Genomic DNA, 144179 nt, shown 5'->3' on the forward strand with positions numbered 1-144179 from the left:
TTTGTATTTTTAGTAGAGGTGGGGTTTCACCATGTTAGGCTGGTCTTGAACTCCTGACCTCAGGTGATCCACCTGCCTCGGCCTCCCAAAGTGCTGGGATTACAGGCATGAGCCACTGCGCCCAGCCAGATTCCTCCTTTTATAGGCATACATACTTTCCTGCCATCTTTACTCCCTCCATAATCACTGGCCAATATTAGTTTTTTCTCCATTTCAATAATTTTGTCATTTCAAGAATGTTATATAAATGGACTCATACTGTATGCAACCTTTATGACTTCCCTTTTTTCATTCAGCATAATTTTCTGGAGATTCATCTAGGTTGTTTTATGTATCAGAAGATTATTCTCTTTTTCATTTCTCAGTAGTATTCCATAATACGGATGTACTACAATTTATTTAACCGTTTTTCCATTGAAGGACATCTGGGCTGTTTCCAGTTTTTAGCAATTATGAGTGAAACTGCTATAAACATTTGTGTACAAGTTTTTGTGTGAATAAGAGCCTTCGTTTCTCTGGGATAAATGATATGCCCCGGAGTGCAGAAGAGTAATTGCTGGGTTGTATGATAGTGGCATATTTAGTTATTTAGAAACTATTAAACTGTTTCCAGAATAGCTGTACCATTTTCTATTTCCATCAACAATGTATGAATGATCCAGTTTCTACACATGCTGGCCAGTATTTGGCAGCATTGCTATTTTTTATTTTAGTCATGCTGATAGGTGTGTATGTGACATCTCACATGTGATTTACTTTCAACTTGCCTATATATTATTTTGAGTGAGTTTCTTGTAGACAGAATATAGTTGGGTCATGCTTTTTAATCTACTTTACCAATCTCTGACTTTTAATTGGTATATACAGACCATTGACAGTTCATGTAATTATTGATAGATTCAGAGTTAAGTCTGCTTGTTCTGTCTGTTTTTCATTTCTCTGCTTTCATTTTCCTGCTTTCATATGAATTAAACATTTAAAAGAATTTTATGTTGATTTGTCTACAATTTTTAAAGTGTATTTCTTTGTTTAACCTTTTAAATGGCTGCCATAAGTATTACATTAGATATATAAACTCATCACAGTTTACTGTTTTTGTCATTTCACCAGTTTGAGTGAAATAGAGAAACCTTACCTCCGTTTATACCCCTTTCCCTTTATCTGTTTATAATTGTCTTAAATATGTTCTCTACACACAGTTAGAACATTGTCAGCCAGGGTTATAAATATCAAATATCAAACACAATTTAGAAAATTCATAAGGAGAAGGAAAGCCTATTGTATTTACCCACATTATTGTTTATTGAATTCTTTCTTCCTTCCTGATGTTCCAGGTTCCTTAATTTTTATTTTTCTTTTGTTCAGAAAACTTCATTTAGCCCTTCATTTCAGAATGCCTTAGTTTCCCCTCCATTCCTGAAATATATTTTCACTAGGTATAGGATTCTCAGTTGACAGTTCTTTTCTTTCAGCCCCTGGAAAATATTATGCCTCTTCCTTCTGGCCTCTGTGTTTTCTGATGAGAAATCTGCTGGCATTCTAATTGTTTTCCCCCTAGGTAAGGTGTCATTTTTCTCTAATTGCTTCCAATTTTTTTTTTAATTTTTAGCTTTCAGAAGTAGGTTTATATCTTTTTGCCAAATCTATGAAATTTGCAGCCCTGGTTTCTTCAAGTGGTCTCTTTCAACCCTCTTTCTCATCTTCTTCTGGAACTCTGATGACATACATGCTAAATCTTTTGTTACTGTCCCTCTAGTCTTTGAGGCCTTATGCATATTTTCTCCTACTCTATTTGCTGAGTAATTTCTATTGTTCTATGTTCGAATTCACTGATTTTTTTCTCTGTCTGCTCCATTCTGCTGTTGAGCCCATCCCCTGAGCTTTTTATTTCAGTTATTTTATTTCTTAGTTCTAAAATTTTCATTTGCTTCTTATTTCTTTTACTTCTTTCCTGACACTTTCTATTTTTTTTTTTTTTTGCTGGGAATTTATATTTTTGTATTCATTTCAAGTATGTTTATAATGCTTGTCAAAGCATTTTTAACGTGACTATTAAATCTTTGTCAAAAACATTTTAACAGCTTTCTCGTCTTGGTGTTGGCATTTATTTTTTATCTTTAAAAATTCAATTAGAGATATTTCCAGTTCTTGGTAGAATGAGTAAATTTTAAAGTTAAAATCTGGACATTTTATATTATCAGACTCTGTATTTTATTCCAATATTTTGCTTTAGCCGGCAAAATATTGGCTGGCTTTCCCTGATGTCACTGTGTCAGGGAAAGGTTGCAGAGTGCTATTTTGTTAATTTCAAGTAGAGATAGAAGTCTAGGTTCCCCACGCAGTCTTTATGAATTCTTGGTAGGGTGGCTCCTCATTACTGCTGGGCAGAGGGAGTTCCAGCTCTCCACGTTGTCTCCACTGACACTGTGGTAAGGGTGGCCTCATTACTGCTGGGTGATGATTAAAGTCCCAACTCTCTACCTGACTGATAACCACCTTATGGGGAGAAATGCTTTGTTACTGCCAGGTGGGACTGGAAGAAGTTCATGTTCTCTACAAGCTGTCCACTGGTGCCAGGAGGGAGGAAGGTGGGTTGTTATTGGGCAGCTGGGATGAAAGTCCTAGTTCCCTTCTTGGCCTTCTCTAATACCACCCTGGCAGGGGTTTGGAGTGCCTCGATACAGCCTTGCAAGGGTGAAAATCTAGGCTCTCACTTGCCCTTGCCTGTATGGGTGAGGATGGGCCCACAGGTTTTTGTTGTTGTTGTTGTTTGTTTATTTTTGTGATGTTTAGCTAGGGTAGAGTGGCTACTGTCTAAATTACCTAAAAGTTTTTTTTTTTTGTCTTTCTATGCTGCTCTTTTCTTAGTCCTTCGGCTTGAGAAGAGTAAGCTTTTGTTGGGGGTGTTTTTTCGTCTGCGTTTGTTGGCATTTCTAGGTTACCTACTTCTTTAGTTCCAAGTCTGGAGTATATGAGGCAAAAAGAAAACCCATGGAACTCACCGTATTTTTCTATGGGTATCACTGTCTCTAGCTGTTCCACTGTCTTCTCTTCACCTTTCAAAGTGTTCTTATGTTTGCTTTATATACACAATCCAGCATTTTCACTTGTACTTAGAGAGAGGAATGAGAAAAGCACATCTGTTTCATCTTCCTGGAAGCAGGAGTCTTTTTTTTTTTTCTTCAATTGTTCGTTTAAAAAAAATTTATTATATTTTAAGTTCTGGGATACATGTGCAGAACGTGCAGGTTTGTTACATAGGGATACGTGTGCCACGGTGGTTTGCTGCACCCATCAACCCGTCATCTACATTAGATATTTCTCCTAATGCTATCCCTCCCCAGCCCCCCACCCCATGACAGGCCCCATTGTGTGATGTTTCCCTCCCTGTGTCCATGTGTTCTCATTGTTGAACTCCCACTTATGAGTGAGAACACGTGGTGTTTGGTTTTCTGTTCCTGTGTTAGTTTGGAAGCAGGAGTCTTGACACATTTTTGAGAAAAGAAAAAACTATCCACTCATGATCTATTCCTGACTTTTTTTTGTTTTTATATGTTCGTTTTGATTTCTTGTGAACATGTATACGATATTGTACAAAATAGTAATCAATCTATGTACCTTTTTATTTCCTGTTTTTTCATTTATATTTTAAGATATAATAAACATTTCCCTATATGTTTATATAGACTTCATAATTACTATTTTAATAGCCACTAATACTTATGCTGTTTTCAGCCTTATTTTTAAAAACTTTTTTTCTATTGGTTATTACTCCTGCTTCTTTTTTCTATTAGAATTAACATGGCAAAATTACATATAGCTTTTTATTTGGCCTCTTTTGAACTTCTTCCTTAGGATAAATTTCTAGGATAAATGTATTCTATCTTAGGATACATTATTTTTAAGTCAAAGAATATTTTGAAATGAATTTTGTGATATATTGTTTGGCACTCTCTACAAGGAATACAGAAATTTATGCTCAGTGTTCAGTGTAGTAATTTCTTCACAATGTCATCTCTTTTGGATTTTACATTAGTTCTCTGTGGTTGTGGTCCGTTCTCATCCTTAATTGAAACCCTGAAGGACTCAACTTGCAATACTTAGTTACATCACGTGCATTTCAGCCAGTGGCCTTCCATTCAGTGGCACCATTGGAAAACAAACTTTAGATAGAATTGTTAGTTGGCCTTCTATGGACAATTACTTAGGACTCTTCCTCCTCTCTCTTTTCTGGTATGAATTTTATCGGAGAAACTTCTTAACCGGAGAAACAGAAACTCATCCCAGGCATTACTTCTATAAGGTGAGTATATCTGCATTCAAACTTCCCAGAAAACTGAAAAAAACCAATGTTTCTTTCTGGATCAGATGACTTGAGGTCCCTTCCTAATGGGGACCTGAGCCAATCTGTAGCCTCCACAAGTGAGTACTTTGGAACTAGAAAGGTTGGACATACTCTAGTGTCATATTAGAAAGCTGGAGGATCAATTTGTGGCCTTTTGGACACTGGCTGCTCATTAAAATCCTCTTTTTGCATCTACTTTCTCACCATACTTTGTAGCCTGATTCTAACTACTAAATCCAGCAACCTTTTATTACACTTCGCATCTTTTTGAGCATTCTAGCTGCTGTTCAAATGAATTAACTTTATGAAGTAGTATCAACTAGTAGCCCCATTTTATAGATGAAAATTGGGAGATTTGAATCCAGAAACTCTGACTCCAAAGCCCACACTCTTAACCACTGTGCTGCTTTTGTGTTGATGTTTAGCTGCCCCTCGCTCTTCTTTGAAGCGTTCTTTAGCCTGGCTTCTATGTGCATGCATTTCTTGGTCCTTTTCCACCTCTTTTTCTTCTTCCAACACCTACAGGTAAACATTCACCAAGTTTCCTTCTTTAGCTTCCTCTTCCCTTTGCCTTTATCATTATCTATGATCGTTGTAAGAAATGACATATTTATCTCCAGTAATATCCTGTCAACTGCAAGCATACGTCACTTTTCTTCCTGTTGGCTGAACATCTGTATTTCCACAAAAACCATCATTTTCAATTTCAACTGCATCATCTAACCTCAAAACATGCTTTTACAGGGTACATTTTTTATTGACACATAACATAAATGCACACAAATGTACCAAATAATAAGTGTACATTTGAGGAATTTTCATAAAGGGAACACACTCTTGTAGCCAGCACCAAGATAAAAAAACAGAACATCACTAGCACTTCAGACACACCTCTTGTGCTTTTTCCAGTCACTATCCACTTCACCCCAATAGTAAGCACTATCATAATTTTTAACATTATGAATTAGTTTTTCCTGTATTTGAACTTTATATAAATGCAGTTGAACTTTTGTGCTCTTTGGTGACTATCTTTTTTCATTCAACATTATGTTTGTAATGTTCCATGTTTTTGCATGTAGAGGTAGTTTGTTTACTGTATAACAGTAGTCCCCAACCTTTTTGACACCAGGGGCCACTTTCGTGGAAGACAATTTTTCCATGGACAGTGGGTTGGGGGCGGTGATGGTTTAGGAACGAAATTATTCCACCTCAGATCATCAGGCATTAGATTCTCATAAGGAGCATGCAACCTAGATCCATTGCATGTGCAGTTCACAGTAGGGTTTGTGCTCCTATGAGAATCTAATGCCATCACTTATCTGACAGGAGGCGAAGTTCAGGTGGTAATGTTTGCTCACCCACTGCTCACCTCCTGCTGTGCAGCCTGGTTCCTAATAGGCTACAAACTGGTACTGGTCTGTGGCCTGGGGCTTGGGGACCTCTGCTGTGTAATATTCCATTATAGGAACATACCACTATTTATAAAGTCCATTTTATTGTTGATGGATATTTTGGTTGGTTTACCATGTTGGGATGATATGAATAATCCTGCTTTGAACATTCCTGTGTAAATGTTTTTAGTGGTTATATGCATTCTCTGGGTTCATGCCCAGGAATGAATTGTTAACTCTGTGTTGCCTGTTTTTGTCTGTTTTCTTTGATTACTCATAATGATTTTGTGATTTGGCCATTTTGCTTATGTCAGTAGTTCATCACTATAATTAATGAATAGTATTCCATTGTATGCATATGATACCATTATTTATCTATTTACCTGTTGATAAATAGTTTCCAGATTGGGCTATCATAAATAAAGCTGCTAAGAACACTCATGTACAACCTTTGTGTGCAAATACATTTTAGTTTCTTTTGGTTAAATACTTAGAAGTGAAATGACTGAGTTGCAAGTAGGTGTATATTTAACATTTTAAGAAGCTGTCAAATTGTTTTGGTGGTGGTTGTATGTGTTAGTCCATTCTCATGCTGCTATGAAGAAATACCTGAGACTGGGCAATTTATAAAGGAAAGAGGCTTAATTGACTCATAGTTTCTCATGGCTGGGGAGGTCTCAGGAAACTTACAGTCATGGCAGAAGGGGTCTCTTCACAGGGCAGCAGGAGAGAGAATGAGTACCAGCAGGGGAAATGACAGGTGCTTATAAAACCATCAGATCTTGTGAGAACTCACTCACTATCATGAGAACAGCATGGGGAAAATCGCCCCATGATTCAATTACCTCCCACAGGGTCCCTCCCAGGACATGTAGGAATTACAGGAACTACAATTCAAGATGAGATTTGGGTGGGGACACAGTCAAACCATATAATTGTACTATTTTATATTCCCCTCATTAGTATATGAGTTCCACTTCCCCATACTCACAAACACTTGGTAAAAATATTAGTATGTTCAATCTTTTTAATCTTAGGCAATCTAATGGGCGTGTAGTGGTATCTCATTAACGTTTTAATCTGCAATGTATACATATGTCATAACAAATGATGTTGAACATCTTTTCATGTGTCGATTGGCCATTCATATCTTGACTTTGGTCAAAAGTCTGTTTACATTTTGTCGAGTTTTAAGCATTCTTTACGTATTTTGGATGTGAGTTCTTTACCAGATAAATATGTTGTAAATATTTTTGTGAGTCTTTTGTTTTCTTATTGGTGCTTTCCAAAGAGTTAAAATTTTAAATTTTGATAAAGTTCAATTACCAACATTTTTTCTCTTATGGATAGTGATTTCGGCGTCATATCTAAGAAATCTTTGCTTGCCCTAAGATCTCAAATATTTTTCCTGTGTTTTCTTCTAGAAGTTTCATAGCTTCACATTTCACATTAAGATGTAGAATACATGTTTAGTTGATTTTTGTGTATGGTAGGCAGTAGGATTGATTTTTTTTTAAATATGGATACTTAGTTTATTGAATGACATTTGTTAAAAAGACTTTATTTTCCCCCATTGAGTTGCCTTGGCATATTTGTCAAAAATCAAGTGGTCTATTTCTGGACTCTATTCTGTTCCATTGATCTATATGCTTACCTTTATCATAATATTAAACAGAATGAATTACTATAGCTTTATAGTAAGTACTGAAGTCAAATAGAGTAAGTCCTTCAACTATGTTCTTTGTTCGAATTACTTTGGCTATTCTAGGTTCCTTGAATTTTCACACAAATATTAGAATCAGTTTGTCAATTTTTATAAGAATGCTTATAGAAATTTTGATTGGGATTGTGTTGAATCTTGGGAGGAATTTGGGCAGCATTGCCATTTTAACAATGTAGAGTTTTGTAATCCATAAATATGCTATCTCTCTGCATTTATTTAGGTCATAGAAGTTGGGATGGGAGACAAGATGTTTTGATTTTAGTGCTAAACCACCATAAGTCTCAGTTGTTCAACTGTTGGTTTCAAAAGTTGGAAATAACTCTCCTCAGCTACATCCACTGATACTTCTTTCTCCTTTCGTCTCTTTCTTAATTGTTTTTCTTCTTCTACATTTTTTTCACTGAAAGCAAATTTACCACAGGCTTGGTGTTTAATTCATATCCTATCTCTGTCCTTCTATTGTTGAAAATTTTTGTATTGTTTTAGTTTCTACATATCAAGTCCATTTCCCCAAAGAGGTGGATCTCTCCATAAAATGGATTCTCAATCAGCTGATTAAGATTTTCTCCACCTTGTTGCTCTTGAATTCCCTATGCCTGGCACATTGGTGAATGGTTGTAGACTACTCCATGGATATGCACTGAAAAGGAAGACTGCAGTTTTCTAGATGCTTTAGGCCAAAAATCCTGCTCTTGAGATCAAAAGGGAGTAAATTGTTTCAAAAAACCTTGTTTATCTACTGAAATCAATTTCTCTTGAGTAATCTCTTAATTCATGTCTTCACTTTGGTCTTACAGGTGCCACATGTAAACACGTATCAGTTAGTACAAGAAAATATTTTCAGTCAAATGGAATATATGTTCTTTACAAAGTGTACCATAGAGTTCCTTGATTTTGTCTCACTTGTAGACTTTTTGCCGACCACATCGATGATCATAGTTTTTATATTTTTTGGTCAGGTGAAGATACTTTAAGAAATACTTTTAATAAATGTGATAGCCAGCCTGCAAGATGGCTCCCAGAGATTCTTGCCTCCTGGTATTCATGCCTGTGTGTAGTCCCCTCCCACACTGAATAGAGCTGACCTGTGTGACTACTAGGATATTGTGGAGATGGTGGGGCATGACCTTGGACACTAAGTTAAAAAAGAATTTGTGGCTTTTTTTTCTCTTGGATTATTGCTGTAGGGGAAGCTAGCTCCCATGTCGTGAGGACATGCAGGCAGCTCTATAGAGAAGGTGATGTGGCAACAGAGGCCTCCTGAATAAAACTAACAGTAATTTGCCAGACATGTGAGCGAACCAAATTGAGAGGAATCATCCAGCTCCAGACAAACCTTCACATGATATCACAGCTCTAGTCAACATCTGCACTGCAACCTTATTAGGCTGCCTACAGAAACTATATGAGATAATAAATGTTTATTGTCATTGACGCCACCATATTTTGTGGCAATTTGTTATAAAGCAATTAATTAACTAGTACAGCTAGTTAGAAAAGCTTGAAAAATCTTTCTTAAATCTCATTATAAAAATCTTTATGTAATTTTGTTTTCTACTGTGATGTCACTAATTTTTGAGTTAATTTGTTATTCAGCAATCAATAACTAAAACAACTAGTTAAACTTGAAAGAAATGTTCCTAAATCTCATGACAAAACTCCAGTATAACCTTGTTTAATACAGTGATAAGCTCTTTAAATAGAAAGATCTGAACTGTTTTTGCAAGACACGACTGATTTTTGTTTTAGCGACATGGCAAATGGATAGCTGTTCCTTCCAGTTTTCCTGGGAGAGGAATTAAGATAAGCAGTATGAGGTGCGCTCTCATCCTCACCTCTAGTATGAGGTAGAGGAGAACATAATGGTGATCTCTTTTTAGAGTCCCAGGCACTAAATGAAGGTCAAGAGAACTCCAGGGTTTCTTCTGTGAGTATCTCTGACTCTGAAAACTTGGGACATTTCTCCATTGTTTCATGGATGTATTTTGATGTGGCAAAAATCCTTCCTTTGTGCTACATATTGGCATTAAATGATTGAGGTGTAGACTCTTGTGAAACTTTCATTTAATTACGCATGAAGCTCTATAGAATTTCACCCACAGAACAGGGGTTGTTTTGTCAAGTGTTCAAGACCTCAATTTGCCGTTGGCTCACCCCCAGCGCAGTCATGCGATTAGTCACGCAAGTAGTCACGAACACCCTTTACCATAAAGGAATCATCACTGACGGCCCCACCAGTGCTCCTTCCCCCAAATGTGGCTCTGAAAACTAAATTCAAACATGTGTGTCAGTTCAGACTTATTTTTCATGTTTGTTTTGCCCAAAGCATGGACCATGTCAGAGAAGATGGAGACACCTTCACGGCCTGTTAGTCACATCTCACCAAAGCTTCTCAATGGGCTGTCAGACAAGAAAGGAGCCTCCTGTAGCCATCTTAATCAGCATCCCCCATCTGTGAGGTCATCGGGATATTTCAATCTTCAGCTCTCATTAGTTGAGTGCGTTTCACAGGCAAGTCCTTATCTTTTGTAACTTTTGCTGCCACATCCTGAGAAAGCCTCTCTGCAGAATGACACTTTCCCTATGGGTCAGCCCGCCATAATGAGCCACCAACTGATGTGCCCTTTGCACTCACTAGCTGTATATGTTGATATTAACCTTTCGTGTTGCGAGATGTCGCTTTTACCCTTGGCTTCTGCCATGTAAGTCTCATTATTTCTAATAGGCTGTGGCAATTAGGGTCTTGGGGCTGTTGATCGCAGCCATGTGGAGCGGGGAAGGGGCACTGGGGAGAACAGTTGCTTTTTCTTTCATGAACAATGTGATGCATAGCTCAGCCCAGACCTGCAAACAGCGAGCTGTAGTAGACCTCCGGCCGAGGATGGGAAATTCCACACCCAGCGCTTTCACATATCCTTTCTTCACACCAACTACTGGCTATTTGCAAATCCCTTTTGTGTAGAATGACATGCTTGGCAGATATTTCAGCACACTGGATTTGGCCTAATAAGGAATTTATTAAACAAGATTATTTGGGGAAAAAATAGACACATTCAAAGACACTCTTTTTTTTTTCTTTTAAAGATAGTTGTCTGGAAAAGGAAGAGGATGACACTGATGACCAGCCATCTTGGGTGGCTCACAGGCTCACTAAGGAGGCGGGGTTGAGCCTGATGGATCTGTGAAAGCCCCTCCGACTTGTAACTGTAAAATCATGACCCTTGATGGAACTCTACAGTTGTTGAAACCTGGTGGGCCACCTACAGCTGAAGGTAAATAAAAAGCTGTTTCTTCAAGGTTAGAACAATAAATTGGTAGAATCCTAATAGGGATAAGGGAATGAAGAGGAAAAATTCCACAGTAGGGCAAGTGCATAAGGAAAATCTACAAATAACTAAAAACATAACATAGGGTCAGCTCTCACATTCTCTTCAGTTCTTTGACCTGAAGCTCTTACTATATTAGAAACAAGACAAAATTAAGCATGATTTTTGCTTCAGACTAGAAGAGGTTGAAGGCTAAGGGATAACAGCCCAGAGGAAGGACATTAGCTTATTTATAGGTAGCAGAGCTTCAATATTCTACATGAGGGCAAGATTTTTCCAAAGAAATGCAAGAAAAAGCCCCTATATTAATCTGCTCTTTATGAAAATAACACTTGGGAAAGCCCCTGCAATGAATGTCTCATAAATTAAGGGCATAAATTCAGAAATCCTGGTGTGATACTGTTAAAATAATCCCTCCTGGCAATGGAGCAGTATGGCCTGCTGAGAGCTCCTTACTCCTGAGAGCTGATTTATTACTTGCTCTGCAAAACAACTCATTTAAAATATAAGTTCATTTCAGCTAGGTTGGTCACAGTATAAATATGTGGTAGTGGCAAGGTGGAGAGTTCAAAATATATAGCCAGTAAACATCAAAAATTAATTCTTCCTTGAATAGGTAAAAAGTCTCCAGTAGAAAGCATAAGAACCAATTTTCCTTCCTTCCTTCTCTCCTTCTTTCTTTCCTTCCTTCCCTCCCTTCCTCCACAAACATTTAATCAACCTGTGCTATGAGTAAGCATTGGACTGGGAGCTGATGATACTACGCACCTGGTAATGAAATCTATGGCCTCTTTGCATTCATAAGTGCCTCTTCCAGGCTACTCCCCCACCACCCAGCTCCAATTTTATTCTTCTCCCTTACTCCATGCCTGGGAAAATAGAATATGACCCGCATGGAGGGGAGGAATCTATTGGGGCACAGAGGAATTCTCAGTGGAGTTCAAAGGCATTTACATATTTATGGCATTGGCTCTTTGGTTTTTCTTTTTTGGTTGCTTTTCCTCCCATTGGAACACTGCTCCCCAGACCTCTGGAGCAGTACAAAGGGCCTGTGGCTGCCTCATACATGGCAGGGAGGATTCTGTCCTGGGAAGTCCAAGCAGGAGCACAACAGGACTCAGGGGGAAGGATGGCTTAGGCCAGCTTCTCTCAGAACCAGGGAGAAGAGCTCTGGTTCCCCTTATTTCTTGGGATCATCCTTCCTTACTTTTTTGAGTTTTTAAGGCTTTCCCACCTATCTATCTATCTATCTATCTATCTATGTATCTATCTATCTATCTATCATCTATCTATCTATCTATCTATCTATCATCTATCTATCTATGTATCATCTATCTATATCTATCTATCTATCTATCTATCTAATCTATCTATCATCTATCTATCTATCTATCTAATCTATCTATCATCTATCTATCTATCTATCTATCTATCTATCTATCTATCTATCTATCATCTATCTATCATCTATCATCTATCTGTCTGTCTACCTCTCCATCACAGTACCTAAAGGGGACTTTAGAAGGTAATAAAAATGATTGTAAATGACTAAACCCTTGAATAACTGCCAGATGAGAAAACTGAAGCTCAAAGAAGGCAGGTGACTTTACCAGGGTAACGCAGTGTCTGGTAGAAGCTGCTCACAATCTTAAATGTGTAGTCTTTAAATGCAGCATTTATTGCCTATGATGTTATGACCCTTGGAATAGTTACTAAACTTTTTAGTTCTTCTATTCCCTGTTGGGATCCCCTTAGTGACCTTTATTGAGAAAAGTCTTCTAAGTTCAAGAATAGAGGACATGTGGGAGAGGGTGAATTATGGAGCTGGAGCTGGAAAGAATTCAGTGGCGTGACTGTGCTGTGTGTACTGTTGTCAGCTATAATTCAACAAGAGCTCTTACAGAGAACTGTCTTAATTTATGTTTAAAGTTTTTTTCTCTCTGGTGCTGTGTCCATAAATGGCCAGATTATAGGGGACCGTTTTCTTTGGTATTGTTTATAGTTATCTTGTGCCAATACACAAAGTTGAAGCACTTCTTTCAGAAAATAAAATTATATTATGATAAACTACAGTTTGGAAGTAAATTTGGTGGTAAGTGAGCATTTCCTGGCCCCGAGGGGACTGTGTAGGGCAGCAGTGAGGTGATCAGCCCTCTGATCTTAGAAAGAAGAACTTGGAGGAAGAGCGCACACACCTCACAAGAGGTTATCACTTTCTCCGTAACTATTTCCACATTGGGTTGCAAACCACAATTCGTCTGTTTCTAAGAGACCGTGAGATATTTTTCAGTTCAATTTCAAACTGCTTCTGACAACTGAGAGGGCTTCACAGCTTTACAAACTGATCAGTGGTTTGGGCTTTCAATTATTTGATGCACAGAGAGTTTCATGAAGGAGTGTTTTAAATGAAACTTTCACATTCATTGCTTTTCCAATTGGATAGATGCACAGCAAAATTCAGTGGTATGGCATCTCACAATGGACAGATTCAGTTTGACAGTGGGTAAAATTTTGTTCCCTGTGTTTTAAGGTTCAAAGTGATAAAACAAACCTTGTACGGAAATAACTGATTGTGGAATGTGAAGGACCTGTGATCATGCAAAGGTGACAGAGCAGGTAAAATGTTTTGGACAAGAGGGAGACAGTTTGCAGGTAAAGAACCTATAAGGGGCAGGAAGAGGAATGTAGGACACTTTGGGATGTGGGTCACATTTTGTCCTGGAATCAGTACTTACCAGCTTAGTCTGAGGCCTTGGGACAGAAGTGCTGCTCATAAAAGTAAATTGTGTTTCTGCAATGAAATCTCTGAAACTTCAGGAGAACAGGACTTGGTCAGCTTGCTTGGGGTTACTAGTTCAGTGGTGACATACAAGTGTGTGTATGTGTGTGTGTGTGCACGCGCATATATGTGTGTTTAGAAGGTGGGTGCTCGCTGCTTCATAGAGCAGTTTTGGGGCCATCTGTTTTGAGCTCAGTATGACTCCAGATAACCAAGAGTAGGAAACAACTCCTGGGGTGATGATGGCAGCAAAAGTGACCCCAAAGTAAAGTGGTGAGTTTTTTTTTTACTATCTTCCCTGATTGTGTGGGACCCTCAATTATTTCCCCAATTATTTCTGGGAATCCCAAACAGCTGCCTCTTGAGTTCTCTAAGCAAATTATCTCAGCAGCCTGAGAAAAGGGACTTGCCATTCTCCCTCTTCTCTGCCTCTGAATTCATTTGGTAATTATGGCCAAGAAGTCACATGTAGACTGCACTGTAGTGGGGTGTGGCTGAGAGGAATTACTTTAGGGTGGAGCGAAGTAACATGCTATTTATCTGTTCATGTAACCAAGCAATTTGTCTTTTATTCTACACATTGTCACGTAGTCCATACAGCATTCAAGACCTGGAAGGATAAGTCAGAAAAGAACACTAACAACAAAACCAAAACAAGTAGACAAACAAAACAACTTTGAAATACAGCTCTTGTTCTGTAGGAGCACATAGTCCATACACACACACACAAACACACAAACACACAAGGGTGTGTGTAAACAGTGGTGCTGGAGTCTCCTGACATTGCGCCTGGCAGCACTGCCTCAGGAAGACCCCATGGGAGCAGAAATTTTGACATTGGAGCCATATTTTGAAGGAAGAGTAACATTTGGACAGATTCAGGTGAAAGGAGGGGGAACTTCCTAGGTAGAGAAATGGCATGTGGCAGGAGCTTGCATGAGGAGAAGCTGAAGCCAGCTGTTTGGTTGGTAGGAAGGTCAGTTTTCCAGGAGCAGACAGTCAGTGTAGACAATCCACACTGGCGAGGTAGCCTGGAGTTAGGCTGTGGAGGACTTTAAGGACACTCTCATTGGATTTGGGGCCCACCCTAATGCAGTATTATCTTATTCCAATCCTTATCTTAATTATGTCTGCAAAGATGGCATTTCCAAATCAGGTCACATTCTGAGGCTTTGGTGGAGGTGAATTTTTGGGAGATGTTATTCAATTCACTACAGACGAGTTAAGACTGGAGCTGAATATAAACTGCTATAATTGGGGCAACAAGGAAAAGCTTTTTGGAGGGAATCATATTTGAGTTGAGACTTGACCGAGGACAAAGGAGAAGGCACGTGAAGTTGTAAATAAGCGGAAGGAACACCAAGAGTCAGTCAAGACTTTAAGATGACAATAAGTTTAGTGTTTAGAAAAAATGACAGCTTTTTTGTCCTCCATGATGTGAATTTTCTCCCTTGAAATGGTGCTAAAGCATTTAAGCCTGAAGAGACAAAATAGGAGACAATCTTGGAATTGAATCCACTCAATCTGCCTGCTGCTCTTGCTAAGGTCAAGGCTGTGCCGTGGATGAACATGACCTCGGTTGAAAGTATTTGAATACTATTGGTGCCCCATGAAATGAACTAAGTTATTTCACTGCTAAACTTTGTTCTCAGAAATTAGAAGCCCAGAAAAGTAGCTCACACTCAGTATTCAAACTCTCATTGCAATGGAAGCAGCATTGCAGAATTTATTTAGTGCAAAGAGTTGGGAAACTTGGGTTTTAAATCCCAACTTTAACAGTAGGCAACCATGCCTTTTAGGTAAGTCTCTTTACCTCTCTAGGCCTTGGTTTTCCTCATCTGTAAGGCAGTGTTGGACCAGATCATGTGAGGGCTGAGGCAGAATGGGACCCCTCCAACTCTAGCTTCCTAGCTTCACACAACGGCCCAGGAATTGTCTGGCCTTCGCAGGATCTTCCCAGAGTTCATGGACACATTTGGCTCTTGGGTAGCCAAGGCTCTGAGTGTAGAATAGTTGTAAAACCAATATGCACGAGGGTACTGGTGAACACACTTTCACTTAAACTTGACGTCTAATGTGAGGCCCAGTTTCTGAGTGTGGATTTACAAAGGCTTTCCTCTACACTTCTCCTTGCACCTGGAGAATCTGCTTGTGGACTTTCAGATCCACCAACTACCTTCCACAGAGCTCTCTGAGGGAAGGAAGACCAGGCTTTACAGCTACAAGAGCAGGACTTTGTTAATAAGACAATTGTTCACAGCTATATGTTTACTGCAGCCTCTTCTAGCTTTGCCTGTAATTACCTTGGCCCCATGCACTGAAGAATCTGTCTGCACTGCAGCAGGACTCTTAAGTTCCCATTGATTCTGAGTAAGTCCCAAATATATTTTTATTCTGTCCTCTGGTATTCTGCTGAGCAGAGAGCAGGGTGTCTCTTTCCTGCTCTGTGCAGGAGGTGATGAGCTCCTTGAGTGGTTCTATTAGCTCACTGGTGACCTGGTGACCATCTCATTCTAGTCGGCCCAGGACAATCCCAGCTTGAAAATGGAAAATTCTGGATCCTGGAAAACACCTCAGTCTTGAGCAAACTGGGAGATTGGCGCTGTACAGCAGTGTATGAGGGCTGCTCGGAGTCCAGGAACAAATTTGGAGCATAAAGAAATAAACTGGAGATAGGCCGGGCGCGGTGGCTCACACCTATATTCCCAGCACTTTGGGAGGCCAAGGTGGGCGGATCACCTGAGGTCGGGGGTTCAAGACCAGCCTGTCCAACATGGAGAAACCCCGTCTCTACTAAAAACACAAAATTAGCTGGGTGTGGTGGCACATGCCTGTAATCCCAGCTACTCGGGAGGTTGCAGTGAGTGGAGATTGCACCATTGCACTCCAGCCTGGGCAACAAGAGCGAAACTCTGTCTCAAAAAAAAAAGAAAAGAAATAAACTGGAGACAAAGCATTAATCCTAACAGAAGGAAATGCAGATCCACAGGCAGTGCCATGGAGCCAGCTGTGAGCCCTGCTACTGCTCCCTTCTCCCAAGGCATCCCTCTGCGAGGCTGCACAACGCTATATGCTGAGCACAGGGAGTCTCTGGACGCCTCTGCCTAGCTGCTTGGCTGGAAATCAACCCACATTTAGATTTTCTAGTAATATTCACTCTATTTTTCTTAAGAGACCCTGGCTGACTAAAACAACATATAGCAACATAATACATTCTGTAAGGAAAATCAGTAGGAATTCCTTACCCTGAAAAACATCTTTTCTGGCCCTGTCACAAAATAGGCCCTAAGTGGTGGCGGCGAAAGGACCAGCACTTCTCTTCACTGCTGATGCACAGGTGAGAAGTCTGGATTGTGATTTCTGATGCTATTCTTTTCTCAAAGCAATCAGATTTTCTTGGAAATTAGTTAATTGCAGCCTTAGGGGAAAAAAAGCGAGGATGGCTTGGAACATCTTTTTGTTGTGGACTGAAAAAAAGGAGTTTTCGAGAATATCAGAGGCAGTGCTTAAAGGAATTTCTCCTAGCCCCACTGTGAAAATGTGAACATCAAATAAAAGATAATCACGGCTTCATTAATGCAAGTTGCTTCTGTGAAAGGCTATGAGTTTGGTATAACACTCTAATGAGATAAGTGTATAAAAACATAGCTATCATACAAAAAGAGGTGAATATAACAGACAAGCAAATTAGTATATATAGATATTCTGGCTTTTAAAAAATAGTAAGTATATGTCTGTTTTAAAATACTGATTTGTATTTGTTTCTTTCTGCACAAGCAGGAGAGAATAAACTGAGGGACCTAAGAGTCAGCCATGACGCCCCTGGAGAAGTCTGTTTCAGGAGCAGGAGGGATTCCTCGGCATTGTGCCGTTTAATAATTAGGAAGGAATGGGGCTCAAGAGATCAGGAGTAGCAGGAGAGCTCCACAGTGTGCCCCGCCCTGATGAATTATTCAGTATCCTAAGGAGGGAGGTCATCTTTCATTTCTTAAGAGATGAAATCTCAGCATGGCTCCACTAATGAGAAGCAACTACTACTAAAGAAAGCATTCTTTTTTTTTCTTTTTGAGACAGAGTCTCACTCTGTCACCCAGGCTGGAGTGCAGTGGCACCATCTCGACTCACTGAAACCTCCACCTCCCGGGTTCAAGTGGTTCTCCTGCCTCAGCCTCCTGAGTAGCTGGGATTACAGGCGCCTGCCACCATGCCCAGCTAATTTTTGTATTTTTAGTAGAGATGGGGTTTCACCATGTTGGTCAGACTTGTCTCAATCTCCTGACCTCAGGCAATCTGCCTGCCTTGGCCTCCCAAAGTGTAGGGATTACAGGCATGAGCCACCGTGCCTGGCCACGTTTATTTTTAAGAAGGCTAACAGATCAGGCCAATATATGAAAATTAAAGAATAATGCATGAATGCATCAGGACATTGCAAATTTAATGGACACTTTATTTCTGGGAAAGAAAAGTCATGCAAAAATGAAATCTCTGTGAAAGTCAGGGACATAAGAGTGCCACGTGGTGAAAAGAGGACTATATTAGATATCTATTGCAGTGCAACAGATTATCCTCAAAACTTAGTGGTCACTTTGGGAGGCCGAGGCGGGCGGATCACGAGGTCAGGAGATCGAGACCATGGTGAAACCCCGTCTCTACTAAAAATACAAAAAATTAGCCGGGCGTGGTGGCGGGCGCCTGTAGTCCCAGCTACTCGGAGAGGCTGAGGCAGGAGAATGGCGTGAACCCGGGAGGCGGAGCTTGCAGTGAGCCGAGACTGCGCCACTGCACTCCAGCCTGGGCAAAAAAAAAAAAAAAAAAAAAAAACCTTAGTGGAAAAGGGAGAAAGAGAAGGACAAGAGAAAGAAAACCAAACATCTGGTCTGGTGGCCTAGGAATATTGCCTAATATCAAAACAAGGAACAAGGGAGGTCAGACACTCGGGATATTTCAGGGCAAGAGATGACTGTAGTGGCCAGGCGCGGTGCTTTCTAAAGCTCCCAGGTGATCGTGTCAGGCATCAGGGTTGAGAAGCTTTATTCCAGAGTGTGACTTGCCAATCTACATTTACTTCAGTCCCAGTCAACATGGTTAGTAGAGGTGTCGGCGGGGGGCGGTATAATGAACACTCACTGAGCATCAGTGATGAATCAGGTTCTGTGCTAGGGCTCTTTTGTATATTTCCTCACTGATTCCTCACAATAGCCCCGGGCGAGTAGACAGCATGACTGTATTATCACCATTTTATAGAAGCAGGAACAGAGGCTAGAAAAGTTTAGTAAACTGAGACTTTCTCCTCCTCATGAAGGAAAATGGCGAGCGAGCAGTGGGCTGCAGAAAACAGAGTGTTTGGACTTAGAAAGCAATGCCCCAAATGAAGCAAAAGTTTTGCCCTGACCTTATCCTGCCCTCCTGTCTCAGTCCCAGTCTCCATCTAGGCTACCCATAGAAACTAGAATCCCTCTTCTTCGAGGTGAGTCATAGAAACCAGAACTTCTTTTCTCCAAAGCCAGCCATAAAACCTAAAAATATTACTCTGACATTCCCCTGCCTTTCTGCGTAAAAACTGGCCACAAAGAAATTATCTGGCCTACTTTGTTTGACTGTAGGTTATAAGACCCCCATTCCAGTGAGGGTCCTGCCCATAACCAGAAGAAAGGAATGCTGAACAGAGGCCAAGAGGAACCTAGGCAGACAGGCCTTGCTGGATCCCCACTCAGTCTATTAGCGTTAGATTATAGCCTTTTTGTCGAATCATATTTCTACATGGCTGTTCATACTTTATTGAACCTAAGCTATCATGCTTTGTTGAACATGGACAATTTCCCTTGCATCTTTGGGTCTTCATTCTGAAGGCTCTCGTGTGCACATTAACAATAAATTGTATGCCTTTTCTCCTATTAATCTACCTCTTGTCTGTGATTTTCAGTAAACCTTCAGAGGGCAAAGGGGAAATTTTCACTTGGCCCCTGCAAGGGTGAGGTTCAACCAGAGGGAGCAATGATGGGTGCTGCTGGAAGGGCAACTGATGGGGGTGGGAGGGTAGAGGAGGGAAGATCTCTAGGCTTAAATCCAAGGCTTGGATGTAAATGCGGAGCTCTTTCTCCTTCTTTGCCCTTGGAACACGGTGCTATGGCTCTGATGAGCTCCTACTGGGTGTTGAGTAACTTTGTGTGACAAGAGTGGAGAAACTGAGAAGAAGAGGCCCAGGAGGAAGGGTCAGGAAATGCAGATTTCAGGTCACTGAAGAGGCCAGGCCAGTGAGGACAGGGATGATCCTGTGGAACACGTCAATGCTGCTCCAGGAGCAAAAAGATCATCTCAGGATGGGGAGAAACTGGGTGTCTGGAGGCTTCAGGTTGCTGTTGTCGGCAGTTATTGGAAAATGTTTTAAAACAAAAATGCACATGCCCACTCACCCATGCACACATATCTGCTTCTAGAAACAAACTGAATTTCTTTGCTACAACAAAGGGGTCTCATTACTTTATTTACGTGGAAAATGACACAGAGAATTCCCTTCCCATAAGAGCTGCAAGTTCACGTTGAAATGCAAAGTGATTGATTGTGCTACACCCACCTAGTTTCTCCTTTTCTGAACGTTTGACATCATTCAGTCTTTGCTGATAGGGAATCCTGCAGCTGTATATCTCCTCATGTGGCCTCAAAAGCATACCTGTTGGGGCCATTTCTTTACTCTGGTAATTTATAAGGCATCTTGCGCTACCCTGGTAAATGACTTGGGAAAGCCATTGGTGCCCAAAGAATGATTGAAATCGGGAGCCAAGACAAACTTGGAAAGATGGGCATAGTGCTAGGTACCAAATGAAAAGAAAGGAAACAAACTGACCACAAAATCAACCTCAAATGCCCTGCATTGTGCCTTAGAGGCAATGAAACAGTAGTGCTGACTTCCTAGAACAGGAACCCTTCACCAAGCAAGAACTGCCCATTTCAGAGGCTGCAAGGCGCTCTTCTAAATCACAAAAGAAGCAAAAGGAAGTGAGGTCATTGTTAGAGGTCTGAGTCTGGGGTTAGAACGAGCCCCTGTGTCTATGATACTAGGCTTGGGCCTTAAGGATGTTTCAAGACCTGGAGAGCTGTGCTTGGCTAGATCTTGTTGCTTCTCATCACCGAAGCTATTCCCAAGCACCACAAGCCCCTCTGGGAAATTAATGATGGTTGGAGAGGAAGCCAGCTCCACAGTCAAGCTGGGGGCATTTGAGGAGCCCAAGGTGAGGAAATAAGGGAGGGTATGAATTAAAGAGGCAGAGTATTTTCTTGGGTTCTGATCTCTGAGGCAGTATGTAGCTCAGATCAAAACTCTGTGGAGCTATTTCCTATGCTGGATGGAGTTCTCTCTCACAATATGAAAGCTTTAAGTACTGAATGTAAAGTTCTCTATCAGCTATCTGGTGAATCTCTCCTATGCACACTGTTGTAATATATCCAGGTGAGAGGTGGAGCCCAAGGAGTGTCATACAGGCTGGTTCTTCCTTTCCAGAAAAAAAGGTAAGAATATTTATGTTTAAGATGAAAATTAATGAAATGCCTTTCTTAAGGGTTATGGACTGAATATTTGTATCTCCCCCTCCCCAAACTTATATGTTGAAGCCCTAACCCCCAATGTGAGGGTATTTGGAGATGAAGTTTATTGGGAGGTAATTAGGGTTAGATTAGGCCATGAAAGTAGAGTCCTCATGATGGGATGAATGGCTTTATAAGAAGAGGAAGAGAGAAAGGAAAAGGCCATATGGGACTTAATGAGAAGGCAGCTGTCTGAAGCCAGGAGGAGAGCCTTCACCAGAACCTGACCGTGCTGGCACCCTCATCTTGTGTCCAGCCTCCAGAACTATGAAAAAATCAGTTTCTGTTGTTTAAGTCCCCAGTCTGTGGTATTTTGTCATGGCAGCCCAAGCTGACTAGACATTAAGTATCCATCCACCTTTACCTATGCTGGCCTGGGCTGTACTGAGAACATCTATCTTTTCATTGACTTTATCTGTCCCCAAATGGAATATTCCTTCCCTATGATTGTGGCTTCTCCAGTGGGGATCAGATGGCCAGTCTAGTAGCAGGTAGGTGGCGTCATAGGAAACTGACATTTTATAGGTCAAAAGTTATTTAAAAAAAAAAAAAAAAAGCCTTTGAAAATTGTTGCCATTTGGCCTATAAAATGGTTTTTCCATGCGATTGTAACATTCCTGGCATTGTGTACCTAGGTGTTGTGGGTGCCCCAAATGTAAGAAGCACTTTTGTCTGCAGAAGATTTGTATTATACCAGGATTCAGCAAACTATGACCCACGGGCCAAGTCTGGCCCATGACTGGTATTCATAGTCTTCCTGGAACACAGCCACACCCACTTGTTTACTTATTGTCTATGGCTGTCTTCATGCTACACCACCAGAGCTGAGTAGCTGAGCAAAGACTGCACCACCCACAAAACTTAAACTATTTATCATCTGACTAGTTAGAGAAAAAGTTTTCTGAGCCCTGCATTGCACCGTGTAAGTGTAATGCAAGTAAGACTCAGTGATCACTCATAAACACTGCCATTTTTCTTATTGCAATTTCACACATCTCCTACTTTCTTATCTTTTGTCACTATTTTTTTCACTCCTCTACTTGTTTGAATTTCCAAAGTCTCTCCTTTCCCCACTCTTCATGATTCTTGCTTGTTTCTGGCCCCCGTTCCTTTCTACTCTCTTCTGTTTGCTTTTCCTTCTTCTCTTGATTGGCCTCTGCTCTCCCATCCTTGCCCATCTCTTCCCACCTCTTCATTCACTACTTCTTCTTCCACTTTGTTCCTTCCTCTTTTCCTCTGTGCCTCCTCCATGGAACTGGTTGGATTCTTTGACTTAGGACGGATGGATTGACTCACCTTCTCACCATTCACAGTGGCCTTTCTGGCCCACACACAATCTTGTGTAGATTTTCCTCTTTAGATCTTCTCTTTCTCTGAGGCAGGACTGATATTTAACTGGTAAGGAAGGTAGCCTTGTAAGAATCAGTGTTTATTTAGACTGTCTGCTCTGATTGGTCAGTGTTGAAGGTTTTGCAAATCATTCTTGCCATCAGATCATCTGTCTCAGCCAGACAGCTCAAAATTTAGAAATGTTGCTCAGATATCTTTCTCTTAGAAGACTCTATGAATTCCTGTTTGTAGGCTCAGCCTCTGGAGTTTTAATGATGCTCTCGTTGTTTTTATATCATTGTGAGGCAGTGTCTAGAATTCAGAAATTAAGTCCATTCAAAATTAGGATGGGTGTGTGTGCTGGGTGGTGCCTTTCTTCCCACAAAGAAATGTGTTTTGAATCTAAGATATTCTGTGCTCAAATGCTTCTCAGAAGAATGTACCAGTGGTTGCTAAAGACTTTCTTATGCAATAGTGCTGAAAAATACACCAAAAAACTGGGTAGTGTGGAGTCATTTCTAAGCAATTATCAGTGATACACCAAGCCTTGTCACACCACTCATCATTGATGCCAGACTGACAAAAGACTTTATATTTCAGGGTTATTAACCATCAACCCAACCCATGATTGAATTGAGAGGAAATGGCCCCAGCACACAGCAGCCACAGACTTTACTTGGCTTTCAAGAATGTTGCCTAGAATATATTTTATTGACAAAGGCTTGGCTGCATTTACCAATTTTTTTTTTTTTTTTTTTTTTAAGAGACAAGGTCTTCCCATGTTGCCCAGGCTGGACTCAAACTCTTAGGCTCCAGGGATCCTCCCACCTTGGCCTCCCAAGTAGCTGGCTGGGACTACAGGCACATGTCACTATGCCTGACTTTGTCTAAAATTTGAATTTATTCACACTAATTACTTTTCTTTCTCTTTAAAATGTTCTTGTTAAAGCTGTGCTCCCTTTTTTCCATGGTGAGTATGGCAATTCTGATTTTTGTATATTTTTATAACTTGTGGACAAACCACTTAATCATTGTATCTAACAATAAAAGTCATAGGCCAGGTGCGGTGGCTCACGCCTCTAATCCCAGCACTTTGGGAGGCCGAGGTGGGCGGATCACGAGGTCAGGAGATGGAGACCATCCTGGCTAACACAGTGAAACCCCGTCTCTACTAAAAATACAAAAAATTGGCCGGGTGTGGTGGCTGGCACCTGTAGTCCCAACTACTCGGGAGGCTGAGGCAGGAGAATGGCGTGAACCCAGGAGGCGGAGCTTGCAGTGAGCCAAGATTGCGCCACTACACTCCAGCCTGGGTGACAGAGTGAGACTCCATCTCAAAAAAATAATAATAATAAAATAAAATAAAAATAAAAGTCATAAACTTGCTATGGAAAAAAGAGAAGGAGATTTAGCCAAACAATGTGTAATAGACATTTGCTGGTTGATGCTGTAGCTTCTGTTATTTTCTTCCTAGCAGCCCTCATTGGAGTTTGGGAATCCATTTGGCTCTAAGGAGTCTGATTCCACCTGGGGCTCCAGGGGTAGAACATGTGACCCAGACCAGCACATTTGGCTCCCCAGTCATGTGGTTGGCCCTGGGTGGACATATGACCAAGCAAATCCAATTAGAGTGAATCCCAGGACTTTTGCTTGGAATTCTAGAACAAAAACCTTCTTTTTTCCTGCTGGATGTAAATGAGAAAGCACACAGCTCAGGGACCTCTTGGTGAACATCTTGGAACTATGAACAATATCGGGCAGAGATTAGATAAAAGGAAACTAGGTGCTCAGTGAAACTGTTGAGCTGTTGGACCATGCCTCAACTGAAACCTCTGGACTTTACAGTTATAAGAGCCAATAAATTCCTTTACTTATTCAAGTCAAATTGGGTTGGGTTCTCCATCACTTGCAATCAAAAGGTTTCTAGCTTATGCACAGGACAATTGAATAATGATCATAGGCATAGAAACAAGAGACCAAAGACTGGGTACTAGTGTCTGCTCCATGTCAACTAACTGAGACCTTCAATGGGTCCTTATCCTCTCCTCTATGGGCCTCAGTCTCTAATATACAGAAAAGAAGTATAAAATTAGGTTTGGTGCCTTCTAAGATCTGTTTTAGATTTAAGAATCTCTGAGTTCAACCCTCATCTTGATCCATTGCAAACTAGCTCTCGGTTTGCCGTTTCTGTCAATGGCCCATCACACTCCCAGCCTCTGGATAGAAACTTTGAAGTTGTCACTGTATCCAACTCCAATTCCATCTCTCCTCACCAACTCCAACTCCTCTCTCCTCATTATCTCCTATATCTGCTCCGTTACCAAGGCTTGTCAGTTCTTCTTTCTAAACATCCCTTTTAATCTTTTCCCTCCTTCCCATTCTTATGAACATTATTCATGTCCAGGCCTTCATCCACTTACTACATCTCCCTACAGTTCCTAATCCCTTGAATCCATCTTCCTCATTCTTGCCGAATTAATATCCTCAAACAGACTTTTAAAAATTACAGGAGGCCCATGATGGAAAAATAAAGTCTATACTGCTCAGGAGGCCTCCTGTGTGCTCCATTCATTGCAGCCATCCTGGCTTTTTAACATGGGTTACTTATAGCCTTGATTGAAACACAGAAAGAGGACTGTTTTTGTTTGTTTGTTTGTTTGTTTTTGAGGGCATTTGGAAAGGACTTTTTCAGGAAGTATTGGAGGCTCATATAGTAAATCTGTTGTTGCTGGGCCCAAGTTGTAGGGGAATACATGTTGGTGAATGAAGCATGGCAGCCTCAGAGCTAACAACCTAGGGCCCCATGAGCACTGCGTCCTCTACAAACTCCCTCAGATGAGTGTGCCCTGGAAAGTGTGTGGCACTTTTAGGTGTTAAATACACTTATTAAAGCAAGATATATCTTATATGTGGTTGACTCTGAAATGATGGGCATTTTAAACATTTATGACTTTAACATAACCAAAACAGATAGTGGTTAATGTCTAACTGCTCTTCTTTTTAAAGCATATATTAATGCATCAAGTATATATTTTACTGGGACGCTCTGTAGTAGGCAGCCATGAAAAAAGTGACTGTTGACTTACTATCTTCTTGGAGTTATTGCTGGATTAAGAGGAGACTTTCTCTGTTTTTTTTCTTTTCTTATTTTTAATAACAGAAACCCTGGCCCATGAAGGCCTGTGTGCTCTGAGAGAATGTGCTGAGCCAGCCTTGTTTTTCTCCTGTTTCCCGTGACAGGGCACTCCTCCCCACAGGACTTGCCAAGTCCTCATGCATGTTGAGTCAACATTTTGGATATGAGCTCATTACATGGGAAAAAGAGTTTAAACAACAGCTCAACGTGCAAGTGTACTATGGGCTCTTTCCTGTCAATGTTTCAGTTCACATTTCCTGAAGCTTGGAAAATTGCATGTATTTGTACAATATCTCAGCATTCTCTCTCTGGCCTGAAGTGAGGCAGTTGGCTTCCTGCTGTAGACTAAACACATGAATAAAAGATTCATGCCATGTATACAGTGTATCTACAGCTTTAGGCATTGTCTATTTTACTGACTGCCTTGTGGGTGTACTTATGTGTACAGTGGCCCATTGTGCTAATCCAGTGGTCAGAATAAGAATTAACATTCTTGAAAACCACTTCAGCTGGTCAATTTTGATTTCAGCTAGCAATCAAGTCAATTTGAACATCTAAAAGAACTAGATATAGTTATTTTCTTTATATTCATGGGGGAAGGAGGGGATCTAGAAGTGAATTAAGCTGCTTTGAGGAGTTGGGGTCAGGAAAAAACAGGTAAGAGATGAGAAGAAGATAAGAATGACTTGGGAAGAGAGACTGGGAGATAAACGGTGAATGGGTAAAGATAGAACTTAATCTTCACTGCGTTGTCATGTCACAAACCAGACATCAGTACCCACTGAGTACTCTCTTATTCTTCTCTCTGGGGGAATATTTAGCCCAGAATGTCATGAGTACCCCAGGCAGATGAATCCCTTAGACACTGATAGTAGAACTGTGGAGAAGTATCCCTGGAGATGACCCACAATCTCAAGAAGGCTGAAGAGGAGAGGAAGAGAATGGATAAATCGAAACAAGTGTTTCAATGATCAAGGCCTTATAAGCCATATTAAGTTTAATAGTAAATAATACATAGAGGGAAGTTTCTTCCTCTGAGTCATATGTGTTTATCAGTTTTCTATATCTATATAGATGTTGATTGCCTTTGCCATATATAAAATTTTATGCTTTTATGAGACTTTTCTTAAAAATATCTCTTGGTCGGCCGGGCGCGGTGGCTCATGCCTGTAATCCCAGCACTTTGGGAGGCCGAAGCAGGCGGATCACGAAGTCAGGAGATCGAGACCATCCCGGCTAACACGGTGAAACCCCGTCTCTACTAAAAATACAAAAAAATTAGCTGGGCGTGGTGGTGGGTGCCTGTAGTCCCAGCTACTCGGGAGACTGAGGCAGGAGAATGGCGTGAACCCAGGAGATGGAGCTTGTAGTGAGCTGAGATCATGCCACTGCACTCCAGCCTGGGCAACAGAGCGAGACTCTGTCTCAAAAAAAAAAAAAAAAAAAAATACTCTTGATCAAAGTTGAACAAGTAATGAGTTGAATTTGGGGGGTAAAGAGTGGTTGCCCTTCAGAAGGCAGATGTGAGCTTGGTAAAATGTAGATTCACAGGTGAAGAGTTTCTGAAAATGTGGGACTCCTGGAATATACTATATGTCTTTCTTTTTCTCTTTACTTCCTCTTTCAACTTTCCAGTTTTCAATTGAGAAAAAAGCTTATCTTTTTGTGTGTGTGTGTGACTCTGAAGCAATGTTTACCACCAAGGGTAGAGGCAAGAGGTACACTCTCTTCTAAATAACTTGGGATTTTCCCAAATAACCCAAGACGTGGGGCTTTTTGGGACCCTACCTGGCTGCCGCCTTTTTGGATGCCTGCTGATGGGTTGAGTTTCTTCCTAGGTGATGGGGCATGCCTGGCATGGAAGGGACTTTAAATTCCCTGATGGTTATGCCCAGTGTGGTAGGAGAGAATTAGAATCCATGTCCTGATAGAAGAGACTTTCTACACTGAACTTCCCACCCCCTCAGATCTTGTCTTTCTTCCAAATCACATTTGTTATATTCCTACACACCTCAGAGGCATTTATCTTCTTATCTAGCTCTATGTCATCTTGCTTGATAGACATTTGCTCTTTTTTTTCCCTCCTCTCCAAAAAGGAAAGGAGAAACAAACAGCCAGTATTAGATGAACAGACCTCTTTCTGCCTTGTTTTATGGTTTTGTAAATCATAGTAAAACCTTACTTATTCAGATTTAAAGGTTGAAGGGCAGTTCAGGTTCATGAATAATCTCAAACATTGAAAATTATAAAAATAATGTATTGTTAAAACTGGTATGTATATATAATGGTATGAACTAGTGGCTGAGAAAGTGGCCTCACTACTCCCAGGTCAAGGTTCTTGCCGGCTTGCTCTAATGAATTGAGAAACGCCATTTGTATTTAGTGTGTTTCTTGTTGGTTTGCAAATATTTACTGCTAAGATGTTTGAAAACAGCTTATCCTCTTGAGTAGTATCCAATTCATGATTTGTATCCAATTCATGATTAACACATTATTCAGGACTGGATGAATCAGACCTCAGCCTGGATTTCCTATGGGAAGTTGCTAAAACTCCACCGAGGAATATTTAGGAGAAGGAGCAAAGCTGAGTCAAGCCACTCAACAAATGTTTGTTGAGTCTTTCCCTTTGTGCCCAAACAGGACTGGATGTGGTAAACTGGGGTAACATAAGTATAGCAGCTAAAAGCAAAACCAACCAAACAAAAAATACCCACACATTTTACAAATCACACTTTGGCCACAAGCACCTCTTCACCCCACACATCTCTTAGCCAAATGGCCAAGAAAAAGTAAAGTAAAATGATTTGAGTTTTACTTCCTCTCTCTCATTCTGTCCAAATGCTGGGGATCAGAGGATAGACAAGAGGAGGGAGTGAGAAGAGAAACAAAATTTGAATAACCACAGAAACAATTGGCTTTTGGGTGAATTCTAAAGCAGACCACAGGAAAAGGAAACCATTAAAATAGTTCTGTTTTATCCCTCTTTCTCTCTCTCTGTGTGTGAACCTTAATTTGAATCTCACTTTTTTCAAATACCATCTAGTTTCTCTTGGCATGCATCTCCCTGCTCATAATTCCCTCCACATCTTGAATAAACTTCATGTTCACCTCTTTGAACATTATTTTCATTTGAAGTTCAATGCTTTTCTCTCAACTTAGCTAAAATTGCTGTTGCTCATGAATTTATGTCCTATACTCCAGCTTCCAATTTTTTTGCCAGGCTGTGAGAAGTCAGTTACAACTTACAGATTCTGAACTACAGTCTTCCCTACCTTCTTACTTCTCTCTCATAGTTCAAGTTTTGGTCTATTCCTCTTACCCACTCTCTCTCTGGGCACACTGATATGGTTTGGCTGTGTCCCCACCCAAATCTCATCTTGAATTGTAGCTCCCATAATTTCCATGTGTTGTGGGAGGGACCTGGTGGGAGATAAGTGAATCATGGGGACAGTTTTCCCCTACTGTTCTCATGGTAGTGAATAAGTCTCATGAGATCTGATGGTTTTATAAGGCAAAACCCCTTTCACTTGGCTCTTATTCTCTCTTGTCTGCTGCCACGTAAGACATGCCATTCACCTTCCACCATGATTGTGAGACCTCCCCTGCCACGTGGAACTGTGAGTCCATTAAACCTCTTTTTCTTTATAAATTACCCAGTTTCAGGTATGTCTTTATCGGCAGCATGAAAATGGACTAGTTCATACACGAGGGCTTTTTATTGACTGTCCCTCTCTGAAAAGTACTCTGACCCAAAGGTGCCCCTATGCTCATCCAAAACCAGTGAAATGAGAGAAATGAAGGTAAAGCGTCATTCAGTATGGTACCATTTTTAGATGAGGACATGAGATCCTGACTTATCCATAGAAAGTCAGTGTCATGCCAAACCAAACAGAGACTGTGGCTGTTGTAAATATCTTTCAGTGTAAAGGAACTGTGGATAGAGAAAATAAAGAAGGTAAACTCTTTATACCACCCCTCTCTCCTATCTCCTCGCTACTGCTCTTCCCTGCTGGTCAGGGTCTCTGGGGGTTTTGATGGGCAAAACTGTCATTTCTGCTGTTGAGAATACAACACAAGAAGCAGCCCCCTTTGTTAATTTTGGTATCAGGATCAAGAATATTTTCCTGATGAATTCCTGTTTTCCTAGGAATTGCTTGAGAGCTGGGAGGCTGTGGTGGTGTCAACCAGTGATTTAATGAGATGCTAGGGCCCCAATCTCTGACAGCTTCTCTTAAAATCACTCACAGCAGGCTGTGTGTGGTTCTTGGGCCTGTAATCCCAGTGCTTTGGGAGGTCAAGTTGGGAGGACCGTTTGAGGCCAGGAGTTCAAGACCAGCCTGGGAAACACAGTGAGACCCCCATCCCTACAAAAAAAATTTAAAAATCAGCAATGTGTGGTTGTGCATACCTGGAGCCCCAGCTACTTGGGAGGCTGAGGTGGGAGGGTCACTTGAGCCCAGGAGTTCGAGGCTGCAATGAGCTATGATCACCATTGCACTCCAGCCTGGGTGACAGATTGAGACCCTGTCTCTAAAAATAAAATAAGAATTAAAACATCACTCACAGTAAGCATGTAGCAAAGCATGTGGTTAACATTACCATATAAACATACACATGTAATAATTGGGAAAGCATGTGATTAAAATTATCATATAAGTCTACATTTTAAAAAGAATTGGCAAAGTATGTGTTTAAACTGCATCGCGCCATCATTTGTAGAAGGAAGATGCTAAGAAAGTGCTGTATTTTGGCACTGGGAAAATGCATTGTTTGAAAGGGGGAGATATTCTAGATTTGATTTTACTGAGTTTAAGAAACTGTCTACATGGATTTGTATTGGTGGTTTTGGCTGAGGGGCCACTGGCAGATCATATCCACCACATAAACACAGCTTCAATGGAGTGGCTGGTTACCTTCTCATGCTCCTCTCTCATTGCCTTCTCAAGCCCCTCTTAGTTAACAATTCCCAGGCTCCCACTGGTTGCCGGTGAGGTGCACAGGTGGATGCAACAGAACTGTGGGACTCAGAACTCAGAGCAGAGAAGGATTCTGGGATCTGTGGAGTCTGAAAACTCAGGAGTCGGCCTTCAGCTTTGCTCCTGCTGCTGCTACTAGCTGACATTTATTTGATATTTCCCATCTGCTGGGAACTTCATATACTTCTCATCTGTAGTCCTTCCAACAGCCTTGAAAGGGAGATTTTCTTCCATTTTGTTGAGCTAAACTGGGGGGTCAGACAAGTTAAAACATACTTAATGTGGCATAGCTAGTCAGCAGCAGAGATCCCACAAAGATGTCTGACCACATACCTGACCCCTTTCTCTGCACCCACATCTCCTCAATGATGGTGGACTGACCTGGTGAACAAAGAAACCACTGCAATCATGAGATGACTATGACCAATTTTAGCCTTATTTGATGTACAATTCCATCTGATTATTCAGAGATAAACTCTCATTTCCCTTTGCAGGCACACAGGGCCATCCCTGCAGCCCAAAAGAACACTGCAAACTCCTATCCAATTTCCTGTCTCTATATCTTTTAGAGTAATTATGGCTAGGTTTTCCCATTGATATTTATGCTTTGTTGATTTTTCTACAGATGCGTTGGGGGCACATGTCCAAATTAAATATCATTTTATTATTTCCTGCCTCTTATTTTAATTTGTCTTTGTCCTTTACTCTCCATGGGGTTTGTATTATATTCCAATTAGTATCTTACACAGTTAGGCTGTAGGCTATTAGGTACACTTCCATATCACTAGACAAGCTCAAGTCATTCAATTCTACCTGTTATTTAATTTTGGACCCTTAGAAATTAGACCTTGATCATAAGTAATGCTTGGAGTCAACCATTGAAGACCACCTCTTACTTTCAACTTGAACACTCAATTCACCACTCTCACCAGCCCTCCAGGCAGACAGGCTGGGTGCAATTGTCTATAGCTCATAAATAAGAAAGTCAAGGCCAGCAAGGTTGTGAGGCTTGCCCAGGCTCATACAGTGATTATAACCATGAGCAGCACTAAAAGCTTCTGACTTTTTAAAAGATCAAAACCATTCATGCCCCAAATACATTTTATATAAAAATGATTGACAATTTTTTTATTAAACTGCACTTTATTTGTTGGCATAAAACAGCTTTCAGGCTTTTAAGTGAGTTATGGTCACCTTGTAATGGCTCTGGGTAAAATGCTGACATCGCTGAAGTATGTTTTCAGCTTCTGGGGCTCCTACTTTCATTCCTTACCCTGGATTTGGTCCCTAACTCCGTATTCCCCTGGTAGAGCAGAGTCTCCAGCTGCTCCTACTCTCCCCCTGCCAACCCCACCTTCTGGGTCCCAACTTGGAAACTCTGGCCTCTTGATGCTCCTCAAATCACAGCCTGACTATGGGGGTCCTTTGCCCCTCAAGTCAAAGGTCCAGCTTTTGGTGGATTTCTCAGTCTGGGGCATCTAAGCTCAAAGTTCTTTTAACAGAGAACAAAGCTTTTCATTCCTCAATCAGAGCTAAGATGCAAGCATGTGCTTGGGAGAGGTGACACTTTGATTTAGAGCCACATGAAAAGGTAAGTGACTGATGTCATATCTGCTCTTAAGCTGGTTTTAATGAGCATGGAGAAGGGAGGGCAAGGGCATGAGTATCTGAGGGGGCTGGTACAGAATGGATGTCCCTGAGAGAGTGGAGGAGGGACCTGGGAAGCAGCTTGGGAATGCTCATGTCAGGGCTACAGGCAATGAATGGGCTTAAAAATGCTGCTGACTTCACAACTGCACTGAGTGTGGCTTCCCCACCATGGGCTACCACTTTTTATCTTGATCCTTCTTCCCAAGAATTCTTGGCGTCAGTGTAAACAAATCAAGTCAATTATTTATCGCCTGAAAGGGTGTGGGGAAATAGTGAAAATTAGTGCATCCCTTTTAAAAAACCTTGGCCTAGTAATTTAGGCCAAGAGTCATAAAAATGTTCATGCCCTTTGAATCAGTAATCTTTCTTCTGGGAATCTAGCCTAAGGAAAGGATGCCAAATAGAGCAAATGGCATGTAATCTGTTCCACAGTGTAGGGGTACAAATACCTGTTTCCTAGTTAGTCGCTTGAACTTCCAATGGGCTATTAGTAGGAAGTCTAATGATGACTTTTGAGGCTCTGTTCCAACCCTACCTCTGTTGGTCAAGAATACTGGGAGTTTATTTAGTCCAAAGAGGGTCAGAGAAAGAAGATAATGAGATTCATCCACAGCAGATCGCCCAGTTTCCATTTCTATTGCTTCTGCTGCTAGCACCTGCTTCACTATTGAACATGGGCCTGGGCATCCATGGCCACTGGCATACTGGTCACTGCTAGATCCTGCACAGGCTACAAGAGTCCTTTGAAGCCTCAGAGCTCAGCTTATTAACAGCCTCCATATGCCAGCTGTGAGGCCTGTGTGGCCATGTTCAGTTGTCCTTCCTAGAGCAAGAACGCTGTGCCAGAGTGGCTGGATCCAGAGTGGCTTCCAGCCTTGGCTGCATAGTGAGTGCAACCATGCCCCATGTTTCATCTGCATCATAGATGAAGAAAGGATACTCTCTTTCTTCATCAGTCTTTGTCTCCAGGGCCATTATCTTTCTCAGCGATGGGATCTTGGGTGGTCATACCAGTACACCCCTCTCAGGTTTCTCTAACTTTGAACTGTGGGAGGAAGCCTTGAATATTAGTTTCTTCTCTCCTATGGCCTTGCTCCTTAGACAATTTAACCATCTCCTTTTAGTCATCAACTTTGCACTATGATGGCTCTCATCAAAGACAATTTTGTGACAATTTTGATAGAATTCTACTTTACCTGAACACCAGAATAATAGACACTTATTTCTCTATTGTTGCATATCTAAGGCAATCACTCAGTGATCTTTTATACAGCAACAATAACAACAGCAAAAATCAGCTTCTCTACTTTAAAAACAAAAATAAAACATCTATATAGGCATGCAGACATTCATTGAAAATTGTTTATAGAAATAAAATGTGAGAAGACTCCAAAGATACATTAGGGGGACTGTAAAGTAAATTAGGATGTGTCTACTCAGTGAGACGGAGTGTGCTATGAAAATTATGAAGATTATGAGAAAACGGTGTTTTCTCTCCCACTTTCTAAACTTTAAAAAATTGTCAGTTTAAATTGAATAAAAGATTCTTAAAATTAACTCTTGACATGAAACTGTTGCCAACGGGACTTGCTGATGATTCATTTGGGAAAGTGAGGGAGAGAGAACTTAAGGATGACTTCTAAATGTTTGCCTTCACCAATGGGTGAAAATTGCTGCTGTTTACTAAGATGAGGGAGAACAGAGAGAGGCAAAGATGGACATTGGGAAACCAAGACCTTTATCTATACTACATTTGAGAAACTTCTTAGACACCCATGTAGTGATATAGAGAAGTCAGTAGGATATAAGAACTTGACCTTAGGGGATAGGTCAGATAAATCAAGACCAGAAATTTTAATTTTGAGAGCCATCAGTATGTAGATGGTATTTAGAGACATGAGACTGAATGAACTCACAAAGAGCTTATAGATGGGCAGTACAAGAAGATCTGGGACAGAGCCTGGAGTCATTCCAGGAGAGATCAGACGGAGAAAGAAATGAGCAAAAAGGCCTGAGACAATGCAGCCAGTGAGGTCAGAGGAAAAGGGGAGAAAGTGGTGTCATGGAAACTGGGAGAGGAGACAGCTTAAGAATGAGGAAGTGATCAACTATGTCAAATATTTTCAAAAGTTGAATAAGATGAAGACACAGTGGTGGCCACTGCATTTGGCAAAAGAGGTTATTCATGACCTTGGGATGAACAGATTCAGGGGCATGGAGAGAAGGAAGTTGACCAGAGTTGGTTGAGCTAAGAAAAGGAGGTGAGGTAGTGGAGCAGTGACTACAGACAATTCTTTGCAGGAAGGCATGCTGTGAAAGAGTTGAGAAATAGGATTGTGTCTGGAGGGAGCAATGATGTGAGAGGATGTTTTTTTTTGGAAAGTAGGCACCAGAACACATCTGACTTCTCATGGAAATGATCCAGGAGGGGGAGAGAAATTGATCATGTTGGGGAGAGAGGGGTTTATTGCAGGAGGAAAGTCTTTGGGAAGGACAAGGGGATGGTATCCAGAGCATGAGTGGAGAGATTGGTTTTAATGAAATGGACATGCTTGCTCTGCAGATCCCTGGTGTCCATACTAAGAATCTTGGCATACATACTAAATGCTCAGTAACTCCTGTTATTACAAATGTCAGTCTCCTTGAATCACTGAGAGGAATGACTGCTGGCTGGTCCATCTCATTGCTCAAAAGTCAGGCCTTGAATGAGGCACTGGCAATTGACATGGCCTGGACAAAGAAGAAAATGATGAAATGACAGAGAGGTATACCCTTCTCTCCTACAGCCCCGCTCAGACAGGCTATACTCCTACAAAAGGGGTGTTGATATGATATGCTTAAAAAATGAAAAGATCCCAGTAATTGATGAATAACTGATATGACTGTCTTTAAATTGAGCTCTTCAGAGCTCCTGAGAGTGGCCGCCAGGGAAATGGGCAATGTGGAGAAAACCACAACCTCAAAACCTCTGCTATTGTGCAATCAGGATGAAAACCACTCGAACTGCCCAGAAGCAGTCATGTGGTTGAACCCTGAGGAGAAAAGCTCCTAACCAACTTGTTTAGCAACCTAAGAGAACACAAGTTATAGCTGTAGTTCCAGAAAGTGCTGTATTTAAGCTGAGAAGTCACAGCTTTTATCTACATGGAATGTTAATTTTTATCATTAGGCTTCACTGTTGAAACAGAGTAAGTAGATCTTCGTTGCCAAATAGCTCATGAAAAAAATGTCTATGTCTTCAAAAATGTAATTTAAAAAGAAGAATTTCTACAAAACCCTCAAAATTTTCACTTGATTTCTTAATCAATAAAAAACGTAGGTAACCCAATACAAATTTAGAATTAAAACAAATGTGGATCAGGCAGGATTCTTAGTTGCAAACATCAGAAGCCACTTCTAACAGATTTCTGCAGAAAAATAATTTGTTAAAAGAATAGTGGAAATAACCCTGATGTCCATTTAAATAAAATACACTGTGATGTAGTGATACCATGAAATATGACAATGAAAAAACACCAATACAAACAACAACATGAATATATCCTACAGATGTAGTATTGAGTCAAAGAATCTATGCAGCATGTATTGAGTATGAACTGTGTATTTCCATCTATATAAAGTTCAGAAAAAGGCAAAACAAACCTATGGTGCTGGTCTCAGGATAGTGGTCACATTTCGGTGGTAGAGGTGGTAAAAGGGGATATGAGGAGGGATTTGGGGTGCTGGCTACATAGGTGTGCTCACTTTGGAAAATTCATTGACCTGAGAACTTTTGATATGTGCTTTTTTCCCTCTATCTATGTCTTCATGAAAATCACACAGGAGAAATCAACCCGAGAGCTATTAGGTAGGTCAAAATGTCACCCAGGTGCTGGAAATGCAGATTTGGGATGTTAGATTCAAGCAGGCTTCTCAAATCTGGCATAGAACTTGAATGAGCACATCTCTGAGCCACACTAGATGCTGTTGTTTGCTCTGTGGACCCTCTGCCTGGGATACACACATATCACAACCAGACATCCAATTATAAATGCATTTATTTGTTTTCTGTCTCCCCAGCTAGAATGTGAGCTCAGTGCTGGAACACAGTAGGTACGCAACAAATATTTATTGAATGCAGTTGCTTTGTTCATAACTGAGCAGAATTCTCCTTCTCACAAATGTGTTCTTTCTTTAGATATAGTAGTCTCATCAGTCAGGGTCCAGTCAAATCTTGCTATCCTAGGAACACATTTGTTATTTAAAGTGGTTTCCTGTATTTCTTCTCTGATTCATTCTTAAAAGGCAATCTAATTTCTTGAGGTTCCAAGTTCATAGCGCAGGGGTCATCCCATGGTAACCCCTGCATACTCACAACAGGAACATGTAATATACTCATGAACATGCAATTTGACACAAGAATGCACACTGGATGGAGCTGAGGGAAGTAGTAAGGAAAACGGGAAACTAAGAGATAGGAATCTGTCCATCAAAGAAGAGTGATGAGGTGATTTCTTTGACCCAGATGAGATTGCACAAACACCATCTGTGTTTATTGCTTCACTTTCCCTCCCATTGACACTATGTCATTCATTTGCAGGGCCTGCTGAAGAATTCAGCAGTGGAATCTTGCCCTCCCACTGCACTTTGTTGTTTAGAATGGTTTAATAAAGAACTGACTGACTTCTCAGATGGAGAATCTCAGAGGGCGCCTATCCTACCAGCTTTAAGCCTCACCTCACCCTCCAAAACAAGGCCCTAGGCTCTGTGGCCTGTGTTAGCCTCTCAGAGACTGCTCTGACCAGCACTGGCGGTGGTACCCTGGGATACTGACCAGGCCTTGGCATTCTTGTCTTATTCTGGGGCAAGAGAAAGTAAAGAGAGAATGGGTTGCCCTTCATAATTTTAGTTAGACAGCCAGGAGTGGTGAGGCACACCTGCAGTTCCAGATACTTGGCTGGGGTGAGAGGATCTCGTGAGCCCAGAGGTTGAATTCAGCCCGGGGAACATAGCAAGACTCCATCTCTAAAAAAATTAATAATTTTACTTAAATTTTGCTTAGAATCTTCACACTTCTACTAAAGCTGCCTCTTCCTCCCAGAGATGGGAAGTCAAAGAATTATTCTACATGACCATTTTGTAAAATTTTGACCTACATTTCTCCATTTCATTCCTGAAAGGGAGTAGATAAAAACTCAAAAGTCATCTCTATTCCGAGCTGAGTAAGAAGAAAAGAAACACCTGGGATGATTTTCTTCGGTCACCCTCCCTTGCGTATTTGTCCCTCTATTGCTTGCACATGATGCCTCAGTTTCTCTTTCTAGCTCCATCTCCCCTTTAGCAACCAAACTACATTTCCAATGGCTGGATAGACATTTTCACTGGGTTCTACTAATGGCATTTCAAACTCAATATAACTAAAACCATATTAATAATCTTTTAATCGATGCCAAGTCTTTCTTCTGGTTTCTTTATTTAGGTTAGTAACAGTATCATTCTTCTTTTCACCCAGACGCCAAAGCACAGACCTCCATAGGCTCTTGTTGGTGAAGTCTTGCCAATCCTACCTCTAAGAATTTGATCCCTCTTTCCCATTACTATCTCCAACTTCCTAATTCAGACCCTAGTCACCTACCACCCATTCTAGCTTCCTTAAGAAGCTGTCAAGCATAGTGATTAAGGGCAGGTACCTGTGTCTAGATTAAAACACTGCCTCTTCTGCTTTAGCTGTGTGAATTTGAGCAAGTTGTTTAATCACCCTAAGCCTCAGTTTTATCATCTGTAAAGTGGGCTAATAATGTTTCTTGCTATGAGAATTAAATCAGATTATATATATGAAGTGGCACCTGCAAAGTACTCAGTGCTGGTAGTGATTAGTACCACCTGTTCTCTCATTACTCCATTTCATTTGACTTACCACCGCTAGGTTTACCTTCAACAAGGCAGCTCTGATCATGTTTTAAAAATCCTCAGTGCCCCCACCCAGTATCAACCTAACACATAACAGTCCCATTCTGGCATTCCAAATTTTCCATAAGTCTTATGCCCTCCTACTGCCTTAAATTTACCCTCTGTTCCAGTCAAATGCACCTCTTCCCTCTTCCCCACATCCTCTCCATAGTATAGCCTGTGTGCATTTGCTTACATTATATCTTCTGTTTGATTCACCCTCCCTGTCCTTCAAGGTCTAACTTGAACGGCTGCTCTCTGATGACTAAATGTCTTTTTCTCTTCTTTTAAAGTCTCTGCACATAATTGCACCTGTCTAACACGATGACCTGCTTTCTTCCTGGTCCTGCATGTTCATCTTACCTCTCTAGCTGGAGGAAGCTTCATTCCCCTGGCTTCAAGTCACCACATGTCAGCATTAAGGCTGAAACATTCAAGCAGTCATTTCCCCTTCTGCCAACAAGATACTAAAAAACCAATTTCAGCAAATTCTCCACTAAGCCACTTGGCTAGATCAATGTTTGATACACAAGATCTTGCTCAAACAACAGCCAAAGCTGGAAAAAAATTGTGGCTATGAGACACGGAAAGGATCTAATTATTCTTCCTTAAGCAATGTTCTTAACCCCAGCCTGTTTCCCAGCTTCTGAGCACTCTGCTTGAGTGATTAGCAATGCCAGATTGCACATTGGCCTTACCTCATACAGGATGAGGTAGTTCAATCCAAATTTCTCAAATAGTTTTTATTTTAACTTTTTTCTTCCCAGTATGTCTGTAAGAGCTGGAAAATCATTGAATAGTTTTTAAAGAAAATTTGTGCCTTTAGCAGCAACTGGATGCAAACATCAGTTCTCGTTTAAAAAAAATTTTCAGCTTTATTGGGGCATAACTGACAAATAGAAATTGCATGTATTTAAGGTATATGACTTGATGTTTTGATATATGTATACATTGGAAAATGATCGCCACAATCAAACTAGTTGACTTATCCATCCCCTCACATAGCTGCCTCTTTTCTTTTGTGGTGAGAACACTTAAGATCTACCCTTGTAGCAAATTTCAAGTCTACAACATGGTATTGTTAACTGTTGTTACCATGCTGTTTATTAGGTCTCCGGAACTAACTCCTCTTGCATGGCTGAAGCTTTGTACCCTTTGTCCAACATCTCCTCATTTCCTGTATACCCCAGCCCGGACAACCACCATTCTACTCTCTGCTTCTATGAGATTAACTATTTTAGATTCCACATATACACAAGATCAGGCAGTATTTGTCTTGCTGTGGCTGGTTTATCTCACTTAGCATAATGTTCTCCAGGTTTATCCATGTCACAAATGGAAGGATTTCCTTTTTCAAGTATCAGTTCTCTTCAAACTGAGTACCCTGAGAAAGTTTTTGGTTTCCAATGGCTGCTCCTTTCAGAAACTATGCTACTTGCTAAAATCTCCTTTAGAAGTAGCAATACTTTACTCCAGACACTGGCCCCAGATGAGAGAGTGTGGGAGGAAAGCTGTGAATCCTTACAGAAAGTGATGCTTTAAAAGTCTGAGGTTAAATTCCATTTTGAAAAGTTTTAGCACAACTTCCCTTCTCCCCAGAGCTGAACCTCACTTCGTGCTATTTTTTTTACTCAGTTCAAGAGTGTTTTTTAAAAAATAACGTGTCTCCTTATGAATTTTAAATAAGTTAATAGGATATTGCTAGTTTAAATCATAATATAAATTCAGAAAATATTTTATAAATGGACCTATGCCATTCAGACTTAAAAAAATTATAAAAGCTTGAAACGTTTGTGTGCATAATCCTGTTTTTATAATTTCAATATTTTGCATTGAAATATACCTCACACTACACAGCTGACCTGACAGTTCTATGAATGGCATTCAAAAAAATTGGTCGTTTCATGAATTTATCTGTCAACAAAATGCCTCTTCTATTATTGTTTTAAAATATATTTATCTGATTTACTTTTGCCTTTTCTTATGATGTTCTGAAGATACTTGCATTTGCTTTTCTCTTTCTCTCTCTCTCTCTTTTTTTTTTTTTTCGAGACAAGGTCTCGCTCTGTCACCCAGGCTGGAGTGCAGTGGCGCCATCTTGGTTCACTGCAACCTCCGGCTCCTGGGTTCAAGAGATTCCCTGGGACTTCAGGTGTGTGGAAACACGCCTGGATAATTTTTGCATTTTTAATAGAGATGGGGTTTCACCATGTTGGCCAGGCTGGTCTCAAACTCCTGGCCTCGAGTGATCTGCCTGCCTTGGCCTCCCAAAGTGTTGGGATTACAGGAATGATCCACCACCCCAGTCCTTCTTTCTCTCTTTTGAAAAGAATTTTTAGAATTCTTTAAAAATTTTTTCAAAGAAAATTTAACTAGAAAATAGGAAAAATTTCAACCATACCCAAAAATAGAGAATATAGTATTGGACTTCAAACATCAATCACTTAAATTCCAGAATTATCAGTATCTTCCTACTTTTACTTCTGTACATTTTTCCTTCCTTCCTCCTTTATTTTGGCTGATGTATGATAAGCGAATCCCAGAATCGTGTCATTTTACCTTTCTGTATCTAAGTATTGATTGCTAAAAATAGTGGTGTTTGCTTACATAATCACAATACCATTAATCACACCTATCAAAACTAATAATATGTTATTGGTATCATCTAATACACTATCCAAATTCAGATTTCCCTCACTGTCTTCAAAGTGTTGCATTGAAGATGGTTTGAGGCCAGGTGTGGTGGCTCATGCCTATAATCCCAGCACTTTGGGAGGCCGAGGCAGGCAGATCACTTTTGAGCTCAGAAGTTTGAGACCAGCCCAGGCAACATGGTGAAACTCCGTCTCTACAAAAAATACAAAAATTAGCCAGGCACGGTGTTGAGTGCCTGTAGTACAAGCTACTGGGGGAGGTTGAGGTGGGAGAATCACTTGAGCCCAGGAGGTTGAGGCTGCAGTGAGCTGTGATTGCGCCACTCCACTCAGCCTGGGCAACAGAGAGAGACGCTATCTGAAAGAAGAAAGAAGAAGGAAGGAGGAAGGAGAAGGAGAAGAAGAAGAGAAGTTGGTTTGCTCAAATCAGAATCTACGCAAGGTCCATGCAGTGTATTGAATTGTCCAGGGATGGAGAAGGGCTGAAGAAGAGGCTTAGGTAAGTAAGAGCATCAGTGCAGGGGACATTCAGGAAACACTGAGCTGGAGGAAAGGATGGAAGCATTACTTGAATAATGATCTTTGAGAGGTGCAAGTCATGACTGGAACAATTTTAGCTATTATTTAGCCACTAGATATTGCCTCTTTAAACGTAATTCCATGCATAGACTGAAACTTGGAGGATCCCAAGATTTCTTCTATTTAGAGACGTGACTTCCAGAACTATTCTACCTCCTCCATCACTTCTTACTCCAGTAAATACCATGGAACACTCTTCTCAGGTTGAAAAGAAATTTAGAGACTTCCAGAGTAGGCATTGTCACAACTTTTGCTGGCAATCCATTACAAAATTAGCTGTCCCTATTTTCAGAGGAGTGTTATGTGAGATCTCAATTCCTTTACCTAGTATTCTATTCCCAGCAAAGTAGATGTTGTGTTTGATAGTTCTGAATGTATTCTGTGTTGATATTAAGGCTTCTGGGTTTGCTAATTATATGAGAATATATGTCAGCAACTCTGGTGTTAATAATTTAGCCTATAAAAATCAATTCTAATGCAACCTTGGAATATTGTGCAACCCACCTCTTCATTAATATTTCACCATCTGTAGATTCTCGTGAAAGATGGGTCAAATTCAAATATATTTTCTTTGGCTCTGGAAACAAAAATAATTGGCAATCAACAGTGATAGGGACAGCTTCTGTCAATGCACAGTAGGAGTCATGGAAGAACCCTCAGCTCCCTCCTACAGCTCTTCCCAGCAGACTTCAAACACATTTTTTCATCCAACAGGGAGACCTTAGGCTTCTATTCACCAACATTGCTGGAAATTTCATAAAGCAAAATTCCCCAGGGAGTTTCAACAGAGGTACTTGGGAAACCAAAACCCCACTAGCTCTTTGGCCCAACTCTAAAACACAGCTGCAGAAAAGCTTCCCACACTCTGTGCTCCTAGCCACTTGAGATTTAACAGCTGTATTGTTCTCCTTGGAGTCAGCTCCTGTCCATTGCAGGGGACTCTTGAAAGGAAGGGTGGTCTAAATGGAGGTAGGGCTGGGGAGAAAAATGTCATACTCATTATCATCATCAGGCCACACATTTCTATAGGACTCTATGGTTGTACGTGATGTTTATGAACATGGTATTCTTGATCCTCATGTTGACCTTGTAAAGTAGGAAATGCAAGAAATCTTTTACTTTGTTTTGTACATAAGCAGACTGAGGCTTACTGAAGTTACGTGCCTAGTCCAATGTCCTACACTTGGCAGAGCTAGAACCAAAATGTTGGTCTTTGCCCTCTAGTTCAGTGCTTTGTTCTTTCCTCCAAATGGCTGCAGTATAGGTTTTGCCTCATAGACAGTCTTTGATTTGGCTTAACTAGTGGATCCAGCTCACTTGTATGCAAAATAGGTATTCCTCAGTCTCTGGGGAGCCTAGGTGGACCTGGGGTGGCCCAGGCCAGCAATCTCTGCCTCAAATGACCTAGTCCATTTACCGTAGTGCCATAAAATTGTCACTTTCTTTGTGTATAATAACATGAAAAATGATGGAAATCACGATTTTAAAGGAAAGTTTTAAAATATTCTCTCTTTCTACAGTGCTTAATATCTGAAAGCCAATTAATATGCCTGACCTTGAAAAGTCACGTCTATCAACCATAAGTAGAAAATAAAATTTAATTTGACATTTTTTAGTGAGCTTTAAAATTCTACATCTCCCCACAGCCTCTCATAACATGCCTTGTGGATTAAAGTGCTATTTGAATACCTCTTTTTTCAAAACTTTATGGTCAGTCACTATAAAAGAACTTCTTGTTCCTTTTTCTTCTGTCTTCCAATGGAATGACTAACCTCCATCTCCCTGACCCCCCATATATTTAGGCCAGATTCCCTCACCTACCCTCCACTTCATGGTATTCAGTTCTGAAACAAAATAAGTCAGTCTCATTGCGTGAAGCAATTTCTTTGTTTATACTTCAAATTGGATTAGCTCACGTCATTACTCTCACTTGGGCTATTATGAAAATTTTTCTTCTCTTCATGGGTTTTGTTTTTATTAGGTTTTCAGTTCTGCTATTCTTGGTTCAGATCCAAAAGCCAATTAATGGAAACATGGCCACAGGCAAAATTAATATGTTCGTTTTAACATCCATCAATTCCTTCTCTCCTTCCCTAGTCCAGTCTTTTCTGTTAACACACATTTGAGCACGCCTCAGGAACCTGTACCCAAAGCCTCATACATTCTCTGTCTTCACTCAGCTCTCATATCAAGAAGGTCAATTCACACTGAGTTATAGGAATGTGACTTTATGTTGACACCTAGTTTACTATTTACAAAGCTGTTTCTCATGCGTAGACGAGATTCTGGGTGTTGGGGTGCATATTAGGGAAGAAATGCTTTTGGGTTCATCTGTCCCCCACAGTGTCCAGGCAACACTTTTGCATGAGGCCATCCAATGATCCATGGGAAGAATGCTGTAGTCTTTAGGAACCTTCACCTCCAAGTGACAGAAAATGAACCCAACTGCTTAAACACAAAGACAATGCATTTTCTCATGTAACGAAAAGTCCACTGGTACACCTGAGTCATGGCTGAATCTAAAGTCTTCCCATGCCAGTTCTCAGGCCTTAGGACTCTAACTGAATGACACCTATCCTGGGTCTCCAGCTTGCAGTGGCATATTGTGGGACTTCTTGGCTTCTGTAATTGCATGAGTCAATTCCCATAACAATCTCCATACACATATACACACACACACATATATATACACATATATATACACATATATAAAAATATATATACGCATATATATAGAAATATATATGCATATATATATATAAATATATATATATTTCTCTGTTTCTCTGGAGAACCCTAACTCAAGACATTTAGTAGACCTATCCCCTTTCAATGTCCTCTTTACCACAAAAATTCTTCTGACTCAATCTCTAGAGAACTTGTTCTATGTTTGTGGTTAGGGAAACAAGTTCAGAGAAGCGCAGGGAGGAGAAAATGGGATACCTGTGAGAGATCTGGAAGCTTAACTTTCACGTTCATAATACAAGGGTACCGCAGAAAGACTAGAACACAAAGACACCACGTTTGAGATCTAATTAATGAGCAGAGAGGCTGGTTGGCAAAGGCCTCTCCCATCTCAGAGAGAATAGGACCAGGACTGTAAGAGTGATAAGGTCAAGAAAGTAGTGACAGAAACTGTGATGAAAACACAGAAACCTGGCAAGGGGTTTCTCCAGACTCACTGCAAGGTCAGCCCAGGTCAGAGCAGCAGCAGCAGCTAATGCAATAAAGCACAGCAGGTGCAGTGTGCAGTTCTGAATCCAGACACACCCTGAATCATATCCTCACATGTCCTAATTGTGTAAACTTGAGCGCATTTCTTCCTCTGTTAAGTAGGGATGGTGATACCTTGTCCCCCTCTGTGGGCTGTGTGAAGACTGAGTAAGATTTCATATGTAAGGGGCTTAGCAACACACTGATTAAGCGGTAGGTGGTAGGAATGAGATATTAATGTCTTTGACATTCCCATTTTAAGTTCTAAGAGGCTGTTTCAGGTGGGAAATGTCTGGAAATCTGGGTAGAACTACTTGAGTGGTTCTTTTGGGGCTTGCAGTTTTCAGGCAAGTATCCACCCACTGGAGGGCATTTTTGATTTGAGGCATGGATGCTATGGTTGTATGTTGTCAGGCTGTGTTCTTCCCCCCACCCTCACCACATATCTATTTGCAGACATAAGCTCACATAAGGAGAAAGGATCTTGATGGATTTGCAGTTCTGATTTATTTAACTATCTGATGGTCAAATCTGGCCCTAACTAAGGCCATGTGGCAGGGCAGGACTACTGACCGTTGGGGAAGGCGATCATGTACTGGTGACCCCCAACTTGATATCAGGGTCCACCAGCCCATTGCAAATGATGCGCCTTACAGAAAACGTGTGTGTGTGGTGTGTGTTGAAAGAACCTAACACTAGGAGCCATAACACTCCAGACTTAGACAGTTTTATTGTCAGCATCTGGGACCTGGCCTAGAACAGAAGAAAGAATGATCATTCCTCATATCTCAAGGAAGCAGCAACAAGATGGGGCTGGAGCCAGCAGAAATGGGGGACATTTGACATGACTATAAATGGGGTCGAAATAGTCAAAGAGGAACTGGCTTGGTCTCAAATCTCGTGTTATTCTTCTGCCTTTAGCAACTGGGGTCAGATTTAACATTTCTTTTAAAAAGGTCACATTGAACTTTTTGTTGTTGTTGTTGAGTTGGAGTCTTGTTCTGTTGCTCAGGCTGGAGTGCAATGGCATGATCTTGGCTCACTGCAACCTCTGCCTCCTGGGTTCAAGCGATTCTCCTGCCGCAGCCTCCCAAGTAGGTGGGATTACAGACATGCGCCCCCGTGCCCAGCTAATTTTTTTGTATTTTTAGTAGAGATGGGGTTTCACCATGTTGGTCAGACTGGTCTTGAACTCCTGACCTCGTGATCCACCCACCTTGGCCTCCCAAAGTGCTGAGATTACAGGTGTGAGCCACCGTGCCCAGCCAGTCACATTGAACTTTATCTATCCAAAGGCAAATTTGGGGGTCATTCTTCCATGACGTTTAATAGTCCTAGGACAAAAGACTTTTCTGAGTCTCTAACTTCAGTGGTGACATATTAACAGTCATTATCAGTTATGAAAACAGGCTCGAGGGCTGTTGACAGCAATTAACTTTCCCAGTGCTGCACTGGCACTGCTACTGGCAAATAATGTTAGCCACTGAGACATCTGCTAATTAGAGGGCAATGGTTTCCAACTTTCCATTGCTTCTGTGACCCATGCATGCCATATAAATGAAAAGTTGGAAAAGAATAAAAGCTGAAATTCCTATGCTGGAACAATATTTAGAAACCTCAGGGAAGAATCAAGATAAAAAGCAAACTTGATGCTGGTCCAAGGATCTTCCTCTTGGAAATATACAATAGGTCTAGAGCTTTCTCCACTGCACTTTACTCCCAGAGTGCCGAGTCAGTTGTAGCCAGGGATTAAGTGGAGAAAAGAGCTGGATTGGATTGAATCTTGTCCTTTCTCCCTTTATTATTCTTGCCCTGATCCCCACAACCTCAAACTTTTGAACTAGGGGATGGGAGGAAAGATAAAAGCCAAGAGCAGACGTTTATGGGAGAATTCAGGAAAATATTCTGAATCCATCGTTCTCAAACTTGGCTGCACATTAGAGTAAACTGGGAGCTTTAAAAAACACTGAAGCCTGGGTCCTAGTTCAGCAGATTCTGATATCAATGGCATGGAGTATGGCACTACAATTTTAGAAATATCACTAAGGGTGCAGCCAAGGTTGAAAACCATTGTTTTAAGTTTCTTGCATTTAACCCGAAAGTGAGGGGATTAATTTGTGGTTTCCTCTTAACTAGCAAGATTTCATAATGGTAGTGTTTCTTAGCTTTAGATGAATATTAGAATTACCTAGGCAGGTTTTAAAACATGCAGTGCTAGGGCTTCACTGTAGTTGAAACTGAGGATCTCTGACAGTAGGGCTTGAACAATGGCATTTTTAAACATTAATTCTCATATGAGCCAGGGTTGAGTGCTACTGCTGAGGCAAAGGTTCTAAACTTTTAGTGTGCATGATAATCACCTGGTGAGACTATTAAAAATGTATATTCTTGCATCCTACTCCCTGAGAGTGGGGCCTGAGAATTTTATTTTTAACAGACAACACAGGTCATTTTGGTGAAGGTGGTCATTAAGACCATTCTCGTCCATCATTCTGATTACTTTCTTGTGCTGACCAGGATGTAGTTTGTTCAACACAAATGCAACCCTGCCAACTGGTCTTTGGTGATCCTCAATTGAAGGGACAAGAAAATGAGGCAGTACCACCCTCCTAGGTGGCATTTGAAAATACCCTCGCTTGTTTTCTAATAATCATGCCCGGAGATGCAACAGAAATTTAGTGAGCAAAGGCCAGGTATTCCAAAGAGTCAGTCCTGCAAACAAGAATTGTCTTGCTCAAAATCTTAATAGTGTTTCCAGTGAGAGACAGCAGAAGGTGGAAAGGTTTGGACTGTGTGTGATCTAAAGTATTAAGGTACAGATTTGGCACTAGGCAGTCCTCAAACTCAGTAGCCATGAGATGTGAGGAAAGGTCCGACTGTTCAGGAAAGAAACCAAGACATGTAACAAAGCCCACCTCCCAGCTATCTCTGTTTCTCTCTTCTCCTCTCCCAAACCCCTAGCCCTGACCTAATCTCTGTTAGGATCCCAGAGATGGACCCAGTAGTCTCATATTCATTTCTGGTGAAGTCGTAACACAAGCTGTCTTTTCACTGGCCCCAGGCCCTGTCATTCCTAGCTAGGTGACCTTGGGGAGTCACTGTATCATGCAGGACCTGGAGTCTTCATTTATAAAATCAGTAGCTCAAGTTGGATGATTTTTAACACCTATTTTATTTCTGACATTCTGATTTTATTTCAGTCTAGAAATTCTTACTCTGTGTAGAGAATAGCCTCCGGTATATTATTCCTAGTTGCTCAGTTGATAAGTGAAATACCTTGTTAACTGGAACCAAACTTAAATCCACAATAAAAGACCAGGCTTACGCCATTAGTTGTTCTAAAGAAGGAGTACATTTACTTGAATTCTTTCTCATGATCCAACAATTGTCACGTGGACCTTACTTAAGGGCAGAGTTTCGTTCAGTGAAATATATTCACTGTATCATTCATTAAGCAGCATTAAGTTTGTAGTCTTTGTCCTAGATTAAGATTTCTACTGACAGTTTGGGGCCAGATAACTTTTGGTTACTAAGGCTGTCCTGTGCATTGGAGGCTGTTTAACAGCATCCTTGGCCTCTACTTACTTGGTATTAGTAGTGCCCCTATCTAGTTATGACAACCAAAAGGTCTCCAGACATGGCCAAATATCCCCTGGAGGGCAAAATCACTGTCCTTAATGTTGGGGATGTGATGACTGATACCCATTCCCTGTTCTCTAAGATCTCACAGTCCTTGGTGAGGAGAGAGCCATTGCACAGTTAGTTATGATACCTCATGGAAGTGCACTGATGGTGCTATCCATCACAGCATATTTTGGGAGCAATCAGCCAGGGAAGTCCCCTGGCCGAGACTTCGTGGATGAGTAGGGTTAGCCAAATGAAGGATAGGCAAAGGGCAAAAGGTGACGGCAGTTGCAAAGCCACAAAGGTGAGCAACAGCTTGGGGTATATGAGGGACTTCTTGCCCATCTGCAAGGCAGCAGGTTGGCAGAAGTGATATTGAAGAGGCAGACAGCACTTTGTAAGGCTTCTCAGATGTTCTCTTCTGGGGAATGGGGAGTCTCAGGGAGGTCTGAGGCAGGGGAGAAACACGGTCAGATGTAAATTGTAAACAGACTGGATTTGCAGCAGACAGGCTTGGAGGCTGTTGGAATAGGTAATCCAAGAAAAAGAAGATGAGGGCCTGATCCCAGGCAGAGGGTGAGGGGCTGGAGAGGAGAGATGAAGAGGGGCCTGAGGGAGCACCATCATGGAACAGCAAGGGAGGCCCTTTTGCACCCATGGCCAGAGTTCTCCAGTTGCCCATATTCTCAGGGAAGGTACACAAACCATTTATATATATATATATATATATATATATATATAGAAAACAAATATATATATAACAAATATGTATATATAAAACAAATATGATGTATATATAAAACAAATATTATATATATAAAACAAATATTTTATATATATATAACAAATCATTTTTATATGAAGTACACTATATATCATTTATATATATGTGATGAAGGTACATTCAATGAGAAGGTGATTAACCTAATTTTGCAACTAATTGTATTAGTCCATTTTCATACTGCTGTGAAGAAATACCCAAGACTGGGTGATTTATAAAGAAAAAGAAGTTTAATAGATTCACAGTTCAACATGGCTGGGGAGGCCTCATAATCATGGCAGAAGGCAAAGGAGGAGCAAAGGCATGTCTTACATGGCGGTAGGCAAGAGGGCATATGCAGAGGAACTGCCCTTTATAAAACCATCAGATCTGGTGAGACTTATTCACTATCATGGCAACAGCACGGGAAAAACCTGCCACTATGATTCAGTTACCTCCCACTGGGTCCCTCCCATGACATGTGGGGATTATGGGAGCTACAATTCAAGATGAAATTTGAGTGGGGACACAGCTAAACCATATCACTAACCTAATTAGCCAGTGAAGCTTTTGACCAGTTTTTAATGTGTCGAGAAAGACAGGCCTACTTCAGTTTACAGATTTGCAGCAAATGGGTAATGTTTTGCCAACAAACTGTTCTCTATAAGAGAGCATGCCTTTGAATTTCTACATGCTCTTCAGCAGATCCAAACTGTAGGGGGCCACCCTGGGAAATTTCTGGAATCAGGAGGTCTTCCACCACCACCAGCTGCTAATGCTGCTGCCACAGTTTCAGTTAGATGGAAATCGAGAGATAGGTGAATGTTTAAAGAAGATTGCTGCGAGAAAGCAAAGTGTACACAGTGTATCCTGGAATGATTGGCAATTGGCTCTCAGGTGTCAGGAGTGTTAGGTTGGTATAAATGTAATTGCAGTTTTTGCCATTACTTTTAATGACACAAACAGCAATTACATTTGCACCAACCTAGTAGATTGTTTCTCCCAGAACCTCCAAAATCATTCCCTGTTGGTAACAAAGTTAGGGCACAGGTTACTTTCAAGTTCCTGTAAGTCAGAGATCATGTATTATATACCACTCTGGCCCTTCCACAGGGCTGTGCAAAAGCAGACGTTTAATAAGTATTTGTGAAAATGAATCAACATGATGATTGCATTAAGTTCTCCCCAGCCTAAATAACGCTCCCAAGAGGAAAGAAAAACTCCCAAGAGGGAAGCAGGGATGATAGCTGAAATCTATGGGAGTGCAAGTGGAGACAAGCCAAGCCTAGAAAATTGGTGGAAGGGGGTATTTCGACATGCAGAGCTGACCCCAAGCAAACCCAAGAATTAGACAAATTGTGTCTCTTTACCTTTATTCTCTAGGCACCCCCTGGCTTCCCATGCTTCTCACCTAGGTTCTTAGGTTGGACCATGCCAGATGGCACTCTGGGACCCTCTGCTGCATGCAAACAGCTCCTCTATGATTTATGCTGACAAGCTCTATGATCTTGGAGGGAGTAGCTCCAGAGCTATTATGAGGTGATAGCAGAGACCTTCTTTCTTCTAGGACTGAAAACTTTTCTCTGCTTGGCTAACCCATATTATCTCTGTCCTGCTGTGAAGTTTGATTATGTAAAGAGAGGATGGATGGGATTTGAATTAATTATACTGATTTCATCTGAAGGAAGTCTCTTATTCAAAATATCTTCCTTTTTGGTAGATCATTGAAGATTGTTTTGAGTTGAGCTCTGTGTTTAAAAAGAGTTGCTTTACATTAGAACATAATATTGTTAGCAGATTGAGATCAACGTCCTAGGAATAGAAATTTTGCCTGGGACAGAGAGGAGAAAGGAGAAATGTTGCATTTTTACAGTAGACTTAGATGGCAAGGCAGTAAAAGGTTGGGGAGAGGTTCAAAAATGGAGATAGGAGAATAAGAGAAGGTGTGGCTTATATTGGGATTGTTCTCTAGGGTCCTGGTGGTAACCAATTCTTCCAGGGCTTTGTGGTTGAGTTCCAAAGGTCACACAAACCCCTTGGCTCAGAATCTCTAATTGAGGAGAGGCTCTCTCTGCAGATCAGCACCAAGTTTCTTTGCTATTCTTGCCCCTGCTTTAGGGAAAGTTGGAGAAAGTAAAAAGAGACTAACAACAAGCCAGGGAGATATTTCCTGAAATTCCTTAATGCTGTATGTAGAATTGAAGAGAGCTAGAGCTGGAAGGGCCCTTAGTGAGCCCCTAGTTTAATGCTTTTTCTCTCTTTTTTTTTTTTTTAAAGCTGAGGCCCATAGAGGGTAAGAGCCCACTCCAGGCATGCTGGTTCTAAGATTAAGGTCTGTCCAGTACCTGAATGACTGGTGCTGAGAATGGGGTATAGGATGGCCCCCTTTTTTTTTTTTTTTTTTAATGCTCTGTCATCCAGGCTGGTGTATAGTGGCGCGATCTCGGCTCACTGTAACCTCCACCTCCTGGGTTCAAGCAATTCCCTGCCTCAGCCTCCTGAGTAGCTGAGATTATGGGTGCCTGCCACCATACCTGGCTAATTTTTGTAGTTTTAGTAGAGATGGGGTTTCACCATCTTGACCAGGCTGGTCTTGAACTCCTGACCTCGTGATTCACCCACCTCAGGCTCCCAAAGTGCTGGGATTACAGGTGTGAGCCAGCGTTCCTGGTCAGGTTGGTCCTTTTTTAAGAAGCAAGAATACTTGTGCAGAAAGGAAGCCACACTGTGGCTGGGTGGCTTTAGTTAGACCTTTTGCAACTATTCATGCCACAGTTGAGATCTGGATTTTTTGCTTCCCGTTGATATTTGCTATTAGGTTTATTAAAGGATCTTATGTCAAGCTGACAAAGGCATCTGAGTTGAGAGAGAGGGGGGCTTGAGGAAATGAGAAGAGGAGCCCAAGCTCATGCCTGAAGGAAACAGCCTCAGAACAAGGCAGCTTTGCCCAACACTCATGAGGCCATTGCCAGATGAAGCTCTATTTCATATCTGTATTTAGTTTCAATATAAAAAGATGTACTAGATTTATCCTGCAGCTAGAAAAATCCCAATGTAGGCCACCCTGTCTCTTGTTGGTCCTCTAGCTCCATTTCTGAACCCCTCCCCAGCTGTTCACTGCTTTCCTTTCAGAAGACCTCCCCCATCCCTGCCTAGCCCATCTGCGTCTACTGCAAGATGCAAAGTTCCTCCTTTCTCTTCTCCAGACACAATTTCAATTCCCGGAATGTTGATCTCAATCCACTGAGGATATTAAGTTCCAATGTAAAGCAACTCATTTTAAACAAAGTTTTTAAAAGTTCAGCTGAAAACTCCAGCTGCAAACCTCCCAGAGTAGATGTATCTCGGTTTAAGATGCGTAGCGTTAGAGCAAGTAAGTGTATTCTTCTCTCCCTATACACCCCAAACACAAATTCTCATAGAAACAAATCAGACAGAATTATTTTATGAACTATCCCAGCTTTCCTCCAGAACTGAAGATGGGCTGTAACATTCCTGCCTAGAAGTTTTTTGTTGTTAAATTCTGGTCCTTTGTAATTGACATTTACTCCATGCCTAGAAGTTTCTAGGGAATAGACTTCAATGGATTGAGAGATGTAACAGTAAACCATATAGATTGTAACAAAATACCATAGGCATGGAAGACTTCTGACCTACAGGTGTAAGACAGAATGTCTGAAAAGTACACCCTTGTTTTCAGTATCCTAAATGGCATGAGTGAAAACCCTAATGACTTAAATCCTGATTCATAGCAAAAGATTTATGAAGATAGCCCAAAGTTATGTCTCCTAAAGTCACTGAGAAGAGACAACTCAGGCAAGGCAGAGAGAGCAAGAGAAAAATGCTCAGAAAAGAGCATCACACCAGGCTGTTTCACAAACAAGTCTTCTGCCCCTCCTCCCAAATGCGAAAGGTCTTTCTCTACAGCAGGTGCCTAACACGAGCAGCCTCACGGCGTTTTCAGTTTCCACAGCTGGATATATAATTCACTGGCTCTTGGGGAAAGCTGGATATTAGATCATTCATATGAAATCATGACACGAAATTTTCGGTGGGAATCCATCCGATTTTCATTTCTGTCGTTAAGCACAGATGAAAAGTTGCCCCAGAACTTAAAAGGTCACTTCTATGCCTTGGTTTTTCAATTTATCAGCCTTATTAGGAGTGGGGCAATTCAACCCACATGTCTCACTTCCCATATCCTTCCTCTAAGCATCCCTGGAGACCACCTCAGCAGTCCCACGACAAGCTCCCAGAAACCCTGTAGATCATCTCATTAAATGTGTATCACAGTAGTTTTTCAATAGTTTGTCTGGCACATGAGTCTGTGCTAAAATCGGTGCTTTGATTAAAACAATAGGAGAAGAATTCACTGAATGCATTTGACTCCACCATACCCATTTGTGTCCACAAGGGAATAGTTTGGGTTCAGAATCATCAGGTAATAGGGAATCCTAATTACCTTCCATCCCATCCCTAAGGCCAATTCAGTTTTAGTATAAACAGCACAGAGGTGAAAGCCTATTCCAGGCTAGGTTTCAAGAGTAGGGACCTGCCCAGAGATCATCCCCCCTACAAAAAAACCCCAGTGCATTACATTCTATACCTTCTCCCCTAGTCCATTTTATTTTCCGTATCAAAGAGAGTGCTCAGGAGTCAGCCCCCTCATCAGTAGCAAGACCACCTGAGTTGGCCAAAGTCACAGCTAGAGTCTCTTACTCGTAGAGTTCTTCAGGGACAAATCACTTAGCAAAGCACAGGATGTTTTTTTCAACAAGAGTTGCTTCTAAGAAAGGGCTAGTGTTCCTAGCAAGTATTTGACTTGCTTCACTGCCAGTAAAAGGGGTTGGAGTGAGCAGCATTTGGCAGCCTCTTGATCCTGTTCACTTTATTAGAAAAGGCCTTCTTCATTTTCAGCCTTCCTGGAACCTTAATTTTTTTGGCTTCCCATCCAGAATGGTTTTGCTGGTCTGCCCACCGTCCTCTGAGAAGGGTGGCTGAAAGCAAAGTTGGAGTCACTCCCTACCCCAGTACCCTTTCTCAGCCTCTGAGCCTCATATCTAGACCCCTCCAGGTTTTGGTCTGCCCTCCAAACAGCGAACCTCCAATATCATGATAGGTGTGTTTGTCTTGAGGCCTTCTAACTCCTCGCTGGAGTTAATACAATATAAAGTACCACTGGATTTATTGCTTGCATTTGGTTTGGTCAGTGCACTCATTTTCTGCCAAGGGAAATATCAGCAGGGAGTAGAGACGCGTGTGAGAACCAAACAAACATAGATTTACTCCTTACTAAACAGAAAGCAAACCCATCATCTGTGTCCACATAACCATCTCCAGGAGGCTCACAAGTAAGTTCTCCTGACTTGAAGTTGGTAATTCCATATGCTTGGCAGAGGTTCTTGTACCTTCCTTTGTGTGTAAGAAGCACTCTAAGACCTTGCAGAATTAGGAGAAATTGCCCTCTGAACAGTCTATGTGTTGTCTCCAATTCTCAGGGTTTTAGGAGGAATTTATTATAATTAATTTCCCATTCTTTCTTTTTTCCTCCTGCAAAACTTGGCTATGTGACCGTCTCAGCTCCTTTCACTAATATCCCATTATCTCAGGCTCTTCTGCCCAGAGTTTCCTTTATCAGCCGCTAGTGCCTGGGGCCAGCTGCTGTTGCTGAAGCTCTTATATCAACTTTTCTTTCACTCCTGACCTCTGCTTCAGTTGGCTTCATTTTCTTAATATATTTTTATCTGAGATGGAATGAGAGTGCTGAGAGGGTAAAAAATGTTCTCCCAAGGCCAGGCCTACTTCTCAAAAATGAACTGAAAAATTGTCCAGTTAGCTGAGTCTCTTAGGCCTAAAAGCAATTTTTATCCTCAGATAAAACTGAGCAAAAAGTATGAGTCTACGGAGACCAAATTCAGCAAATAATTGTCTCCATTTGCCATTTTCTTCCTGCCTGTAGTGACGAAGAAAAACTCCTCCACTGTTTTTCCATCTGGGCTCATTCACAGGGAACCTTTGCTCAGGATGTGGAGAGGTGGGGAGGTTAGGCTGAGAGGAGGCCAGAAGCACCCCCGTGGAAAAGTTCAGTTGGGATAAATGCACAGATACAGGGAAACTCAGACCTCAGAAGAGCCCTTCCCCTGAATTCCCCGGCATCCTGTCCTCTGCCTCCACTCTGGGTTTTATGGTGGCCTTGCTGCCTTTGGTGTATTTTTTTTTGTTTCCCAAACCCAAAGGAGTGAAGAAAGACACTGTGTGCTTTTCTTCCTGATAAGAATCTTGTACCAACTGGCCACATAAACCAAAAGACTTCACCAATCCTCTGCTCAAGTTTCTGCCATTTCTCCAGGAGCCAGAAGCTTCCTTTCCCAGGAAATGGCAAAGTATATGCCGGTGAGCCCTGGTCTATATAAAGATGCCACACTTTTCCTCCTCTGGCAAATATCCAACCTTTGTGTAGAGCTCTGAGCAGCCAGACAACTCTTAGGCTGTTATTAGTGTCCCTGGATTCCTCTCAGTAGAAATGTAACCAAAATACAGGTTTAGTCACTTGCCACCTGCATAGTCCAATGAACAAGAGCAGAGTTTGGTATAAGGAATGTGATCTTGTATTCCAAAGCTAGCTTAGGGAAGTACAGGCTGCCTGCCTTATGGGTATCACTTTGCTTTTGGAGCAGAAAGCAGAAACTTTTAAAAGGGGACTTGGCATGAATGGCATGCAAGGGAGGGCGTGAGCAGGTGGGGGTCTGCATGACTCGATTTGTGTCTTATCTACCACGTGGTTGAGCTGGCACCATCCCGGGCAGAACTAGGTTGTAAAGTGGCCTTGTCTCGAGATACTCTCCAGGTGGGAGAGGGTTTCATAGTGGGTGCACTTTAGGTTGCATATTGACTGTTGTCTTTTGAGGACATCTCCTGGTAGGACAGAGTTCTGTCCTGGAGCTTTTAAGTAAGCACATAGTCAGATAAGCTTGCCCTGTAGGGATGTCTGGTGGAGGGAAGGTAAAATATTATCATTGCATTTCTAAAGAGCTAAATAGGAAGTGGGGAACAGGGGAAAAGGGGGAAAGAGAAAATAAAAAATAATTCATTGTCTATCTCTTAGAAAAATGGGGGGTACTTGGTTACAGAACTTCATGGAGTTCTCAACATTAAAAATTCCACTGCACTCTTGATGGGATCACCTCCCAGAAGCTGAGGGATATGGCATTATTTTTCTTTCCTCTACTCTGACTCACAACATATACGTCCCCCAACCCCCAGTTTGCCTTCTTATGAGCAGATGAACTCATTCATCCTTACAGCTCTAGTACACCCACCTAATGGGGTACATTGTCCTTATGAGGTCCTTAGTAAGCTCTAACCAGAATTCAGTAAGTGGCTACTTTTGGTTCTTGAACACCAACACACAAAAAATTGGACATAACCATGATTATTCTCATTCCTTGTCATCTTCATTTCAGTCTGTTCCTCAATTCCTTGCTAAAATTCCTGAATGCCCAGGATTCTCAAATAGATCTATCTCTTTGCATTTTGCTTTGGCTATAAAGTTTTCTCTCCTCTCTCATTCCACAGTAAATCCCCAGAGAGCTGCTTCCTTCAGAACTGACATGTTAGTGGGTGATGATAGCTGAATTCTATTGGAATCACTGCATTTTATCTGATGCCTCCATGTGAAAACAGAACTAGGCACCACCAAGAGCTATTGAGGAAGTTACTTTTGACCAATGGTAGGCATTGCCAATGATATCAGTTTTATTTCTTAGAAGCTTATCTCTTCAGTGTGCTCACAAAGATGCACCTGAATGATTCGACGTTCTCTGATATTTGAGGACAAGTATACCAGGAGCTGTGTCTGTGTAGCTCAAACTTGCCCAAACAACAGAAACCAGCGAAACCAGCAAGCTGAGGAAACTGATTAGATGTTAGCATTCAGAGTCAAACGGAATAGTTTATGACACGCCAGTTGGAATCAAACCAAGACATGGGAGTTCAGGACTTGCCACTGGCAGCAAAAAGAACATAGCTCCCTCTTCCCAGGAACCCTATTTTGGCTCAGCTTTAGAAGTCACACATCATGATCTTTTCTTCTCTTTCTTCCCCCATGTCTCTGTGCAGACTGACCTCATCCTGACCGTCTGTATTAGTTTCCTAGGGCAGCCATAATAAATCACAACAACTTGGTGGCTCAAAGCAACAGAAATTTATTCTCTCACAGTTGAGAAGGTCAAAAGTCTAAAAATCAAGGTGTTGGCAGGGTTGGTTCATTCTGAAGGCTTGAAGGAGAATTCATTCCATGCCCTTCTCCAGACTTCTGCGGGGTGCTGGCAGTCCTTGGTGTTTTTGGCTTGGGGGTGCAGAACTCCAATGTCTGCCTTCATCTTCACATGGCCCTCCCTCTGGGTTTCTGGGTCTGTTTTCCCTTCTCTTCTAAAGATGCCAGTCATTGGATTTGGCTCCTCAGTCCAGCCCCCACCTCCAGGATAATCTTATTTCAAGACACTTAACTTAATTACATCTGTAAATACTATTTCCAGATAAGATCCCATTACAGGTTCAGGGATTTAGGACTTGGACGTATCTTTGGGGAGAGGGGTGGCACAATTCAAGTGACTCCTCAGTCTAAGGGAAGCAATATGAAGTGGTAGTAAAACATAGGACTTTGGAGATCTTTTCCTCGGTTGGGGTCCCACTTCTGCCACTGACTGGCTCTGTGGATTTTGGTTAAGTGCTTTACCACTCTGTGATTCATTTGGAAAAAGGAATGACAGTCTTTTCACAGAAGTATGAAAATCCTTTTTTATAGCAATAGGAAGTATTGAGATGTAATTAAACAGATGTAGTGTCTAAAACAGTTCTAGCACAGAGAAGTGGCGAGCAAATAGGAGATTCCTTTTCCTTTCCTTTGATCTTATCCATCCTGTAGACTGCAGCTTTGTGGGCTTCTTGTGTCTCACTGTCCTCCAGTACCTGGTTTCTGAGACATTCACTGGGCACTCACATTGGTCAGAATTTTATCTAAGAAAATGCCAAATTTCCCAACCACATTATAAGTAGACATCTAATTATTCTTTGTATGTTTTATAGAATCCTGTATGGTGCGTTGCATTCAGTAGGTAATCGATGTATGTTTGTTAATTATTATTTTATGAAAAATGAAAATCTCACATTTAAAGACTTCCAGAGAGGGAAGGGAAAAAAAACCTCTTTGGAAAATTATTCCTGTGTGTAAATGAAAGGCAGAGCCCACAATTTAAGCAGGTTGATGTTCCTCCTAGTCCGATGGTATTTTGCTTTAGGGATGTGGCCATTTCAGGCTGCTGGGAATTAAGTGGCTGGAACCAAATGGTATCAGTAATCAGGCCAGTCAAGATAAAGTCTAGGCAGGAGGAAAAGTATGAAGTAGGGTCTGGAGTCTGAGAGAACATAAGAGAATTCTCAGGATGTGGGCAGGAATACTAACAGAAAGATTTGGAAACAAGGTTCCCATAAGCATGGAGACTTATTTTCCAAGAAGGTTTCTCATCAGATTTTGTTTTAACAACTCTTTGAGAGAGAGTCTTATGCCTTTATTTGTTAGTGTCCAGATTACTTTAGTGTACTTGCTTGGTAAGTCCATCTGAGAATAAAATTTCTCTAGTCAGACCCTCTCATTCTTGAATCAGACACCGAAGGTGTGCTCAGGAAGATCTGGGAAGCCCGCAGAGAGGTCTGCACTCTGTGTTGGCTGAGGGACCATCCCTCAGGCTGTTCATTACTGAAATGCACTCTGCTAAAAGTTAGCATGAGTCTGGCTGCAAGGACCGTGACATCCTTCTCTGAACCCCTCTTGCCCAGCCCAGCCTGGGCTGCCCTCTGAGAAAGTTGCCAGCCTACCATATTGAAGATAAATGTTGCTTAGCCTTGTCCAGATGACAGAGATTCAGCCATGCCAGGTTCACACTTGCTTAGGCAATTCCCTCTTGGACGCCGAAGCCTGGTGAGGCAATGGATATCATTAGCTGTCAGGGGTGTGCTGAGATCAGCTTGCAATGTCTGCTGAGATCAGCTTGCAATATCTTCTGAGATCCGATTGTGTGCATCTCTTCTAAACTCTGCATTCAATGACATCACAGTAACAGCTTGAAATCAACTCTAGTGGGAGTATTTTCACCATGGAAATTGGCAAGCTTTACAAATCAGGGCTCTCTCTCTTCCCAGTCCTCATCCTACCCCACCTCTGGGCATGCTGACATAGCAATCATTCATTCTTCTGGGGAGACTCTCTTCATTCAGCTTCCAGGAGGCCATGTTTCTCAATCTGCTTTTCTCATTTCTTCTTTTGACACTGGAATGCCTCAGGATTCCATTCTTCAACCTCTTCTCTTCCTACACTGATTCCTTAGTGGTCTCATTCAGTTACATGTCTCTAAATTCCATCTTTATGCTGAGGACTCAAAATGTATGTTACCATTTTGGACTCCTTTGAATTCTAGCCCTGTATATCCAGTTGCCTACCTTATTTTTCCACTTGGATGTTAAGTAGACATCTCACCTTAAAATGAGTAGAATTGAAATTCCTTCCAGAACCTGCTTGATCTACAGTCTTTTCCATCTTAGAATGGCAACTTCCAGCTTCTCAGGCCAAAAACTTTGGAGTCATGTTTGACATCATTATTTCTTTCACAACTGCACGTGCAATCCACCGGCACATCCTGTTGGCTCTGCCTTTGAAGACATCTGGAACCTGACCACTTCTTATAATTGGCGGTACTCTCCAAGTCTAGATTTTTGCAACACTCTTTTAATTGCTCTCCTGTTTCTCCCTTGGATGCTTACCACCTTTCACTCAGACTGAAAGTCCCAGTCGTTACAACGGGCTGCCAGGCCCTATTGAGTTGACCCCTTCTTACTTCTCTGACCTTATCTCCTACTGACTCCATTTCGGGCACATGAGCCTCCTCTTGGTTTCCACAACATGGTGGGTTTGTTTCCATCCTCAGCCTGTGTACTGGCTGTTCCTTCTGCTCTCCTCCAGGAAATCGCTTAGTGTGCTTCCTCCTCTCTTTCATCAACTGTCTCAACTGTTATCTGATTCTTACTGAGGTCCACCTTGACCATTTTTTTTGGTAAAGAAACAGAAAACAGTAGTAAAAAACAACAAAAAAGGCCACCCTGAATACCCACTCCCACCTCCCATCCCCTGCTTTATTTTTTTCCATAGCACTTATCACCTTCTAACATATATATCATTTATTTATTTCATTTATGTTTTCCCCTCTCCTCTGGAATATAAACTCTATGAGAGCAGGGATTTTGGTCTGCTTGGTCACTCTTGTATCTCCAGGGCTTATAAAAGTCCTGATCTACAGCACAGTTGATTCTCATTATTTGTGATATAAGTTATGCTCTATAAACTCACTGCAAACAATGAATTAGCACATATTGAACCACTGCTCCTAAAGGAAATGCAGGTTTAGGTTCCTGTGAACCTCTAGTTACATTTTTGTCAACTGATCAATAGATAACCTTACTTTATGTGTGTTTCTGATTAAAGATGCCTTACTTAATATATATTGTTGATTCCTCAGCATTGAGCTCACAGCCAATAGCACTTTAACTCATGCCTGAGCAAGGTGTATCTAACACATGTATTTTCTCTGTAAGGCACATCACAGCCTTATTGTTTTTAGGAATACTAGACTTGAGGGTCATTTTTAGAGAGTGAAATTACTAACAAAACCACAAAAGTTTGAAAAATAAGGCACTAGGTTGACCGTAGAAGATCACTTATTTACAGTATGAGAATGGAAACAAGAGGGCAGAGCATTGCCTTGTTCAACTTCCTCTGTTAACGTGCACATAAGGTAACTCAATATTTTGCCACTTGGTGCATGCCTACAAATGCCTGCAAAAGCTCTGTGAATATTGATTTGGGGGTTACAAATAAATTTTAGTCAGTAGGCAAATTTACAAATGCAAAAATCTTCAAATAGTGGGGATCAGCTGTATATTCTCAACATCTACTTATTGAGAATATAAACTTGATTCTCTGAAACTAACACACACGTGGCCTCTGGAAATCTTGAAGTTAAACATCTGTAGGGCCTCTACCTAGTGTAATTTGGATAGTTCCTTAGAGCTGCATGTCTTAATGTCTTCTTCCACTTTTTCCTTTTCTTGGTTTAAAAGGCTAGGAAAGGATTCACTCCTTTGGGCTTCAAAACATCCTCGTTATATTGAACATGTGTTATAAATAATCAGGACTGGAAACAAAGAAGGCAGGGTGAGCTGAGGAGAGGAGAAGAGCAGATAGCACTTCCTCATTTGTGCATTAACACATGTTGAGTGGCAAATTGTATTTTCCAAAGATGGCCAATGTCTCCTATCATCTGTGCTCTTCTACAATGTGACCTTAGTTCCCCCTCATCAAGACGTGGAGTCCACTTGAATTTGAGTGGGCTTGTAATTGTTCAAACAGTAGAGTAGGGAAAGTGATACTGCTTGACTTCTGAGGCTAAATCATAAAAAGAGACGCAGCTTCCTCTTAGTTTTCTAGAACACTAGTTCTTGGAGCCTTGAGTCTGACTATCTGGGGCCACCATGTTGTGAACACACCAACCCATGTATAGAGGCTGTGGGTAGGTAATGAGTCACCTGTCCTAGTCTTTGAGTCCTATTAGCACAGAAACCAGACCTGTGAGGGAGGGAGGCTTGAGATGATATTTGCTCCCAGCCGTCAAGTAACCATTGGCCTTTGCTTCTTTCCAGCTAGGGTCTGAGACACTGTGGAACAGAGACAAGCCATTTCTACTGTGTCCTTTTTGAATACCCGGCCCACAGTATTCCTGACCATAACAAAATGGTAAGGGATTAAGTGGTTAAAGTCATTACACATTTTGAAGGTAGTTAATTCTACGGTAAGTGACCAGACAAATGGGTCTAAATTCACTTGTGTTGCTAGCGTCATAAGACAAAATTACAACAAATTTGGTTTAAAGATCTTAATTGTTGCCTGTGCTTTTGAGGTCTTAGCCATAAAATCTTTGCCTAGACCAGTGTCCTGAAGCATTTCTCCTGTGTTTTCTCTAGTGGTGTTATAGTTTCAGATCTTACATTTATGTCTTTAATCGATTGTGTTGATTTTTGTATATGGTGAGAGATAGGGATCCAATTTCATTCTTCTGGATACGGATATCCAGTTTTTCCAACACCATATATTGAAGAGAGTATTTTTTCCCCAGTGTATGTTCTTGGCATCTTTGTTGAAAATAGTTTGCTATAAATACGTGGATTTGTTTCTGGGTTCTCTATTCTGTTTCACTGGTCTATATATTTTTTTATACTAAATACCATGCCATTTTGGTTACTATATGTAACCAAATGTAGTATATTTTGAAGTCAGATTGTGTAATGCCTACCACTTTGTTCTTTCTACTCAGTATTGCTTGGCTATTTGGGGTGTTTTGTAGTTCCATATAAACTTTAGGATTATTTTTCTATTTCTGTGAAGAATGTTATTGGTATTTTGATAGAGATTGAATCTGTAGATTACTTTGGGTAGTATGGTCATTTTAACAATATTAATTCTTCCAATTCATGGCATGGAATGTCTTTCTGTTTGTTGGTGTCTTCTTCAATTTCTTTCATCAGGAAGAATTTATTAAATTTGATTAAATTTATTCCTAGACAATTTTTATAGCTATTTTAAATGGGATTACTTTATTGATTTCTTCAGCAAGTTAAGTATTGCTTTATAGAAATGCTATTGATTTATGTATGTTGATTTTGTATTCTGCAACCTTATTAAATTCATTTATCAGTATAGCCATTATAGAAAACACTATGGAAGTTTCTCAAAAAATTAAAAATAGAACTATCATATGATCCGGAAATCCCACTACTGGGTATTTATCCAAAGGAAAAAAAAATCAATATATCAAAGGAAGACCTGCACTCCCATGTTTATTGCAGCACTATCCACAATAGCCAAGATATGGTATCAATCTAAGTGTCCATCAGCAGATGAATGGATAAAGCAAATGTGATACACACACACACACACACACACACACACACACACACAAAATGGAATACTATTAAGCCATAAAAAAGAATGAAATTTTGTCATTTGCAGGAACATGTATGGACTGAAGGGCATTTTGTTAAGTAAAATCAGCCAGGCACCGAAAGACAAATATTGCATATTCTTACTCATATGTGGGAGCTAAAAAGATGGATCTCATGGAGGTAGAGAAAAGAATGGTAGCTACCAGAGGCTATGAAGGGTGTGTGGGATGAAGAGAGGTTGGTTAATAGGTACAGACATATAGTTAGACGGAATAAGTGCTAGTATTCAGCCTCACAGTAGGGTGACTATAGTTAACAAAAACATATTGTATATTTCAAAATAGCTAGAAGAGAAAATTTGAAATGTTCCTAGATCAAAGAAATGATACATGTTCAAGGTGATGGATATCCTAAATACCCTGATTTGATCATTACACATTCTGTGGCGGTATCAAGATATCACACATACCCCATAAATATGTATAATTGTTATGTATCAGTAAAAACTTTAAAATATATATGAAAAAACATTAATTTGCTTTATTTTTGATTCTATAATTGGGCAGCACTTTATTCCATAAAATAGAATGAGTGTTCTCATGAGCCAAGAAGAGATGGTTGGTTTTACAGACAGGAAAGGGCTGTGGAAAGCAGAAAAAAAAAAAAAAAAAAAAACGTGGATTGGTCATTTCAAAGTTTCTTTTCATGTAAAGGTTAAAGCAGAGGGGACTTTCTTGTCATGCTGGCACTGGATCTAGGTCAGTGTTGGAGACGATGTCTGGGACTCAGGGCCTTCACAGATCACAGAGGCTGGTCTTGCACAACCTCTAAAAGGCCAGGCCAGGCCATGGCTTACCCAAGGGCATGAGCCCAGGGAAGCCCTAGGTCTTTTCCTGGCATCTCAGAGGGAACCATGTCTTACTAGCTCAGGCTAGACTTGCATATTAATCCATTGAGTTGACTTTGGATCTTACAGGCTCAAGGGGTGGTCTTTGGGAGCAGGAAGTGATCAGGACCCTGGTCAGATTCATATATCTGCAACTGAGCCCACTCAAAGAAATAAATGGAAAAATTATATTTTTTTGGTTATTTGCCTTAAATGTCACATATTATCATTAGGCCAAAGGCCTTCTGAGGTATATGCATGCAAGGTGATTTTTTAGTTTTTTTTTTTTTTAATTCTTTTTCTATAAATTTTAATGATTGATGACTTGAGTATAAGACAAGATGATCCACTCTGCAGCACCAAAGCTGGGCAAGAGAAGAGATCAGAATCTGGTATGAGACTGAAAATCACTGTGGCAACCAGCTTCAGTGGGGCAGCTGGAATTGGCTCTGAAGAAAGTCTGTTCCATTTGTATAGCAGACAGGAGTCCATGGGGTTCCCATCAGCTAGCACTGGGAGAGGGCTTCAGAGGCAGCTCGGGCTGCTGCTGGGCTGGTCTAGGGGACCGGGGAGGAGGGAAGATGCCTGTGAGGCAAAGCAGAAGGGCCTCTAGACCTCAGGCTGAGGGTCAGGGAAGACCTATCTTCCTAAAGCTGCTGGGGAATAGTTAGGCTAGCAGATCAGAATGGGTCAAAAGAATAAACACTATGGCAGAGGCTATTGTGGATTTGGGGAAGGGGAGAGAGGATAAAGGGAGGAGAGATCTGCAGCTTGTGTGCCTACACTCTTTCTCAGAAGCCTAGGCCTGGGAGCTGGTTAGCAGCAAGAACACACAATAGGTAAAGCCCCATAATTGTCCTGGCTCCTGGCACTGGGAGAGTGACTTAGTTGTCATGGTGAGGATCTAAGAGTATCACCTGGGCAGAAATGTAAGGAGCACACCTGGTTTTGGCCAGTCATTGCCATGTTTGCAATAACATGGCTGTGGGCCAATATCGTTATGCAACTTTGTGACTTGACTTGGTCATTGAGCAATGAACAAGGTCCTATTTGAAAGCTAAGGTCAAGCTTATGAAGCAATGCCAGCTTGTAACATCGTCCAGGTTAATTTAACACAGATGAAACCAAGACATATCTTTACTATCCAGGAGTAAATTATCCCAGGCACAGGGAAAGGTGAAGTAGGAATGTTTCTTTTGGTGTCTTCCATGTCTAGTTTCAGAGACCCCATTCAGCTCCCATCTCACTCTGTATCTCACCCCTTGCTTGTGCTGTATTCTCTCAGGGCCATGACCCTTCCTTTAGTCTTCCTCCATCTCTCCATCCCTCTCTCCTTCCTTCTTTCCTCAAATATATTTTTTGAAACAGTACTCATGATTTTGTTTACGTTTTAATTTCAACTTTTATCATAGATTAAAGGGTACACATGCAGGTTTATTACATGGGTAAATTGCATGACCCTGAGGCTTGGGATCCCAATGATCCCATCACCCAGGGCATAAGTATAGGCCCCAACAGGTGGCACTTCAGCCCATTCCCCCTGCTCCCTTCCTTCCCCATCTAGTGATCCCCAGTGCCTATTGTTCCCATCTTCATGATCATGTGTCTTCAATGTTTAGCCCCCACTTACAAGTGATAACATGCAATATTTTGTTTTAGGTTCTTACATTAGGTCATTTATGGAGGTCATAATGCCCTCCAGCTCCATCCATGTTGCTGAAAGGACATGATTTCATTCTTTTTTATGGCTGCGTAGTATTCCACGGTGTATTCATACCTCATTTTCTCTATCCAACCCACTGTTGATGGGCTGTTAGGTTGATTCCATGTCCTTGCTACTGTGAATGGTGCTGCAGTGGACATATGAGCACGTGTGTCTTTAAGATAGGATGAATTATTTTCCTTTGGTAGTGGGATTGCTGGGTCAAATGGTTGTTTTATTTTGAGTTCCTTGAGAAATCTCCAAACTGTTTTCCACAGTGGCTGAATTAGTTTGTGTTTCCACTAATAGCGTATAAGCTTTCCCTTTTCTCTGCAGCCTCATCAGCATCTATTATTTTCTGTCTTTTTAATAATAGCCATTCTCACTGGTGTGAGATATTATCTCATTGTGGTTTTGATTTGCATTTCTCGAAATTATGGAATGATGCATAAATTTGTGTGCCATCCTTGTGAAGGGGCCATGCTAATGTTCTCTGTATCATTCCAATTTTAGTACATGTGCTGCCGAAGCGAGCACTTGAATATTTTTTGAGCACCCACTATGTGCCAAGGGTAAAGCGGAAAGTCTCTTCTCGTATGGATCTTACGTTCTAGTCAGGTGAGACTTACGTTCAATGGGTCTATGTTTGTTTGTAGTATCAGGTGGTAAAAGGTACCACGAAGGAAAATGAAATAGGGAGAGGGTATACTCAGCATGGCCAGGGAAGACTGGTCTGACAGGATGCGCTCTGAGCAGAGCCTTGGAAGCAGTGAGGGGAAAGCCAGATGGATATGTGGGGGCGAAAACAAGGGGGGCCCAAGGCCTCAGGTGGGAGCCATTCTCGAATCAGCAGGGAGGCCTGTGTGGCTACTGCTGAGTCAGACAGAGAGGAGGTGGGAAGAGATGAGGTCAGAGGGAACTGAGGGTCAGATGGTATGGTAAGAGCTGGCTGTATCTGACTCAGCTTCAGGAATTTGTGTTCCCAGGGTCAATTTTCTTAGTGGCATCTTAATTAATGAAGATACATCAAAACTAAAATGAATGAATCTGAAGTGTCCTTTCAATTTTGGGGGAGAAATACGTGAACAAGGGGCCCTTCCCTTCAGACCCCACGGGTATCTGCTTTTGAAAGCTTTGCTTCCTTTCTCCTCTCTAAAAGTTGTTCCAGGCTGAGGTGCTGCGGGGGTGGCAGGAGAAGGGGGACTTCCTGCCGCAGGAACAGAAAACACCAGACTGTTCTCTGGCAATGAGCCTCCTCCCACCCCGCAGACATCTCAACGGGGGCGGTGAGGCAGGAGGTGGGTGAATCGGTGAATCGTCGTATGTGGCCTGGCCCCACTGCCCCTGCCCTCCTCACAACGGGCCTCAGCGTCTTGTGGCTTGAAACCTCTCAGGTGTCAACTAGTTCTTTTTCCTGAAGCAAGGGCAAGCTTTGGGATTCTCTAAGCCTTGAAAAAAATGTGCTCACAGACTTGTGGTAATCTCATGGCTCTCACTTGCTTTTCTGGAATTCTTTCACTTTACATCTGTGGGGCCGAATGACCAAAAAATGTTCAGCTAAGTTTGCGTGTCAAAATAAATTATTGAGCATTTTGTTTTTCTACTGAGAATGGGAAACCCAAGGGGCCAAGTGGCATTTTAAAAAGTATGCATTTGACCTGTGGAACAAGAGACAGCCTTTAGTTCCAAACAGGAAAGTCAGTGGCAGTATTTAATCAAAAGAGGGATAGAGCTCATGCTTTCTTTTCTTCCTGTTTCTTTTTTAAAGGACCAAATTCTTGACTGAAAGTTCTATTTTCGTGAGGAATGAAGGCCTTTGTATAAGGAATGATCAGTCTCTCCCAGTACTTTTCTTCCTTACTGAAAACAAAATCTAAGAACTTCTCTTACTAAAAAGCTACCTAAGAACTTCTGTTCTGTCTTTCTCCTTGTATGTGTTTGAGATACCAAAATTCACCCAAGAAACAGAGAAAATATCACATGAGCATCAGGAATAGATAAAAACGACTAAAACCAATAAAGCCAACTTACCAAAGAGATTCTGCCTTGTGTTCCAGATCGGCACGTACTTGGCCTTACTTGCCTGGTGATGTATTTCTACCCCGACATCTGTCTTTTCTACTACACATAATTTCTGCATCATCCCTTGTTGCTTCCCTTACTTGAGTTTTTAAACCCCAGACTATTTACTGGATTTTCACCTTTATAAGCTATCACCATCTCTGTAGAAATTTCTGACATCAACTCATTTCTGGTCACCAGTCATTGCTTCAGAGTTGGTCTTAATAATCATCCTCACCTTCCCAGGGTTACTCTTTTCAATACAGCGCCCAACAATATCCCGCTCTTACACATGCTCATCCTATTCCACCAAGATGACTATATCCCAACCCAGCCAGGGGCTAGCCAATATAGTATGGAATCCCTTGAAAATGAAAGTGCTTGTGCTAGACGTGAAGCATTAAAAATCAGGTGAAGATCCAGGATTTGTGACGCCCTTGATGACAGAATCATTTTGATTCCTTCTCATGGCTTACAGGAGGGAAGGACAAAGTGAGCCACCAGTCCCAACAGTAGATACTTTTTGATGATGGTTTGTATTTCATCTTCCAGGGACCAAAAGATCAGTTTTAATATTCCAGTTTAATTTTGAAGGCAGAAGCAAAAAATTCTTCTGAGACTCCTAAGTGCAAAGAACCAACTGACTCTGTTTCTCTTACTTGATTTTCTTGCTGCCTTAGCAGCCCCTTTAGCATCCTTCTCTGCTTAGGCCATTTGTTAGAAAGGTAGAGTGAGAGCTAAGCATGAGTATAAAAAAGAATCATGGAAGAGTACTTTTTATTCATTATTCACTGATTCAATAAATATCTATTGAACATCTACAGTATGATTGATACTGGAAATATGTGTGCCAAAACAGACACAATTCTTGATTTCATGACAGTTATAATTCAGTAGGGGTGTCGTACCTGAATGAAAGAATCATGGAAATAGACGTGAAATTACAAATGTTATAGGGACTACAAATGAGAGGTGCATTGTGTCAATGTGAGTTATAAGTGCGAGATTGACTGGCCAAAGAATTCAGGGACGGCCTCCCCCAGAAAAGGACAATTGATTTCAGGTTTGGAGGAGGTGATGAGGAGAGAAAAGACCATTTAATACAGATGGAATAGCACAGGCAAAGACCAGAGGCAGATACACTCCAGGAAATCCAGAACAGATAGGACCAGGACAACAGAGAGGGATAGGAGAGAGCAAGGAAAGCATGGTAACATGAGTCAGGTAGGGACCAGCCCATGTTAATGATTTTTGTTTTCATCCAAAAAGCAATGGACAACAATTTAGCCTTCTTTAAAACTGTGTGTTTGTGTGTGTGTGCACGTAGAGAGGGAGAGAGACAAATACAGAGAGAGAATGAATTAGATTTGCATTATTAGATTTGCATTTCTAAAATGTAAAGCTGGCAATGATTTGGAGAATGGATTGTAGCAGGGCAAGATTAGATGTGCACAATAAATTTGGAGCTATTTCATAATGCAAGTGAGAGGTGGTGGGAGCTAAAAACTGGATAGAGGCAGAGAGATGGCAATGGAGAGAAGTGGAAGTAAAAAATCAACAAAATTGCAAGATGGAATGTATATGGGGAATGAGGAAGAGAGAGGTGTCAAGGTGTCTATATTTCAAACATGCATAATTGAAGTGATGGTGGTGTAATTCACTGAAATTTATATCACTAGAAGAAGTTTCCCATTTCATATTGTGGGGGTGTGTGTGTGTGTGTTTGCACATGTAGGCAGGCCAGAGAAATCACAACATTGGTTCTGGACATAGTGAGATAGATGTGTTATTGAAACAAGTAGCAATTAGTCTGAAGTTAGAGAGGAGGTCTCAACTGAATTTATATGGTTTTGAATCATCAGTGCATAGGTGGTGATTGAAGCATAGGGTGTAGATGAAAATGCCTAAAGAGAAAATGTAATGTGAGAAAATATAAAATAGAAGATTGAGCCATGAGGATCTATGACATTTAAAAATCAAGTAGAAGGTAATGAGTGTTCAATAAGGTGGACAGAATCCCAAAGAAGTAGTAGGAAAACCCAGAGATCATTGTGTCACAGGAGCCAAGAGAAGGGAGTTTCAAGAATTTACAATAACCAGCGCACAATCAGAAATTACTAGATATCTGAAGTAGCAGCAAAATGTTACCTGTATCAAGGAAAAAAATTAACAAAAAATAGAAACAGACCCAGAGATGTTGGAATTAATAGACTAAGACTTTAAAACAGCCATTATGCATATGTTTACGGGTTTAAATAAAAAGATAAACATAATGAGTAAACAAATGGATACTCTCAGTAGAGAAATGCAAATGATAATAACAATAAAATATCTCAAATAAAAAGTTCACTGGATGGGCTTAGCAGCGGAGTGGACATTGAAAAAGAAAAGATCAGATCAGTGAACTTGAAGGCAGAATAGTAGAAACTATCCAAACTAAAGCTAAGAGAAGAAAGGCTAGAGAGGTAGTCTCTGTTATCTGTGAAATGGTATTAAGGGTTCAAATATGAATGTAATTAAAGTCCCCAGAAAAAGAGGAGAGAGAGATTTGAGATAAAAAAGAGAGACTGGAGATAAAAAAAGTTTTGAAAAATATGCAGTCAAAATTTTTTCCAAGTTTGATGAAAAATATCAACATGCAAATCCAGGAAGTTCAATGAACACCAAACAGAAATGGAAAATGATGGCAGCTGCTTGACTTCAAATCTCCCCATACAACTTACAAAACCCTTAAAAAGAGTGAAAATAGAAAATAACATTATGGCTTTAGCATTACTAAGAATTGGAGAATACTACAAGCTGTAAATTATCAGCAAGTAGAAAAATGCACCATATTCTAACAGTTACCTTTTGCCTACTGCTTCAAGCCTATGGGTATGGAAAGTGAAGTAGGGAAGTATTAAAGAATGGTATCAAAAATAGTAGAGGGCATTAAGGACTTACATAAGGTATGCACACTCTCAAAAGAAAGCCCAACAAAGTTAAGAAAGGCTCTACACAATTTGGAACTTGGCAGTTCACACCACCAGCTGCAGGGAAAAGATTTGAAATGAGTGAGGCCCAGAAGTGGCAGCCCTGGAGAAGCACTGCTTCTTAGGAAGAATGAGATACAGAGAAGTGGTGGTATTCCTCGGTGCAATAGCAGTGAAAGGAAAGAAAAAAGAAAAGATAAAATTAATGTTTCTAGGAAAAAAGACACAGTAGTCCCTTTCTTTTTCTTCCTAACTTCACCATCAACATCTTCCATAAAAGAAGCTTCACAGAAAAGGGCACAACTCAAAGGAGATGCTGCTGTCACATGAGGAACTCTCTGCACAGAATGAAGAGGTACAGAAAAATAGCAATCATATCCAAATAAAATTGTTGTAAAAAGTGAACCAAGGTAATTCAGCTGAAGAAAATACTCCCTCACCTCAGGGGCAGGGTGTGGTGGGGGGAACAATGAGCTGAGGAAAATTGTAACATACTACTCCCACAAAAATTAATTGTCCTCAAAATAGAATTTGGAGATATATAAAAAGAATCAGACATATAAAACTGAATCAAAAATATAAAACTCAGCAACATAAATAGATCAAGAAAGAAGAAAAGGAAGAAACGAAATGATAGTCATTGAACATAGGAAGAATATCAAAGAAAATGGCAAAACCATACCAGAAATGTAGACAAAATTATGAGGCCCAAGGGAGAATAAATTTAAGTGGAAATTTAATAAAAGGCATGGAAGAAAAGCAGGAAAAAACAAGACAGCAAAAGGGAGGTAAAGAAAGAAATAAAAAAGGTCAGAGGAAAGTGATCAAAGTCGAAGACCGGCCAAGGAAGAAAAGCAGGAAAAAACAAGAGAGCAAAAGGGAGGTAAAGAAAGAAATAAAAAAGGTCAGAGGAAAGTGATCAAAGTCGAAGACCGGCCAAGGATGTCCAACTGGAGTTCTTGAACGAGGAGAGCAAAACAATGGAATATAACTATTATTTAAAATTATAACCCAAGAAAACTTTCTGGAAATAAATCAGGAATTGAATCTACAAGTGAAAGGGTTCACTTGAAAAAGTTGACCTGGCATTATTATATCAGAGCCATATCCTAGTAGAACTGCTAAGCATTAAAGACAAAGAAAAGAATCCATATGGCCTTTTGGAGGAAACATAAAATAGCTTGAAAGGAGAAGAGGATTTGACTGACATTGGATTTCTCAACAACAACAGACAAATAGAGATGTGAGTGAAGCAGCACTTTGAGAAGCTTGAGAAAATGCAAGTCAAGAACTTTATATCTAGCCGAGCTGTTCTTCAAATATTAACAATATAGAAAAACAGTTTTGAAGATGCAAGAACACAAGAATACTGTGGTCACGTGTCCTTCCTGACGAATCCACTGCAGAATTAAGTGTACTTTATTCAACTAAGAGCTGAGTGTGGACACTTCAGCAGGAGGATTGAAGGTGCGCATTTCATATGTAGATCTAGGACTAATATAAGGTTGGAGATATGGGTATAAGAATGGTAGTTAAACACTGCATTTTCTAACAGAACAGAAATGGTACACTTTTTAAAATGGGAGAAGTGGGTAAGAAAGAAGAAAGTAGAATAAGATCATTGAGTTTACACCGTAAGTAATAGGGAGCCAAAAGATACATTTAAAACTGACAGACCAGAGGGTAAAAGATTAAAAAATTTTTAAAAAGGTAATAAAGAGTACTACAAAGGTAACCATTAGAACAAAATTAAACATTTTCCTAAATACCAAAAGGAATTTTCCAAAAAGGAAAGAAAGTACACAAAGAACATTTTAAAAATAGGTTTGATGATTAAATTCTGCCAAAAAAGAACTAGTTTTTCAGTTTATTTTATACAAAACAAGAAAAATAAATGCAAGTGGTAAGCTCCTATGCACCAAATGTTTAGCTTAGAAAAATAAAATACTCCTAGGAAACAATTTATCTTTTGTTCACAGGACAGTCAAATAGATCTAATAGCACATCAGTTCTAGATGAGTGCTTAAACAGAATGAAAAGCATCCCAACAGCAGCTACTTTGCACCAACCACTTACTATGTCTAGCTGCCTGCTGGTCACTTTATAGTAACCCTTCACTGCAACACTGAGGCATTGTTTTTATGGATGAGCAAATTGAGACTCAGAGAAGTTAACAATTAGCAGTAGGTCACTTCATTGTAAGTGGCATAACCAAACTTTCAGCAGAAGTGTGTTGACACCAAGGCAATGTGTCTTTGCTACTTTGTGGAAGGACACTGTTTTCCTTCTGTATCTCTCTCTGTCATCAGGTTCTAGCCCAGAATACTGGCCATTTTTGAGCTATTCACCTCTGTTGGGATTTGCAAGCATTGAGTGAAATTGTGAATTTGCCTGTCGCTGACTCCAGGGAAGAGATGAGTCAATCAACTCTGAATAATCAAGATTTCCAGATCTAAAGCCCCCTTGCCTCTCTCTTTCTCAGCTACCCATCAAATAAGAGACCCCGTTGGAGAACCAGAAAGGACATTTTCCAAGCTGTCTGAAATCCCGGTTGGTACTCCAGGTTTCAACAACTGCAGCACAAGGAGAGACAGCAAAGAACATCCTGGCCTTTGACAACCCCCTGCCTTGTAATATACCGAGGTTAATCAGACCCAGGACAATTTGGAAGCGGCTCTTCTGCCACAACTTGGGGAGTGGAGTAGAGAAGGCCATAGGAGCCGCAGCAGGTAGGCCACATAGCCTGAGTTATGGAATCTACCTCTAGTCTGTCTTCCAAATGTTTCTGGGGTGTCAGATCTATGGCAGCCTGAGGGGCATATTCTGAAGCCATTTCCCTCCCAGAGATCTCTGACTTCTTTCAGCTTCTTGATGTTATTACACTAAGAGAATATGTACACCTCCTTACAGCAAATGCTGTAGTTATAAAACAGTTCACCAAAGAACCTGTATTTCCTTGAAAACAAAAAGACAATGCAACAAGAAAAAGCATTTAAAAAAGATCTTCAAAGGGGCTTGATAATTGCATCATTTAAAGGACCTCAGGGAAGTCTCAATGCTACATAGGGCCTGGGACAAGGCACCTGAACTCCATGCCTTGGTGAACTGCATTTCTTTTAGCTTCTATGCTTGGAATCAAGCTATCCCCAGTGTATGCTGAATTTTGAAGGCCGATTAGCATTTCTGGCTCTTCCCTGCTGCCATCACCCTACTTCCTTGGGGACCCCAGGCTCTCACTGTAGAAGACGCTCAGACAGACACACATTGCCCAAACATACTACCCTGCACACGTGCTAAACTCTGAGGCTCCTGTGGAGTTGTGCGTTGTACTCCTCAGCTCCAGACCACTGTGTCCTGCCCTGGCCTGCACCCAGCCCTGATGGAGGCCCCAATATATGTGCCTCAACCCACACAGGCCCCAGAGTTTGGCAAAGTGTCCCACGCACAATAACTTTTGAGTCAGTGGTGCCTGCCAACCTACCCACCCCCCACCATCTGCAATGTCTTGGAGCCTACTAATGAACTAATTAATGTATCGTACATATTCCTGATATGGTAAATTCACGGGCTCAGGGAAGCCTATTTTGTATTTTTTCTAATTTGTACTTCCCCCGGACAGTTTACCAATACCCTGCTGCAGGCGTTTACATTTAATGTCATCAGGAAGCAGTGAATATAAATGTGCAATAAATGTGCAGCTGTCCTTGGGTTCTGCACAAGCAGTACTTTAAAAGTAAATAATGAGCTAAAGAACAAACTTAGAGGGTAATTTCCAACCTCCTTCATGTCTCTAACACCATGAAGTTTTGCTGTATTCGTTGCATCTTTTGGCATTGTTCAGATACTACGTGCCTGGATTCTGTTTCTTGAACTTGTTGGGAAATGGAATAATATTGGGGATGGCTCCGAGCTCCTTATAACCATAGCATTAGTTTCAGAGTGTTCCCTGTAGTAATAATAAAAAGCTTCAAAACATGCTGAAAATGTTTTAGAACATGGTAGCTTCAAAGACATTTGTTAAAAGGATAGGCTGGTCTGCATGCTGGCTATTTTATTGCTTTTCTAAACTTGGGTGAACCCCTGGAGGAGAAGCCCCAAAGAGGGGGTAGTTCCACCAGCCCAGGATGGAGCAAGGTGGACAAATCACAGGTCTGCTGGAGACAAGTGGTCAAGAGAGCATGGGTCACTGCAAAGCAGAGCCGGGGTCAGGCAGGTTGAAGGAAAGGCACAAGAAAAGGACACCTCTCTGTCTGCCATAATGCCAAGGTCATGCTTCTGCTGCCTGGAACCTTCTGTCTGGCAGGAGAGACTCATATTTCTTCTCTTTAAGACAGGATGATAATACACATTTGGGGATACAATTAAGAAACATGATATTGGAAAGTTGCTGACCAAGTGCCACCTAGCATTCCGTCTCCTGTACTAGCCACATGCCCATTCCTCATGGCTGCTGCTAGCCCCATCCAAGAACCGGGGCCCCAGCCTGGCAGGATAAGTGTGGCTCCATGTTTTAAGCTAGAGAATTTAGGACACTATGATCTGTTGCTGTGTCAATCTGAAAGCTGAGGGCTCTGAAGGGTACAAGGTACCCATTCTCTGACTCTCACTCTCAAAAGCCCTTTTCTCCCTGGGTCAACATATGGTTGGTGCCCAAGGCCCTTCCTAGGAAATGGAAGCCAACAGTGATACAAAGCACTTAGGAGGCACACAACCACAAATGTGTGAGGTTTGCCTTCCCATATTTTCTGGACCCATGTTCAAGGCTGGAACTCTCTAGTTCATAAAGGGTTTTACTCTTGCAGGAGTCAGCAAACTATGGCCTGTGGGTGGAGGGCCAGATGGGGCCATGCTCATTCATTTACATACTGTCTAATGGTTGCTTGAAAATCACAGAGTTGAGTAACTGAGACAGACTGGAAGGCCCACGCAGGCCCGACCTTCACAGAAACAGTTTGCAGGCCCCTGATTTAGAGTAAGACCAGTTCTCCCGGGGGCAATGGATTGTCTTTGCTTTCAGCCTGACCAATGCCTCTGGGTAGGGGTGGAGAGGGAGCCCATCTCTCTAGTTGATTCTGATGAGAAGAACCAGGGTGGTCTACCTGGAATGTGAGCCTCTGATGTTCCGGGCATCTGGCATGCCCATTTCTTCCACAGAGCAGGATAGAAGCTTCTCCCAGCAGGGGGTCTTGACTATTTGGGACCACTGTAAAAGAAAAGTAAGAACAAGTGATTCGTGTTTGTGTTTCCTGTAAAATGAACATGGTTATCAGTGCTATTAACCTGGTTACCACTGAATTTGACGCAGATACAGCCAGTTCATGTTTCAGAACTTCATGAAACAGGCCTGTGCCTTCAATCAGAGGCAGCCCAAATGACAAAATTGCCAACGCTTTCTATTTGCAGTGGCCCAGGAATTATCAAATAACCTTAATTCCTATTAAATTCCTGCCTGTTTACCATTGCCTAAACCTTGAGGCAAAATCTAAATCCAAACCATCACAGGTAATCTCCAATCTCACATATTTTTCCAAAAGAATCATGTGTTAGGAAAGGATGATTGATGGCTCAAAAGTCACCAGTGCCGATTCTTGTGTTAGCAACCAGGGTTGAGGTCAATGCTTAGAACTGGCGTGGGAAGATGTTCTCAAAACCACAGCTTTGTGCCTTTGTGGTTATGTAACAGCCTCCTCCATACAGAGGATTACTACAAATGGGTGCTTCCTGCTGCTGTCTCATGTTGATGAGGCATTTTATATTCTAAAGGAATATTCTGGAGGGAGGAGGTTGGTGAAGACTGGTATAGAAGAGAGACATTTTAACAAAATATTCATATTTATCTGGTCTGTAACATGAAATCTGCATATTTTGTATATTAATTAAGTCATCTTTATAAGTTATAAATGATACTAGTACAGTTAAGTCCTCACTTAATGTCATTGATAGGTTCTTGGAATCTGTAACTTTAAGCAGAACAACATACAGCAGGTTCATAAATAATGTCACTTCCTTTAACGTTTTGTTATAACATTGATGAGAAAAAAATGCTTTTGTTATATGTCATTTTGCTCAAAACTATAGTTTCCAAGAATCTATTGATGACATTAAGTGAGAACTTACTGTATAATAACATTATGTTAGAGTTTAGTGGGCTCCCAAAACGTCTTCTCTCACCAGGTAGACAGTTCTCTCTTTCTTTTAGAGATAAAAGAATTGAGCCACACAGAGGCCGTATAACCAGTCAGAGTCCCACTATGTTCCCACCTACCATTCACCACTAAATCCTTAGTCTGGCCGCAGAAAAGAGAAAATATTTATTTTCTCAAAAGTCAACTTCGTTAGACTACATTGACCCTAATAAGAGAATTCAGAAAGCAACTCTTAGACTCAACTTTTTCTGCTTATTGCCACCACCGTACTCCCCCAGTCATATGACAAGAGTCGTTTGCAGTAGGAAGCAAAACCAGAAATGCACTTGAGCAGCCTTTCTATGTCCTTCCTTGCCTCGCCCTCGTTGGGGGCCTGCATGATGGTGAGTGGCCACATAAACAGTCCCTACATCTCCAGGAGTTCCCTTGGCCATGGCTGCTGGAATGACTCATCCTTCTCCATCTGTAGCCTAGGCTTTCCCCTTCTCCTTAATTTCCATGAGGGAGCAGTCTTAGATCAGAGCTTCCCCCAGGGGACAGGACCACAGCCCTCCCTAAAAGGTCCTGGATCTGGTATAAATCTAACCATGGGAGAAAACAGAATTCAGTTAGAGACAACATCAAGGGCAAACTTGAAGGGGAGTAAAAATCACAATATGGGTGTGGGAACTGGACCAGAGTTACAGTGGTCATTTCCTCCCCACCACATCTTCTTTGTGAACTTTATCTTGCCCACTACCCCAAGGGGCAACCATGTGGCTCATGGCCCTGGCCACCAATAACTGAATTGGGAGTAGACCCACTTTAGACATGACCCACTTAAACCAATCAGACATCTTTATCTAGAACTTGGAGTTGGGACGCAGAAAGCCTGAGGACATTTTTTTATCTGTGAGTACTAGACTCACAAGATTCTGTGGACTCACAAGATTCTGTGGGCTCAAGGATTGAGTTAGACAGTCATTTAAGGTCATGTGCTAACAGAGTATGCTTGACGGAGGGGAGAGAATGGAGCAGAGACAAAGATAACTGAGAGAAAGAGAGGAGGAAGAGCAGCTCCAGACTCTAGCCCTTCAGTGATCCAGGTGCAATTCTTCAAACGGGGTTTCATAGTATTCCCTTATCACTGTGCAAGTAATCCCCATTTACTTAAGTTATTCTGAGTAGGTTTCTGGCCCTAGCAATTGAATGCTCCCCCACCATAAGATGAAATGGCTAGGGTGGAGCTGGGAGGCAGAGGCAGTGAATTAGGAAGCTAGACGGATTTTTCCAGAGAAAGTAAATCCTAGAGTCCAAACATATGCATGCTAGCCACACGTTCCAAATTTTAGGAGACAGCCCTGTTTCAAATGTGCCAGCTTGCCCAAATTTCTGTTCAGGCAATTGTGGTATATCTGTTTACATATATAATTTTAGCATTGGGAAGGCCCTCCTAAGTAAGACACAAACCTGGAAACCATAAAGTAAAGAAAAGATTGACAGATTAGACTACCTAGCCCGAAATTTTAAATTGCCTTTGACAAAAGCCACCGTCAGCAAAATTAAAAGTGAAGGGGCAGCTTGGGATCTAAGTGACAGCTGGAGACCCCCTGCACACTACAGACTCCCTCCTGCTGCAGATCAGACTTCTGGACAAGTCCGGCCCTGGCTTTGTGGCTGTCATGACTACTGAAAATGTCGTAACTGTTGGCAGCAAGAACATGACCTCTTGCTGTCCCAAAATGAGGAAATGAAAGGGAAAAAAGAGGAAATGGGATGAAATGAAAAATGGATGAGAACAACAGAGAGTGAGCAAGAAACATTGAGAAAGACAAAAAAAATGAGCTGTTTATCGCTCCTCTGCTTCTGGGCCTTCTCCTTTGTGCTACCCTAGTGATGTGCTCTATTAGTCCATTCTTACCTTGCCATAAAGAACTACCTGAGACTGGGTAATTTATAAAGAAAAGATGTTTAGTCAGCTCGTGGTTCCTGTGGACTGTACAGGCTTCTGCTTCTTGGGGAGGCCTCAGGAAACTTACAATCATGGCAGAAGGTGAAGGGGAAACAGGCCATGAGCAGCAGGAGAGGGGCAAAGGAGATGCTACACACTTTCAAGCAAACAGATTTCCTGAGAAATTGGGGGAATGGCACTAAACCATTAGAAACCACCCCTGTGAGAACTACAAACCACTGCTCAATGAAATAAAAGAGGATACAAACAAATGGAAGAACATTCCATGCTCATGGGTTAGAAGAATCAATATTGTGAAAATGGCCATACTGCCCAAGGTCATTTATAGATTCAATGCCATCCCCATCAAGCTACCAATGACTTTCTTCACAGAATTGGACAAAACTACTTTAAAGTTCATATGGAACCAAAAAAGAGCCCACATCACCAAGTCAATCCTAAGCCAAAAGAACAAAGCTGGAGGCATCACGCTACCTGACTTCAAATGATACTACGAGGCTATAGTAACCAAAACAGCATGGTACTGGTACCAAAACAGAGATATAGATCAATGGAACAGAACAGAGCCCTCAGAAATAATGCTGCATATCTACAACCACCTGATCTTTGACAAATCTGACAAAAGCAATGGGGAAGGAATTCCCTAATTAATAAATGGTGCTGGGAAAACTGGCTAGCCATATGTAGAAAGCTGAAACTGGATCCCTTCCTTACACCTTATACAAAAATTGATTCACGATGGATTAAAGACTTACATGTTAGACCTAAAACCATAAAATCCCTAGAAGAAAACCTAGGCAATACCATTCAGGACATAGGCATGGGCAAGGACTTCATGTCTAAAACACCAAAAGCAATGGCAACAAAAGCCAAAATTGACAAATGGGACCTAAGTAAACTAAAGAGCTTCTGCACAGCAAAAGAAACTACCATCAGAGTGAACAGGCAACCTACAGAATGGGAGAAAATTTTTGCAACCTACAGAATGGGAGAAAATTTTTGCAACCTACTCATCTGACAAAGGGCTAATATCCAGAATCTACAATGAACTCAAACAAGTTTACAAGAAAAAAACAACCCCATCAACAAGTGGGTGAAGGATATGAACAGACACTTCTCAAAAGAAGATAAGATATTTATGTAGCCAAAAAACACATGCAAAAATGCTCATCATCACTGGCCATCAGAGAAATGCAAATCAAAACCACAATGAGATACCATCTCACACCAGTTACAATGGCCATCATTAAAAAGTCAGGAAACAACAGGTGCTGGAGAGGATGTGGAGAAATAGGAACACTTTTACACTGTTGGTGGGACTGCAAATTAGTTCAACCATTGTGGAAGTCAGTGTGGCGATTCCTCAGGGATCTAGAACTGGAAATACCATTTGACCCAGCCATCCCATTACTGGGTATATACCCAAAGGACTATAAATCATGCTGCTATAAAGACACATGCACACGTATGTTTATTGCAGCACTATTCACAATAGCAAAGACTTGGAACCAACCCAAGTGTCCAAAAATGACAGATTGGATTAAGAAAATGTGGCACATATGACACCATGGAATACTATGCAGCCATAAAAAATGATAAATTCAGGTCCTTTGTAGGGACATGGATGAAACTGGAAACCATCATTCTCAGCAAACTATCACAAGGACAAAAAACCAAACACCACATGTTCTCACTCATAGGTGGGAATTGAACAATGAGAACACATGGACACAGGAAGGGGAACATCACACTCCGGGGACTGTTGTTCGGTGCGGGGAGGGATAGCATTAGGAGATATACCTAATGCTAAATGACGAGTTAATGGGTGCAGCACACCAACATGGCACATGCATACATATGTAACAAACCTGCACATTGTGCACATGTACCCTAAAACTTAAAGTATAATAATAATACAATAAAATTAAAAAAAGAAACCACCCCTGTGATCCAATCACCTCCCACCAAACCCTCCCTCCAGCACTCGGGATCACAGTTCAATATGAGAGTTGGGTAGGGACACAAAGCCCAACCATACCATTCCACTCTTGGCCCCTCCCAAATCTCATATCCTCTCACATTGTAAAATATAACCATCCCCTCTCAACAGTCCCCCAAAGGCTTAACTCATTCCAGAATTAAAAGTCCAAGTCCAAAGTCTCATCGGAGACAAGGCAAGTCCCTTCCACCTATGAGCCTGTAAAATCAAAAACAAGTTAGCTACTTCCAAGATAAAATGGGAGTACAGGCATTGGGTAAATCTCCTTTTCCAGAAAGGAGAACTCAGCCACAACAAAGGGGCTACAGGCCCCATGCAGTCTGAAACCCAGCAGGGCAGTCATTAAATCTTAAAGCTCCAAAATAATCTTGACTCCATGTCTCACATCCAGGCCACACTGATGGAGGGGGTGGGCTTCCAAGGCCTTGGGCAGCTCTGCTTCTGTGGCTCTGCAGGGTACATCCCCTGTGGCTGCTTTCATGGACTGATGTTGAGTGCCTGTGGCTTTTCCGGGTACATGGTACAAGCTGGGGTCTGGAGGATGATGACCTTCTTTTCACAGCTCCACTAGGCAGTGCCCTAGTGGGGACTCGGTGTGGGGGCTCCAAGCCCACATTTCCCCTTTGCACTGCCCTATTAGATATTCTCCATGAAGGCTCTGCCCCTGCAGGAGACTCCTGCCTGGACATCCAGGCCTTTCCATACATCCTTTGAAATCTAGGTGGAGGCTCCCAAGCCTCAACTCTTACCCTCTTTGTACTTGCAGGCTTCACACCACATGGAAGCCACCAAGGCTTGTGGCTTGCACCCTCTGGAGCAGCAGTCTGAGAAGTATCTGGGGCCCTTTTAGCCACAGCTGGAGCTGGAGCAGGTGGGATGCAGGGTGCCGTGTCCCAAGGCTGCACAAAGCAGCAGGGCCCTGGGCCTGGCCCCATGAAACGATTTTTCCCTCCTAGGCCTCCAGGCCTGTGATGGGAGGGGCTGCCCCAAAGGTCTCTGAAATGCCTTATAGGCATTTTCCCCATTGTCTTGACTGCTAATATTTGGCTCCTCTTTACTTATGCAAATTTCTGTATTGGGCTTGAATTTCTCCCCAGAAAATGGGTTTTTCTTTTCTACCCCATGGCCAGGCTGCAAATTTTCCTATTTTTTATGCTCTGCCTCCGTTTTCAATATAAGTTCCAGTTTCAGGTCATTTCTTTGTTTATGCAGATGAGTTAGGCTTTTGGAAGCAGCCAGGCCACATCTTGGACACTTTGATGCTTAGAAATTTCTTCTGCCAGATACCGGAAATCATTTCTCTCAAGGTCAAAGTTCAACAGATCCCTAGAGCAGAAGCACAATGCCACCAATCTCTTTGCTAAAGCATAGCAAGAGTTACCTTTACTCCAGTTCCCCATCTCCATCTGAGACCTCATCAGCAGCCTGGCCATCTCTACCCATATCACTATAAGCATTTTGGTCAAAACCATTAAACAAGTCTCTAGGAAATTCCAAACATTTCCTCATCCTCCTGTCTTCTTCTGAGCTTTGCAAACTGTTCCACCCTCTGCCCATTATTCAGTTCCAAAGCTGTTTCCACATTTTCAGGTATCTTTGTAGCAATGCCTCACTTCTCTGATACTAATTTTCTTCATTAGTCTGTTCTTGCATTGCTATAAAGAACTACCTGAGACTGGGTAATTTATAAAGAAAGATGTTTAATCAGCTCACAGTTCTGTGGGCTGTAAAGGCTTCTGCTTTTGGAGAGGCCTCAGGAAACTTACAATCATGGCAGAAGGTAAAGGAGAAACAGGCACACCTTCACGTGGCCAGCAGGAGAAGGGCAGGGGAAGTGCTACATGCTTTCAAACAACCAGATCAGCTGAGAACTCTATCATGAGGCAGCACTATGGGGATGGTGCTAAACAATTAGAAATCACCCTCAAGATCAAATCACCTCTCACCAAGCCCCACCGTCCAACACTCGAGATTACAATTTAACACGAGATTTGGGTGGGGACACAGAGCCAAACCATACTATGCACTAACTCATTTAAGCTGTTGTTATCTTAGTCAGGGGCTCACTGTAGAATGGGAGTGGTAGGAAGAAATATTGAGTGGTCATAATGGTGGCTTAGAATTCAAACCCATTCCATGTGACCCCACACCCATGCTTGGCAAATTAAATCCATGATGATCCAAAGGGTTTCAAAATTGATTTTTTTAGGTCTAACCGTTTCCTTCCCATTCTTATCATTTCCTCTTCCCGTAAAGAAAATTCCCTTTATTGGGTATTCAATTAGGAAAAGAGGAAGTCAAATTGTCCCTGTTTGCAGATGACATGATTGTATATCTAGAAAACTCATTGTCTCAGCCCAAAGTCTCCTTAAGCTGATAAGCAACTTCAGCAAAGTCTCAGGATACAAAATCAATGTACAAAAATCACAAGCATTCTTGTACACCAATAACAGACAGAGAGCCAAATCATGAGTGAACTACCATTCACAATTGCTTCAAAGAAAATAAAATACCTAGGAATCCAACTTACAAGGGATGTGAAGGACCTCTTCAAGAAGAACTACAAACCACTGGTCAATGAAATAAAAGAGGATACAAACAAATGGAAGAACATTCCATGCTCATGGGTTGGAAGAATCAATATCGTGAAAATGGCCATACTGCCCAAGGTAATTTATAGATTCCATGCCATCCCCATCAAGCTACCAATGACTTTCTTCACAGAATTGGAAAAAACTACTTTAAAGTTCATAGGGAACCAAAAAAGAGCCCGCATCGCCAAGTCAATCCTAAGCCAAAAGAACAAAGCTGGAGGCATCATGCTACCTGACTTCAAACTGTACTACAAGGCTACAGTAACCAAAACAGCATGGTACTGATACCAAAACAGAGATATAGATCAATGGAACAGAACAGAGCCCTCAGAAATAACGAAGCATATCTACAACTATCTGATCTTTGACAAACCTGACAAAAACAAGTAATGGGGAAAGGATTCTCTAATTAACAAATGGTGCTTGGAAAACTGGCTAGCCATATGTAGAAAGCTGAAACTGGATTCCTTCCTTACACCTTATACAAAAATTAATTCACGATGGATTAAAGACTTACATGTTAGACCTAAAACCATAAAAACCCTAGAAGAAAACGTAGGCATTACCATTCAGGACATAGGCATGGGCAAGGACTTCATGTCTAAAACACCAAAAGCAATGGCAACAAAGGCCAAAATTGACAAATGGGATCTAATTAAACTAACGAGCTTCTGCACAGCAAAAGAAAATACCATGAGTGAACAGGCAACCTACAAAATGGGAGAAAATTTTCACGACCTACTCATCTGACAAAGGGCTAATATCCAGAATCTACAATGAACTCAAACAAATTTACAAGGAAAAAAAACAACCCCATCAAAAAGTGGGTAAAGGATATGAACAGACACTTCTCAAAAGAAGACATTTATGCAGCCAAAAAACACATGCAAAAATGCTCATCATCACTGGCCATCAGAGAAATGCAAATCAAAACCACAATGAGATCCCATCTCATACCAGTTAGAATGGCCATCATTAAAAAGTCAGGAAACAACAGGTGCTGGAGAGGATGTGGAGAGATAGGAACATTTTTACACTGTTGGTGGGACTGCAAACTAGTTCAACCATTGTGGAAGTCAGTGTGGCGATTCCTCAGGGATCTAGAACTGGAAATACCATTTGACCCAGCCATCCCATTACTGGGTATATACCCAAAGGACTATAAATCATGCTGCTATAAAGACACATGCACACGTATGTTTATTGCGGCAGTATTCACAATAGCAAAGACTTGGAACCAACCCAAATGTCCAACAACGATAGACTGGATTAAGAAAATGTGGCACATATACACCATGGAATACCATGCAGCCATAAAAAATGATGAGTTCATGTCCTTTGTAGGGACATGGTGAAACTGGAAATCATCATTCTCAGTAAACTATCACAAGGACAAAAAACCAAACACCACATGTTCTCACTCATAGGTGGGAATTGAACAATGAGAACACATGGACACAGGAAGGGGAACATCACACTCCGGGGACTGTTGTTGGGTGGGGGGAGGGGGAAGGGATAGCATTAGGAGATACACCTAATGCTCAATGGCGAGTTAATGGGTGCAGTACACCAACATGGCACATGTATACATATGTAACAAACCTGCACATTGTGCACATGTACCCTAAAACTTAAAGTACAATAATAATAATAAAAAAAGAAAATTCCCTTTATTCTTACCACCCACTAGAATGGAGACTTGAAATTAGGTTCTTTTAGCTTGCCAAATGATAAACAGCTCTCTCAAATTAAGCCACATCTCATCCAGAGAGAAGGCAATAAAAATAGTGATTTATGTGGTCAAGAGTACAGTGAGACATTTTTATAGCATCACAGATGGTTTTCCAAATTGCAGAGCAGCTTTATTTCTTTCTGCAAATCTCAATTTCTCAGTCCACAATTTGAAAATAATAAAGCTGCCCTCTTCCTACTTCTCAGGTGAATTGGTTAAATCATGAAAGTCTATAAATAAAAGCACTTTGAATCCTAGAGAGAAGAGTCAAATGATAAAATAATGCCATTTTTCATCCATATGATGAAATTATATAAGGTCCCCCATATAATGGAGACCTTATATAATGAGAAGGCTAGGCATATTGCAATGTTTGTGGGGAAATGATGTGGCCCAGAGAACACCTGCCTCCTTGGAGTGTCAAGCTGGGGAAGAGGACTCAAGTATATACAGAGTACCGTTATTTCAGATATATCTTTGATAGCTCTAAAGTAACTACTGGAAACACCTATGGGATGGCATGATAAGATAACTGAGATTTACATTTATACTTTACTCCTCCTATTGGTTTTAAAAAACAAGACTGCTTGAGTTTGGTTTTCATCATGGCGGCTTCAGTCTTAGTGCAGGCTCTCCACATACTCTCTGTTCCAACTTCGACCCTAGATGTACATGAGATCCATTCTCAGCACCTCTGGGCCCATTCCCTTCTACCCAAGCCAGGAGTGCTGAGTGCTGAGATTTAACAATCCAGATCAGAAGCAGCACCATACAGTGTTGAGAACACAGGCCCTGGAGAAAGTCTGCTGCGTGTGAATCCCAACTCGCCTCTCTGACCTGGCATATCTCCTTATCCATGATATGGGCATGGCACTAACATACCTACTCATAGGACTCTGGGGACAGTTAAAGGAGACAGGGTCCATAAAGCACTTAGCTCACTGCCTGGTACAATAAATGGTGACTCTTTTCATAGTCAACTGTGAGAAACATGGTGAAGGTGGGCAGGGTAAAATAGTTGGATTGGTGCTTCTTCTGCAGGTGGAATTCAACTCTTTTTGTGTTTGTTTGTTTGTATTTATTTTTCTTATAGCAAATTTCCTTTTTTAAACTGTGACCAAACAACAAATAGAATGATTGCTATGGTTTTACAATGTGCATGGCTGAATGAATATACCTTTGATAGTTTTTTATCATGTTTCTAATTGTTAGAAAAAAATTCTTTTTTTCTCTTCTGGGATTTCAGGGCATTACATTGGAAAATAGGTATTAAATTGATATGGGACAGAGGCCATAGCATATATCCTACAAAATCTGTATCTACACTCTTATATTATACTTACTTGCCCATATCTTTGAACTTGGGGCCAATCATAAGATCCTACATTCTAGAGTTCCCAGAAAAAGAACATAGTAATTGAGTATGTAATTGAATATTGTTGGCTGGGCGTGGTGGCTCATGCCTGTAATCCCAGCCCTTTGGGAGGCCGAGGTGGGTGGATTACTTGAGGCCAGGAGTTTGAGACCAGCCTGACTAATATGGTAAAACCCTGTCTCTACTAAAAATTCAAAAAAATTAGCTGGGGGTGTTGGCGTGTGCCTGTAATCCCAGCTACATGGGAGGCTGAGGCAGAAGAATTGCTTGAACCTGGGAGGTGGAGATTTCAGTAAGCCGAGATCGCACCACTGCACTCCAGCCTGGGCAACAGAGCAAGACTCTGTCTCAAAAAAAAAAAAAAAAAAAAAAAGTTTATGGGTGAGTATTGAGCTAAGTGCATTATCTCATTCAATCCTCAATCTTATGAAGCAAATACTATCATTAGCCCTATTTTACAGAGGTGGAAACTGAGCCTTAGAGAAGTAAGTAATTGCCATAAGTCACACATCTAAGAAGTGAAAATTTGAACCAAAAGCATCTGGATCCAGAGCCCATGTTTTAGAAACTTGCTGTGGCTTTGATGCATCAGAATGTGGGAGCTGCAGGCCTGCGTGGACTAGTCTTGGACTCTTTTTAGTTTTTTTCAAACACACACTCAGCTAATTTGAAACTAACAGTCTTGCTGTGTAAAAGGAAAAAATGGTGTTAGTCTTGGATTCTTCACTGCTCTGCCATCCCACAGCAGCTGATAGGTTCATATGAAGCCACTGGCAACTGGTGCCAAGTTACCAGTAAGAAAATCAGACACTTTGATCTATCTATCAATTGGAATGTGCATGTCCAGAATATATCTAGATATTTTTTAAAAAGCATTCAATGCCTAATTTTTAAACAAACTCCACATGCAAAGAAAATGCCCATGCATTTCTTTAAGCAGAAATATAAGTTAGTGAATTTGTTTCTTCTTGATAAAATGGTTAGAATTTGCTTAGAAATTCCTTTTATCATAAAGTAAAAATTATCAGCTTTAACCTTCTCATTTGTCTTCTACTGCTTCTTTTCTTGTTCTTTATTCTCATCCATCCCCTTCTCTGTCTTTGCCTCTACTCTTCCTCTATTCCTTCATAAGAATCTAAGCAACTCCTTTAAACATCAATTCAAATGTTCTTCCCTTGGATAGAGATCACTTCCATCCCCTTCATAACTAGCTGGGCCTAGTACCTTTGGGTTAGCAATTTTGCCAGAGATGTTGGAGAAAAAGGGGGTAGCATTTCCTCTTGAAAATCCAGCCTGCCAGGCATTTATGATCTCATGCTGGTTTCGTAAGGCCCTGCTGTCCCTCCAGAATAGAGGCCCACAGCACTCACTAGGAACTAGGCATGGTGAACTTGCTTGCCCAAGCTCTCTAGTAGGTGGCAGATTTACCCAGGTCTGCATGACTTTAGAGCCTATTCTTTTAATCATTATACCTTACTGTCTTTATAGACAAGGTCAGGCTCTCTATGCTTCTGTGAGCCAATTTTCCCTAGGAGTGTAGATAGTTACTATAGAGACACCAGGTGCCACCTGCTATAGCCCTCAGAAGTGGCATCAGACTATGCCTGGGCTTTCTGTTTTTAGAAACACACTCGTGTGTTTCTAAAAGTGACAATGAAAGGTTCTATTGTGTGTGACAATGAAAGGTTCCATTTGTAAAGGCTGGAAGAGCAGAAATCCCCAAGTGCTAGAGAAAAGAATGTGGACAAGTATATGGTATCCAATCACCGTATGTTAGAGCTGAGTTGGGCTTTAAAGATGATCTCCTCTAACCCCTTTATTTGCAGTTGAAGAAGTTGAGGATCTGAGACATTAAGTGAATTGTCTGAGGACACACAGCCAGTTTGTTAGATGCAGAGCCAAGAATGAATTTTTTTCATTCAGAATAAGCTGTTTTTTGCAGTCCACCTTCACTCTACTTGGGGTTCATTTCTTTTTAAGAAGTCTCAAAGATTAGAAAATTGAGTCATTTTGAGCAATATAATGTCATAGTGTACAATTCTGCTGAAAGTAATTATAATAGCAATGCCAGCAGATCTCCCAAATCCATGGGTTTCAAAATGTTTCCACTTTTTGCTAAGCTAATATATAGAATTTCAAAACCATATTTATACCACATAAAATTTCCAAAGAGCTGGGCAATTTCCTATAAAAACTCAGTTGTGCACTGATTGCCAAGTTCGAAAACTCAGGGTTTCCTGGCAACACCCACTTGGGCTCTAGGGAATGCGAACTTCTGAGCAAACAACCTCTCCTGACTTACCAGCTCCATCAGCAGCCATGACCTGAGTCACAGCGGCCCTTTCTGATGTTCTTGTCTCTGTTGCTTCTGTTTCTCAAGAACCTGTAATCTTGCCTTAATCCCTCATCAGCTGAATACCTCCTACATGCTAAACTCCTGGAACGAAAGGTCCACATTTCTCTCATGCTAGGAGTTTGGGACTAGAATTCAGATGAACTCATTTCTGGTACTGGTTCAAAAGCTAATGAGCCCTCTAAATTCCCAGGTCCTTAGTTTCCTCACGGGTAAAATATAGACAATAACTCCTACCTGTTCATCTTTCAGGGCTGTTCTGAAGATTTTCAACATCTGAAATTCACAGGATCATGGAGACGAACTAATCCATCATGGAGACGAACTAAACCAGATGCGTCTAGCCCCTCATGTTAGAGTTGAGAAAACAGAAACCCAGGATTTGGGGACTCCTTTGAAGTCATCAAGGTCCTGGTTGATGGCAAAATCAGGACCAAGCTTCTGATCCTCCCAAATATTCCTTCACTCCTCAGTGCTGCCTGTGATGAGAAAGATCAAAGCATGCATACAATTATAAATCATGACACAGAGGCAACATGCAATTATTTAGGTACTAATTAATAGACTGTGTACCAAGTAAGCACTAATCAAATTTTTCATGCCTTGACATGGTAATAGCTTGTCAGGAATTTCTGAAGATGAAAAAACTATTTGTCTCAGGACAAATCCGTCTCCTTCCAGTAAATACAAGGAAAGGAGAAAGTGTAACCAGGGGTATTTAAGTTCAGCCTCCTCCAGCAGCCATCTGCTGCTTTTTTTTTTTTTAATGTTATTGACATGTAATTTACGTACCATAAAATTCACCATGTGCAGTAGTATATTCACAAGGTTGTGTAACTATCACTACCCTCTAATTCCAGAACATTCTCATCATCCTGTTGCTTTTTGAATGGCAGTATTGTCAGGTCGAGTACAGCTTCACTCACAGTGGCTCTCAGTTCAGGTATATTCTGTGCTATTGCTCGTGTATTGTTCTTCTTGACCCACATGATCAGATGCCCCAAGTTCACTCTGTATTTGAAGAGCTCCGTGTCTACTAAAGGTCTGATTCCCTACTGCGGGCCAGCAGTAGGAATGAGATGGTCACTAAGCCTCAAAATAAGCATTAGCAATGAGAACCTGAAAAGCAAAACTCAGCCACCAAGGCTAATTTGCAGGGTAAAAAGAGGAGAAAATTTCCTAAGCCAAGAGTGGGTAGAACTGGAAGTGGGAAGTGGGGCTGGTTTAAGGACTGTGGAGGGTTCTCCAAAGTGCCACTTTGTCCTGCTTTAGAGCTCATAGGTATGCTGGATCATCCTCCACCCCTATCACATCCCCCATTTTCGCTTCACCTAAGTCCCCTGGGATGCTGGAGCACCCACTGCAGGAGGCGCCTGAACTTCCCTTATCACAGTCCATCTCACCTGTGCACACCGTGATTACCTGCTGACTTGTCTGCATTCCTGAATAGACTGGAAGCTTCAAAAAGGAATAAGCCTTGCCTTTTTGGTTATTTATTCACCCGGCTTCTCAGCATCCTCTGGCACTATCTCAGTAAAGATTTCTTGAACAAGTTATTAATCTGGCCACAAGCCCAAATTTCTTTCTATATCCCTCTAATGTTCAAATTAAAGTTTGAGTGTGAGAATTTACCCGAGCCTCACACAGTTATTTATGGTGGATACACAAAATAATAATAATCCTGGGTCAAATCTGCTCTCCTGTAGCTTTCACTAAACAGCCCTCATTCTGATCCAAAGACCAAGAGAGAAGACATCTTTTCCCTCTTCTCTGTGGTACCCCTTTAGGTATGTGACATGAGCTGTCATGTCCTCTATACCTTTTATTCTCTGAGTTAACCAACTGTACTACCTTCAACAATTATGCATAACATACGAATTTTTTACTCATTTATTCAACAAATATTTTATGGCATGGTCTGTGTATAAAGCACTGTGCCAAGGCAGTGGGGGTGAGCAAAGGCATGGCACAGACGCTGCCCTAAAGAAGTCTATGGTCCACAGTGGTTGTGCTCTTCCCACTCTCTGGGGTTTCTTGAATTGGTCAATGTCCCTTTCCAGATGTGGTTTCCTGAAGTGGACAATATATTTCGAAGTAGTCTGAACAACACAGAGCTCAGAACTATAACTCATGATCTAGATCCTCTGCTTCCAAAAACTTTTGATTGTTCATGTTGTCCTTAGATAAATGCTCAGGGTGTACTAATGGTGTGTGTGTGTGTGTGTGTGTGTGTGTGTGTGATGTAAAAAGACATTTGGCTAACATTTTTGTAAGATGCTTGTTCTTTATGCTTAAACCAAATATGTGGTAGTATTTCTGGTGATCAAATCCTTACACATCCTTGAGTCCCTCTCCCGCTCCAAAAACCTCTTAGGAAATAAGCGGATTGCAATCGTCTTCATATCAAACTGAACTCATAAGAATGGACAAATTCTTTTAAAAAACAACCCAGGATATTTTACACTGCCACTAATGGTTCTTTATGATGTTTCTGAAAATAATTGGAAGGGAAGCATGGACATCTGGCATGTGAATGAACCTGTTTCCAATTAGGAGGGCTGTTTGTCTTCAAAGCAGAATGAGCACTGGGGTACTCTTGGATGTGCTCTTCTTTGATGATGCTTGCCCAGGGCCTGGCAGCCTCCGATCTTCACCTATTTGAAGCCTGGGGTCCGTGGGTAGGGGGTAGGCCACCTCCTTTTAGCTTCTGACCTAAACAACTTTGGTCCTTAAATTCCTTCAGGCGTTGGGCTTTTTGGTGTTTGCTTTGAAGCTGAAAAATGTGAGTTTTTTTGTTGTTGTTATGCTGTTTCCTGGGTACTTTCCGTCTGTGCAGGAGACAGCATCACCAAGAGCCAGAAGGTCAGCAAAAGAGAAAGTGCCTCTCATCCGTGACAACTGGGATAAATGTGGGAGAACTCAGTCAGACTTGGGTGGTCAGGAGACCCAGGAACAATTCCAGAAAAAGCAGAGTGCCTGAGAGTCATTCTGTTTTCTACTCTTTTTTTTTTTTTTTTTGAGACAGAGTTTTGCTCTTGTCGCCCAGGCTAGAGTGCAGTGGTGAGATCTGGGCTCACTGCAACCTCCGCCTCCTGGGTTCAAGCGATTCTCCTGCCTCACCCTCCTGTGCAGCTGGTACTACAGGTGCCCACCACCGTGTCCAGCTAACTTTTGTAGTTTCAGTAGAGATGGGGTTTCACCATGTTGTCCAGGCTGATCTCAAACTCCTGACTTCAGGTGATCCACCCACCTCGGCCTCCCAGAGTGTTGGGATTTCAGGTGTGAGCCACCGCCTTGTTTTCTACACCTAATATAACTTGTAGAAGGCCTTGTGCTGAGGACACACTGGTCATTTCACTGTTTAATATTTTCTAGTATTTTTTCTTTTAAACAGGTAAATAAATACTTACCTGTTTAATATTTTCTGGTAATTTTATCTTTTCTTTTTTTTTTCTTTTTTTGAGATGGAGTCTCGCTCTGTCGCCCAGGCTGGAGTGCAGTGGCACAATCTCGGCTCACTGCAAGCTCCAACTCCTGGGTTCACGCCATTCTCCTGCCTCAGCCTCCTGAGTAGCTGGGACTACAGGCGCCTGCCACCACGCCCAGCTAAATTTTTTGTGTTTTTAGTAGAGACGGTGTTTCACCGTGTTAGCCAGGATGGTCTCAATCTCCTGACCTCGTGATCCGCACGCCTTGGCCTCCCAAAGTGCTGGGATTACAGGCATGAGCCACCGCGCCCAGCCAACATCTCTTTATTTAGCCAATATTTATTAGGCACCAAATACGTGCCAGGGACTTTAAACTTTAGAAAGAACTATTCTCCTAAGTGTCTTAAAAAGAATCTGTAGTTTTCTGTTCTCTGTATGATTCCCAACGCACATACTGTGGCTCACTAACATTGCCCTGGATACAGTGACCCCTCTTTGAGGGCAGTTGAGGTCAGGAACTTTAGAAACCTCCCAAGTGTTGTTTCTTATCCTAGGAATTCATGGGCATGGAAGACAGGCTGTTGCCATGAACTCCCCACTGTACTTCTAGAAATTCCATATGGAACCCCGTGATACCTATAGCTATGTCTGAAAATCAGTGTTCTTAGTGAAAATAGAATTAATTTAAAAAAATGGTTACACAGACATTTTTTCTGATTGCAATGTTCTCACCAAAGATATTTTTTTATATATCCTCAACCAAAGAAATCTGGAAAAAAGAGAAAAGCACAAACTAAGAGATTAAAATCATCTACAATTCGATCATGCAGAGAAAACTACAGGTAAAATGTTGCTGTATGTACATCTCTTAATCTTTCTAGATCTGTTTTTGTTTAACAACAGTTTTATAGCCTACTTTTTATGCAACAATATATTATGAACATTTTTCCAGGCCATTGCCTTTTCTTCTATGGTATAATTGTAATGGCTGCATAGAATTCCATTGTACGTATGTACCATCATTGATTTCACTAATTGCATATTAGACTTTCACGTTGTTCCCATTTTTTTTTCACAAAAATATACTGGGGTAAAAATTATTGTTTCTAATTCTTTATTCCCATTCATTATTTCCTTATAATAATTCCCAGAAGTAGACTTTCTGGGTAAAAAGATAAGCCAAAATTTACGCCTTTTGAAATGTACATAGAGAAGCCTCGGGTTTTGAGTAGAAAGGTCCTTGTCCCTAGCTCTAACCCAACTATGTGACCTTGGGCCTAACTACTCCATCTGTTAAATGGGGAGCATGGTCATACGCCCCATTGCATTTCAACAGCTGATTCTGACAAGATACCGCTGACTATCTGCCCAGCAGCCATTCTTCACTTCATTCCAACAAACCCTGATTTTTTTCAGATATTCACCCCTTCCCCATTGCAGTCTTCGCACTTCCAGGTTAGGCCTGAATTGTCTAAGTATAATCTCACCCCCCTGCCAGTGAGAGAGGTTCAGGAATGGGCATATGCACCAATTAGGTTTAATAAGATTTATGGGGAAGTTTGCTGGGGCTCCTGGAAAATTCTTCGCCTTTAAGACAGAGCCATAGGAAAAGAGTCTCTCCCTCTAGATGTTGTCAAGCTTGGCCCTATTATTGCAATAGCCATGTTATCCCCAGCCTGAGAATTAAACTGAACACAGATGAGGCAGAGCTGAGAATCCTAAGGAAATGGGATTGGAACTGCTGAATTAGGCAAACTTGAAGCTTGCCCGGCCTCTAAATTTCCACTTATGAGACCGAATTCTGATGGCGTACACTCTTGGAATCAGTTAACTTTAATTTATAACCCCAGTTCTGATCATCATCTGTTTAATTTTCTTTCTTAATTATAGTAAATGTTTTTTTCTCTCATAGGCTTTCCTTCCAACTTCTCGTATCCTTCTCTTTCCTAATTTTGAAAAAAAAAAAAAATGATGTCTCAAGGGAATATTTGAGTGAAAAGGATAGGCCTTATGCCAGCAGTTCAGAAATGACTCATTTAAATCTGCAGAACTAAGAGAGCCCAACCCAGGCCTTCCAATTTGGTCATAGAATCAGGAGATTTGGGGCCGGGCGCGGTGGCTCAAGCCTCTAATCTCAGCACTTTGGGAGGCCGAGGCGGGCGGATCACGAGGTCAGGAGATCGAGACCATCCTGGCTAACATGGTGAAACCCCGTCTCTACTGACTTGGGGGCCCTGTATCCCACTACTCGGAGGCTCAGGAGAAGGCTGAACCAGGGGGCCACTGCATGAGCCGAGAGTAAAAAAAAAGAATTAGGAGATTTTTCAAGTCGGAAGGAAACTTGATGCTCAACAAGTCCTAATCCCATTTTGTAGATGAGGAAACTGAGGTTCAGAAAGATAGTATGAAAGTGTCGAACAGCTGGGTACTCCCCAGGCAGCCCCTTCACAAGACTTATCTGGTACCCCAGTTTGACTCCTGTCATATTTCAGTGGGGGGGGATTTAAGCCAAAATATATCACAATTGGTTCTTTGAACCCTTTGTTTCCTGGCAAATCAAAGTTCCCCATTTCTAGCAAGAACTCAAAGAGCAATGTTCCTATCACCACACTGGAAGTCCAGTCTTCTTTTAGACCTCACTAGTGATTTCTTTCTAGAAGTCCCTAGGGAAAGTCCTAACAAATAATCCAGACTTCTCTCTGCGGTGCCTGTGCTCTTGGTCTACACCCCTTTCTACCTTCTGTTACTTCAGTTATTATTTCTTCGTACTCTTTGCTCACAATCCAGGCTGCTGTCAACTGCCTCCCTGCCGCCCCGCCCCCGCCACCACCGCCGCTGCAACTCCATCTCTGCTCAGCCGGTGAGCCATTGTCCCGGTTCCTTCTGGCTGTCCCTGGATTGCCACCTACTCATGTTCTTTTCCCTCTCTAGCATGAAGAAAAACTCTTGTTCCATGGCAGCTGATTCTCCCAGGAGATCTGGGCCGCTGGTGGGCAAATTGCTGCTCTGTTCCCCAGCAAGCTTCTCCCTGGAACACATGTGCACTTGGGGGAATGGGTTTGACCAGGGCTGGTTCCAACCCAGCATCACGCTGTCTGTGGGATCACATCTCTTTCCAACATCCAGCTCTGACTCCCAGTCCCCTCTGTTTAGCTGCTTCTTCACATAGGATGCTTCTCAGAAACTTCACTTCCAAATTATGGGGTGGGATTCAAGCTGGAATTCTTCATCTATGATGAAATTTTAAAATGGTATTCAAAGTTTTCTGCAAAGTAGCATTTTATGGTACGCAAACCTCTAATTTTTATCAGACTCTCAAAGGGGTCTGCTAGAGACCACAGGCCTCTAAAGCTCTTTAAGTTCTAATGTTCTGTGACCCTGTGATTGCATAATATGATTTTGTGGCAAATTTGCCAAAAGCAGAAGCATTCAGTCACTCTCCCAAACTGCTCTATTACATTCCTAAGTGAGTACAAGAGTGTATGCAAGAATTTTAGCCTTATTCGCACAGAAGATATTATATTAAGAGAATAACCAAGGATTCAGCATCAAAAGCTTTATCAGCAAGATATTAGTACTCTACCTAGAAGACTATTCTAACCTCAAGTACTATAAATATTAGGAGATCTTTATTTTCATAAAAGCAAGATCATGGAAACTGTACTGGTGAAAAAAAGATGGTGCTTAGTTTTAGTTGCTTTTCAGTTGCTCTTTCTATTCAAGGAGTGGGATGCATGGGAAAGGTGGCCTGGCTCCCTTCTCCTCTGTGTAGCCTGTAGTTCTACGATTGGCCCCTAGACGGCGATCTTGTGTTAGTGAGGGGCATGGTAGCTAAATAAAGTGGGAGCCTGCAGTGACTGATGGCTGAAACTGTCAACCGATCAAATGTTAAGAAGTGAATAGAAGTGGTTTTTAACCATGGTTGCAAGATGAAATTGGAAAAGTAACACAAAATCTTCCTATATTACTTAGAAGGACATTTGGAAACACTTAGAATTAGTCTGTGTATTGAAAACATGATTTAAGTGTGATATTCAGAGGAACCTGTCAATTAAAGAATTTTTTAAAATTATGGTAAAATACGTATAACAAAGTTTGCCACGTTAACCATTTTACAAATGTGCAGTTTTTAAACCAAGTGCACAATCGGTAGTGTTAAGTGCATTCACGTTGTTGTGCAACCAATCTCCAGAACTCTTTCCATCTTGCAAAGGTGGAAGTCTGCATCCATTAAACAGCAACTTTCCATTCCCTCCTCTCCCGGCCCCTGGCAAACAGTATTCTACTTTCCATCTCTATGAATTTGAGTGCCTCAGAGAAGTGGAAAAAAGTATTTGTCTTTTTGTCACTGGCTTATTTCACTTAGTATAATACTGTCAACTGGGAACTGCCAATTTTCATTACAAAATCATTTTTTAATTTGTAAAGAAAAACTGGCAATTAATAAAAACCATATGACTGGACATTGTCTCATGCTCACAGCTTCACAGGCAAATGCACTCATTCAAACCAGTAAAAGTGAAAACCTCCATCCACAAGACCCACCAGGCGGTCTCATAAGGCTCTATTAAACATGCAAACTCACAAGACTGCCAAGGCCCACTCTGGACAGCAGTTGACCCAGAAGATTCATAGGCCAGGAGGCAGGGCATGTCAGTAGGGCACATCCAGACTTCCTCTTCTGCAGGACCTCGCAGCAGACCACAAAGCCATCCACACAGTGGGCAGAAGCTGTTCTCTTTGGCCCCAGCAAGGACTGAGTTGTGAAGAAATGAGACATCAGTGGGGTGTGCAGGCCACACTATATCAGAAGCCCTGTATTTCACAGCAGCTAATATCTTTTGGAGGAACTCCATGGCCATAACTTTCATGGTCTTCTCAAGGTCATGTCAGTTATAAGGGGTCACTGCACTTAGGAAAACTCAAAAATATGGCTTCTTCTCTGGTATTTATAGTTGTCCCAATCCAGATACGATTTACCAATCAGAGCCCATTTGTACCTTCCTTTATCAGGTTTCCATGGGAACAGAGCTAGGAAGTTAGCCAAAAATCAAATGCTCATCCAAAACTGGAAAGGGTTTTGTTAATCCTTTATTCACTGCCCTTCACATAGTTAGATTACAAAGTCTGACAAAGCATCTAGTTAAATAGAAAGGAGTCAGAATGACAAACTGATATGAAGAACTAAATTACACAATGGCATTTGTCATCTCTTATTTGTCACAGCTGCTTTGGTATTCAAAATGGATGCAACTTTGCACAATGCCTGGCTACTTCTGGGGAAAAGTTTCCATTTCAAAACTTCATAAGAGAATAAATTATATTTGGGGGGTGGATTTAAATACAATTGGAAGAGGGTTTCTCTCTAAAGTAATTTCTATAGAAAATAGTAAACAGAGATTAAGAGAGCGAGGAAAAACAAATCTGGGCTCCAGAAGGAAGCCAGTTAAGAAAGTTGACTGCCAGAGGGCTGGTAATTCAAGAACAAGATGAGAGATATGGCTTGGGGGAGCCCCTTTCTTTATCCCTCACCTCTTTGGCTCTCCCTACTCCTTCTGCTGAAGTTTGGGATACTGTAGCTGGAGATAAATCTGTTCATTCCACAATGACATGTAAAACTTAACATACAAATACCTAAAGAGAGAATTATTACAAAGTCTAAGAACGCAGCATCACAAAATGTTTAAGTAGAAAGAAGTCACAGAGCTCACCTAGCAAGCCCTTTATCTTATAATGAAGAAACTGGGTCTCAAAGAAGGTAAGCAGACTGGTAATAATGGAGCTATGGTTAGAACCTCAGATGCCTGACACACAGCCGATCCAATATTATATTTTTTTCCTAAGAGGGGGAAGAGGAAGCATGTGGAAAGGGAAGAGAGCAGTGCTGACTTAGGAAGAAGGCAGCAGGGTAAGAAGGGGGAAGGCACGAAGGCATTGTTTCCTGGCAGTGGCTGCTCCCTTGTTGCAGGTTAGCTGCCCTTTTTGATGCAAGGCGAGGACTCCACATGAGTAGAAAAGGGCATGGGGCCAGTAATTTGTTAACTCTGATCTTGCTAAAAAGGAGTCTCTTTTTAATCTTCAAAAGAGAAAGTAATTTGCTCTTTATCATTCTTCAGGGGCTTTGGAACTGCACATAGAAAAACTGTGACTTCCTCAGGATACAAAATCAATGTGCAAAAATCCCAAGCATTCCTATACACCAACAATAGACAAGCAGAGAGCCAAATCATGAGTAAATCTCATTCACAATTGCTACAAAGATAATAAACTACCTAGGAATACAACTTACAAGGGATGTGAAGAACCTCTTCAAGGAGAACTACAAACCACTGCTCAAGGGAATAAGAGAAGACACGAACAAATGGAAAAACATTCCATGCTCATGGATAGGAAGAATCAATATCGTGAAAATGGCCAAAGTAATTTATAGATTCAACGCTATTCTTATCAAGCTACCAGTGACTTTCTTCACAGAATTAGAAAAAACTACTTTAAATTTCATATGGAACCAAAAAGGAGCCTGTATAGCCAAGACAATTCTAAGCAAAAAGGTTAAAGATGGAGGCATCATGCTACCTGACTTCAAACTATACTACAAGGCTACAGTAACCAAAACAGCATGGTGCTGATACCAAAACAGATATACAGACCAATGGAACAGAACTGAGACCTCAGAAATAACACTACACATCTACAACCATCTGATATTTGACAAACCTGACAAAAGCAATGGGGAAAGGACTCCCTATTTAATAAATGGTGCTGGGAAAACTGGCTAGCCATATGCAGAAAACAGAAACTGGACCCCTTCCTTATGCCTTATATAAAAATTAACTCAAGATGCATTAAAGTCTTATATATAAAACCCAAAACCATAAAAGCCCTAGAGGAAAACCAAGGCAATACCACTCAGGACATAGGCATGGGCAAAGACTTCATGACTAAAACACCAAAAGCAATGGCAACAAAAGCGAAAATTGACAAATGGGATCTAATCAAACTAAAGAGCTTCTGCACAGCAAAAGAAACTATCATCAGAATGAACAGGCAACCTACAGAATGGGAGAAAATTTTTGCAATCTATCCATCTGACAAAGAGCTAATATCCAGAATCTACAAGGACCTTAAACAAATTTACAAGAAAAAAACAACCCCATCAAAAAGTGGGTAAAGGATATGAACAGACACTTCTCAAAAGAAGACATTTATGCAGCCAACAAACATACGAAAAAAAGCTCATCATCACTGGTCATTAGAGAAATGCAAATCAAAACCACAATGCGATACCATCTCACGTCAGTTAGAATGGCGATTATTAAAAAGTCAGGAAACAACAGATGCTGGTGAGGCTGTGGAGAAATAGGAACGCTTTTACTCTGTTGGTGGGAGTGTAAATTAGTTCAACCATTGTGGAAGACAGTGTGGCAATTCCTCAAGGATCTAGAACCAGAAATACCATTTGACCCAGCAATCCCATTAATGGCTATATACCCAAAGGATTATAAATCATTCTACTATAATGACATATGGACATGTATGTTTGTTGCAGCACTATTTACAATAGCAAAGACTTGGAACCAACCCAAATGCCCATCAATGATAGACTGCGTAAAGAAAATGTGCCACATATACATCATGGAATACTATGCAGCCATAAAAAAGGATGAATTCATGTTCTTTGCAAGTGACATGGATGAAACTGGAAGCCATCGTTCTTAGCAAACTAACACAGGAACAGAAAACCAAACACTTCATGTTCTCACTCATAAGTTGGAGTTGAACAATGAGAACACACGGACACAGGGAGGGGAACATCACACACTGGGGCCAGTCGGGAAGTGGGGGCCAAGGGAAGGGAGAGCATTAGGAAAAATACCTAATGCATGCGGGGCTTAAAACCTAGATGATGGATAGATAGGTGCAGCAAACCACCATGGCACATGTATACCTATGTAACAAACCTGCACTTTCTGCACATGTATCTCAGAACTTAAAGAAAAGACAGAAAAGAAAAGAAAAACTGTGACTTCCCAGCACACAGAGGCCGTGGGTTAGGACCTTCACCCACCTGTCCCCACCCACTTGTCTTTTGTAAGGTCAGCATTTGTAGGTGAAATGGCCTGGGTGTATTGTCCTTATACATCTTTCTCTTTGATTGAAGACAGGAATCACCCTCTATATTATCCATTAAAGATAAATTAAGACATTTCTGGATCTTCATTTACAATAGAGAGACCATGGTGAGGAGAAATGTGAAAGATGTTTGCAAAGCCACTGTCAGACTGGGAGTAATGAAGAGACGAAGAAGAGGGCCGTGAGAAGTAGCCAGTCCTTGAGAGACGGAAGGGCCAATTTGAGAGATGGAAGAGGAAAGTTTGGCCTGGCCCAAAGAAGGTCCTATGTGAACAGAGAAGCCAGGCGTCCTGTTGGACTGAGCTCAAGAACAGGATCTGAAGAGGGCCAGTGAAAGGACCTCCCTTCTCTAGCTGAAGGAACTGAGAGTAAGAATCGCAATTCCTACTTGAGGAAAGGCTCTGGGAACGAGAAATCAGAGGAGACACACTGTGCCAGGAAGGGCTCAAATAGGGGAAGCCATCAGCCCAGCTGAGCACAGCCAACCCTCCACCTGCAACCTGCACAAGTCAGAATGGAGTTCCTGCCTAGAGGAGCCTCGCACACCAGTGAAGGCCCACTAGGACAGGGGGTATTCTTCTTTGTAACCCCAGTCTCTGAAGGTACTAAGCATAGAGTAAGTTATTCAATGTGGCTGAACAAATATAGCCTATGCAGAATGCCGCTAATGCCTCAATATTTTCTCCAATTTTTCCAGGGCATTCTTAATTTGGGACTCATGGCCAGTCAATGAACCCTGATTTTTGGTTCAGAAAATGTGCTTTTTCTAGACACTTGAAGAGTTGGGGAAAAGTCATAACCATGAGGAGGAAGCATGGGGTCTCTGGAGGTGACAGTCCTCCAGAAAAGGAGTCCTTGAAAAGAACAGGGATCTCTTGCTCTTGTGTGTGTGTGCGCTTGCATCCCCCAGGTCCTCTCTGAGGACCCAGTTAGGTTTTTTTTTTTTTGGTTGGTGACATCTGGCAGCATTCAGCCTCCCCTCAGAGCTAATGCTCAAAAAAAGCTAAGCTGACCCCGTGTCACTAAATTGTCACCAGCTGTGTCTAACTTTAAAAATCTGTGATTAATATGAGAGCTGAATGTTGCTTATTAATCAAACACAGCTTATTAATCATTCACAGGTATGTGGTAATGCTTCCAAAGACATGCCGTGGCAGCTAAGAATGTACAGGCTTTTACAAAGAGATCAACAATAGAACAGGAGAAATTCTACCGGACGCAAAAAGAAAAGGGCAAGGGAGAATATAAACGTTTGCCTAACTCACTGTTCTGTTTAAACTGCCTTTTAATGCTTAGAAAATAGAAAGGATGGCACGATCCTTTGATGAGAGGAGGCTGTTTATGTCAGAAGAAGTCCGGACCTCTCACAGTGACTAGGGGAGAATAAAAAAGCTGCAACATCAGGCGGGTAGTCCCAGTTTCCTCCCTCAGTTCGGTGCCAATAGCCTAAGGGTGCTCGTCTGGCAGGGTCTGTCCTTTTTCGACGTCTTTGGATCTCATCAGTTTTTGGGTTCAGTTCTCTGGAGGTGGTGTCCTCTCTAAAATCTAGAATGTAGGCACCTCCTGGGACCCCTTCTGCCAAAGGAGATACAAGCAGAGCTGGAGGTCAACAAACCATGGTGCTCCTAACCCTCTTCAATCTTACCTCACGAAGTGACTGTGGAGACCAAAGGCAGGCTCCTTGGTGGCCCTATCCAAGCTGAGCTGGGAGTGAACATCTGCTGGAATCCCTTGGTAGAAGGCTGGGGGTGCTGTACCAAGAGATTGTCTTTCCAGAAATGTGGTGTGCAATTACGCAAGATTCGAGAGCTCAGCAGAGGAAAAGAGGCTCCTAGCTGGGAAGGAAGAAGTACCCCAGAGCTTTGAAACACATACTTACATGCATAGACACATGCACGCACAGACCCCCCCCATGTATTCATACCGTGTGTATGAATGTACAGATGATCCCTCACTCACGATTTGACTTAACAATTTCTTGACTTTATGATGGCACAAAGGCAATATGTATTTGTAGAAACCATACTCCAAGGAACAACACAACCATTCGATTTTCACTTTCGGTATGGTAGTCAATAAATTACATAAGATTATTTTGCCCAACTATAGTCTAATATAAGTGTTCTGAGCATGTTTAAGGTAGGCGAGGCTAAGCTATGATGTTCAGTAGGTCAGGTGTATGAAGTGCATTTTTGACATACGATATTTTCAACTTATGATGGGCTTATAGGAACAAAATCCCATTATCAATTGAGGAGCATCTGTTTGTGGAGAAATAATCACAATCATGGAACAACTCATCTGACCAAATTTTCTCATATTTTGTTTCTCAGATTACAGTAGAAACATGATTATTATAGAAAAAAATCAGGAAATACAGAAAAATATAAAGAAAAAAATAATCCCATCACAGAAAGAAACATTTAACATTTTGCATCTGGCACTCTGGTCTTTGAACTTGGCAGATTTAGTGCTCTTTATTTTGTTTTTCGATATTGGAATCACAATATACGGTTTTATTTATGTTGACAATGCACTGCTAACCTATTTTAAGTTATGAAGATATTGTGGACATTTCCCCACGTTTCCACGATTTTTATCGTTGGTATAATATTCCATGTTAGGATGTGCCCAACCAGACACTTTAACTACAATCAAGATAAGCCCATTTACTCAGAATCTTGGCTCACAGCGTAAGTAAAAATGACTGGATCTCTAGTTGGGCCCTGTAATGCGAAAAGTCTCACCACATCAGGACGGTATTTTACTGGAGAACGGGGCAGGCGCAGAACAGGGCAGCCTGGGTTCTGTCTCCCCTGTGTTTCTGGGAAGAGAGGCCATTTTCTCCTCTCCTCCTCTGCTGTGGTTAGATTTGTTTTCTAATCTCTCTCTGTTCATTTGTGGTTTATGGTTTGCCAGAAATCCCCATGTCTGTTGTTTTGTCATTCTGAAGTGGCTTCGTTGTCTGGGGTAAATACCCAGGGTTTGTTACCTGGCGCCAAGAAAATTTAGGACAGGGACACAAAGGAGGCGTTTAGGAGCGCAGGTTTAATAGGCAGAAGAAAGAGAAAGGAGAACAGCTCTTTCTCTAGCGAGAGAGCGGGGCTTCTGAAAGGGAAAGACTTGCTGGGGCGGAGTTCTCCAAATTTTTAGGCAGGTTTGAGGAGGCGGTGTCTGATTTACATAGGGCCCACAGATTGGTTCGATCAGGTGTAATGTTTACATAGCAGGAGGAAGGCTGGCTACCTCACCCTCATCTTATTATGCAAAAGAGCTTTCCACTTGACCGGCGCCACGTTGTCTGTTCCTTACTGTACACGTGGCTGGCACAGAGAAAGGGAAGATGGGCTGGGCCCGGTGGCTCACGCCTGTTAATCTCAGCACTTTGGGAGGCCGAGGCGGGCAGATCACGAGGTCAGAAGTTCAAGACCAGCCTGACCAACATGGTGAAGTCCCGTCTCTACTAAAAATACAAAATTAACTGGGCATGGTGGTGCATTCCTGTAATCCCAGCTACTTGGGAGGCTGAGGCAAGAGAATCGCTTGAACCCGGGAGGTGGAGGTTGCAATGAGCCTAGATTGCGCCATTGCACTCCAGCCTGGGTGACAGAGCGAGACTCCGTCTCAAACAATAGCAACAACAACAAAAACAAACAAAAAAAAAGAAGAGAAGATGGAACTGCCATTTTGAACATGCCTAGTCCCAGGTAGTATTCCTCTGCTGGCATCTATGTCTGTAGCTTGATTTCACAGGCTGCTCTTTGTTAGAAAGGAAAAGTATTTGGGGCTGCTTTTCATTAAAAGGAAAACCTTACCGAGGACTTCTGTACCCTCACTATCTGCCTAAGTAATTTATTTTTAACTTATGTATCAATTCCTGAGTGGTTCAGAGAATCTTAATAAAGAGGAGGAGGTAAGGTGACCCTCAGCACTTAGGAAAATACGGGCACCTCATTCTGGAGTGCCTGAAGTCAGCCTGCAGGAACTCCCTGTGTCTGAGAGGCAGCCCTCGCTCTTCCTGAGCTAGCGGCAGAGGAAAGCGACTGGAACAGCAGGGTCCTGTAGTGTGGGTGGGAGCTTTAACTCACCCTCCTTCCTATCTGTTCCCACTTAAAACCATCTGGGCTGTGAGGAGGTAATTTTCTAGCCCTTCAACTTGTGTGACCACACACATTCTTTAAAGAGATGTCTACTAGCTTCACAGGATTAAAAACAAATTCTCCTTTAAAAAGTTCAAAAAAAAAAACCTCTCAGTTTTCTCTGTGTTCTCTCTTCTGACTCTCCATAAGAAAGGTATTTGTGGCCTCTGTGAACCATGACTCAGATTTTCACTTGAGTTTTGACTTTTCTCTTTTCCCTACAACTTCCTGTTGCTGCTGTGAAATGCTGTTGCCTGAGAGAGCTTTTCTTTTTTCCCCTGATTTAACTCCAAGGTGATTTATGGGTCCCTGTCTCGATCTATGTCTCAGTAGAGATGAAGGGAAAAAGAGACGGCCAAGACCTTCACGGCCTCCTCATTCTCCTGACCTTAGAGTCCAGCTCACACAGAGGCTGGCTAGGAGAGGAAGTGCCACTTCTCCATGAGGGCAGTCCCCATTCCTGACGGTGCCAACTGAGGATTGTACATATTTTAGGCAGAAAAGCACAGGAGCTTTGTTTTTTTAGAATTCCACTCTGATTTTTCTTCTTATTTTTTCCCATGCTAGTGACCCAGCAATAAAGCTAGGGAAAGAGAAAATGTGATAATTCCGGCCTGGGGAAGGTGAAAGGACAGGATAGCAACAAATAATAGATAATGATGCATAACAACATATTGATAGTCTTTACAGTTGTTTGCAGAGCATTTTCTTTTTTTTTTTTTTTTTTGAGACGGAGTCTCGCTCTGTCCCCCAGGCTGGAGTGCAGGGGTGAGATCTCGGCTCACTGCAAGCTCCGCCTCCTGGGTTCACGCCATTCTCCTGCCTCAGCCTCCTGAGTAGCTGGGACTACAGGCGCCCACCACAACGCCAGGCTTATTTTTTGTATTTTGTTTTAGTAGAGACAGAGTTTCACCGTGTTAGCCAGGATGGTCTCGATCTCCTGACCTCGTGATCTGCCCACCTCGGCCTCCCAAAGTGCTAGGATTACAGGCGTGAGCCACTGCACCCGGCCCAGAGCATTTTCATATCCATTATCTCATTAGCTCCTCACAGCCGCCTGCCGGGAAATGCACCACAGGCATTATGCTTATCCTGGTCTGCAGACTAGGAGCTGCAGGTCTGCGATGGATGCTGAGCTGTCACCCAGACCCTTGTCAGGGCAGAGAAACTCACTCCCCAGCTGTCCAGTACCCACTGCAAACAGCCACAATTGAGTCCCTCACTGGGAATTCCCCCCGCTGAAGGAAGCTGCCTTAGCCAAGGTTATCTCCCTCCCTGGGCCCTGCCTTGATTCCAGGCAACTCTATGGGGCCATCCCAGCTCCAGAACACCCTGTAGGATCAGCTGAGAACCCTGTAGCAGCTGCATCAGAGGTCAGCTTCTCTCTCTGCCCAATTCTCCTTTCCTCCCTCGCTGCCTCCGGGGGTTGCTCTTGAGAGCTCTCCCTGTTAAACTTCTTGCATGCAAGTCCCCATCTGAAAGTCTTCCAGGGAACCTCACTGTATTGGCCCGTTCAGGCTGCCATAACAAAGTACAACAGACTGGTGGCTTAAACGATATAAATTCATTTTCTCACAATTCTGGAGGCCAGAAGTCAGAGATCACAATGTCCTCTGGGACTGTCTTCTTGGGTTGCAGATGGCTGTTTTCTTTGTGTCTTCATGTGGTCTTTGCTCTGTGCATGTCTGTGTTCTTCAGTCTTCTTATAAGGATACCAGTCATTAGATTAGAGCCCTCTCTAACAACCTCATTTTAACTTAATTACCTCTTTAAAGACTCCATATCCAAATACAATTATATTCTGAGGTACCCGGGGTTTGATGTATGAGTTTTGGGTGGCCACAATTTAGTCCATGATACCTACCTAACACAATGTTGAAGAGATTGAGTGACATGCCCCAAATAAAGCAGTGTCCCCTTATTTAACAACTTATAAAATATCTTACAGCCCTATGGTTCTCCCTGATCTTCTGCCACTTATACCTTATGTAATGGAATGGGCAGGTATCATTGCCAGGAAATCAAGAATTAGGATCCAGAGTTTCTGTGCTCTGTTCGCTACTCCATGTGATCTACCACAATTGGGAATCTAACTCATTCCGTTCTGCTAAATTGTTGCCAGTGCTCACAAACGCACATTGTAGTGGACAGTTTAATAATATTATTGTTAACTGATGTTATTAATGACCACAAAATGACAAAATTAAGGACACACAAAAAAATCACCTGGAGTATACTCTTCGTGAAGCAATAACACAGGGTACAAAAGAATACAGAATACACAGATCTGGGTCTCTGGGATAAAGACTAGATCCTAAAAATTGTAACTGATCAGAAAAACACAGAGCTGTATGGTCCCAAGTGGGAAATATTTCATACAATGGTGATCTGACAAGCTTCAAAATTTTTTCATGTGTAATGATGTGATTGTTAAACACTAGATACGCATTGCTGGAAATGTGATTTTCCTTGTCTCCTGACAAATCTACGTGGATGAAAAGCTAGCTGGAGGAGATTGGGGAGAGAAAAGAATCTGATTTTAAATAGAAAGTAGTTTTGCCTTGAAAACAGCATGCTGTAAACTTGACTTTAGATTCTCACTCTACTCCTTCCTATATTGTGTGCTATGCAAGTGCTTTTATTTCATTGTGCCTCATTTTTTTCTCAGCTATAAAATGGAGATAACAATTTTTTCATTGTAGAAATTATTGTGAAGATTAAACAGATTCATTTTTTAAATGTAAAGCACCCTGCACAGTGCTGGTGTATAGCAGGAACTCCACAAGTGTTAGTTTCTGGCTCATTAGAGAGAAAACCTCTCCTGCTAATCAATGCATTGCTACCGCTGCCAGCAAAATGGGAGAAAAACCTTCAATGCCACCCGCAAATCTATCCCTTATGCATAAGGGAGGTGGATATTCTCTTTCAACTTCAGGATTGCTGGAGGAGGCCTCTGCATCACTGCACTGAGCCCTGCAATAATCCTGCTAGCTTATCTTTCAGGGTCCCCAGAACACCGGAAGTTCTAAAGGGTTAATGCATGCAATGGATAAGGAAGAGAATAAACCAAATAAGAGAGAAAGAGAGAGAGACAGAGAGAGAGAGAGAGCACTACACAGATGGGTCTTTCTTTTTTCTTTTTTTTAACTTTTATTTTTGGTTCAGGAGTATATGTGTAAGTTTGTTACATAGGTAAACTTGTGTCATGGGGGTTTGCTGTACAGATTATTTCATCGCCCAAGTACTAAGCCTAGTACCCAAAAGTTATTTCTTCTGATCCTTGCCTTCCTGCCACTCTCTACCCTCAAATAGGCCCCAATGTCTGTTGCTCCCCTCTTTGTGTCCATGTGTTATCATTTAGCTCCCACTTATAAGTGAGAACATGAGGTATTTGGTTTTCTGTTCCTGCATGAATTTACTAAGGATAGTGGCCTCCAGCTCCATTCATATTTCTGCAAAGCACATGATCTGGTTTTTTTAAGGCAGCATAGTATTCCATGGTATATATGTATCACATTTTCTTTATCTGATCTGCCACTGATGGGCATTTAGGTTGATTCCATGTCTTTGCTATTATGAATAGTGCTGCAATAAACCTATGTGTGTATGTGTCTTTATAGTAGAAGAATTTATATTCCTTTGGGTATATACCCAGTAATGAGATTGCTGGGTCGAATGGTAGTTTTGCTTTTAGCTCTTTAAAGAATTGCCCATACTGCTTTCCACAATGGTTGAACTCATTTACACTCCCACTAACAGTGTATAAGCGTTCCCTTTTCTCCACAACCACACCAGCATCTGTTATTTTTTGACTTTTTTTTTTCTTTGATACAGAGTCTCGCTCTGTCACCCAGGCTGGAGTGCAGTGGCGCAATCTCGGCTCACTGCAAGCTCCGCCTCCCGGGTTCACACCATTCTCCTGCCTCAGCCTCTCCGAGTAGCTGGGACTAGAGGCGCCCGCCACCACGCCTGGCTAATTTTTTGTATTTTTAGTAGAGACGGGGTTTCACCATGGTCTCGATCTCCTGACCTCATGATCTGCCTGCCTCGGCCTCCCAAAGTGCTGGGATTACAAGCGTAAGCCACCACACCAGGCCTATTTTTTGACTTTTTAATAGTAGCTATTTTGACTGGTGTGAGATAGTATCTCATTGTGGTTTTGATTGTCATTTCTCTAATGATCAGTAATATTGAGCTTTTTTTATACACTTGTTGGCCACATGTATGTCTTCTTTTGAAAAGTGTCTGTTCATATCCTTTGCCCACTTTTTAATGGGGTTTCTTTTTTCTTGTAAATTTAAGTTCCTTATAGATGCTGGATATTAGATCTTTGTCAGACGTATAGTTTGCAAATATTTTCTCCCTTTCTGTAGATCATTGTTGTTTACTCTGTTGGTAATTTCTTTTGCTGTGCAAAAGCTCTTAAGTTTCATTAGATCCCAGCTGATAAAAAACTTCAGGAAAGTTTCATGATACAAAATCAATGTACAAAAATCACTGGCACTTCTATACATCAACAACAGCCAAGCTGAGAGCCAAATCAGGAATGCAGTTTCATTCACAGTTGCCACAAAAGAATAAAACACCTAGGAATACAGCTAAACAGGGAGGTGAAAGATCTCTACAATGAGAATTACAAAACACTGCTCAAAGGAATCAGAGATGACACAAACAAATGGAAAAACATTCCATGCTCATGGATAGGAAGAATCAATATCATTAAAATGACCATACTGTCCAAAGCAATTTACAGAGTCAGTGCTATTCCTATCAAATGATCAATGATATTCTTCACGGAACTAGAAAGAAAAACTATTTTAAAATATATATGGAATCAAAAAAGAGCCTACATAGCCAAGGCAATTGTATGCAAAAAGAACAAAACTGGAGGCATCACGTCAAACTGTACTACAGGGCTACAGTAACCACAACCTCATGGTACTGGTACAAAAAGAGACACGTAGACCAATGAAACAGAATAGAGAGACCAGAAATAAGCGTGCACACCTATAACCATCTGATCTTCAACAAAACTGACAAAAACAAGCAATGGGGAAAGGACTCCTTATTCAATAAATGGTGCTGGGATAACTCGCTAGCCATATGTAGAAGACTGTATATACACCATATACAAAAATCAACTCAAGATGAATTAAAGACTTAAATGTAAAACCCAAAATTATAAAAACCCTGGAAGACAACCGAGGCAATACCATTCTGTACATAGGAACTGGCAAAGATTTCATGACAAAGACACCAAAAACAACAATAACAAAAGCAAAAACTGGCAAATGGGATCTAATTAAATCTTTTTTTTTCTGTTTATTCTGTTTTCAAATACTCATTACAGAACATTTCACCCAATTCAAAAAGATACATAGAAGAGGGTGAGAAGATTTGACATTTTGGTGAACATCCTTCCATGTCTTTCTTTATGCTAAAATACATGAGTGTAAATGACTTTTAAAAAAGGGTTTTACACTATGTGCTGGTTTGAAAACTGCATTTTTTTTCACTCAATAACTCATCATGCCTATTCATCACATCAATGAATAATAGACAGACAGTCTTTAATAGCTGCAAAATATCCCATTGTATGTTTCAGAATTTATCCAATCCCATATTGCTGAATATTTAGGTACTTTCCATTATTTGTTGTCAATTATAATAAAATATTTTGTTACGACTTTGTATATACATTTTCTCAAACTTGTCCAATTGTCTTTAGGATAAATTCCTAGACTAGGATTGCTTGGTCAAAGGACACTGGCTCCATAAAAGTGATTAACAATTTACCTTCCCACCTCAAGTGTTAGGGAAATCCCAAATTCCACCTGTCTCACTTCAAATTCATGATGATAAAATGGAAACTCAACACTGGAATCCTATTATACATCAATACATGGTTTGCTTTCCTACTCTTTTAAGATAATTCTAAATCTTTTCATTATGCCCTAACCCTACTGCACCACTTTCCCCTCTTATGTGCTCAGTTGATGTCCTGGTTTCATTCTTAAAAAAAAAAAAGGCATGAAGCAGACCACCATTTTCTGTACACCCCTAAATCAACACACCCCTCCCACCCCCACATACCACACACACTGGAACCCATTTTCTCTACCTTCCTCCTTCACTGTGGCAGAGTCCACATGGCTGGCACTGTTCAGCATCTCACTTGAGCCACATTTACGCAACAACTCAAGGACTTCTCGCCTTCTCAGGTACTGACACATAAAATCAATACCAAAACCCAACAAAGATAGACTAAAAAGAAAAAATAGGTACAGATCAATATCATATCACTCATCCATTCTTTCAGTACACATTTATTGAACACCTACTACATACGAGGCACTAAGGGAAGAGAATGGTGAATGAGATAAACTAGATCTCTATCCTGAAAGAATTTATAATCTAGTGGTAGAAACAGATATAAACTCACCAAAAACAAGATAAGCAGATTGCTGGTGATGGATGCCAGCTAGAAAAGAGAGACTGACTGGATAGACAGCAATGGGGTGGATTCAGAGCCCTAGAAAGGAAGGTCAGGGAATGATGCTCCGAGAGGAGATACATGAAGAAGGCAGCCATTTGAGAGTTCTTCAGGGAAGAACTTTCCAGGCAAAAAAAAAAAAAAAAAAAAAGAAGCAAGCCCAGAAATCACTCTGACGTTGGAGGCAAAGCTGGGAAGCCAGGGTGGGTGGAGAGCAGTGCATGAAAAAGGCAGGAAGGGTACAATAGTGTGCAATAGGAAGGGGGCTGGACTTTATTGCAAATTAATTGAGAACACGTTAAAGAATATCAAGCAACATGCTCGAAATTTCATTTTTAAAAGACCTCTTGAGGTAACCTGTGGAAATTGAACTTTACAGAAACCCAAACAACTAGTTGGAGAATAGCCTCACTTTTTATACATTAAATCACATAAAACTCCAATAATGCAATGATGGATTAAAAAAAAATCCACTTTGTCTCAAAAAAAAACCAAAAACGAAAACAAAGAAAACAAAACCACTCCAAAGGTATATATCATAGAGTGTAAAAATCCCACATTCAAAGCAGAGGTGAATTACTTGTCAGGATCCCTTAGTGCTGAAACTGCATGTGGAGCCCTCTTTCTTTCTTCTTTCTTTCTTTTTCTTTCTTATTTGGCTTTATTAAAGTTTTTTTAAGGAAAAGAAAAAACACCAGATTTATGCTTCTGAAAAAAATTTTGGCATAGATTCTAAACAAACACACTAAAGCCATATTCTTTAATCTTCTTAGATTCATAAATGAGCTATTTCCTTACTTAAGTACAATTAGGAATGGCTTATTTTCTCAATTTTAAGTGAGTTTCTGAAACATATCACATGACACAGAGGATGGGTGGAAATTAGAAACTGTTGCTGCTGTGATAGTTCATGAATCATACCATCCTGCTTTTCCTCCATAATTTGCTAATAGTGTCTGAAATCTAAGACCACCACAAGGAATTAACATATAATTCAATCAGAGTTAAAAGGATATTACCAAGTTAGCACTGTGGGTTTCCAGCATGCAAATAATGATAAATTAGGAAATCTTTTGTATATTTAAGATTGTCCTCTCAGAACATTTGGATATCCATGTAACACTGTCTTTAGGATAAAAATAAGATGGGGAGGGGGTCTGGAGTTGTTTGCAGATATTTTAACACACACTTGAAGTAAATATGTATAAAAATAAATGTTTTTACACATGTATAAATTATTCCACCCCCAGAGAGTCATTGCTCTTAGGTAGCCACAAGAGATGGATCTTTTGCATGTAAACGCAGTTAGTTCCCTTCTATGAAAGGCTCTCTGGCTTTCTCTGTTTCCCCTTCAGACTTTATGGGGGCCACTGTGTGGACATCTTAAGTCATGCATTTCCTAGGCTAATTATTCCAGCAAACTAAGCCTGCTGGGCATTAAGGCTGTGGTTGGTGCTATTACTACTCTGAGATCAACGTTCTCTCCTATTTCATTATGTTCAAGGTCACTAAGGAAAGATTTTAAACGCAAAGCGGTGCCTCCAGAGCCCTGGGAATTCAGATAAGGCATTGCTTCTCCTAGTATCACCTACATCCTAGCAGCCTCTCATTACTGCAAGTTGTTTTGTGGAATTCTGTAAACAAGGCTAATTTCTCACAATGTTAATAAAACAGATATTTACCTAATGACATTTTTAGAGCAGAGATGAAGGGACACAATCAGTGGAGAAATTGTTGCAGGAGATCATAAGGTCAGACATCACATACCTTCCAGGCATTCCTGGCGCCTTTCCTTCCTCCTCCCGCATAACTCTTCCCAGCACAAAATTTCCCTTTCTGAGATCAGAAAGGAAAAGTATACATCCTCTTCGCTTCCTACCCCCCTTCTGCCTTTTCTCCACAGCTGTTCTTGTTGCATTTTCATTTCTGTGTTCTGGTCCATCGATCCTAAAGGCTTTGGAGTCCTGCCCACCCACACCGGGTATACTCTCTTCATGGGTTCAGAAATTCTCTTTCTTCCTCAACTACCAGCTTCAAGCTGTCACTACTTTTCTCACTTTCCTTTTTTGAAAACCAGCTTTACCATGTTCATGATCATTTCTGAGATGTCTTATTAAAAACAATAGCCCTCCCCACGCTTCCTTTTTTTAAAAGCTTGCATTCCAGCCGGCTAGGAGAAGAAAGGTCCCCGTCGAGCTGGGAGTCAGGGTTTTACTCATTTCCCTCCATTACAGGAACGCTGCTCCCTCAGTCCTCACTGGTAGTAGAAATTCTGCTTAGTTTCTCAATCAAGCCTGTATTTCACTCATCTGTCTTCTCTAGCTTCTCTCCTCACTCCCCGAGCATGCTGTGTAAAGTTGTATGTGTCATACTTGTCCCAATTATTAAAGAAAAAGGACACCTAACTACCATCGATTGAATTCCCAGTGTAAATGTCCTTTCCCCGCTAAAAGCAACCTCGAATTCTTCTCTTAGGCTGAGTGATCCTGGGAGAAATAAAATATGTAACATTCTTAACTATAGGCAGCTACATGCAAACAACCACACACATTCTTCTTCAAATACTTTGGTGAGGTGATTCCTATTCTTAAAAAAAGGCACTTCCAAGGATACAGTTATTAACATTTTGTCTTTTATGTCTTTCCATAGTTACAACATTTTCACTAAGATAAGCAGCTTTTCAATGAATTTGATCCTTTCCTGAAGTAATTGTTCAAAATGTCTCTAATCACCACCCTAACTAGGTTTCCTTTGGGGACCGGGGCTAGCGCTGCTCGTCTCAGATTGTGAATGTCTATCCGAAACCCATGCAGCATTCTTATCCTATTGTGATGAAATCCACAGGGTTCAAAAGTTAATTCTTCCATGAATGTGTACCAGGTGCTGGGGAAGGCTGGGAAGGAGAGGCTGGGTGGTACAGAGTTCCTGAGGGTCTAGTTGAACAAAGATACGTTGAATACAAAACCAAAAATAACAGCATGAAGTCAATGGAATAATAGTGAGAAGTGCTCAAGGGAGCCCAGAAGAGAAAACAGTCCCATAATGGAAAGAGGAGGGTAAAAGGAAGAGAGTTTCACAGCAGACAAGGAGAAGGGGCATTTTTGGCTGAGGAAACAGCCTTGAAATGTAGGCTGTACTTAGAGACCATTTAGCAGTCTGGCGTGGCTAGTGGGGGAAATTTGATAATTCCATGGGGAATGAGACAGACACAGATTCTCTACCCCAAATCCTACCATCTGGGGGCCTAGAATCCTTCTTTGTTTCATGTCAGTAAGGCCAAGAAAAGTACTTTTAAAGAAGAATTTTAAAAGATTTCCATGGCTAGTGAAATCTTTGGGATTGTAGGAAGAAATCACAATAATAATTATAATTATTATAACTATTATTTTGTCAAACTCCAAGTGATTTAAGACATACATAGTATTTTATAGCTGAAGGAACTTTAAAGACCATTTCATCCAGCCTACTTATTTCACAGATGAGGAAATTGAGGCCCAGAGAAAAGTTCCTTGCTGCAAATCCACTGCTAGTTAGGAACAAAGCTGGGCTGGAGCACAGATCTCTTGCTTCCTAAGCCAGATCACTTGCCACGAAAATGTGTCAATCTGTGCACCCCCACCACCGACTTGTCCTGTTTCTCAGAGAAGAAAAAACAATGGTTAGAGTTTAAGAGGTTTGCCTGAAGTCACCCAACTCCTGGTGGCTCAGATGGGACTCAAACCTGGGACGTTGGGGACATGTAGCCAACACTCTCCTGTAAACATTCTTACTAAAACTAAACCCATTCACGAGGGATGAAACGTGAGACAGAAGAGTGAGTGTGGTGATTAGAGCCCCCCAACCCACGTATCTCCAGTCATGACCTGAGTAAGAAATACAGGGGCTGAAAGGGGTCTGCTTTGCCTCAGCTGCCACCAGCCTAACCACGCACAGCTAAGCCTCAAGGAGTTCTCTTTCTTCACTAAGGGCTTAGCTGCAATGTGGTTTAAATTAGACATTTCTTGCCTGAGTAGAACAAATCACTTAGGTTATACGCTGACAAAAAAGGAACAGTCTGCATGCTTGGAAAGCTTAGGGGGAATTAAATTATGTGCTGTCACTTCAGAGTTGTTCCTCTGTCCTGTACACCACCACCTCTCAATTGCCCGCAGGAGCTGCAGAGCCTTGCGTGCAAGCTGTGCCATAACCCAAGGCTTAACATAAACTTCGGGCTCTCAGGTCATTGGGAAATAACAGGTATATCCGGTTGTGCCTTTTGTGCTTGTCTGCACGCAAATTAAAAGCTCCTGCTAGGCTGAACTCCTTGGAGCCTCTGGTTACAGAGAAGGGAGGATGCCTTAGAATGGAATTTTCACACAATTGTCCTGTTTGTTTTTCCAGGGAATTGGGTGATAGTGTGTGTTTGTAAGAAGTTCACACCTCTGGGAGGCTGAGCTCAGAAGGTGCGGGATGTGGAGGTGGCCATGTGCCAGGCGATCCTCTAGGGAGCAGGGCTCCAAAGGACCCCACGTCTGAACTTTGAAGGGACGGTAGTGCTTACGGGGGCGGGGGCGGCGGGGAGGGGCGGGGTTTGCGCAGATCTCAAACTTCCTGGCTAGTAGCAACAAGGCCAAGTGCAGAGCTAGGTGGGGAGGGGTGCAGGAAGGGATCTGAAAGCTTGGGGGCCATGTACTGAGGCTGTCACCTCCCTAAGGGAGGCTCCTCACCTCCCTAAAGTTTTGTGATGCCCCCATTACAATTCAGCTCTGAACCCTCCAGATGGCTGATTGGAGTAGGAATGAAGTGTCCACTCCGTCTTCATGTTTCTTCCCATGGGACACAATAGTATTCCCTTCGCTGTGACTACAGCCTCCCCCGAGTTAAGTAGGAGAAATCTATGCCTACTGCACTCCAACTGTGAGATTTCCTCTGGCAGGAGTTTGCCTAGCTGGTGCAGCTGGGAAGCAGCAGAGAGTTTTTGCAGCCTGGCGGAACTGAATTCAAATTTCAGCTCAACCAACATAGTGTGTGTGACCTTGATTGATAACTCCAACTCTTCCTGCCTTGCTTTATTTGTCTATAAAAAAGGGATGAGGGTAATGGTTATCTCAAACGGTTGGCTGTGTGGGATTAATGAAATGATTTCCGTCAAGTGCTTGGCACATTGCCTGGCTTAAAATGCTCCATATATGGCAGTTCTTACATATATGACAGTACATTATTATTGTTACCATTGGTTTATTTGGCAGAGCTGCCATCCAAAAATTTCAGACTGTGGCTCGATCTTGGGCTTCGACTTCAGGCTGTGGCTCAGAAGCCCTCCTGGCTTCACACCTGAGCAGGATTCACATGCCTCTTCCACTGAGCTGGGCTCTCCCAGCTTCCTGACTCAGGCACCACCTCGTCTCCCAGCCGCAGGGCTTTGGGCATCATTCTGTCTGCCTCTTCTTCCTCCTCCTTCCTGGGGCTAAGGTACATCATCTGGGCAGGTGGCTGTCTTGGGAAGATGACATCTTTCTAGCCAGACACCTGGTGGTGGCAGCTCTGCAATAGTTTAGAGGGTTGCAGTGGTGTTTCAATGTGCCCACGCTTGTCTCAGGGCTATTCTCTTAAAATCGGTAACTGGGACATTATTTTTTCTGAAATCCACCGCACCCTCACCTACTTCCTATGCCAAGACAATGGCCCATTTAGATTTTTCTTGGATGAAGAGACATTCACAAAAAAAAAAAAAAAAGCAAAAAACACACTTTTTTTTCTGAGACGGAGTCTCGCTCTTTTGCCCAGGCTGGACTGCAGTGGCGCTGTCTCGGCTCACTGCAAGCTCCGCCTCCCGGGTTCACGTCACTCTCCTGCCTCAGCCTCCTGAGTAGCTGGGACTACAGGCGCCCGCCACAGCGCCCGGCTAATTTTTTATATTTTTAGTAGAGACGGGGTTTCACCGTGTTAGCCAAGATGGTCTCCATCTCCTGACCTCGTGATCCGCCCGCCTCGGCCTCCTAAAGTGCTGGGATTACAGGCGTGAGCCATGGCTCCTGGCCCAAAAAACACACTCTTAAGTTTAGACAATGGTTCTCAAAGGCACCTCATCGGGATGGCCCCTGAGACCATTTTCAGGAAACCCACAAGGTTACAGCTGTGGGAATAAAAACTTATTTGCATTTCTAACTCTCATTCTCTTACAAATTTACTGGGGGGTCTTTCTGCAGAAACATGTGAGTCACCTGCTGTCTTTTGTTAAGTCATAAAGAGATTTGTAACAATATTTTTTGAAACTGCCCACTCTGACAAAATATTTGTGATTTTGGAAACTAGTTATTTTCCATAAAATGTTATTTATGTTAACATGTATTAGGTTTATTATTTTTAATGAACTAACAAATATTTTATAATTTTTTCAGCTTTAATTTCTAGAATTATAAATATTGATAGATACTTAGCTAAACAATAGTTCTTTGGACTCTACAATATTTTTTAAGAGTTTGAAGAGGTTCTGAAAACAAAACATTTGAGAAACATTGAGCTAAGATTTTGGCACTGGGGCCTATGAAATCATTGCTTTTGCTTACTTACTTCTAAATAAAATTATCATTTCTGAGGATTGGAATAGTGTGAATTTTATGGTAATTTCAATATAACGGGTTTGAGTGTAGCAGATCTAGTCATGAAGCCCATGTGGGGGCTGCATGCCAACTCTCTGCATGTTCCAGCCACTGTGTTAAAGAAAGATTTTCTAAGCCATCCCAAGATTTGATTGTAAATTGTGGAGATTAAATTGCTGGGCAGATACCAAGGATATTCTGCACGGGGAGGGAAGGAAGAGGGTGTGAGTTGCATCAGGCTCTGGCAACAAGATGGTTTTGCTTGTTGTGGTCTTGGGCTCCTGGAGGGAGTCAGCTCACAGGGCAGGAGAAGGCACTGGGATGGCCCAGGTCCTTAATAGGCATAACAGTACTAGAGACCTCTACAGTTAGTGTAGTTAGAAGGGCGGGGCTTCTGTAAGACTTAGGATGATATGCAGTAAGTCAACAAATGCGTACTGGTGTGGTATAGATGGGGCTTTGGTGCCTGCAGACCTGAATTCAAATCCTGACCCCTCTCACTTGCAACCTCTGTGACATTTGGCAAATAGTTTACTGTCTCTGAGCCTTAATCCCTTTGTATATAAAGCAGGCTAAATATACCAATATTATTAGGATGATTAGGAGAAATAAATGAAACTGTCAATGCAAAGAATAGAAAACAGTGCCTGGCACTTAGGGGGAAATATTAGCTACTTTCTCTGTCTCCAAACTTGTTGTGTGATGTGGGAGACTCTAAGGGAATGGAGGAGCTTAAGCGACAGGCCCTGGCCTTAGCATTATAACATCAGAGAGGAGAATGCTCCTCACATTTAGCAGGGCACAGTGCTCTAACTGTGGTACTCAAAATTGTTGGGGTGTTTATTCCTTGTTGAGTGATATGTGTTACTCAGGAGGCTGAGGAAGGAGGATCCCTTGAACCCAGGAGTTCAAGACCAGCCTGGGCAACATAGAGAGACCCTGTCTCAAAAAAAAAAAAAAAAAAAAAAAAGATACGTGTAAGTTGCTCTTTACCTCTCTGATTTGCTGCAGGAAGCCTCAGGTATTAGGTTCAGAGTCCAGAGTAAATGAGGGCAGAAATGGAGGGTCCCACCAGCCCCGAGTCCTTTCTGTGCCCTTGCTGTGGAAGAGGATTCCATTTTACCCCATAGCTCCAGGGATTCCACCGGGGTGTGGCTGGTAACCCGGGGGCTCAGGGCTCAGTCACATCCTTATTGCACCAAGAAGTCCCTGAAATAGTGTAGGAGAATGAGGTCCCTGGGGGCATGGCTGCTGGTTGGAGGCCACAGTGCCATCTTCTCAAGGCTCAGAAACTGGGAAGCCTTCCTTCCTTCTGCATTCAAACCCTTAAAATGCACAACCCACCCGTGGCTGACTCAGCACAATGGCAAAAGGAAAAACGGAGGTTAGTCAGCCCAAGAGTACAGACCGTTGAATGTAACTTTCCATTTTGGACTGGAGAGCATTCGAGACAATTTCCTCCCTGGCCTTTAATAAGGGAGAGCTGGGAGTCTCCCGCTCTGCCTTCTGGTACAGGCTCCAGAAGTAGGCTGTTTCCCTCATTGTGGCTGTCAAATGGGCTGTATGCCCCAGGTCTGAGGCCACAGTACACTCTGACTCAGAGCTGTAATGTAAGAAAAAAAGGCGGTGTTTTCTGGGAAGCTGGATAGCATTGCTTCATTTGTACAAATCACCACCAGGAGGACCCACGACAGCACTCCCTTGAGTTTCCTCCCAACTGCACTGCACAGCATGGAGTTTTCTGAACTCTCCTCGGCAGAGAATTGCATGAGTGTTGTCCTGGAGCCTCATTGCCACAGGGCTATAAAGCATCCATAAAAGTCACAGAGGGACTGGCCGAAAGCCTAGCTTGGTGGAAGAGGCCTAGCATGTTCTTTTGGGAACATGGCATCCCCCTGCCTTAAGAACTGTCTCTGCACTACCTAAGGATCCTGATGTGGAGTACGTCTGGGTGAGGAGAAATTAGATGAGGAGAAAGTGCTGCAGAGCTGCCATCTGGGAGTTGGAGGGAAACACAAATTGGCTATTGGCGCTGAGCTCTTCTGCCAACAGCAGATGGTTCTGTGAGATCAGCCTTCTTAAGGCAGCAGCAAATGGCCTCCCACAGAATAATGATAACAGCTAATGATGCCTGAGCACCCACCACATGCCAGGCAACCTTCTAAAAGCTTTACATGTACTAGTTCATTCAATCCTCACAACTCTGCATAATCGGTACTGGTATCATCTCCATTTTACATCTCCATTCACTTAAGTATAAGCTGGACCCAGAGAAGCAATTTCTAGCATGGAAGTCACTCCGGTATAAGTAGGAGAGCCAGATTCAGATTCAGTCTGGCTCTGGAGTGATGCTTGCAGCCACTTAATGTGCTGCCTGAGAAAGGCAAGGAGGAAGTGACTGGTGCCACCTTGGGCTGTTAGGAATTTGCAGGTGGGTAACGGCACGCCACCCTGGGAGCTGTCACGCTGAACCAAGTGGGCCATATTTTTATTCCTGCGAGGTTCAAGTCCTTGCCATGTCTTGGATTTTGCTGGACAGAAATAAGGACTTAATAAGTAGTAGTAATAATGATAATGGCTAACTGTTACTGGGTGCTCAGTCTGCCATCAACTATGCTATTTGTTTCCTTACAGTCAATATCTCATTTAATCCTCAAAACCACCCTCTGTGGTTGGTATATTACCTGTCTTGTACGAGTGAGGAAAGTCAGGCTCAGAAGGGTTAAATAACATAGCCAAGGTTACAGCTTATAAATAAGAGAGCTGGTGCTCACACCCAAGAGTGCCTGGCCCCAGAAGCCAAACTCCTAATGATTGGGTATGCTGGCCGTGTTGCCTTTAATCTCCTCTGGAGGATTAGACAAGCCCAGAAGGCATTTGGGCCTGTGCCCAGGGCCTGTAAAGAATTGCCATTCATCTAAGAGGGGATATGGAGGTGTGTGGAGTTGGCTCTCCAATCCTGGCTTCTGTGATGTGTTCCACAGGGATGTGGAGATCTGGAATTTCCCCCTTCTAGCATTTTACTAGCTTTCATCTGGGGATTTCCCTCATTTGTCAGGAAGAGGAGATAATCTGAACACAGGTATATGTATTCTTTAAGAGAAAAAATAGGTCTGAACGACAACTAAAATTTTCGTTTTGTTTGTTTTGTTCCATGTTGGCAAAGCTAAGTCAAAGTAAGCATCCTTTATAGAAGGAAAAGTATTTAGGTACCTTCTACTTGGTACAAAGCCAAGGTTCAAAGGGATGGGAATTGTCAAACCTTTTTAGAAGACAGTGAGGATATAGCATATATGCATATATCCCTATGGCTCAAGCATTTCTATTGAGAATCAATACTGGGGGAACATTTGCAAATGGATTCAGAATTGCATAGAAAAGTGAAATCACTGCAGTGGAGTCTCTAATAGGGTTGAGAACAACACAAATGACCATCTAAGTCACTGTTGATGGTTGAATACATAATGTTGGCCAGGCACAGTGGCTCACGCCTATAATCCCAGCACTTGGGAGGCTGAGGTGGGAAGATGGCTTGAGTCCAGGAGTTCAAGACCAGCCTGCACAACATGGCAAAACCTCATCTCTAAAAAATACTCAAAAATTAGCCAGGCAAGCTGCCATGAGCCTGTGGTCTCAGCTACTTGGAAGGCTGAGGCAGGAGGATTGCTTGAGCCTGGGAGGTGAAGGTTGTAGTGAGCCAAGATCACACCATTGTATTCCAGCCTGGGCGACAGAGCAAGACCCTGTCTCAATAATAATAGTAATGATAATAATAGTGTCATGGTCATACTATGCAGTAGTTTAAAATCATAAAGTGGATCTATCTATCTATCTGTACAACTGTATGCATGTACATAATAGAAGGCACATGGTACCCATGGTTACTCTGGGAAGGGGTGGGAGTATGAGTTTTCTCATTTTTTTCTGATTTTTCTGCATATTTTTATACACTGATTGACTCTCTTGCAACAAGAATCTATTTATGTTACTACATGTGTGTGTTTTAAGAACAAATATCTGGCCAAAATAGAGAATTTAATATGCAAAGTATTCTGGATGTATAATGATGTGACTATATAACATAAACCACAGTCCAAAGATTTTGGCCTAGAAGTAGTACAGACTGGGCCATGCTTTCCCTGGATAGTCTTCCTGTCCTGTTCTAGTCTCTGCTCCTGGGAGTATCAACATGGCCTCTGTAGGCCAGACCACCACCCTAAAGCCACAAGATGCGTTTAATAGAAATAAATGTAAAATCTCACACGTAGTATTTTTTTTGAAAAATCAATAATACAAGTGCAACTGAAGACTCAGCCAGCTACGAAGTCCTATATTAAAGGATGAAGATTTTTGTTTATCACAATCTTAGTAGAATACAGATGTTTTAACAGTGGGATGCAGATATATTAAAACAGGGCAAAAACTTTGTTTGCATTGAAAGTAACACTATGTCTAATGGGAAGTAACCACCCCCGCTCTGGGCTAGACAGAATGTCATATTTGGGATACTATGTTCAGTTTCAGGCCCATACTGAGATGTACATACTGAAAATGTACATTGTCCAGAAGGCAGAGATAAGGAACTGGGGCATTTTTAATTGGTGGAAGGATGGCTCAGAAGCAGCACAATTCCATCTTCAAATATGTGACAGGAAAGGAGAATGAGTCTCGCTTTATGTCACTCCAAAGAATAGCTCTAGATTTACCAGAAGGCAAGAAAGTTCACTCCAGAATTTTTCTTAATATTGGGAAGAATCTCCCAGCATCTAGAGCTTTCTAACCAAAGCAGTCCAACAATAGAACAGACAACAGTTGAGAAATGATCACTTCAATAGTAGAAGGGAAAAATCCTGTTGGGAGTCAATGGTCAAAAAAGCTGACGTATAATTATCCAGCCTTTATGTTCTCCTTTGGGATCACGCAGGGGAGGACTAACCACTTAAGTTATTTAACTATCAATTATTTTCTCAAACCCTGGATACACCCAGAGTTTTCAACTGGAATTTTGGTCCATTTGTGGAAAGAGAAAAAAACCTGTGAGGGAATGAAGATCTAATGCTAAAAACTAAGAGGTGAATGGAGAGAGAGAGAGAAAGAAAGACTAGAATCTGGATGCTAACCATCCAAAAACCTGGAGGCTGTACCAGTCAACGTGTCCATGGTTAGATGTTGTGATCTTAGCTGAGCCCAAATGTACACTCTTTTGGTGGTGGGGTGTTTTACTTGTTGCTTTATGTATTTTCTTGGAAACCTGGTAAACATTTATTTTTAGAAAATGAAAAGAAAAAGCAAAACTACTATCCTTCATCTGCCTAAAGGTTTTCTATGGTTAGTCAAAGAATTAGGGAAGTAAAGTGTTTCCCTATTGACCAAAGTTGTGGACAGTAACCTCCCTGTTTCACTGTTAGAAAAGTTGATTTCAGCCTAGGCGCGGTGGCTCATGGCTGTAATCCCAGCACTTTGGGAGGCCGAGGCAGGCGGATCATCTGATGTCAGGAGTTTGAGACCAGCCTGGCCAACATGGTGAAACCCTGTCTTTACTAAAAATACAAAAATTAGCCAGGCATGGTGGTGCACCCCCATAGTCCCAGCTACTCGGGGGGCTGAGGCAGGAGAATTGCTTGAACATGGGAGGTGGAGGCTACAGTGAGTCGAGATGGTGCCACTGCACTCCAGCCTGGGCAACACAGCAAGACTCTGAAAAAAAAAAAAAAGAAGGAGGAGGAGAAGGAAAAGGAGGAGAGAAAAGTCTATTTCAGGAACTAGAATAGGTGGTAGTAGAAGCTCAGAGAACAAACGTGCAAAAGCAACCACAGACCCTGGCATCCCTTCCCTTCGTATGGAATCATCACTGTGCCAAGTTGGTGGGAGCCTCACCCCACAAATATTAAGCAGCAGAGGCACATGCTCAAACATTGAGCAGGAGAGGTAAGCACACCGGCTGAGAGCCCAGACAAGGTGACTGACCACCATGACTATCTTTTAGCCCCAGGGCTGGGTATTTTGTTCATTTTTTTTCTTAGTTGCTGTACCTCTCTGCTGCCTCTTCTTATTTCCCTCACTCTTTCCCCCTCTGCCCTGACTGTTTACTCTTCTGTGTGAGAAAGAATGAAGAGAGGAAGGGAGACAGCAGAACAGAAAAGGGGGCACCTGAGACAACAGTGGAGGTCTTGAGGCAATGAGGGTGAGGAAGATAGGAGTAGACCCAGAGAAAGGGAAAATGAAAGACAGAATGAGAGAGAAGAAGGATGAAGCAAGCGGAAGGAAAAGGGCAGCAGGAAGCAAACCAAAGGAAAGAAAGAACTGGGAATGACGCTGGGAAAAATCATTAAAGCACAGCACCATTTGCTGCATTTATGAAGCACATAGAACCCTGAGTAGATTATACCCCTTAACACAGGGGCACAGTAGAACTAAGGGCATGACACTGCCTTGTATTTCTTCTGCTTTCAAAAGGAATTGAAGAAAGCCTAAGATGAAAGGGACAAGATACACTGAAACCATTTAAAGAACAAGGACGGCACAGAAAGTACAGGTTATAATCCATAGTGCTGAGGAGAATGACTGCAATTGAGCACAAACTTTTTATTAGTCCTGAACTCCAGGAGTGATGTATCAGATGCAGGACCCTGAACTGCAGACCAATCCTACTTTCTTTCCACTGTCCTTGCCTACAAGAAACCCTCAAGAGAAGCTAAGAAGGCAATGTAAGATCAAAATGTTGGGAAGATATTTTTTTATGTTCTTATATTTAACTTTTAATTTTGATATAATTACAGAAGAGTGTCAAGGAATCACAAAGAACTCCCATTTACCCAGATTCTCCAATTAATATTGACCACATTTACTTTCTTATTCTCCTCTCTCTCCCTCTCCGTCTCCCCCAACCCCTCTATTTTTTCCTTGAGCCATTTGAGGGTAAGTGGCAGACATTACACCCATTTACCTCTAAATATGCATTTGTTGAGGAACTAGAATACATGTAGCTTTCACTACATGTATTTCTGTGGCTTTCACTAATACCAGACAGAGCTCATGGGCAATGAGGTTGGAAGGGGAGCAGGAGTAGGAAACTTGTCTTAAGCTGCATTTACTTAGCAAGTGACTATCTTTTCTTAATTTAGGTCAATAAAAATAGCAGAATCTAAATCACCTTCTCACCAACTTTACATAGGATTGAGAAAACATCAATTGTCCACATTTGTCTACATGAAATAATATTAATAGAAATGAGGATTGGTAGCCAATACCCTTGGTGCTAACCACTCCATCCAAGAAACCTAGAAACTGCTTAATACAAAGAAAGAATCCTTGTCAGCCTGTATTGTCAGACCTCTGAGCCCAAACTAAGCCATCATATCCCCTGTGACCTGCACATACACATCCAGATCGCCAGTTCCTGCCTTAACTGATGACATTCCACCACAAAAGAAGTGAAAATGGCCTGTTCCTGCCTTAACTGATGACATTGTCTTGTGAAATTCCTTCTCCTGGCTCATCCTGGCTCAAAAGCTCCCCCACTGAGTACCTTGTGACCCCCACTCCTGCCCGCCAGAGAACAATCTCCCTTTTTCCTTTACGTACCCAAATCCTGTAAAACGGCCCCACCCCTATCTCCCTTCGCTGACTCTTTTCGGACTCAGCCCGCCTGCACCCAGGTGATTAAAAGCTTTATTGCTCACACAAAGCCTGTTTGGTGGTCTCTTCACATGGATGCGCACGAAATTTGGTGCCATGACTCGGATGGGGGGACCTCCCTTGTGAGATCAGTCCCCTGTCCTCCTGTTCTTTGCTCCGTGAGAAAGATCCACCTATGACCTCAGGTCCTCAGACCGACCAGCCCAAGGAACATCTCACCAATTTTAAATCCGGTAAGTGGCCTCTTCTTACTCTCTTCTCCAACCTCTCTCACTGTCCCTCAACTACTTTCTCCTTTCCACTCTTCAACCTCTCCCTTCTCTTAATTTCAATTCCTTTCATTTTCTGGTAGAGACAAAGGAGACACATTTATCTGTGGACCCAAAACTCCGGTGCCGGTCACGGACTCGGGAAGGCAGCCTTTCCTTGGTGTTTAATCATTGCAGGGACGCCTCTCTGATTATTCACCCACGTTTCAGAGGTGTCAGATCACGCAGGGACGCCTGCCTTGGTCCTTCACCATTAGCGGCAAGTCCCGCTTTTCTGGGGAAGGAGCAAGTACCCCTCAACCCCTTCTCTCCGTGTCTCTACCCCTTCTCCGCCTTTCTGGGGGGCAAGAAATCCCCAACACTTTCTCCTTCACCCTGAGCGGCAAGTCCCGCTTTTCTAGAGGAGGGGCAAGTATCCCAACCTCGTATCTCTGCGCCCCAATCCCTTATTTCTGCGCCCCAACCTCTTATCTCTGCGCCCAATCCCTTATTTCCACACCCCAACCTCTTATATCTCTGCGCCCCAATCCCTTATTTCCATGCCCCAACCTCTGATCTCTGCACCCCAATCCCTTATTTCCATGCCCCAACCTCTTCTCTCTGCGCCCCATCCCTTATTTCCATGCCCCGACCTATCTCTGCGCCCCAACCCCTTATTTCCATGCTCCAACCCCTTTCCCGCTTTTCTGGAAGGTAAGAACCCCTGAACCCCTTCCCTCCGTGTCTCTACTCTCTCTTTTCTCTAGGCTTGCTTCCTTCACTATGGGCAACCTTCCACCCTCCATTCCTCCTTCTTCTCCCTTAGCCTGTGTCCTCAAAAACTTAAAATCTCTTCAACTCTCACCTGACCTAAAATCCAAGCATCTTATTTTCTTCTGAAATGCCGCTTGACCCCAATACAAACTCGACAGTAGTTCCAAATAGCTGGAAAACGGCACTTTCAATTTTTCCATCCTACAAGATCTAAATAATTCTTGTCGTAAAATGGGCAAATGGTCTGAGGTGCCTGACATCCAGGCATTCTTTTACACATCGGTCCCTCTCTAGTCTCTGTTCCCAATGCAGCTCATCCCAAATCTTCCTTCTTTCCCTCCCACTTGTCCCCTCAGTCCCAACTCCAAGCGTCGCTGAGTTTTTCTAATCTTCCTTTTCTACAGACCCATCTGACCTCTCCCCTCCTCCCCAGGCTGCTCCTCGCCAGGCCGAGCTAGGTCCCAATTCTTCCTCAGCCTCTGCTCCTCCACCCTATAATCCTTCTATCACCTCCCCTCCTCACACCTGGTCTGGCTTACAGTTTCGTTCCGTGACTAGCCCTCCCCCACCTGCCCAGCAGTTTACTCTTAAAAAGGTGGCTGGAGATAAAGGCATAGTCAAGGTTAATGCTCCTTTTTCTTTATCCCAAATCAGATAGCGTTTAGGCTCTTTTTCATCAAATATAAAAATCCAGCCCAGTTCATGACTCCTTTGGCAGCAACCCTGAGACACTTTACAGCCCTAGACCCTAAAAGGTCAAAAGGCCGTCTTATTCTCAATATACATTTTATTACCCAGTCTGCTCCCGACATTAAATAAAACTCCAAAAATTAAATTCTGGCCCTCAAACCCCACAACAGGATTTAATTAACCTCGCCTTCAAGGTGTACAATAATAGAAAAAAGTTGCAATTCCTTGCCTCCACTGTGAGACAAACCCCAGCCACATCTCCAGCACACAAGAACTTCCAAATGCCTGAACCGCAGCGGCCAGGCGTTCCTCCAGAACCTCCTCCCTGAGGAGCTTGCTACAAGTGCCAGAAATCTGGCCACCAGGCCAAAGAATGCCTGCATCCCAGGATTCCTCCTAAGCCGCGTCCCATCTGTGCGGGACCCCACTGGAAATCGGACTGTCCAACTCACCTGGCAGCCACTCCCAGAGCCCCTGGAACTCTGGCCCAAGGCTCTCTGACTGCTTCCCAGATCTTCTTGGCTTAGCGGCTGAAGACTGACGCTGCCCAATCGCCTCGGAAGCCCCGTAGACCATCACGGACGCCAAGCTTCGCGTAACTCTCACAGTGGAAAGTAAGTCCGTCCCCTTCTTAATCAATACGGAGGCTACCCACTCCACATTACCTTATTTTCAAGGGTCTGTTTCCCTTGCCTCCATAACTGTTGTGGGTATTGACAGCCAGGCTTCTAAACCTCTTAAAACTTCCTAACTCTATTGGCAACTTAGACAATATTCTTTTAAGTACTCCTTTTAGTTATCCCCACCTGCCCAGTCCCGAGACACTTTAACTAAATTATCTGCTTCCCTGACTATTCCTGGATTACAGCTGTATCTCATTGCTGCCCTTCTTCCCAATCCAAAGCCTCCTTTGCGTCCTCCTCTTGTATCCCCCCACCTTAACCCACAAGTATAAGATACCTCTACTCCCTCCTTGGCGACCAATCATGCATCCCTTATCATCTCATTAAAACCTAATCACCCTTACCCGGATCAATGCCAATATCCCATCCCACAGCATGCTTTGAAAGGGTTAAAGCCTGTTATCACTCGCCTGCTACAGCATGGCCTTTTAAAGCCTATAAACTCTCCTTACAATTCTCCCATTTTACCTGTCCTAAAACCAGGCAAGCCTTACAAGTTAGTTCAGGATCTATGCCTTACCAGCCAAATTGTTTTGCCTATCCACCCCATGGTGCCAAACCCATATACTCTCCGATCCTCAATACCTCCCTCCACAATCCATTATTCTGTTCTGGATCTCAAACACGCTTTCTTTACTATTCCTTTGCACCCTTCATCCCAGCCTCTCTTCGCTTTCACTTGGACTGACCCTGACTCCCATTAGGCTCAGCAAATTACCTGGGCTGTACTGCCGCAAGGCTTCACAGACAGCTTCCATTACTTCAGTCAAGCCCAAATTTCATCCTCATCTGTTACCTATCTCGGCATAATTCTCACAAAAACACACATGCTTTCCCTGCTGATCGTGTCCGATTAATCTCCCAAACCTCAATCCCTTACAAAACAACAACTCCTTTCCTTCCTAGGCATGGTTAGTGCGGTCAGAATTCTTACACAAGAGCCAGGACCGCACCCTGTAGCCTTTCTGTGCAAACAACTTGACCTTACTGTTTTAGCCTAGCCATCATGTTTCCGTGCAGTGGCTGCTGCCACCCTAATACTTTTAGAGGCCCTCAGAAACACAAACTATGCTCAACTCACTCTCTACAGTTCTCATAACTTCCAAAATCTATTTTCTTCCTCATACCTGACGCATATACTTTCTGCTCCCCGGCTCCTTCAGCCGTACTCACTCTTTGTTAAGTCCCACAATTACCATTGTTCCTGGCTCGGACTTCAATCCGGCCTCCCACATTATTCCAGATACCACACCTGACCCTCATGACTGTATCTCTCTGATCCACCTGATATTCACCCCATTTCCCCACATTTCCTTCTTTCCTGTTCCTCACCCTGATCACGCTTGATTTATTGATGGCAGTTCCACCAGGCCTAATCGCCACACACCAGCAAAGGCAGGCTATGCTATAGTACAAGCCACTAGCCCGCCTCTTAGAACCTCTCATTTCCTTTCCATCGTGGAAATCTATCCTCAAGGAAATAAGTTCTCAGTGTTCCATCTGCTATTCTACTACTCTTCAGGGATTATTCTTGCCCTCTCCCTTCTCTACACATCAAGCTTGAGGATTTGCCCCCACCCAGGACTGGCAAATTAGCTTTACTCAACATGCCCCGAGTCAGAAAACTAAAATACCTCTTAGTCTAGGTAGACACTTTCACTGGATAGGTAGAGTCCTTTCCTACAGGGTCTGAGAAGGCCACCGCAGTCACTTCTTCCCTTCTGTCAGACATAATTCCTCAGTTTAGCCTTCGCACCTCTATACAGTCTGATAACAGACCAGCCTTTATTAGTCAAATTAGCCAAGCAGTTTTTCAGGCTCTTAGTATTCAGTGAAACCTTTATGTCCCTTATGGTCCTCCAGGAAAAGTAGAATGGACTTTTAAAAACACACCTCACCAAGCTCAGCCACCAACTTAAAAAGAACTGGACAATACTTTTACGACTTTTGTTTCTCAGAAGTCAGACCTGTCCTAAGAATGCTACAAGGTACAGCCCATTTGAGCTCCTGTAGAGACGCTCCTTTTTATTAGGCCCCAGTCTCATTCCAGACACCAGACCAACTTAGACTGTGACCCCAAAAAACTTGTCATCCCTACTATCTTCTGTCTAGTCATACTCCTATTCACCATTCTCAACTACTTACACATGCCCTGCTCTTGTTTACACTGCTGGTTTACACTGTTTCTCCAAGCCATCACAGCTGATATCTCCTGGTGCTATCCCCAAACTGCCACTCTTAACTCTTGAAGTAAATAAATAATCTTTGCTGGCAGGACTATGCTGAATCTCCTCAGGCACTCTCTAATCAGATGTCCTGAGTTGTCCCAATTCTTAGATTTTTTATACCTGTTTTTCGCCTTCTCTTACTCCATTTAGTTTTTCAATTCATACAAAACTGTATTCAGGCCATCACCAATAATTCTAAATGACAAATGTTCCTTCTAACAACCCCACAGTATCACCCCTTACCACAAAATCTTCCTTCAGCTTAATCTCTCCCACTCTAGGTTCCCATGCCGTCCCTAATCCCGCTCGAAGCAGCCCTAAGAAACATCACCCGTTATCTCTCCGTACCATCCCCCAAAATTTTCGCTGTCCCAACACTTTACCACTATTTCGTTTTATTTTTCTTATTAATATAAGAAGACAGGAATGTCAGGCCTCTGAGCCCAAGCTAAGCCATCATCTCCCCTGTGACCTGCACGTACACATCCAGATCGCCAGTTCCTGCCTTAACTGATTATATTCCACCACAAAAGAAGTGAAAATGGCCTGTTCCTGCCTTAACTGATGACATTGTCTTGTGAAATTCCTTCTCCTGGCTCATCCTGGCTCAAAAGCTCCCCCACTGAGTACCTTGCGACCCCCACTCCGGCCCACCAGAGGACAACTCCCCTTTTTCCTTTACCTACCCAAATCCTGTAAAACGGCCCCACCCCTATCTCCCTTCGCTGACTCTCTTCTCGGACTCAGCCCGCCTGCACCCAGGTGATTAAAAGCTTTATTGCTCACACAAAGCCTGTTTGGTGGTCTCTTCACACCGACGCACATGAAATGTATAATGCTTTGTCAGCTCCAAATCGTACCTTCAACTTTCCATTTTACATCTCCGAAATCTGGATGTATCTTAGAGTCGATGATGCAATTATAATTGGTAGCTTCCTTTCTTTATGTTAGTACATAAAAATAAGGGTGCATCCTACAAATGATGGCTTCTGAGATTAGATAAAATACCTATTAGCTCTGTGGTTCTCTGCCTGTATATTGCCAGGAGGAAGGAAGTGGAGCGTTTCAGGTGAGGCACAGGGTTTTGGTATCAATTCCTAAGATCCCTTTCATGGTCCAGCACATTGTGTGCATTATCCTACAGTTCCTCCCTCTATCACACCCTCAGCCACTTGGTGTGTCTCCTTATTTCTGCTCCTCTTGCCTACCAGCATGTGCCTGATTATTGACTCCTGCCCATCCAAATGTCAAGAGCCTGCCAGAAATGGCTTCTTCTCCTCCACTCTCCTCAGTGCATGTGGGTATGTGTGTTTGGAGATGACTGGAAAAGCACAGTGGCTACTCATTAAGCCGACTCAGGGGTCACACTAGAGAGGAAGACCACAAAGAAAACTGACTTCCAGCCTGACAGCAGAAGGGCAGAGCTTTCTGGGCTACTGGCTCTAAGGGCAATGCATGTATCTGCTGATTTAAAATAGTAATAACAATAATGGCTTTGGGTTTCCTTGGGTTATCCTCCAACCCAAAGAAACCAGTGGGCAGACATGTGTATACATGGAGTGGACTGGGTCAGCTCTTTGGCTTCCTAGCATGTTCTGCCATCTCTTTTTTTCTGATGACAGAACAAGCCCTTGGCCACAGGGTAAAAACCTGATGCCAGCCTGGCCCCCTGGAGTCCTTCTAGGACCCTGGAAGAGAGCTGTTCTCTTTCTCTTTGGTTTGTTAATTTTAGGCTGCTTCCTCGCCGTGCAAAGAGAGAAAGCCCAAGCAAAGACCAGCATAGGCAGAGAGCTGGTAGAGCGGCCTGGGTCCTTGCATCCTGTGAAGCATCACAGTTATCCTTCTCTGCACATGGGCCAGTGCATTCCTGTTCTGCTTTAACAAGCTTAAGTTGTTCCTTTGAATCAATACAATATAAGGTATTTTAAACCTCTCTCTACTTTAAAGTATCCCTCTAGCTTAGCTGTTCTTTTTGAAAGTTATTTGCAACAAACAATTCAAGTTTGAGATTTGGGAGGGCAAAATGCCCATATTCTGTGTTGATTGAAAGGAGATTCCTGGGCCTTAGATCCCTGCTTTGGTTGAGAAGTTGTGATGATAATTAAAGAGCCTGCGTAGATTTTCACTAGAGGCAGGGCTCTGCCTTGAGTTGGGCCGGGGTGCCCACAGGCTGCTTTGGATTTATCCAAAGTCCTTATCAGGGTACTGGATGGGCCATTCAATGAAGTTTGCACCATAAATCCCTAACAACTCCAGGCTTGAAGATTCTCTGCAGGAAGTGTTACCATAGCCAGTCATTTTGGTTTGCCATAACTGATAAGGGCTTATCTTTCTGACAGCAATGACCAACCTGGTTCCTTTGATTTTTGAGTCATGTCCTAGAAAAAGAGCTGAGCCCAAGGAACTACAGCTTGGAGGATATATCTGATCTATCTGCGATGGCAGGAAAGCGTGCATCTAGTTGATCTAAAAACTAGATGGCATTATTGAGGAGCTGGACAGGAGGTCTTAGGAACAACCTCGTTTTATACTTTTTAAAAATAGGAATTTACTTAAAGGCAACTTCCATCTGCTCTCATTCTGGCAGAGGTATTGTGATAAAGGCTTTCAGGAATGTCAACAGCTCAGGATTGACATTAGCTCATAGATAATTCCCATCTACTAAATTAAAGTCTATGAGAGATTGATGCATGCACCAGAGTCTTGAATTATTAGGCAAGGATCTTGCTAAAGCTGGATATGGGAAGGTTGCTATGAAACTCATTTCAAAGGCTATGTAGGCCAACTCACCTCTGGGAAACCAATGCTTATTAAACCAATGCAACTGCTCAAAAACTAAAACTCCATCACTAAGTTCCCCATCACGGTGTGTGAAATCATTTCCAGAAAACTTCTCAAAAGATACCGAATAAAAGGCATCACAGGCCTGGCACGGTGGCTCATGCCTGTAATCCCAGCACTTTGGGAGGCCCAGGCTGGTGGATCACCTGAGGTCAGGAGTTTGAGACCAGCCTGGCCAGCATGGTGAAACCCCGTCTCTACTAGAAAAATACAAAAATTAGCCGGGTGTGGTGGCATGCGCCGGTAATCCCAGCTACTTGGGAGGCTGAGGCAGGAGAACCTGGCAGGCGGAGGTTGCAGTGAGCCGAGATCACGCCATTGCACTGCAGCCCAGGTGACAGAGTGAGACTCCATCTCAAAGAAAAATAAAAATAAAAATAAAAAGAGCCATCACAAAAAGACATTTCTTTATCAGGTCAGCAAATTGATTGCTGGTTTCAATCTCTCAAGAAGTCAGATTCTCTTCAGACACTCCTTTGTGTTTCTTTACAATGTAATCAGTCATTCCAGGGTCAGCTATGAGGCACACTCCCCTGGCCTCCCTCATAAGCAATTTAATTGCAAAGGGTTAGCATACTATTTCTTCTCTGCTATTCTCAGAATTCTCAATTATGAAAACAAAAACAATAATTAAAAAGTTCTTCCAGCTGATTTTTTTTTTTTTTTTGAGACAGAGTCTCACTTAAACTCTGCTGCCCAGGCTGTAGTGCAGTGGTGCAATCTCTGCTCACTGCAACCTCTGCCTCCCACGTTCAACCAATTCTTCTGCCTTCCCCCCGATCCCCGAGTAGCTGGGATTACAGGTGTGCACCACCACGTCCGGCTAACTTTTGTATCTTTAATAGAGACGGGGTTTCACCGTGTTGGCCAGGCTGGTCTCAAACTCCTGACCTCAAGTGATCCGCCCGCTTGGGCCTCCCAAAGTGTTGGGATTACGGGCGTGAGCCACTGCGCCCAGCCCCACGTACATTTTTTTTTTAAAGGGAGGCAGGAAAGAAGGCATTTGGGCCTCTTATCTGCAATTTTCTCCCATGTAAACTTATGTGAAGGATCTGGAGTGGGACTTCGTGGCTTCAAGCCCTGGCTCCACTACTTGATGGCTGCGCGACCTGGGTTAAGTCACGCAACCTCTCTGAACCCCAGTTTATTCATCTGTAAACAGGCCAATAATAGCACGAGATTTGCAGCGCGGGTGGAGCTCAAAGTGCAGGGTTGTCCCTGGTGAACCCATCACTTTTATATTTATCCTTTGATGAAGCCAGTACAATTCCTATCTGGTTAATTAGATACATCCCAACTCTTCCCTCGAGTTTGCCCTTCCCCCCGCCTCGTGAAGTCCTTGTTCTCTTAGCTGTCTTGAAAATCCTATGCATCAGCAGGTAGGAAAGGGCGCGCCGGGCGGGGGAAGCCACCCCCGCCCGAGCGCCCCCTTCGCGACCGCAAGCGCGCCCAGGAAGACCACAGAGCGGCGGGTGCGCGGCGAGGTGGCGATACGCGCCCGGGCTCGGCCTGCGGGTGGTGGCCCAAGCGTCCGCGTCGCTGGCCTGGCAGGCGCGACCGTGCGTGCGCAGCCGAGGGTGGTGGCGGCCGGCACCCCACCCTCGGCCGCCGCCTCCGCGTGTCAGGTGCCGTGAGAAGCGCGGGAGGGGCGGCCGCAGGCAGCGCCCAGGGATATGACTGGAGCCGACTTTCCAGAAGCGGCGCACGCAAAGCCCAGCTCCGCACGCAAGGGGGAGGCGACAGCAGAAACTTTTCAACCCGATAAAGTTCGCCGGAGCGCGGAGATTCGCCTCCTCCCACCACTCTCCGCCCCGCTCGGGTCCCGCCCCGCTAGCTCCCCCAGGCCCCCCGCCCAGTCGCCCCAGCTTGGCTCCCCGCCCTGCTCCAACGGCTTCCGTCGCAGCCTGGGCGGCCCCGCGCCCACCAGCGGGCGGCGCCACCTGGAGTGGCCTCTACGCGGGAAATCTCAGGGCCAGCTGCGCCCCAGGAGCCTTTGTGTGCCCAAGGACTGTCGGGGCCCCGGGGCGGGGGAGCGGCTACTTTTAGGGATTCTTGATCTCGCCGCAAGAACTGGAAAAAATTTAGCACGCCAAAGAGCTGCCACTGAGGTGGAAATTTGTTTGCGAGAACCTAAGATAAAATTTAAACAACAAACCAGGGGCGCTGTGAGGCAAACCGCTGCCACTACACTGGCTTTCTGGGAAGCAAGCTCAAGTCGCGGAGAGGGAAGGGAGGTCGTGCTCTCCGGGCGGGACGCGCTCCCAAGTCGAGCGCAGCGGCCGGGGCAGGTTGTACAGAGCGCGGTTCTGGGGACACCATGCGGCCTCGATTGGAGGTGGCTGTGATGAAGAGCGGTTACCGCACAATGGAAACGTGGGCACCTCCGCTCCCATGATAGCCTGCTGGTAGAGCTCCGAGGCCAGCCGATGCGCCCCGACGGGAGTCCGGGTCAAAGCGGCTTGGTGTGCGGCGCGCCCCGCCCCCCGCAGGCCCCGCCCCGCCAGGTCGCGCTGCCCTCCTTCTACCCAGTCCTTAAAACCCGGAGGAGGGGGATGGCGCGCTTTGACTCTGGAGTGGGAGTGGGAGCGGGAGCGAGCGCTTCTGCGACGCCACTTGTGAGAGCCGCAAGGGAATGGGAATTGACGCCACTCACCGACCCCCAGTCTCAATCTCAACGCTGTGAGGAAACCTCGACTTTGCCAGGTCCCCAAGTGCAGCGGGGCTCGGCGAGCGAGGCACCTTTCTCCGTCCCCATCCCAATCCAAGCGCTCCTGGCACTGACGACGCCAAGAGACTCGAGTGGGAGTTAAAGCTTCCAGTGCGGGCAGCAGGTGTCCAGGGCGGGCCTGCGGGTTCCTGTTGACGTCTTGCCCTAGCCAAAGGTCCCAGTTTCTTCTCGGAGCCGGCTGTCCCGCGCCACTGGAAACCGCACCTCCCCGCAGGTCAGTCTGTCTGCGGAGCCGCTGCCCCGCGACCTCTTCAGATGGATTCTTGCGGGTAGGGGGTGGCGTGGTAGGCACTTTAAAGGAAATCAAGCGCCACCGCCTCGATGCCCGCAGCGTTGTCCCCAAATTGCAGGAACCGTTACGCGCCTTGCAGGGAGGGGAAGGGTTTGGCGCTGGGTTACAGCGAGGTGGAAACACGCCTCTTCTCCAAGGGAGAGTGGGTTGGGGATGGGAAGGGGCGTCTTCGGCCATTTCTCCAGAGAGTCAGCTCTGACCTCTCCACCCAACGGCACTCAGTCCCCCGAGGCTGGGGTAGGGGCGTGGGGCGCCCGCTCCTGTCTCTGCACCCCTGAGTGTCACGCCTTCTCCTTTCTGTCCCCAGCATGGGCACCAGCCTCAGCCCGAACGACTCTTGGCCGCTAAACCCGCTGTCCATCCAGCAGACCACGCTCCTGCTACTCCTGTCGGTGCTGGCCACTGTGCATGTGGGCCAGCGGCTGCTGAGGCAACGGAGGCGGCAGCTCGGGTCCGCGCCCCCGGGCCCGTTTGCGTGGCCACTGATCGGAAACGCGGCGGCGGTGGGCCAGGCGGCTCACCTCTCGTTCGCGCGCCTGGCGCGGCGCTACGGCGACGTCTTCCAGATCCGCCTGGGCAGCTGCCCCATAGTGGTGCTGAATGGCGAGCGCGCCATCCACCAGGCCCTGGTGCAGCAGGGCTCGGCCTTCGCCGACCGGCCGTCCTTCGCCTCCTTCCGTGTGGTGTCCGGCGGCCGCAGCATGGCTTTCGGCCACTACTCGGAGCACTGGAAGGTGCAGCGGCGCGCAGCCCACAGCATGATGCGCAACTTCTCCACGCGCCAGCCGCGCAGCCGCCAAGTCTTCGAGGGCCACGTGCTGAGCGAGGCGCGCGAACTGGTGGCGCTGCTGGTGCGCGGCAGCGCGGACGGCGCCTTCCTCGACCCGAGGCCGCTGGCCGTCGTGGCCGTGGCCAATGTCATGAGTGCCGTGTGTTTCGGCTGCCGCTATAGCCACGACGACCCCGAGTTCCGTGAGCTGCTCAGCCACAACGAGGAGTTCGGGCGCACGGTGGGCGCAGGCAGCCTAGTGGACGTGATGCCCTGGCTGCAGTACTTCCCCAACCCGGTGCGCACCGTTTTCCGCGAATTCGAGCAGCTCAACCGCAACTTCAGCAACTTCGTCCTGGACAAGTTCTTGAGGCACTGCGAAAGCCTTCGGCCCGGGGCCGCCCCCCGAGACATGATGGACGCCTTTATCCTCTCTGCGGAAAAGAAGGCGGCCGGGGACTCGGACGATGGTGGCGCGCGGCTGGATTTGGAGAACGTACCGGCCACTATCACTGACATCTTCGGCGCCAGCCAGGACACCCTGTCCACCGCGCTGCAGTGGCTCCTCCTCCTCTTCACCAGGTAAAGCCTCTGGGAGGCGTGGGCCAGGTCTTTTCTCCTTTGAAAAAGGCGGAGTAGAGACAGGATATGCTGAGTTTGCAAGCAGCGCCCCGGGTTTGGGGTTTCGCTCCAGGTCCCCACCCCTCAAAACCAAGATCGCGTCGGTAAAGGGACTCATAGTGAGGGCTGAGACACGCGCAAGCGCCCCACCCAGCGGTGCCCCGACCCCTCCGCATCTCCTATCTTGTCTCTATCCTCCCCTCCGCTGCTTGCGAGTGAGAACACATTTGCAAGACCCCTCCCCCCCCCCCCCCCCGGAAAAACAAGAGTTTTTAAGTGCTTGGAGATGAGCCCTGATAGCTCTCTCCCTGGCGCAGTACAAGCAGAACTAGAATAGTTGCGAAAGAAAAGGTAATGCCATAAATATGTTAAACACAGAAGCCTCTCCTAGGCGAGTCCTCGGCGTGGATCCGAGGCCGCCCAGCCCGGGCGCTAAAAGCGGGCCGCCCGTCAGGGCTTTGTTCCAGGCCAAGGAAACCCATGGAGGCCGGGCCAGCCGACAGGTAACCCGCACAGAAGCTTTCAGAAGGCGGCCACAACTAGCGGGCAGTGCTAGGTTTATAAAACCTACGCGCTAAGAGTTTGAGAAATGCCGGGGTAGAAGACAAGAAGCAGTCGCTTTTACGAGTGCAGAGTAGCATTCAGAAAGGCAGATGGGATATCCAGGAGGCGCCTGCAGACCTTTCTGGCCCCTGCCCTTGGCTCAGTTAGCGGACCCCCTGATGCCCACGTTGGTCTCTACTAACCTCCGACACGCACGGATTCAACAGGTCCCTGGTGTCGGGTTGCCATATTTGGCAAAAGAAAAGTTAAGTTTTACACGGGAATACTTACACTAAAAGATTAGCCCTTTGATCTGAAATCCATATTTAACTGGGCGGCCTGTAGTATTTACTCTGGAAACACTACCCCTAGGGGCAAATGTTTCGCAAGGCAAATCTTGATTGCCGAAGAGACCAGAAATCCTGGTTGTGTCATTTCTTGGAGCACAAGTGAGCAGTTGGAGATGCTGAATCTGCAGGCGCCACAGTAAGGTGTTTGGAAGGCAGAGAATGACTCTTATTAAAATCCACTGCAATCTATATTTCCTTAGATACTGTACAGCTACCTTCACAAATTAAAAGTTTCTGTATACTTAAAATGGCTTTTTAGTATTAAAATCATAGAAACACCCATGGTGGGTGAGGGAGAGGCAGAAATTGAATAAAGAAAAGTCAACCAGAGATCAGGGAAAAGGAAATCCCGGAATAGGATCCATAGCTTTTTGGGCATCTCCAGATAGGCATTTTAACTTTTGAAACGGCCTTTGTTTTTCATTAGAACCACGACAGTTCTCCGAGGACTCCAATTAGGCGGCAAAAAGAAATAAAACAATTTGGGGGTCACTTTCAATTCAATATGCTGATACTTTTTTTTTCCTTTTTAGTGAAAAGACAGTATGACAGGGCTTGGCAAATTACACGATCTGTTTTTGTATATACGTTTTATTGAAGCAGTCATGCCCATTCATTTATACATTGTCTATGGCTGCGTTCACTCTACAACACAGGGCAGAGCGGAGTAGTGCAACAAAGAAGGTTTGGTCCACAAAGTCTAAAATAGTTACTATCTGGCTCTCCCCACCATATATGTTTCTATGAAAAAAGTTGGCAGACTCCTGCAATATAATGTTGAAGAAGCGATTCTAAAAATAACTCTCCATTTCATCACATATGTGTATGCATTTTTTTTTTCGGAGTTGCAAACAATCATTTACATGTTTTTCGACTTCTAACACTTTGACTTAAGGTAGTGGACATTTCTAATCTTTTAATATTTATTTTGGTAATTTTTGATGGCTACATAGTATTTTGCCATGATAATGTATAGTTATATATAATCATTTATTGAACTTTAATGTTGGTCATTGGCCTTGATTGCATTTTTAAAATTTTTATTTTAATTTTATGTATTTACTTACCTTAGAGACAGGGTTTCACTACATTGCCCAGGCTGGTCCCAAACTCCTGGGCTCAAGCAGTTCTCCTGCCGCTGTCTGGCAGGTAGCTGGGACTACAGGCATGTACCACCATGCCTGGCTAATTTTTAGAATTTTAGGTCCTGTTGTGGTTACGTATTTTTGTACTTCTTAAATTACTTTCTGAAAACACATTTCTGGGCATGGATTACTGGGTTTAAAATGAGGCGGGAAGAGGTTACCTTCATGTCTCTTGCCTTGTACTAAGATTTTGTTTTTTAGAAAGATTGTATCAGTTTGTATCATCAACAGTGAATAAGTATTACAGTTTGTATACCATAATCTTATGAACATTGGGTATTGGCTTTTAAATTTAAAAAATACGGTATGTAGCTTTATCCATCAGGACACTAATTATCTTTGTATAAAATGAGAACAGCATGTCTGTTGGGATTGTCCAGGGAAATGACGGAGAAAAAACATTTACTTTCACATTGTAACTTTTGTGGGCTCTGGGTGCTTTTGCCTTTGTAGATTCCTTATACTATAAAAAAATTAAAAATTAAATTTCATGACTACCCTGATATAAAGATGAATACATTAAAATGATGCATGAAAATATTTTCTTCTACCTAAAAGTGAGTTTTTTTAGGTCTGAAGATTGTAAAAGACCTAAAAATATTTTCATGGGCCCCTAAAAAGTGGTGTGAGCCCTAGGCACTGTCCCTGCAGTACCCAATGGAAAAGCTGGCCTTATCTACTATTGTGCTTTTTGAGGCTGGGAAAACTTAGAGTTTTTTGACTTATAATGGGAAAGACAGCATTAGTCATGCAAGGCCTATTACAGGAAATATAATTCCTAAAGTCCATCTTGCAATTTAGTGAGAAATCAGGAAGCTGTTTTAGATTTTTTTCCCAGAAATATTAATTTAGTCACTGAGCTCGATAGCCTATTTAAGGAAAAGTGGAATTAAAATAAATTATAATGTGCTTTCTAGATGAAATAAGAATTTTGCTCACTTGCTTTTCTCTCTCCACATTAAACACCAAACAGGTATCCTGATGTGCAAGCTCGAGTGCAGGCAGAATTGGATCAGGTCGTGGGGAGGGACCGTCTGCCTTGTATGGGTGACCAGCCCAAACTGCCCTATGTCCTGGCCTTCCTTTATGAAGCCATGCGCTTCTCCAGCTTTGTGCCTGTCACTATTCCTCATGCCACCACTGCCAACACCTCTCTCTTGGGCTACCACATTCCCAAGGACACTGTGATTTTTGTCAACCAGTGGTCTGTGAATCATGACCCAGTGAGGTGGCCTAACCCGGAGAACTTTGATCCAGCTCGATTCTTGGACAAGGACGGCCTCATCAACAAGGACCTGACCAGCAGAGTGATGATTTTTTCAGTGGGCAAAAGGCGGTGCATCGGCGAAGAACTTTCCAAGATGCAGCTTTTTCTCTTCATCTCCATCCTGGCTCACCAGTGCAATTTCAGGGCCAGCCCAAATGAGCCTGCGAAAATGAATTTCAGTTATGGTCTGACCATTAAACCCAAGTCATTTAAAGTCAACGTCACTCTCAGAGAGTCCATGGAGCTCCTTGATAGTGCTGTCCAAAAGTTACAAGCCGAGGAAACTTGCCAATAAGAGGCAAGAGGCAAGCTGAAATTTTAGAAATATTCACATCTTCGGAGATGAGGAGTAAAATTCAGTTTTTTTTCTAGTTCCCCTTTTGTGCTGCTTCTCAATTAGCCTTTAAGGTGAGCATAAGTCAGCTGTCCATCAGGTGAGGTGTGCTCCATACCCAGTGGTTCTTCATGAGTAGTGGGCTATGCAGGAGCTTCTGGGAGACTTTTTTGAGTCAAAGACGTAAAGGGCCCAATGAATTATTATATACATACTGCATCTTGGTTATTTCTGAAGGTAGCATTCTTTGGAGTTAAAATGCACATATAGACACATACATCCAAACACTTACACAAAACTATTAAATGAAGAAGTATTTTGGTAACCAGGCCATTTTTGGTGGGAATCCAAGATTGGTCGCCCATATGCAGAAATAGACAAAAAGTATATTAAACAAAGTTTCAGAGTATATTGTTGAAGAGACAGAGACAAGTAATTTCAGTGTAAAGTGTGTGATTGAAGGTGATAAGGAAAAGATAAAGACCAGAAATTCCCTTCTCACCTTTTCAGGAAAATAACTTAGACTCTAGTATTTATGGGTGGATTTATCCTTTTGCCTCCTGGTATACTTCCTTACTTTTAAGGATAAATCATAAAGTCCGTTGCTCAAAAAGAAATCAATAGTTGAATTAGTGAGTATAGTGGAGTTCCATGATTTATCATGAATTTTAAAGTATACATTATTAAATTGTAAAACTCCAAGGTGACGTTGTACCTCTTTTGCTTGCCAAAGTACATAATTTCAATTATCAGCAAAGAAAAAAAAAAGCCAGCCAAGCTTTAAATTATGTGACTGTAATGTACTGATTTCAGTAAGTCTCATAGGTGAAAAAAAAGTCACCAAATAGTATGCAATATATTACTTAATTGTCCGTAAGCAGTATATTAGTATTATCTTGTTCAGGAAAAGGTTGAATAATATATGCCTTGTATAATACTGAAAATTGAAAAAGTACAACCAACTCAACCAAGTGTGCTAAAAATGAGCTTGATTAAATCAACCACCTATTTTTGACATGGAAATGAAGCAGGGTTTCTTTTCTTCACTCAAATTTTGGCAAATCTCAAAATTAGATCCTAAGATGTGTTCTTATTTTTATAATGTCTTTATTGAAATTCTATTTATAATACACAATCTCATTTTGAAAATAACCTAATTAGTATATTAAAATTCCAAATTCATGGCATGCTTAAATTTTAACTAAATTTTAAAGCCATTCTGATTATTGAGTTCCAGTTGAAGTTAGTGGAAATCTGAACATTCTCCCGTGGAAGGCAGAGAAATCTAAGCCGTGTCTGCCTAGTGAATAATGGAAAATGCCATGAATTATCTGGATGTTCTTTTTATGAGGTGACAAGAGTTGGGGACAGAACTCCCATTATTACAACTGACCAAGTTTCTCTTCTAGATGATTTTTTGAAAGTTAACATTAATGTCTGCTTTTTGGAAAGTCAGAATCAGAAGATAGTCTTGGAAGCTGTTTGGAAAAGACAGTGGAGATGAGGTCAGTTGTGTTTTTTAAGATGGCAATTACTTTGGTAGCTGGGAAAGCATAAAGCTCAAATGAAATGTATGCATTCACATTTAGAAAAGTGAACTGAAGTTTCAAGTTTTAACTTTCATTGCAATTAAACTTCCAAAGGAAGTTCTACAGTGTCCTAAGTGCTAAGTGCTTATTACATTTTATTAAGCTTTTTGGAATCTTTGTACCAAAATTTTAAAAAAGGGAGTTTATGATAGTTGTGTGTATGTGTGTGTGGGGTGGGGGGATGGTAAGAGAAAAGAGAAAGACTGAGAAGAAGGAAAGATGGTTAAACATTTTCCCACTCATTCTGAATTAATTAATTTGGAGCACAAAATTCAAAGCATGGACATTTAGAAGAAAGATGTTTGGCGTAGCAGAGTTAAATCTCAAATAGGCTACTAAAAAAGTCTACAACATAGCAGATCTGTTTCATGGTTTGGAATATTAAAAAACTTCATGTAATTTTATTTTAAAATTTCATAGCTGTACTTCTTGAATACAAAAAATCATGCCAGTATTTTTAAAGGCATTAAAGTCAACTACAGAAAGCAGGCTTACCCAATACATTTAAATTTTTTGGCACTTGCCATTCCAAAATATTATTCCCCAGCAAGGCTGAGATAGTGAATTTGGGCTGCTGTAGCCTATTTTTTTAGATTGAGAAATGTGTAGCAGCAAAAATAATCATGAACCAATCTGGATGTCTTATTATGTCAACCAGGTCCAGATGTGCTATAATCTGTTTTTATGTATGTAGGCCCAGTCGTCATCAGATGCTTGCGGCAGAAGGAAAGCTGTGTTTATATAGAAGAAAGTAAGGTGCTTAGAGGTTACCTGGCTTATTTAATATGTTTATAACCTTGTTAAAGAAAGGAAAAGAAAACAAAAAACGAATAAAAATAACTGAATTTTGAGGCTGGAGTAATCAGATTACTGCTTTAATCAGAAAGCCTCATTGTATTTCTACTGGAGAGAGAATGTATTTGCTGACAACCATTAAAGTCAGAAGTTTTACTCCAGGTTATTGCAATAAAGTATAATGTTTATTAAATGCTTCATTTGTATGTCAAAGCTTTGACTCTGTAAGAAAATTGCTTTTTTCCAAAACAAAAAGATGTCTCAGGTTTGTTTTGTGCATTTTCTAAAAGCTTTCATGTCCCAGAACTTAGCCTTTACCTGTGAATTGTTACTACAGCCCTAATATTTTCCTAGATCTATATTAGATCAAATAGTTGCATAGCAGTATATGTTAATTTGTGTGTTTTTAGCTGTGACACAACTGTGTGATTAAAAGGTATACTTTAGTAGACATTTATAACTCAAGGATACCTTCTTATTTAATCTTTTCTTATTTTTGTACTTTATCATGAATGCTTTTAGTATGTGCATAATAGCTACAGTGCATAGTTGTCACCAAAATACATTCTGGGGAAACAACATTTATATGTAGCCTTTACTGTTTGATATACCAAATTAAAAAAAAATTGTATCTCATTACTTATACTGGGACACCATTACCAAAATAATAAAAATCACTTTCATAATCTTGTTATGAAGTTTTTATGTTGTAGCAAATATAGTCTAATGTATCACTTTATTTCAACTATTACTATGGATTATTCAATTGAAATATTGCACTGTAAACATTTTATTTGTCCATTCTACATCTCAGGCTGAGGCCGCATGCTTTTTTTTCCCGTAGGTTTTCATCAGCCAAATTTCTAATCTCTATATTTTTGAATTTCTAAGAACCAACACGGAGGTTACATTTCAATGCAAACAATCAAGCCAAACGAGAATTAATTTGCAATGTTGAAAGATTGAATAGATTGCAACTTTAAGTTGCTGATTGATTTCTGCTTCATCTAAAGAATGCAGTACACATTTTTCTTCCTCAGCTGCATACCAGTCCTT

The 144179-nt window shown here is 42.3% G+C and overlaps 1 protein-coding gene, 1 long non-coding RNA gene and 1 other non-coding gene across 3 annotated transcripts; 2 read left to right on the forward strand and 1 right to left on the reverse strand.

Annotated features, from left to right (window-relative positions):
- The first annotated feature begins 10496 nt into the window (after positions 1-10496).
- Positions 10497-73594, forward strand: LOC131381335 (uncharacterized). The gene is made up of 3 exons (XR_009210015.1): positions 10497-10731; positions 61745-61838; positions 73147-73594. It is a non-coding gene; the product is annotated as an uncharacterized LOC131381335 (long non-coding RNA).
- Positions 66062-66168, reverse strand: LOC116484443 (U6 spliceosomal RNA). The gene has a single exon (XR_004252600.1). It is a non-coding gene; the product is annotated as a U6 spliceosomal RNA (small nuclear RNA).
- A 61660-nt stretch (positions 73595-135254) lies between the features above and the next one.
- On the forward strand, positions 135255-143909 carry LOC116483024 (cytochrome P450 1B1). The gene is made up of 3 exons (XM_032176676.2): positions 135255-135632; positions 136018-137061; positions 140112-143909. The coding sequence occupies exons 2-3, from the start codon at positions 136019-136021 to the stop codon at positions 140698-140700; spliced, it is 1632 nt and encodes a 543-aa protein (XP_032032567.1). The 5' UTR covers positions 135255-135632; position 136018; the 3' UTR covers positions 140701-143909.
- The last annotated feature ends 270 nt before the right edge of the window (positions 143910-144179 follow it).

Source organism: Hylobates moloch, unplaced genomic scaffold, assembly GCF_009828535.3.
Source record: "Hylobates moloch isolate HMO894 unplaced genomic scaffold, HMol_V3 SCAFFOLD_15, whole genome shotgun sequence".
Lineage (NCBI taxonomy): Eukaryota > Metazoa > Chordata > Mammalia > Primates > Hylobatidae > Hylobates > Hylobates moloch.

Bases quoted from the DNA above. Each gene is read 5' to 3' on its own strand.
- LOC116483024 (XM_032176676.2), top strand. From the start codon at position 136,019: ATGGGCACCAGCCTCAGCCCGAACGACTCTTGGCCGCTAAACCCGCTG. The intron at 137,062-140,111 runs GTAAAGCCTCTG...AACACCAAACAG, and splicing joins CTCCTCCTCCTCTTCACCAG to GTATCCTGATGTGCAAGCTC.